This window comes from Pelobates fuscus, chromosome 3, assembly GCF_036172605.1.
Source record: "Pelobates fuscus isolate aPelFus1 chromosome 3, aPelFus1.pri, whole genome shotgun sequence".
In the NCBI taxonomy this organism is placed as follows: Eukaryota; Metazoa; Chordata; class Amphibia; order Anura; family Pelobatidae; genus Pelobates; species Pelobates fuscus.
This window is the reverse complement of record NC_086319.1, coordinates 251,289,135-251,433,313: the sequence shown is the minus strand read 5'-3', so window position 1 is coordinate 251,433,313 and position 144,179 is coordinate 251,289,135. Positions and strand designations below refer to the sequence as shown.

The window sequence follows — 144,179 nt, the reverse complement described above, 5'->3', positions numbered from 1 at the left end:
CACCACTTTGCCGATATCCAGTTGCTGCGGAGTCAGCCACTTTTCCACCTGTGCGTTCAGGGCGGACAGGAGTGCTTTTCCGGTGTGACTCTCTGCTTTCAAGCAAGTCAAACCCAAGACGGCGTGACACTGCCGTATCCGGGATGTGGAATAGTACCTGGGGAGCTGGGGGGTTGCCGTTGATGTGGAGCAAGAAGCAGCGGCACAAGAGGACTCAGCCGAGGAGGTTATGGAAGAGGATGGAGTAGGAGGAGTAGAGGAGGTGGCAGCAGGACTGCCTGCAATTCGTGGCGGTGTCACCAACTCCTCTGCAATGCCACGCATTCCTTGCTTGTCAGCCGTCAGCAGGTTTACCCAATGCGCAGTGTAGGTGATATACCTGCCCTGACCATGCTTTGCAGACCAGGTATCAGTGGTCAGATGGACCCTTGCCCCAACACTGTGTGCCAGACATGCCATGACTTCCTTTTGCACAATCGAGTACAAGTTGGGGATTGCCTTTTGTGAAAAGAAATTCCGGCCGGGTACCTTCCACTGCGGTGTCCCAATAGCTACAAATTTTTTGAACGCCTCAGACTCAACCAGATTGTATGGTAAAAGCTGGCGGGCTAATAGTTCGGACAAGCCAGCTGTCAGACGCTGGGCAAGGGGGTGACTTGGTGACATTGGCTTCTTACGCTCAAACATGTCCTTGACAGACACATGACTGTGGGCAGATGAGCGGGAACTGCTCAAGGCGGGAGACGGAGTGGCGGATGGTTGAGAGGGGGCAAGAAGGACAGCAGTGGTTGACGTGGCTGAAGATGCTGGACCAGGAGGAGGATGGCGGCTTAGAGTAGGCGTGCTGCTTGTACTCATGTGTTGATCCCATAGGCGTTTGTGATGTGAGATCATGTGCCTACGCAAAGCAGTTGTACCTAGGTGGGTGTTGGACCTCCCACGACTCAGTTTCCTTTGGCACAGGTTGCAAATGGCATCACTGTTGTCAGAGGCAGACACACAAAAAAAATGCCACACTGCTGAGCTCTGCAATGACGGCATTCTGGTGGTGGACACAGCATGCGTTGATTGGCGTGCTGTCGGGCTGACCCCGGGTGCCGATGCATGCTGTCTGACTGTGCCACTAGCTCCTTGCGACGACCCCCCCCTGCTTCCAACTCGTCTCCTCCTCCTCTCTGTCTCCCCATCTGAACTTTCGCCCTGTTCTTCTTCTTGCCGAGCGGGCACCGACGTGACATCCATGGACGCATCGTCATCATCAACCGCTTCGCTTGTATCTGACAACTCAGAAAAGGAAGCAGCAGCGGGTACAACATCATCATCATCACACCGTACCTCCATGTGTTTAATGCTGCCTGCCTGAGACATATCCCTGTTATCTACATCCTCTAGCAATAATGGTTGCGCATCACTCATTTCTTCAAACGGGTGTGTGAATAACTCCTCTGACATACCAAGTAAAGCGGCTGTGGTGCTAGTTTTGGTGGTGGCGGCAGGCGGGTGAGTGGTATCTTGAGAGGTGCCTGAAGCTAAGCTGGAGGAGGATGGTGCGTCAAGGTTCCGAGCGGAGGCTGTACAAGATTGGGTGTCCTGTGTTAGCCAGTCAACTATGTCCTCAGAACTTTTCAAGTTCAGGGTACGTGGCTTCTGAAAACTGGGCATTATTCTAGGGCAAAAGGGAATCACAGCACCACGACCACGACGGCCCCTGCGGGGTGGCCTGCCTCTGCCTGTCATTTTTGGGGGGATTAGTGGTACTATGCGTGCAAGCTACTGTGAGACCAGATATGATTGGCAATGTGAACTGTAACAGTTCTGCAGAGCACACACTGTAGGCCTGAGACACCCGCTTGAAGACAAGTAACTGCTATTCAATCTATAACAGTGAAAAATAAATTTTGGTTTTAAAAGCACGCTATAGAGACACCAGATATGATTGGCAATGTGCACTGGAACAGTTCTGCAGAGCACACGCTGAAGGAAGGACTGACAGAGGCGCTTGAAGACAAGTAACTGCTATTCAATCTATAACAGTGAAAAAAAAAATTTGGTTTTAAAAGCACGCTATAGAGACACCAGATATGATTGGCAATGTGCACTGGAACAGTTCTGCAGAGCACACGCTGAAGGAAGGACTGACAGAGCCGCTTGAAGACAAGTAACTGCTATTCAATCTATAACAGTGAAAAACAAATTTTGGTTTTAAAAGCACGCTATAGAGACACCAGATATGATTGGCAATGTGCACTGGAACAGTTCTGCAGAGCACACACTGTAGGCCTGAGACACCCGCTTGAAGACAAGTAACTGCTATTCAATCTATAACAGTGAAAAACAAATTTTGGTTTTAAAAGCACGCTATAGAGACACCAAATATGATTGGCAACTGTCAAAGCACGCTGGAACAGGTCTACAGAACACACGCTGAAGTAGGCCTGACACCCAGATGCTTGCAGACAACTAACTGATCTTCTATCACAGTGAAAAAAAATGATTTCTTTAAAATCTAAAGCTTAAGCTATTGTTAAAACAGATATGAGTGGTGGCACTGACTGTGCAAATGGGCAAGGCATCCAACCTGACACAGAAGCTGGCAGGCAGGCAACTGCTCTTCTATTACAGTGAAAACAAATTATTTATTTTAAATCTAAAGCTTAACCAATTGTTAAAACAGATATGAGTGGTGGCACTGGGCAAGTGGGCACAGTATCCAATGTGAACCTCACACAGAAGCTGGCAGGCAGGCAACTGCTCTTCTATTACAGTGAAAAAAAATATTTATTTTAAATGTAAAGCTTAACCAATTGTTAAAACAGATATGAGTGGTGGCACTGGGCAAGTAGGCACAGTATCCAATGTGAACCTCACACAGAAGCTGGCAGGCAGGCAACTGCTCTTCTATTACAGTGAAAAAAATATTTATTTTAAATGTAAAGCTTAACCAATTGTTAAAACAGATATGAGTGGTGGCACTGGGCAAGTAGGCATAGTATCCAATGTGAACCTCACACAGAAGCTGGCAGGCAGGCAACTGCTCTTCTATTACAGTGGAAACAAAATTTTGGTTGTAAAAGCACGCTATAGAGACACCAGATATGAGTGGCAACTGTCAAAGTACGCTAGCAGGGTTGTGCAGGGCACACGCTGAAGGAAGGCCTGACAGAGCCGCTTGAAGGACACTGACTGTCTGCTATTAGCTTACACTGCAAACCTTTTTTCTTTGTAAAAGCACGCTAAAGAGACACCAGATATGATTGCCAACTGTCAAAGCACGCTGGCACAGGTCTGCAGAGCACACGCTGAAGTAGGCCTGACACCCAGACGCTTGCAGACAACTAACTGATCTTCTATTACAGTGAAAAAAAATGATTTCTTTAAAATCTAAAGCTTAAGCTATTGTTAAAACAGATATGAGTGGTGGCACTGACTGTGCAAATGGGCAAGGCATCCAACCTGACACAGAAGCTGGCAGGCAGGCAACTGCTCTTCTATTACAGTGAAAACAAATTATTTATTTTAAATCTAAAGCTTAACCAATTGTTAAAACAGATATGAGTGGTGGCACTGGGCAAGTGGGCACAGTATCCAATGTGAACCTCACACAGTAGCTGGCAGGCAGGCAACTGCTCTTCTATTACAGTGAAAAAAATTATTTATTTAAAATCTAAAGCTTAACCAATTGTTAAAACAGATATGAGTGGTGGCACTGACTGTGCAAATGGGCAAGGCATCCAACCTGACATAGAAGCTGGCAGGCAGGCAACTGCTCTTCTATTACAGTGAAAAAAAATATTTGTTTTAAATCTAAAGCTTAACCAATTGTTAAAACAGATATGAGTGGTGGCACTGGGCAAGTGGGCACAGTATCCAATGTGAACCTCACACAGAAGCTGGCAGGCAGGCAGGCAACTGCTCTTCTATTACAGTGAAAAAAAATATTTATTTAAAATCTAAAGCTTAACCAATTGTTAAAACAGATATGAGTGGTGGCACTGACTGTGCAAATGGGCAAGGCATCCAACCTGACACAGAAGCTGGCAGGCAGGCAACTGCTCTTCTATTACAGTGAAAAAAAATATTTATTTTAAATCTAAAGCTTAACCAATTGTTAAAACAGATATGAGTGGTGGCACTGGGCAAGTGGGCACAGTATCCAATGTGAACCTCACACAGAAGCTGGCAGGCAGGCAACTGCTCTTCTATTACAGTGAAAAAAATTATTTATTTAAAATCTAAAGCTTAACCAATTGTTAAAACAGATATGAGTGGTGGCACTGACTGTGCAAATGGGCAAGGCATCCAACCTGACACAGAAGCTGGCAGGCAGGCAACTGCTCTTCTATTACAGTGAAAACAAAGTATTTATTTTAAATCTAAAGCTTAACCAATTGTTAAAACAGATATGAGTGGTGGCACTGGGCAAGTGGGCACAATATCCAATGTGAACCTCACACAGAAGCTGGCAGGCGGGCAACTGCTCTTCTATTACAGTGAAAAAAATTATTTATTTAAAATCTAAAGCTTAACCAATTGTTAAAACAGATATGAGTGGTGGCACTGACTGTGCAAATGGGCAAGGCATCCAACCTGACACAGAAGCTGGCAGGCAGGCAACTGCTCTTCTATTACAGTGAAAACAAAGTATTTATTTTAAATCTAAAGCTTAACCAATTGTTAAAACAGATATGAGTGGTGGCACTGGGCAAGTGGGCACAGTATCCAATGTGAACCTCACACAGAAGCTGGCAGGCAGGCAACTGCTCTTCTATTACAGTGAAAAAAAAATATTTATTTTAAATGTAAAGCTTAACCTATTGTTAAAACAGATATGAGTGGTGGCACTGGGCAAGTAGGCACAGTATCCAATGTGAACCTCACACAGAAGCTGGCAGGCAGGCACCTGCAATTACATTACACAGGAAAAAAAAAAAAGCAGCCTGATGTTATAGCCCTAAAAAGGGCTTTTTGGGGTGCTGTCCTTACAGCAGAGATCAGATGAGTCCTTCAGGATTGTAGTGGACACTGAATACCCTAGCCTTGCTATCAATTTCCCTATCTAATCAGCAGCAGCTAAACTTTCCCTCCTCTCACTAAGCATGCATCTTCCGAATGAATCGAAAATGGATGCTGGGAGGGAGGTTGGAGGGTGTGGAAGGGAGGGAGTGCTGCTGATTGGCTGGAATGTGTCTGCTGACCGAGAGGCACAGGGTCAAAGTTTGCCCAATGATGACGAATAGGGGGCGGATCGAACTGCGCATGTGTCCGCCCGCCGCGGCGAACGCGAACACGCTAAGTTCACCGGGAACTGTTCGCCGGCGGACAGTTCGGTACATCACTACCTGTCATGATCTGCACTGCTCTGTTCTGATGTCTGGACTTGGCTTCTGGTATCCAGTACTCTTTTTGCTATTCTTGCTTAGTTTTCCTTGGTTTTTGGTTTTCTATTCTATGTCTGGTTTTCTTTATGCTGGGTTTTTCTGGGTTCATTCCTGTAATCCACCCTTGGATTTCCCAGTCTCTTGGATTCATTTAAATGTTTGTTTTATTTGCCACACCCGTTTGTTTCCATCATTCACTCTGTTTCAGTGTTCCTGCAGGCAGCTCCTCAAGGCTTCTGCCCTTTCTTTCAGGTAAGTGCTATATATGTCTTTTGGTTGTTTTAGTATACATTAGGCAGTGTAGGACCTGCCAGATATGGGGTACATTGGCGTTGTTGGCAGGCTTATGCAATGTATGATCATATAGTGTGACTAAACCCCCATGATTTCCATATGTAGCACTTAGTTATTTCCCCTCTTGTTTTGCCTATGTTATCCTGTTTTAGTTTGTATACCCAGTCCATGTACAGTCCTGTCCAGTCATGCCCATGTTATGTTCATGTTTTCCTCATGTCTTGTGTATATGTTCTGGGTTTAGCTTACTATCCTTTTCTGGTTCTGGGTTCTACTAGTTCTGTCTTGTTTTCATGTTTGGTGCCTATCTCTAGTCTTGCCTTGTTTCTAGTACTGGATACAATCTTGCTGCAGAGCCTCCCTATTAAGCTCCTGGGAGGTCTGCTTAAATTCCAAGCTCCTAGTTCCTAGTTCGCATAAGCTGATTCAGGGTCTTGGTATGTGGCTGCACAAATGCTGATGCTCAACACCAGGGGGCGTGCGGTTACCCTGCACCAGACCCTGCTAATCCACCTCCACGCTGAAGACTCCCACTTAACATCAGGCATATTGGGTCCCGGTCCATGCGCCGCCGCCTGGACACTGTGTCTGGGTTCCGGGCACCGGACCGCCACCCTGACACTTCCTCTGTAAACTCACATGTAATAAATAACTAATTTTTCTTAACTGAGGTCCCTCTCCTTCATTTTCATCTGTAAATACCGAACAAAAATATTCATTGAGGCAGTCAGCTAGACCTGTATTCTCTTCTACATACCTTCCTTCTTTTGTTTTTAATCTAACTAATCCTTGTTTTACTTTTCTTTTCTCATTTATGTATCTAAAAAAGTTTTGTCCCCCTTTTTTACTGACTGCTATTTTCTCTTCTATGTGTGATTTGGGAGCTCTTATAACTTGCTTAGTCTCTTTCTGCCTAATCTTATAGATCATTCTGTCTTCCTCACTCTGTTTTTTTTTTTTATAATTACTAAATGCTAACTTTTTGTTTTTTACTATTTTGCCCACATCTGTGGAGTACCACAGTGGTTTCTTGAATTTTTTGCTTTTACTGACAAGCCTAATGCAATTTTCTGTTGCCTTCAGTAGTGCAACTGTTAAATAATCCCATTATGCAATGCTCCTATAATGATACAAATAGGCAAGGTCTCATGGGTAATCAGTGGTTGTGAGAGAGGTCTCCCGTCAATAGCCTCAACAGCCAGAGGTGAAGATTTCTCCTTGACAGGTATAGCGTGTTTTTTTAACAAAATACATATCAATAAAGTTACCTGCAGCACCTGAGTCTAGCAGGGCTTTGCGTGAAAAGTTTTCCTTGTTGCAAAGGGGGACAATGTCAAGGAGAAATCTACTTTGGTTATTACTAGAGGACATATCCATCACACCTAAGACCTGTCCCCTTGAGGTTCTTAGGTGTGGAAGTTTTCCGGACGTATAGGACAAGTATCTCTCATATGTCCTTTTTTGCCACAATATAAGCATAGACCCTCTCTTCTCCTATACTGTTTCTCTGCCTCTGACAATCTCGTAACCCCTAGTTACATAGGTTCGGATTCAGACCACATTGGGAGGTCAGGGACAACAGGTTTGGAGAATCGAGGTGCTAGTAACAAGGCCATACGTCTGGTTTTGTTTCTAGTAATTTCTCTGGTCCTAAGTCTATTATCAAGTCTGCTTCACAAAGGTAATACATTTGTTTAATCTTTTCGGTAGATCTTTGACAGCAATTTTGTCAAGTATGTTCTCGGTTTATCCTTTTTTAGAAGCAGAGATTAATCTCAGAAGCCAAGGTGCGAAATTCAATGGCATAATCTGAGATAGACCGGTTCCCTTGTTTGATATGCATTAAGGCAGTGGAGGAATCATCCTCCCTGCCTAATGGTTCAAACGTTAATTTGAATTCCGCAAGGAATTCCTGGTAATTATAAGAAATACTCTTATTACTCTCCCATAATGGATTGGCCCATGTTAAGGCCTTACCCTTAAGTTGGTTCATCAAATACCCAATCTTAGCTCTATCCATGGGAAATGAACCAGGTGATGCCTCAAAGTGTTCCTCAATTAGATTGAGGATTCTTATACATTCCAAAATATTACCATCAAATTGCGGGGAAGGAGATAGGGAGACATAAGTAGGTGCCTTATATACTATAGGTGGAAGTACAATAGGCAGTGGTGACATAGTCGGAGAAGTCTCAGGCTGTAAACGAGCTGTCCGAGTAAGGAGCGTACTAAAAGCCTGGTCATATTGATCCATACGGTGATCATTCTCCTCTAGCTTTCTCTCGCAAGCTGCTATGTGCTGACACAATTCTGCTGGATCTATGGCCCTGTCGTAATGTCAGGATTACTAATTGATCCAGCACGCAGAATTGTATCACACCTAGGACTAGGATTACGTCTAACCGGACCTTAGGATGGCCGGACTTAACATATCCAAGAATAGTCAGAATACTTGCCCAGGTTAGGGATACAGAATCAGACACAACGATGAGAAAAAGCCAAAAGTCAAGGATACCAGAAATCAGGGAAGTCAGAATTAAGCCAAAGTCAAATAACAAAATATCAAGATCAGGAACACACTCTCGGATTACCATCAGGCAGAAACCATGCCAGGGCAATGAGAGAATCTAAAAATTATTTTAAATAACCCTCCTGTTTATCCGATTGGTTGTAACTGGCCTTTGAATCAAAAACATGTGCGCGCGTGACGTTGCACGCCAACATCGTCATCAACGTGGGCAGCCATGGGGCTATAAAGTGGCATAGATCCGCAGCGGCCGGCATCCCTAGATATGCTGGGTTTATCAGGTATCCGGGCACATGGTTGCAGATGGGCACAACTATTTCTGTCAGGACAGTAAATACCAATAAACATTTCTATGTGAGGATGAATCCGTTACAACTATCCGTTACACTGACATATACACAACATACAGATACACACACTGAAACAGACATACAGATATACACACTGTGCTCCTGTATAGCAATTAGCACGGTCCTCTAGGGTACAAACATGCACAGTCATTTGTTTTAATATATACGTTCAGTCACTTTATTTGGACATCTACACAGGAAGCATTATCAGGAACAACATCAAAGAAATAATAATGTAACAGAAATCCCTGCAAACAAAATCCTAGCACGTCTGAGCAGGCCCCCTCCTTCCATGTGGCTCGGAGTGTGTCAGCTGGGAGGAGTCACAGCTCTTTCCCTGTCTCCCAGCTCTCCAGGCATCTTAGCAGAGGCTCGGTCGCGCATTGTGGTGCTTTAACAGCAAGACCTAATTCCCAACAAGACCCTTATGTCTACGTGCATCGATCGCCCTAGGTGCATAGGCCGTACAATAGACTTGCGGTTCCCTATCCATGTGGTGTGGCTGCACAAGCAGGGCTGCCATTACCACCTTTTTTTGGCGTACCCCAGGGGGCACTGGATTGTAACCCTGGGGGTACGCGTACTACGGGTTGGAAGCCCCTGATCTGGGTGAAAGAGGAATAGTTACAAAAATACATTGTTTCTCTTCTAGATAGATTTGGTATTGATCTGATTTGAGTTTGTGAACATGCTCCAGTAGGAGCTACATATACCCAAAATTGTTTCACCCATTCCTTCAATCACACACAGATTGTCAGCTGGCAATATAAGTGCATTGTGACTGATTGCACTGAATCTCCAATTTGCTGTGGAGTAATGTATGTCAATGCCATGCAAATATATCATAAAAAAGCAGGAAATTTGAATATACCTATCAGTACTATAAACAAGGCATTAAAGTGAATAAATATTTTAGGAGCAGGTTTTTGGGACATATTTTCTACAGTGTTTTTTTTTGCCATAAAAAAAATCAAACTAGTTATGTTTTCTTAGTACCGTATATACTCGAGTATAAGTCGAGTTTTTCAGCAAATTTTTTGTGCTGAAAAACCCCAACTCGACTTATACTCGAGTCAATGTCTGTATTATGGCAATTTACATTGCCATAATACAGACAATGGGGCTGTGTGCGTTTTCTTACCTCTCCTGCAGCTTGCTCCTCCTCCGCGCCGGTCCGTTCAGCACCTCTGTCAGCTCCCAGTGTAAGTCTCGCGAGAGCCGTGGGGTCATAGTGCGGCTCTCGCGATACCTACACTGTGAGCTGACAGAGGGAGCTGCGCGGAGGAGAAGGGAGCTGACAGGAGCTGCAGGAGAGGTAAGCGCTTCCTGCCAGCCCCCCTCCGCTGAACTGCCAATGCCACTGGACCACCAGGGAGTGAAAGACCCCCTCCCTGCCATGTATCAAGCAGGGAGGGGGGACGAAAAAAATAAAATACATATAATAATAAAATAATAAAATAAAAAATAAGAATAACAAAAAAAAAATATTAAAATAATAATTAAAAAAAAATAATAATAAAAATGCCCACCCCCCCACCAAGGCTCTGCAACACACACACACAAACACACACTGCATCACACACACACACACACACTGCACTCATACACACACTGCACTCATACACACACTGCACTCATACACACACTGCACTCATACACACACTGCACTCATACACACACTGCACTCATACACACACTGCACTCATACACACACACTGCACTCATACACACACACTGCATTCATACACACACACTGCATTCATACACACACACTGTAAATAAATATTCAATTAATATATATTTTTTAGGATCTAATTTTATTTAGAAATTTACCAGTAGCTGCTGCATTTCCCACCCTAGTCTTATACTCGAGTCAATAAGTTTTCCCAGTTTTTTGGGGTAAAATTAGGGGCCTCGGCTTATATTCTGGTCGGCTTATACTCAAGTATATACGGTAATTAATTTTGATTTCATACAAACATATATACATGTGTAGTTTATTTAGTTGAGAGAGGCCAGTATAACACAACTTGAACTGTTAGAACAATAAGCAGGCAAAAATAACATGTTGTCAACAAAGTCCAAGCAAATCAACACCGTTGTCATGTTTTATAATCAAAAATGTGGAAACCAAAAGAGACACCAAATAACACAGAACACTTATCTATGTTGAAATAAATTATGGCCACAAAATGCTTGGACTTCTGATTATGTTCCAATGCTGTTTTGTTATATTGTGTAATTAGTTGTACACAGGTAATCTGTAGACAACAGTCCTGATTATTTCAGAGTTTGCATTGGTGTCAGAAAGTATTTCTTTCAAGCTTTTTTTTGTAGGCGTTTTTTGACTCACCTGAGTGTTCCACAAAATAGATGTGCTGGAAGTTTTGTTGTTTGAGAAAAGTAGGGGGATGACGATAGACATCCCACCATTTCTCTACTGTTTATAAGTAAGATATTTTCTTCTTGGCTGTGTGCTTTGTTTGAATTAATTATAACAAGAGTGCTATTTTCAAACATGTCTTTTCTGATATTTTTCATGTACTTAAGTAAAATAGTTCACTAGTAAACAATGCTCTAGATCAGTGGTTCCGAACCCAGTCCTCAAGTACCTAACAGTCCAGGATTTAGGGATTAACCAGTTGTGTCTAAGGTGTATAAAAAACACTTTAGACACAACAGGGTAATCCCTAAATCCTGGACTGGTAGGGGGTACTTGATAACTGGGTTGGGAACCCCTGCTCTAGATGACTAACAGCTGGTAATTAATAAAACATTTATATTGAAATAAACTGAGCAGAACAATGTAACTACATGTAAATAGCATGTGCGTTGATCTTATACTCACAGTTCAGTAGTATCTAGCTTTTCATCCACAAAATGTTTCCTTTACTTCCATCATGAAAATGAGCAAAGGTAACCTTGTGTTAACATTAAACTGCAAGTTTATTATGTTTTATTACAGATTACGTGTGTTGTCTAATCTTTATGCAAAGGTCACATTTTTCCCTCTTCTCAAGGAACAAGGAAATATTATTTGCTTATTCAAATATGCGATATTCACCAACATGTGAATTGTTAGAATATATATCAGTGACCAGGGATAATAAACATAGTTAACTTCATAGTTAATTTCTCTTGGAAACAGTTTAGGAACTTGAGACCATTTAGGTTCTCCTTTGCTGCACTACTCCGGACATAAAATGTGAATCTTAATTGTTTTAAAATTATGTACAGTTTAATGTAGTGGTTGTGGTGCAGAGAGCCTGTCCTTGTCAACTGAGAATTGTAAACACTGCCTTTTAACAGAAAAGGTAGTGTTTACATTCATCCCTAAGGCCACCACTGCTGATCTTCACTCAGATAGTCATCCAGCACCTTCATACTCCCCATAGACATACATTTATCTACTGCATCTCTATGAGGAAATGCTGACTTTTTTTTTTAACCTGACAGAAACATTTACATATTGTTTTATGACAACTTGATTGACTGGTTTTGCCAGTCAATTAATATGTTAACATTAAACGGCAAGTTTATTATGTTTTATTACAGATTATGTGTGTTGTCTGATCCTAATCAAAGACCAAATGTTTCCCTCTTCTCAAGGAACAAGGATATAATTTTTGTTTTTTCAAATACACAAAATTCACTAACATGTGAATTGTTAGAATATATATCAGTGACCAGCGATAATAAACATAGTTTTGACTTAATTACCCTTGGAAACAGTTTAGGAACTTGAGACAATTTTAGGTTCTCCGTTGTTGCACTACTCAAGACATAAAATGTCAATCTTAATTGTTTTTAAATTATGTACAGCTTAATGTCGTGGTTCTGGTGCAAACTGTCAAACTGAGAATTGTAAACACTCTCTTTTCTAAGAAAAGGCAGTGTTTACATTTGTCCCTAAGGCCACCACTGGTGATCTTCACTCAGATAGTCATCCAGCATCTTCATCCTCCCCATAGACATTAATTGATCTCTATGAGGAAATGCTGACTGGAATTTTTTATCTGACGTAAATGGATTACAATTTTTTTTGACCAGTTTTGCCAGTAATTAATTATGACTAGCCAGGGGGTGTATAAGCTATATGGCTGCACAAGGCACCATGGAAATGGGGGTGCCAACATCTGACACAGCTTCCAAAAGTATGCTACAGAACAATATTACACACAGATCATGGTGGCTGACGCCAGGTTGCTAGAGTTCCATTATTATTGCATGTTAGTTTTGTCTTCCAGCATGGAGGTTTGCGCCCCCAGGTCCAGGAGATCTGATTTGATTTCTTTCAGGGAGGTCTGTAGTGTGAGTTGTATTTTGTTGTACGTAGCATCCAGCATACATTGTAGGATGCCCTGGGTCACTGGTGCATCCTCTGTAGCTGCTCCCTGTGTTTCGCCGAGTTCTTCATGGGCCTCCTCCAGAAGGGCCGCGGTCTTTGTTTGGGCATTCCGGACACTGAAGAAGCTGTTTTTTTCGCTTCTGTCTGGCTGGCGTCTGTCCTTCTGCTGGGACATCGTTATGGGTGTTTTTATTGCTTGTTGGGTGATAGTTTAGCTTAAATTTAGGCCTGTGTAGCACGGAGCTACACTAACATGCGGCTGCTGGGCTTGAGCTCCAGGCCACGCCCCCCTGGGATTTAAGTTTTGATACTAGATTATACAGCTCGGCAGGCAGGCTCCCTGGCTGTTTCCATAGCAAGGATTCTCTGCTTAGCATTCATACGAGCTGTTACATTTTGTACTTTTGGACTAACTTGTAATACATTGTTGCTGCTATTTGTATCTATTCTAATTTGGACGCTTACTCATTTTCATTAGGTGGATTCTACAAGAACTATTGTCTGCATTTTATTCATTTCCCACTACTCACCGTTAAGTCGATATACCCCTCAAACTATTTAGTTTGCTGCTACTGATTTATTCAGCTCTTTTTTGAATCTATTTATATGTGAAAGACAATTGTGTCTGCTGCTATTTATTTATTCATTAAGCTATTCTTATCTACATCTGTATCTACTCCTGGTAAATGTACTAGATTTTGGTCTTTTTACACATCATTTTTTAACTTTGGCCAGTGTTTGTGACTAAGTGGCTTCTAAAAAAAGGCTGGACATACCCCATATTGAATACCCTGGGTTGTCTACTTTAAAAAAATATGTGCATGTGAGGTGTGATTCAGAGATTTATGACAGATAACAGTGTTACAATGTCACCATTGATAAATTTTAAAGATATATTTTTTGAAACATCCTACTTGTACTTATAGCCCTAAAACTTTCCAAAAGCTAAGAACATGTTAACGTTGAGTAATTCTGAACTCAGGACAAAATTTAGAAGCTATTTAGCACAGGGTTTTTTTGGAGGTTGTAGATGCGTAACAGATTTTGGGGGTCAAAGTTAGAAAAAGTGTGTTTTTAAAAACAAATGTCATATTTTATAATTTTGTTATAGTAAATTATATAATATGATGAAAATAATGGTATCTTTAGAAAGACCATTTAATGGCGATAAAAATGGTATATAATATGTGTGGGTACAGTAAATGGTAAGAGGAAAATTACAGCTAAACACAAACACCGCAGAAATGTAAAAACAGCCTTCGTCCTTAACGGTAAGAAAATTGAAAATGGGGTTAATCGGTAGAGATGTCGTGAACATAAAATTTTCGTTCGCGAATGGTGAACGCGAATTTCCGCAAATGTTCGCGAACGGGCGAACCGCCATAGACTTCAATAGGCAGGCGAATTTTAAAACCCACAGGGACTCTTTCTGGCCACAATATTGATGGAAAAGTTGTTTCAAGGGTGTGGTGTAGTGTTGTCGCGAACCCGAAATTTTCGGTTCGCGAATGGCGAACGCGAACTTCCGCAAATGTTCGCGAACCGGCGAACCGCGCGAACCGCCATTGACTTCAATGGGCAGGCGAATTTTAAAACCAACAGGGACTCTTTCTGGCCACAAAAGTGATGGAAAAGTTGTTTCAAGGGGACTAACACCTGGACTGTGGCATGCCGGAGGGGGATCCATGGCAAAACTCCCATGGAAAATTGCACAGTTGATGCAGAGTCTGCTTTTTATCCATAAAGGGCAGAAATCACCTAACATTGACACCTGTCCTCAAAGCCCTGCCCTGATCCACACTGACACAGAGCAGAATAGAGACTGTTCCCCGTCCTCAGAGATCATGATACACACTGACACAGAGCAGAATAGAGACTGTTACCCCTACATAGGGTCACTTGGCAGATATGGCGGGGTCGTGGGAGGGGGAGGATGACTTTCACCTCTTCCCCTGTTACATTCCCGTTGTGCTGTGACATCACCCTTATACGCTGTGTAAAGCATACTATTTAATTTGATCAGCATGGCCACTTGAGTTTTTATAGTTTTCACGCTGCTTGTAGTTTATATATGATTCACAAAAATCAAACAAACGATAAAGTAAACATGTAAGGATTCAGAATATTCTTTCAAACCCTTACACATTGTGTGTACGTATTTTTTGTCTTAAGTTTGTGGCTTTAAAGAGGTTTACGTTGTTTCTATGATGTGCATAACATGTTCTTGTAAATGATTGTTAAATTTTTCCTGGAATTGTAATTTTTGAATCTGAATAAAGATAGTCAAATCCCTGATACACACTGACACAGAGCAGAATAGGGACTGTTCCCCCTACATAGGGTCACTTGGCAGATATGGATTGACACCTATCCTAATGATCCCTGATACACACTGACACAGAGCAGAATAGAGACTGTTCCCCCTACATAGGGTCACTTGGCAGATATGGATTGACACCTGTCCTCAAAACCCCTGATACACACTGACACAGAGCAGAATAGGGACTGTTCCTCCTACATAGGGTCACTTGGCAGATATGGAATGACACCTGTCCTCAAAACCCCTGATACACACTGACACAGAGCAGAACAGGGACTGTTCCCCCTACATAGGGTCACTTGGCAGATATGGATTGACACCTGTCCTCAAAACCCCTGATACACACTGACACAGAGCAGAATAGAGACTGTTCCCTGTCCACAGAGACCATGATACACACTGACACAGAGCAGAATAGAGACTGTTCCCTGTCCACAGAGTCCATGATACACACTGACACAGAGCAGAATAGAGACTGTTCCCCGTCCACAGAGACCATGATACACACTGACACAGAGCAGAATAGAGACTGTTCCCTGTCCACAGAGTCCATGATACACACTGACACAGAGCAGAATAGAGACTGTTCCCCGTCCACAGAGTCCATGATACACACTGACACAGAGCAGAATAGAGACTGTTCCCCGTCCACAGAGACCATGATACACACTGACACAGAGCAGAATAGGGACTGTTACCCCTACATAGGGTCACTTGGCAGGTATGGATTGACACCTGTCCTCAAAGCCCATGATGCACACTGGGGGGAGCTACTGTCCTCCCCAACCCCTGCGCGGTGGGTGGGGGCCATAAATCACAATGGGGGGGCCTACTTTCCTCCCCCCCGGCCCCCATCCCTGCGCGGTGGGTGGGGGGCATAAATCACAATGGGACGGACCTACTGATAGGAGTGGAGTATTGTTCATATCAGTTTAATACCTTCCGCGTCTCCTATCAGTGGACGTGTATATGGCAGCCATTTTAGGAACCGCACACCTGGGACCCGAGCAAGGTCACCTCGTTCAAGCTGCTCTGGTTCCTTGATGAGCCAGCTGCCCGTGAGTTAACATGTCCCGTGGAGAAGCACTCTGTCCTGTAAAGCCTCACCACAAAAAAATTAAATAAATAACAGCACTCGGAGTGGTGAGTTTAGTAAATGTTCATATCAGTTTAATACCTTCCGCGACTCCTATCAGTGAACGTGTATATGGCAGCCATTTTAGGAACCGCACACCTGGGACCGGAGCAAGGTCACCTCTTTCAACAGGCGACATTATTTGGCCCTGTAAAACTATCCTGGATATTCTCTACAATTTCTATGGATATGGCATTGATTTATGTAACAGGGAGATGGAAGAAGATGCTTGGTCGGTCCTCTTACTTGAAATTTGGGGCACTGCGCGGGCAAGCTAATGTGCCACCAGATAGGAGTGGTGAGTTTAGTATTGTTCATATCAGTTTAATACCTTCCGCGTCTCCTATCAGTGGACGTGTAAATGGCAGAGATTTTTAATTGTTGAATCACCTCCCCTTTTTAGGCCAAGGTGGGAAGATGCTTAGACCACTGGTATATTGGTGCCATCTTGGAGGATTTTTTTTTTGGTTTGGTTTTTGAAGCCACAGTGCTGCACCAGTGGGCCTAAAAATTAGGCATGTACACATGCCTGAAAAATTTGGTATTGTTGCAGCCGCTGCTGTAGCAGCGGCCAGAAAAATTTATGTTTGTTTCACAGGCAGAAAGTGCCCTAAAACATGGCGGCTTGAACCCTAGTTGGTGGCAGATAAGTCACGCAAGTCAAACGTCATTCAGAGCTAAAATACAGCAGCGTGTGGACCATTTTTAGCCCAAGGCAGCTCATCTCATCAGGCCTTTTTTAATCGAATGTATCGCCCAGTGTCAGTCCCTTCGGGATCCATCCCTCATTCATCTTAATAAAGGTGAGGTAATCTAGACTTTTTTGACCTAGGCGACTTCTCTTCTCAGTGACAATACCTCCTGCTGCACTGAAGGTCCTTTCTGACAGGACCCTTGAAGCGGGGCAGGCCAGAAGTTCTATCGCAAATTGGGATAGCTCAGGCCACAGGTCAAGCCTGCACACCCAGTAGTCAAGGGGTTCATCGCTCCTCAGAGTGTCGATATCTGCAGTTAAGGCGAGGTAGTCTGCTACCTGTCGGTCGAGTCACTCTCTGAGGGTGGATCCCGAAGGGCTGTGGCGATGCATAGGACTTAAAAAGGTCCGCATGTCCTCCATCAACAACACGTCTTTAAAGCGTCCTGTCCTTGCCGGTGTAGTCGTGGGAGGAGGAGGAGGAGTATGACTTCCACCTCTCCCCCTGTTAGATTCCCGTTGTGCTATGACATCACCTTTATACGCTGTGTAAAGCATACTTTTTAATTTATTTTGCAAATGCTGCATCCTTTCCGACTTGTTGTAATTCGGTAACATTTCCGCCACTTTCTGCTTATACCGGGGGTCTAGTAGCGTGGACACCCAGTACAGGTCGTTCTCCTTCAGCCTTTTTATACGAGGGTCCCTCAACAGGCAGGACAGCATGAAAGACCCCATTTGCACAAGGTTGGATGCCGAGCTACTCATTTCCCGTTCCTCCTCCTCACTGATGTCATTGAAGGTATGTTCTTCCCCCCAGCCACGTACAACACCACGGGTACCAGATGGGTGACAACGAGCACCCTGGGATGCCTGTTGTGTTTGGTCTTGCTCCTCCTCCTCCTCCTCAAAGCTACAATCCTCCTCTGACTCCTCTTCCTCACAATCCTCTTCCAGCGTTGCCGCAGGTCCAGCAAGCGATGCTGATAAGGCTGTTTCTGGTGGTGATGGTGACCACAACTCTTCCTCTTCCTCTTCACGCTCATCTACAGCCTGATCCAGCACTCTTCGCAGGGCACGCTCCATGAAGAAAACAAATGGTATGATGTCGCTGATGGTGCCTTCGTTGCGACTGACTAGGTTTGTCACCTCCTCAAAAGGACGCATGAGCCTACAGGCATTGCGCATGAGCATCCAGTAACGTGGCAAAAAAATTCCCAGCTCCCCAGAGGCTGTCCTAGCACCCCGGTCATACAAATATTCATTAACAGCTTTTTCTTGTTGGAGCAGGCGGTCGAACATTAGGAGTGTTGAATTCCAACGTGTAGGGCTGTCGCAAATCAAGCGCCTCACTGGCATGTTGTTTCGCCGCTGGATATCGGCAAAGTGAGCCATGGCCGTGTAGGAACGCCTGAAATGGCCACACACCTTCCTGGCCTGCTTCAGGACGTCCTGTAAGCCTGCGTACTTATGCACAAAGCGTTGTACGATCAGATTACACACATGTGCCATGCACGGCACATGTGTCAACTTGCCCAACTTCAATGCCGCTATCAAATTTTTTCCGTTGTCACACACCACTTTGCCGATATCCAGTTGCTGCGGAGTCAGCCACTTTTCCACCTGTGCGTTCAGGGCGGACAGGAGTGCTTGTCCGGTGTGACTCTCTGCTTTCAAGCAAGTCAAACCCAAGACGGCGTGACACTGCCATATCCGGGATGTGGAATAGTACCTGGGGAGCTGGGGGGGTGCCGTTGATGTGAAGCAAGACGCAGAAGCACAAGAGGACTCAGCCGAGGAGGTTATGGAAGAGGATGGAGTAGGAGGAGTAGAGGAGGTGGCAGCAGGACTGCCTGCAATTCATGGCGGTGTCACCAACTCCTCTGCAATGCCACCCATTCCTTGCTTGTCAGCCGTCAGCAGGTTTACCCAATGCGCAGTGTAGGTGATATACCTGCCCTGACCATGCTTTGCAGACCAGGTATCAGTGGTCAGATGGACCCTTGCCCCAACACTGTGTGCCAGACATGCCATGACTTCCTTTTGCACAATCGAGTACAAGTTGGGGATTGCCTTTTGTGAAAAGAAATTCCGGCCGGGTACCTTCCACTGCGGTGTCCCAATAGCTACAAATTTTTTGAACGCCTCAGACTCAACCAGATTGTATGGTAAAAGCTGGCGGGCTAATAGTTCGGACAAGCCAGCTGTCAGTCGCTGGGCAAGGGGGTGACTTGGTGACATTGGCTTCTTACGCTCAAACATGTCCTTGACAGACACATGACTGTGGGCAGATGAGCGGGAACTGCTCAAGGCGGGAGACGGAGTGGCGGATGGTTGAGAGGGGGCAAGAAGGACAGCAGTGGTTGATGTGGCTGAAGATGCTAGACCAGGAGGAGGATGGCGACTTAGAGTAGGCGTGCTGCTTGTACTCATGTGTTGATCCCATAGGCGTTTGTGATGTGAGATCATGTGCCTACGCAAAGCAGTTGTACCTAGGTGGGTGTTGGACCTCCCACGACTCAGTTTCCTTTGGCACAGGTTGCAAATGGCATCACTGTTGTCCGAGGCAGACACACAAAAAAAATGCCACACTGCTGAGCTCTGCAATGACGGCATTCTGGTGGTGGACACAGCATGTGTTGATTGGCGTGCTGTCGGGCTGACCCCGGGTGCCAATGCATGCTGTCTGACTGTGCCACTAGCTCCTTGCGACGACCCCCCCCTGCTTCCAACTCGTCATCTCCTCCTCTCTGTCTCCCCATCTGAACTTTCGCCCTGTTCTTCTTCTTGCCGAGCGGGCACCCACGTGACATCCATGGACGCATCGTCATCATCAACCGCTTCGCTTGTATCTGACAACTCAGAAAAGGAAGCAGCAGCAGGTACAACATCATCATCATCACACCGTACCTCCATGTGTTTAATGCTGCCTGCCTGAGACATATCCCTGTTATCTACATCCTCTAGCAATAATGGTTGCGCATCACTCATTTCTTCAAACGGGTGTGTGAATAACTCCTCTGACATACCAAGTAAAGCGGCTGTGGTGCTAGTTTTGGTGGTGGCGGCAGGTGGGTGAGTGGTATCTTGAGAGGTGCCTGAAGCTAAGCTGGAGGAGGATGGTGCGTCAAGATTCCGAGCGGAGGCTGTACAAGATTGGGTGTCCTGTGTTAGCCAGTCAACTATGTCCTCAGAACTTTTCAAGTTCAGGGTACGTGGCTTCTGAAAACTGGGCATTATTCTAGGCCAAAGGGAATCACAGCACCACGACCACGACGGCCCCTGCGGGGTGGCCTACCTCTGCCTGTAATTTTTTTGGGGATTAGTGGTACTATGCGTGCAAGCTACTGTGAAACCAGATATGATTGGCAATGTGAACTGTAACAGTTCTGCAGAGCACACGCTGAAGGAAGGACTGACAGAGCCGCTTGAAGGACACTGACTGGCTGCTATTAGCTTACACTAGAAACCTTTTTTCTTTGTAAAAGCACGCTATAGAGACACCAGATATGATTGGCAATGTGCACTTGAACAGTTCTGCAGAGCACACACTGTAGGCCTGACACACCCGCTTGAAGACAAGTACCTGCTATTCAATCTATAACAGTGAAAAAAAAAATTTGGTTTTAAAAGCACGCTATAGAGACACCAGATATGATTGGCAATGTGCACTGGAACAGGTTTGGAGAGCACACGCTGAAGGAAGGACTGACAGAGCCGCTTGAAGGACACTGACTGGCTGCTATTAGCTTACACTAGAAACCTTTTTTCTTTGTAAAAGCACGCTATAGAGACACCAGATATGATTGGCAACTGTCAAAGCACGCTGGCACAGGTCTGCAGAGCACACGCTGAAGGAAGGACTGACAGAGCCGCTTGAAGGACACTGACTGGCTGCTATTAGCTTACACTAGAAATCTTTTTTCTTTGTAAAAGCACGCTATAGAGACACCAGATATGATTGGCAACTGTCAAAGCACGCTGGCACAGGTCTGCAGAGCACACGCTGAAGGAAGGACTGACAGAGCCGCTTGAAGGACACTGACTGGCTGCTATTAGCTTACACTGGAAACTTTTTTTCTTTGTAAAAGCACGCTATAGAGACACCAGATATGAGTGGCAACTGTCAAAGTACGCTGGCAGGGTTGTGCAGGGCACACGCTGAAGGAAGGCCTGACAGAGCCACTTGAAGGACACTGACTGGCTGCTATTAGCTTACACTGGAAACCTTTTTTCTTTGTAAAAGCACGCTAAAGAGACACCAGATATGATTGGCAACTGTCAAAGCACGCTGGCACAGGTCTGCAGAGCACACGCTGAAGTAGGCCTGACACCCAGACGCTTGCAGACAACTAACTGCTCTTCTATTACAGTGAAAAAAAATTATTTCTTTTAAATCTAAAGCTTAACCTATTGTAAAAACAGATGAGTGGTGGCACTGACTGTGCAAATGGGCAAGGCATCCAACCTGACACAGAAGCTGGCAGGCAGGCAACTGCTCTTCTATTACAGTGAAAAAAAAATATTTCTTTTAAATGTAAAGCTTAACCTATTGTTAAAACAGATATGAGTGGTGGCACTGACTGTGCAAATGGGCAAGGCATCCAACCTGACACAGAAGCTGGCAGGCAGGCAACTGCTCTTCTATTACAGTGAAAAAAAAAATATTTATTTTAAATGTAAAGCTTAACCTATTGTTAAAACAGATATGAGTGGTGGCACTGACTGTGCAAATGGGCAAGGCATCCAACCTGACACAGAAGCTGGCAGGCAGGCAACTGCTCTTCTATTACAGTGAAAAAATATTATTTCTTTTAAATCTAAAGCTTAACCTATTGTAAAAACAGATATGAGTGGTGGCACTGACTGTGCAAATGGGCAAGGCATCCAACCTGACACAGAAGCTGGCAGGCAGGCAACTGCTCTTCTATTACAGTGAAAAAAAATATTTCTTTTAAATGTAAAGCTTAAGCTATTGTGACACCAGATATGAGTGGTGGCACTGGGCATGTAGGCACAGTATCCAATGTGAACCTCACACAGAAGCTGGCAGGCAGGCACCTGCAATTACATTACACAGGAAAAAAAAAAAAGCAGCCTGATGTTATAGCCCTAAGAAGGGCTTTTTGGGGTGCTGTCCTTACAGCAGAGATCAGATGAGTCCTTCAGGATTGTAGTGGACACTGAATACCCTAGCCTAGCTATCAATTTCCCTATCTAATCAGCAGCAGCTAAACTTTCCCTCCTCTCACTAAGCATGCAGCTTCAGAATGAATCGAAAATGGATGCTGGGAGGGAGGTTGGAGGGTGTGGAAGGGAGGGAGTGCTGCTGATTGGCTGGAATGTGTCTGCTGACCGAGAGGCACAGGGTAAAAGTTTGCCCAATGATGACGAATAGGGGGCAGATCGAACTGCGCATGTGTCCGCCCGCCGCGGCGAACGCGAACACGCTAAGTTCGCCGGGAACTGTTCGCCGGCGGACAGTTCGGTACATCACTAGTGTGGTGTATTACCAAACTCTATAAATTATTATGTACGCATACATATATAAACTCTGGTCCGTCTACTTTAACAAATATTTATTCAGAGACAAAACAACAACAACATACAAATAATGACACACAATCTAACTAACTATACCAACAACAACAACAACAACAACCTAACTAACAATAACAACTATATCTTATAAAATCACCAGATCCCACTCACAGTTCACTATGATAAAAATTAGCCCATGTCTGCTTGAGGGTCTGCTCAGTAGCACAGCCAAGAAGGAACAGGAAGGAATGGGGATAGGGGGAAGTGGTTATCTCTTTCCTGACCTGTAAAGGTATTGAATTACCCAATTACCATATCAAAGGGTAACGCTTATCCCACTGTGAGAAAGGCATACATGAGCTTGATCACATGACCCCTGATCACCATATTAGTTTGATGACAGAATGTCACCACATTCCCTCACTTTTTTTTCTCTTGTGTTGAGCACATTTAAAAGTGAGAGAAAGAATATAGTCAAACAGGGGTTGCATCACCCCACATTCCCCCAATTTCTATTGTTTTCAGTTGTTCCGTTTTTAAATTAACTACTGCCCTAGTGGGTTGGTAAGAACCCTGGTAGTTGTTCATTAATATTATATGGTAATGTGTTCATGTGAAGTAAAGTAAAATCCAGACACAATCAACCCCATACAGTAATTATCACTAGTTTATGACAAAATATGATGTTTAGTTTAGCCTGGGACTGGAATCTGAAGACTGTGACTGATCTGTGTGCTTGATAGCTGTGATTTTAGAATGAACTCTCCTTGAATATTGTCTTTGCCAATGTGGCGAAACCGACCTCGCCACGTGTCCTTGGAGGGGGCTGATTGCCCGCCTCTTGCCTTTGGACTATGGACCAGACTTTATGGGAATGTGATACCCCAGATAGCCATACCATGGAGCCTATTCATATAATGAAAGACTATGGGAAAGACTTTAGCTCCATGGCAATTGTACTGTGTGAGTAGGATCTGCGCGCTATTCGGTAGTTTTGTGCGTGCAGATCCCAGCTATCTGGGGATAGGTGAAATGTCTGTGTGTTATGTGTAAATGTGACTTTATGTATTTTAAAGTGTTTTATGTCGTTTTGCAACCATGTGGTTAATGGAGTCTGCCTTTAGTCCTGGGTAATTGGATTACTTCTCCAATTAACTCCAGGGCAGAAGGGAGGAAACCAGGGTGCATTGTGGGGATGTTTTTCTGCCAGCCAGAAAGGAACAAAAGATACTTTTAGTAACTTTTGAACCCCTGGTCGGATTCATGCCATTTTTTAATATGTTGTTCCCCTGAATGGATTGATTGTGGATATGTATTTTTATGTGAATGTGATGTATGGTTTTAAAGTTATGAAAGTTGTGTAAAAGTATATTTTACACTGTATGCATAATGGGATTATGTGTCACACTAAAGGGAGGGGATGTGTGGGAGGTAACATCTATGTCATTGGTTCTTTTATGCCTCCCCCTGGGTGTGGCCTGTATGTGTGAGTTGGAAATAAAAGCCAGGCTGGATGAGCCAGTCCAGAGTTCCTGTTTTACCCTCAAAGTGATGTGTCGTCTCATTATTGGGGGAAGGATTTATTGTATGCTGTTCCAGTTGACTGCTAGGAGTACAAGCCTATTCGTATGGTTCCTATTTAATGGTCTACAGCATTCATATGCTTGAGAAGGTTCATATGCTGAATTGGTTCGGTGATTGTGGTGTCTGCCAGAGTGCTTGGAGTCCTCAGGAAGCGCTAGGAGCATCCATTAACGGAGGTACCAAGTCGGGGTGCCAGGCGATCCGTTACAGCCAATCCATTACAAAGCTTGAGGTTTGTAGGTTTAATGACACATGCAAGTTCATGAGTGTAGGGGAAACTCATTCTGTGACCACCTTGAAATGACACAAATTCCTGCTTCTTGCTGTTACTTTATCCTCATTCTGGGCTGTGTTAATAGTTTGACTTGGTAATCTCAGCACTTCTTCATCTGTATAGTATCCATTTTCAGGATAATAGTTTGCCTTGGTAATCACAGCACTTCTTCATCTGTATAGTAAACTGTGACAGGACATGTCAGTTACCTTCACCTCTCTGGGCCTTCCAATTAAAATGTTCTTTGAATCAAACACAGACAATGAAAAATGTACAACAGTAATCACCGTATTGTCTTGTGTCAAAGGCTTAACTAGTTTTGTCTAATAAAATCTATTTGGTTGTGGTGTCTTAAGGCTATGTTTACATTTTAGATGTAGGTAAAAGACCCACAAATGTCTCCTGAAATTTTGATTAATTTAGACATTTACTCCACACCTGATGGAGAGTTGAACACAAAACCATATTAGTTATTTTATAATTTACTGATGAATACATGCAATAATCACAAAATGTACATAGTTTTAACCAAAAATTATTATACATGAATGTGAGTGGGAAAGATGTAAGGGTGAACAATGTATTCGCAATTGAACGTAGGTGCAAATTCTCATACCCACAACTATTTAATCCCCTGCGTATAGCCAAATAGAACAAATAGCATACATTGTCACTTTATTATTTATGCCATCTTCACTCAAGGCAATCTAATTTCCCTATATTCTTAATGACAAAAAGCAAAAAAAAAAAAAAAAAAAACAAAGCATCAAAGATGGAGAGAGAGAAGAAAAAAAATAGACTGAATGCTACCATGACACAGTTTGGCAGCGTGCAATCTATAGAAAACTGTCTGTTGCTATTCAAAAATCAAAAATCAACTTGAGGCTATATTTGTTGGGAACCAAATAAAAAAATGCTTTTAATGTTTTTACTGTTGTAAACCAACAGAAAGTTACACTATCACATCTCTCCAGTGTGATCAAATATAAGCCTCACGTTGGCCACAATTCACTTAAACTATGAATTTTTTAATTATTAATCCAGCATCAAAAAAATAAAGTGCAGGCGTGCTAAACTAATAAAAACAAAAAATATTTGGAATTTGGCCCACCTGACTGTAATTAATGAATTTAGAGGCTTATCCTTAATATGAAAAAAAAAAAAAATATATATATATATATATATATATATATATATATATATAACAATACATACTAAGGTCCTCTTTAAACTGGAGTGTTACGAGATAATGGTGAGACAGATAAAATATAGAAACAAAATAAAAACATACATACATACAGATGTAGAGGACAACAAACATTATGGGAGTTATTAATTACTGGGGACCCCCAATTGATCAGTATTTCCCTCCCTCATCTGTTCCCTAAGGACTTTCATGTCTGCCTCCAATCTCTCAGTCTGTCTCTTTAGGTCCCAGTAGTCTCTATTCCCTTCTTTATTCCTCCAATTATCCCAATTCCGTCCATTAGTCTGATGCTCATCCCATCTATGGTTCCTTCTCCAATTATTCTCCCAATAACTGTTCCTGTTGTTTCTCTGTTTTTCTTGCCAACTGTGATTTTTGCAGTTATTCTCTCTCCTTTTTGGCCTCTCCCATGTATTATTATTATTCCAATTATTATTGATTACCTTAGGCCCCTCCCATCTATTTTTCCAATTATCTCCCATTACATTGCTTCTTTTAGCACTGTCCCTATTCCTATAGTCCCTCTGTGGATCTCTCCATCTTTTGTCAAAGTCCTGTTTTGGTCTCCAGTTCTCATTATCCCTCTTGTTCTGGGGTACATCCCACCTCTGGCTTCTCCATTTACCATCTAAATCTCTACCAGAGTCAACCTTGAATGTTCTTATGGCTGAAACAGAGAAGGCCTGTTCTGAGGAAGGATGCTTAATCCACCAATTGTCAGCTCCAGTTAGTACAATTTCTAAGTCTGCTGGTGTTGGATAAAAAAGCCTCACTAATTCTTGACACTCCCAGGGAAGGGCTTCCATTACTTTAGCAATGTGTTCTGGTGAGCCCAAGACCAGAGGCTGTTGAGGTTGGCGTAGCGTATACCAGAACAATATCCTTTGAGCTACCTCTCTAGGACCATCTACTGGCCTCATCATAGTATTAGCCATTTCTTTCTCTATGCTGAGTAGATATATATTTGTTGCAGCAATTCTTCCTGCCTGATCAGACACACTGTTATTAAATCCAAATAGTCTGCTAGCCAAAGGACCCATAGCATATTCTAACAGTTCTGTCCATTCTTCTAAGTTAAGACCTCCTTTTTTTGCTCTATTTGCTCCCCTCATAAACCAATGTGTAAAGGCATACTTCCCCCACCATTTCTGGAAATTATCTTTGTCTGTGATTGACATAGTCCTTGTCTGTCTAGAGAAGCTAGTAGGCATTTCTCTTACATTAAAATGTTCAGTTATTATTATAGGGGCTTGTGGGACACAATTTACAATTGGCACATTTCCCTTGTGTTTTGTTCCCAGCCCTGCTTCTTTACTTTCAGATATAAAATAAGACTGGTCTGGGCATACTCTAGGAATCTCCTTATCCCATTTATTTGTGTTTTTTTTAATTTTCATTTTATATTCCATGACGAGGTGTATTAAGTAGTACTATTCTTATCAGTTTAATTCCTGTTACGTCCCCCTCATCAGGCCTTTTTTAGTCGAATGTATGGCCCACTGTCAGTCCCTTCGGGATCTATCCCTCATTCATCTTAATAAAGGTGAGGTAATCTAGACTTTTTTGACCTAGGCGACTTCTCTTCTCAGTGACAATACCTCCTGCTGCACTGAAGGTCCTTTCTGACAGGACACTTTAAGCGGGGCAGGCCAGAAGTTCTATCTATATGAAAAAAAAAATATATATATATATATATAACAATACATACTAAGGTCCTCTTTAAACTGGAGTGTTACGAGATAATGGTGAGACAGATAAAATATAGAAACAAAATAAAAACATACATACATACAGATGTAGAGGACAACAAACATTATGGGAGTTATTAATTACTGGGGACCCCCAATTGATCAGTATTTCCCTCCCTCATCTGTTCCCTAAGGACTTTCACGTCTGCCTCCAATCTCTCAGTCATTTTCATTTTATATTCCATGACTAGGTGTATTAAGTAGTACTATTCTTAGCAGTTTAATCCCTGTTACGTCCCCCTCATCAGGCCTTTTTTAGTCGAATGTATCGCCCACTGTCAGTCCCTTCGGGATCTATCCCTCATTCATCTTAATAAAGGTGAGGTAATCTAGACTTTTTTGACCTAGGCGACTTCTCTTCTCAGTGACAATACCTCCTGCTGCACTGAAGGTCCTTTCTGACAGGACACTTTAAGCGGGGCAGGCCAGAAGTTCTATCGCAAATTGGGATAGCTCAGGCCACAGGTCAAGCCTGCACACCCAGTAGTCAAGGGGTTCATCGCTCCTCAGAGTGTCGATATCTGCAGTTAAGGCGAGGTAGTCTGCTACCTGTCGGTCGAGTTGTTCTCTGAGGGTGGACCCCGAAGGGCTGTGGCGATGCGTAGGACTTAAAAAGCTCTGCATGTCCTCCATCAACAACACGTCTGTAAAGCGTCCTGTCCTTGCCGGCGTGGTCGTGGGAGGAGGAGGATTACTTTGACATCACCCTTATACGCTGTGTAAAGCATACTTTTTAATTTATTTTGGAACTGCTGCATCCTTTCCGACTTGCGGTAATTCGGTAACATTTCAGGCACTTTCTGCTTATACCGGGGGTCTAGCAGCATGGACACCCAGTACAGGTCGTTCTCCTTCAGCCTTTTTATACGAGGGTCCCTCAACAGGCACGACAGCATGAAGGACCCTATTGCACAAGGTTGGATGCCGAGCTACTCATGTCCCGTTCCTCGTCCTCGGTGATCTCACTGAAGGTATGTTCTTCCCCCCCCAGCCACGTACAACACCACGGGTACCAGATAGGTGACAACGAGCACCCTGGGATGCCTGTTGTGGATGGTCTTCCTCCTCCTCCTCAAAGCCACATTCCTCCTCTGACTCCTCTTCCTCACAATCCTCTTCCAGTGTTGCCGCAGGTCCAGCAAGGAATGCTGATAAGGCTGTTTCTGGTGATGACGGTGACCACAACTCTTCCTCTTCCTCTTCACGCTCATCTACGGCCTAATCCAGCACTCTTCGCAGGGCAGGCTCCAGGAAGAAAACAAATGGTATGATGTCGCTGATGGTGCCTTCGGTGCGACTGACTAGGTTTGTCACCTCCTCAAAAGGACGCATGAGCCTACAGGCATTGCGCATGAGCGTCCAGTAACGTGGCAAAAAAATTCCCAGCTCCACAGAGGCTGTCCTAGCACCCCGGTCATACAAATAGTCGTTAATGGCTTTTTCTTGTTGGAGCAGGCGGTCGAACAATAGGAGTGTTGAATTCCAACGTGTCAGGCTGTCGCAAATCAAGTGCCTCACTGGCATGTTGTTTCGCAGCTGGATATCTAAAAAGTGGGCAATGGCCATGTAGGAACGCCTGAAATGGCCACACACCTTCCTGGCCTGCTTCAGGATGTCCTGTAAGCCTGGGTACTTATGTACAAAGCGTTGTACGATCAGATTACATACATGTGCCATGCACGGCACATGTGTCCACTTGCCCAAATTCAATGCCGCCAACAAATTTCTTCCGTTGTCACAAACCACTTTGCCGATCTCCAGTTGGTGCGGAGTCAGCCACTGATCCACCTATGCATTCAGGCCGGACAGGAGTGCTTGTCCGGTGTGACTCTCTGCTTTCAGACGGCGTGACACTGCCGTATCCGGGATGTGGAATAGTACCTAGGGAGTTGGGGGGGGTGCCGTTGATGTGGAGCAAGACGCAGCAGCAGAAGAAGACTCAGCCGAGGAGGTTATGGAAGAGGATGGAGTAGGAGGAGTAGAGGAGGTGGCAGCAGGCCTGCCTGCAAGTCGTGGCGGTGTCACCAACTCCTCTGCAGAGCCACGCATTCCATGCTTGGCAGCCGTCAGCAGGTTTACCCAATGTGCAGTGTAGGTGATATACCTGCCCTGACCATGCTTTGCAGACCAGGTATCAGTGGTCAGATGGACCCTTGCCCCAACACTGTGTGCCAGACATGCCATTACTTCCTTTTGCACAATCGAGTACAGGTTGGGGATTGCCTTTTGTGCAAAGAAATTTCGGACGGGTATCTTCCACTGCGGTGTCCCAATAGCTACAAATTTTTGGAACACCTCAGACTCCACCAGCTTGTATGGTAAAAGCTGGCGGGCTAAGAGTTCAGACAAGCCAGCTGTCAGTCGCTGGGCAAGGGGGTGACTTTGTGACATTGGCTTCTTACGCTCAAACATGTCCTTGACAGACACCTGACTGTGGGCAGATGAGCAGGAACTGCTCAAGGCGAGAGACGGAGTGGCGGATGGTTTAGAGGGGGCAAGGAGGACAGCAGTGGTTGACGTGGCTGAAGATGCTGGACCAGGAGGAGGATGGCGGCTTTGAGTTTGTGTGCTGCTTGTACTCATGTGTTGATCCCATAGGCGTTTGTGATGTGCGATCATGTGCCTTCGCAAAGCAGTTGTACCTAGGTGGGTGTTGGACTTCCCACGACTCAGTTTCTTTTGGCACAGGTTGCAAATGGCATCGCTGTTGTCAGAGGCAGACACACAAAAAAAATGCCACACTGCTGAGCTCTGCAATGACGGCATTCTGGTGGTGGCAACAGCATGCGTTGATTGTCGTGCTGTCTGGCTGACCCCGGGTGCCGATGCATGCTGTCTGACTGTGCCACTAGCTCCTTGCGACGACCTCCCCCTGCTTCCAACTTGTCTCCTCCTCCTCTCTGTCTCCCCATCTGAACTTTCCCCCTGTTCTTCTTCTCTTCTAGCGGGCACCCACGTGACATCCACGGACGCATCTTTTTTTTTTTTTTTTAAATCTCTTGGCTGTATCAATTAACAACTTTTGTTAATTAGTTAATTAAAGGGACACTATAGTCACCTGAACAACTTTAGCTTAATGAAGCAGTTTTGGTGTATAGAACATGCCCCTGCAGCCTCACTGCTCAATCCTCTGCCATTTAGGAGTTAAATCCCTTTGTTTATGAACCCTAGTCACACCTCCCTGCATGTGACTTGCACAGCCTTCCATAAACACTTCCTGTAAAGAGAGCCCTATTTAGGCTTTATTTATTGCAAGTTCTGTTAAATTAAGATTTTCTTATCCCCTGCTATGTTAATAGCTTGCTAGACCCTGCAAGAGCCTCCTGTATGTGATTAAAGTTCAATTTAGAGATTGAGATACAATTATTTAAGGTAAATTGCATCTGTTTGAAAGTGAAACCAGTTTTTTTTTTTATGCAGGCTCTGTCAATCATAGCCAGGGGAGGTGTGGCTAGGGCTGCATAAACAGAAACAAAGTGATTTAACTCCTAAATGACAGTGAATTGAGCAGTGAAATTGCAGGGGAATGATCTTTACACTAAAACTGCTTTATTTAGCTAAAGTAATTTAGGTGACTATAGTGTTCCTTTAAGTCATGGATTGATTTCCTGTTTATTTGTTTGCTATATAAGCACATTTTTCACTGTGTGGTGTCAGCTTGAAAAAGACCTTTGTTGGTCGAAACGTTGCTTGGCGTTGCATTTTTTCCTAATAAATCTGCATACGGTTTCAATTTGGAGTGCCTGTGGTCCTTTCTTCTTTCATCCACGGACGCATCGTCATCATCAACCACTTCACTTGTATCTGACAACTCAGCAAAGGAAGCAGCAGTGGGTACAACATCATCATCATCATCACACTGTACGTCCATGTGTGTAATGCTGCCTGACTAAGACATATCCCTGTTCTCTACATCCTCTGGCAATAATGGTTGTGCATCACTCATTTCTTCCAACTGATGTGTAAATAACACACACACAAAATGTCAGATCAAGTGAAGCGGCTGTGGTGCTAGTGTTGGTGGTGGCGGCAGGCGGGCGAGTGGTAACTTGAGAGGTGCCCGAAGCTAAGCTGGAGGAGGATGGTGCGTCAAGGTTCTGAGCGGAAGCTGTAGAAGATTAGGTGTCCGGTGTTAGTCAGTCAACTATGTCCTCAGAACTTTTCGAGTTCAGGGTACGTGGCCTCTGAACATTGAGCATTATTCTAGGGCAAAAGGGAATCACAGCACCACGACCACGACGGCCCCTGCGGGGTGGCCTGCCTCTGCCTGTCATTTTTTTTCCGATTAGTGGTACTATGCGTGCAAGCTACTGTGACAACAGTTATGAGTGGCACTGTGCACTGGCAGAAGTTGGCAGAGTAGACGCTGTAGGCCTGACACACACGCTTGCAGACAACTAACTGCTATTCAATCTATTACAGTCAAAATTGTATTTTTTTTTTTTTAAATGTGCCCTGGCAGGCCCTGAAACGCACACGTGTGAAGGAAACTGACTGCTATTATTTCACAGTTAAATTTCTAGGTTTTTTTTTTAAATGTACACTACTGTTACACCAGATATGAGTTGCACTGGTGTGACACTGTGCCTTGGTAGGCCCTGAAATGCACACGTGTGAAGGAAACTGACTGCTATTATTTCAAAGTAATTTTTTTTTTTTAATGTACACTACTGTTACACCAGATATGAGTTGCACTGGTGTGACACTGTGCCCTGGCAGGCCCTGAAACGCACGCGTGTGAAGGAAACTGACTGCTATTATACTACAGTCAAAAAAGTGTTTTGTTTTTTTAAATGCAAGCTATTGTGACACCAGATATGAGTGGTGGCACTGGGCAAGTGGGCACAGTATACGCTGTGAGCCTGACACACACGCTGGCAGGCAGGCAACTGCAATTAGATTACACAGGAAAAAAAAAAGCAGACTGATGTTCTAGCCCTAAAAGGGCTTTTTGGGGTGCTGTCCTTACAGCAGAGATCAGATGAATCCTTCAGGACTGTAGTGGACACTGAATACACTAGCCTAGCTATCGATTTCCCTATTAAAACAGCAGCAGCTACACTGTTCCTCCTCTCAAGAATGCAGCTTCCGAATGAATCTAAAATGGATGCTGTCCAGGAGGTGGGAGGGTCTGGGAGGGAGGGTCTGCTGCTGATTGGCTGGAATGTGTCTGCGGACTGTGAGGTACAGGGTCAAAGTGTACTCAATGATGACGAATAGGGGGTGGACCGAACATCGCATATGTTCGCCCACCGTGGCGAACGCGAACAAGCTATTTTCACCAACTATTCGCCTGCTAACTATTCGGGACATCTCTATTAATCGGCCTCCTCCCCCAACTACACACACTGCCCCCACAGCCCCCCATACACACACTGCCCCCACAGTACCCGAATACACACACAGCACCCCCATACACACACTGCCTCCCCTGTACTCCTATACACACATTCTCCTCCATATGCACACTGCACCCCACACACACTGCACCCTCATACACACACTGCACCCACATATGCTGTCCACACTGCACCCTCATACAAACACTGCACCCCATACACACACTGCACCCCCATACACACATATTGTTCCCTAACAAAAAAAACACTGCACCGCCATATACACACTGCCCACCACTGCACCCTCATACACACACTGGCCCCAAACACACAGTGCTTCCACCGCACCCCATATATACACTGCACTTTCATGCACACACTACACCTCTCACACAAACACACACTGTCCCACATACACACACTGCCCCCCTACACACAGTAATCCCACTGCACCCCCATACAAACAATGTCCCCCCATACACACACTGTCCCACATGCACACACACATACTGCACCCCTCACATACACACTGCCTCCAGTACCCACCCTGCACCCCTCACACACTGCCTCCCATACACACATACTGCACACACACACACACACACACATTACCTATCCCCTACTACAGCTCCTATCCTGGCAGACCCCAGGTAAATTGTCAAACTGTAGTTGTTATTGTACCTGGATTGTTCCTTTAAATAATCTATGAGTGCCCTTCCCGAGATAAGGCTCTGGATCCACCCCTAGTCCCATTCCCATCCTCCTAGCCCTTCCATGTGTCCCATTCTCTCCCTCCACATGTCCCATTCCCTCCCGCCAAGCCCCCCATGTGTTCCATTCCCTCCTCCCCCCAGCCCTTCCATGTGTATCCCCCCTCCCCCCCCTTGTACCTGCTTACCGCTGCAGTACCCGGTCTGACAGCAAATACTCTCCCAGTGAGCACTTTCTGTCTGCTCGGCCACACTACATACAGCTGCAGGAGGGGAGCACAACATTTCCCTCCTGCTGGTCGCAGTGGCGATCTCTGCGACCGTGGTAGTTACGCCACTGGCCATGATCTTTAATCAAAAACTGCTTTATTAAGCTAAAGCTGTTTTGGAGACTATAATATCCCTTAAAGTGCATGTACAAATACACAAAAAAAGTCCTGTGCTCAAACTCCCACTACTCCTGGGTGGCAGCAACAACCACAGTACACATCAGTCCCAATACATACAATAATAAACACAGAAAAAAGTTACTTGCCCACAAACCTCTACAATAACAGTTCACCTTGCTTGTTTCAGCTTAAGGCAAAAGAAAATCTCTAATGAGACAGAGAGGAGTATTTTTTTGGGGGGGGATTTTCTTTTGCCTGGTCATACATCCCGCAGATTTTATTCTCTCTTTCTTCTTTGTGTTCTATTTTAAGCAGGTCTGGACTAGCCCACCAAGATACCGGGAAATGTATGGGTGGGCCCCGGGCACGCAGCCCTCATGCCATTTACAGGAAGAAGCTGAAAAGTGGGAACTTCACCTCCCAGTGCTCTCACAGCCTTCAGTGCCAGGTAGGCTTCATATGCGCAGCAATCTATGACTGAGAATGACCTTGTCTGTATGTACCTGCTAGTGTGTGTGTGTCAGTGAGCTTGTCTGTAGTGAGCATGTGTGTGTCAGTGAGCTTTCCTGTAGTGAGCATGTGTGGGACAGTGAACTTGTCTGTAGTGAGTATGTGTGTGTGTCAGTGAGCTTGCCTGTAGTGAGCATGTGTGTCAGTGAGCTTGTCTGTAGTGAGCATGTTTGTGTAACCCATCGGCATTGCCATTCCGTTTCCTGGGGTAGCAGTGAATAGTAAAGTCATACAGTTGTAAAGCAACAATCTGGGCATTATCCCTACCACTTGGTTTAACCATACCAACGGGTTGCGATCTATGAGTAGGGTGAACTGCTGTCCGTACAAATAAGGCTGGGGCTTCATTAGGGGAGGGTCTGGTAGGGGAAGGTTCTCGAAAGCCTCGGAGGCTGGGGCGCAGATAGCTGCCATGTCCTCTATTCGCTCGTGGTAGGGTTTGAGCATGTTCACAAGGAGCATGCATCTCCCCCCCTATACCAGAGCAAGGGCCAGTCACATAGGTGGTGTTGCACTTTTGTTCCACCACCCGGTATGGGCCCTGCCAGGCGGCCTGCAGCTTGTCATTGCGGACCGTTTTCAAAATCAACACCTTCTGTCCAAGTTGAAAGCTGTGGTCCCTGGCTCCTCTATCATACCAAGTGCACTGGCGTTTCTGAGTCGCCTGGAGGTTAGTCCGTACTGCTTGCGTTAACTCCTCCAGGCGGTCCCTAAAGTCCAACAAGTAAGGGACGATGGGAGTACCATCTGTGCAGATATCCTCCTCCCAGTGTTCTCTAATCAGATCTAGGGGCCCCCTCAACTGCCTCTGGAACAGCAGTTCAAATGGGGAGAAACCGGTAGATTCCTGGGGCATCTCCAAGTAGGCAATTAGAAGGTGTGGCAAGAATCTCTCCCAGTCTCTGCTTGTGGCCACAAATGTGCGGAGCATCTGCTTTAATGTTCCGTTAAACCGTTCGCATAGGCCATTGGACTGTGGGTGGTATGGGGAGTTCGATATTGGCTTAATGCCACATAGTCTCCAGAGCTGGTGAGTGATCTCATTTGGGTACCCTGTACCAAAATAAACCATTCACCTTGCTTCCTTGAGCTTCAGGAAAAGACATCTCTAATGAGATAGAAAGGGGTATTTTTATATACATCCCTACATGCTTATTAACCCTTAATAGGGAACACATGGGATGGGCAGCAGCATTGTAATCTAGCTGTGTGATACAAAAGTGAATACAAATACAAAGAAACAAGTCCTGCGCTCAAATTCCCATTACTCCGACCATAGTACACATCAGCTAAAATACATATAGTAAAAACCAAAGAAAAAAGTTACCTGCTCTCGTTTCGCATCCCTATGTACTTTTAAACAAATGAAGGTTTTTAGTTACCTCCAATGGCCATGAGAGGGTATGCCCACCTGCCACGTCAAGGCAGACCTCTTAGGTGGGTCCTAACTCTAACCATTCACTTTGCTTCCTTGAGCTTCTAGCAAAATGAGACAGAAAGGGGTATTTTGTATATACATCCCTACATGCTTATTAACCCTTAATAGGGAACACATGGGATGGGCAGCAGCATTGTAACCTTGCTGTGTTGTACCTTGACGTGGCAGGTGGGCATACCCTCTCATGGCCATTGGAGGTAACTAAAAACCTCCATTTGTTTAAAAATACATAGGTATGTAGAAATAGCGCAGGTAAATTTTTTTTCTTTGGTTTTTACTATATGTATTTTGGCTGATGTGTACTATTGTCGTTGCTGCTGCCCGGGAGTAATGGGAGTTTGAGTGCAGGACTTGTTTCTTTGTATTTGTATTTACTTTTGTATCACACAGCTAGGTTCCAATGCTGCTGCCCAGTGGTGGGAGTGTGTTAAATTGGGTGAGGGGGCAGTGTATTTGGGGAGGGAGGAGCAGTTTATTAAATTGGCGGGAGGGAGGGGATACTGTATTAATTTAGGGGAGGGTGGGTGTCAGTGTATTAAATTGGGAGGCGGAGCAGTGTATTTGAGGGAGGGAGGGAGTAGTGTATTAATTTGGGGGAGGGAGTACAGCTGTGTATTTGTCAGGACCTACTCTGTGCTGTTCAGAGGTCTGGCCTTGGCTTCTGGTATCCAGTACTCTTTTTCTAATTCTTGTTTAGTTTTCTTGGTTTTTCTGGTTCTTTATTCCATGTCTGGTTTTCTTTATGCTGAGTTTTCTGGGTTCATTCCTGTATTCCGTTCCTGGAATTCACAGTCTCTTGGATTCCTTTAAATGTTTGTTTTATGTTGCCACACCCGTTCCTTTTCCATTTATCCTTTTTGTTTCAGTTGGTTCCTGCAGGCAGTTGCTACAAGTCCTCTGCCCTTTATTGCAGGTAAGTGCTGTGTGTGTTTTATTATTGTTTATTTAGTCATGCATATCTAGGCAGATAGGTCCCACCTTAATTGGAGTACTTTGCCGCAGTTGGTGGGCTGCATACATCTTGGCCATTTATGTATGTCTAAATCTCCAATGTTTTACATACAGTTGCAAGAAAACGTATGTGAACCCTTTGGAATGATGTGGATTTCTGCACAAATTTGTCATAACATGTGATCTGATCATCATCTAAGTCACAACAATAGACAATCGCAGTCTGCTTAAACTAATAACACACAATGTTGCCATGTTTTTATTGAACACACCATGTAAACATTCACAGTGCAGGTGGAAAAAGTATGTGAACCCTTGGATTTAGTAACTGGTTGAACCTCCTTTGGCAGCAATAACTTCAACCAAACGTTTCCTGTAGTTGCAGATCAGACGTGCACAACGGTCAGGAGTAATTCTTGACTATTTCTCTTTACAGAACTGTTTCAGTTCAGCAATATTCTTGGGATGTCTGGTGTGAATCGCTTTCTTGAGGTCATGCCACAGCATCTCAATCGGGGTGAGGTCAGGACTCTGACTGGGCCACTTCAGAAGGTGTATTTTCTTCTGTTTCAGCCATTCTGTTGATTTACTTCTATGCTTTGGGTCATTGTCCTGTTGCAACACCCATCTTCTGTTGAGCTTCAGCTGGTAGACAGATGGCCTTAAGTTCTCCTGCAAAATGTCTTGATAAACTTGGGAATTCATTTTTCCTTCGATGATGGCAATCCGTCCAGGCCCTGACCCATCAAAGCAGCCCCAAACCATGATGCCCCCACCACCATACTTCACAGTTGGGATGAGGTTTTGATGTTGGTGTGCTGTGCCTCTTTTTCGCCACACATAGTGTTGTGTGTTTCTTCCAAACAACTCAACTTTGGTTTCATCTGGCCACATAATATTTTTCCAGTACTGCTGTGGAACATCCAGGTGCTCTTGTGCAAACTGTAAACCTGCAGCAATGTTTTGTTTGGACAGCAGTGGCTTTCTCTGTGGTATCCTTCCATGAAATCCATTCTTGTTTAGTGTTTTACGTATTGTAGATTCGCTAACAGGGATGTTAGCATTTGCCAGTGACTTTTGTAAGTCTTTAGCTGACACTCTAGGATTCTTCTTCACCTCATTGAGCAGTCTGCCCTGTGCTCTTGCAGTCATCTTTACAGGACAGCCACTCCTAGGGAGAGAAGCAGCAGTGCTGAACTTACTCTATTTATAGACAATTTGTCTCTTAACTTGGACTGATGAACAGCAAGGCTTTTGGAGATACTTTTATAACCCTTTCCAGCTTTATGCAAGTCAACAATTCTTAATCGTAGGTCTTCTGAGAGCTCTTTTGTGCGAGGCATTATTCACATCAGGCAATGATTCTTGTGGAAAGCAAACCCAGAACTGGTGTTATAGGGCAGGGCAGCTGTAACCAACACCTCCAATCTCATCTCATTGATTGGACTCCAGTTGGCTGACATCTCACTCCAATTACCTCTTGGAGATGTCATTAGTCTAGGGGTTCACATACTTTTTCCACCTGCACTGTGAATGTTTACATGGTGTGTTCAATAAAAACATGGCGACATTTCATTCTTTGTGTGTTATTAGTTTAAGCAGACTGTGATCGTCTATTGTTGTGACTTAGATGATGATCAGATCACATGTTATGACAAATTTGTGCAGAAATCCATATCATTCCAAAGGGTTCACATACTTTTTCTTGCAACTGTATATAGTACTTAGTTTTGTCTCCTCTTGTTTTGCCTATTATATCTTGTCTTGTTTTATTTTGTATTCCCAGTCCATGTGCAGTCCTGTTCTGTCCTGCCCCTGTTCTGTTAATGTTTCCCTTATGTATTGTGTACATGTTCTGGGTTTAACTTTCTGTCCTTCTCTGGTTTTGGGTTCTATTAGTTTTGTTTTGTTTTCTTGTTTGGTGCCTATTCTAGCCTTGTCTTGTTTATAGTACTGGATAAATCTCAGCATACTTCTGCTCTGACATCTGCTAAGCTGCTACAGGGTCTTGGTACGTGGCCACACAAATGCTGGTGCTCAACAACAGGGGTCGTGCGGTTAACCTGCACCAAGCCCTACATATCCACTACCACGTCGAATACTACTAATCAATTACATCTGGCACTGGGCCCGCCATGGACTGCCTCTTGTGACAGTATTAGAGTGGTGGGAGGTGGGGCAGTGTGTTAAATTAGGGGGAGGATGGTGTATTAATTTGGGGAGGGAAGGGGGAAGTGTATTAAATTGGGAGAAGGAGCAGTGTATTAGAGTGGTGATAGGGAGGGGGCAGTGTATTAGAGTGGTGGAAGGGGCAGTGTGTTAAATTGGTGATAGGGAGGGGGCAGTGTATTAGAGTGGTGGAAGGGGGCAGTGTGTTAAATTGGTGATAGGGAGGGGGCAGTGTATTAGTGTGGTGGAAGGGGCAGTGTGTTAAATTGGTGATAGGGAGGGGGCAGTGTATTAGAGTGGTGGAAGGGGGGCAGTGTGTTAAATTAGGGGGAGGGCAGACTATTAAATTAGGGGATGGAGGGGGCAGTGTGTTACATTAGGGGGAGGGCAGACTATTAAACTAGGGGATGGAGGGGCAATGTATTAAATTGGTGGTGGAGAGGGCAGTGTATTAAATTTGTGGCAGAGAGGGCAGTGTACTAGAGTGATGATGGGGGCAGTGTATTAAAGTGGTGATGGGGCAGTGTGTTAAATTGGGGGTTGGACAGTGTATTAAAATAGGGGATGAAGGGGGCAGTGCATTAAATTGGGGGGGAGGCGGGCAGTGCATTCAATTAGAGTGGTGGGAGTGGGGGCAGTGTATTAGAATGGGGGGATTTGTGGGCAGTGTATTAGAATGGGGGGAGAGTGTTACATTAGGGGGAGGGCAGACTATTAAACTAGGGGATGGAGGGGCAATGTATTAAATTGGTGGTGGAGAGGGCAGTGTATTAAATTTGTGGCAGAGAGGGCAGTGTACTAGAGTGATGATGGGGGCAGTGTATTAAAGTGGTGATGGGGCAGTGTGTTAAATTGGGGGTTGGACAGTGTATTAAAATAGGGGATGAAGGGGGCAGTGCATTAAATTGGGGGGAGGCGGGCAGTGCATTCAATTAGAGTGGTGGGAGTGGGGGCAGTGTATTAGAATGGGGGGATTTGTGGGCAGTGTATTAGAATGGGGGGAGAGAGCAGTTTATTAGATTGGGTCTGCATAAATGCGCTGAATGCTCCACATGGAGATGCTGTTTGGCAGCTTTTCGCCACACATGCACAATAGTCTCCCAATGCTTTCCTATGGGAAATTGTGTCTGTAGCCTGTACCTGTAGGCTCAGCAATGTAAATGCTGCATTTTCAAAGAAAAGTCACCCCTTAGTCACAATTTCTCAAAGGAGACTACTTTTTTCAATGCATAGTTAATAAAATAGTGTGGTCCAAATCCATATACAATTTGCTTTATTATGAATCCATAAAAATACAAGTAATAGTAATTGCACATCAGCAGTGACAAACAACTCTCACCTCCTCCCCCGTATCCAGTGGCGTGTTTTGGATTTGTGCTGCCCTAGGCACAACTAATTTAGGGCACCCCCCAAATCTAAATTTGCCCCCCAAATTCCTGTCAAGGCCACTTTTTTAATTGACAGACACAGGCCCTCATTGACACATTCACTGACATACTCTCAATTGCAGATACACAGTCATTGGCACACACACTGTTTAATCAACACACTTTCACTGACAGACACACACTGACACACCCACTCACTGACAGACACACACTCTCAGATACACATAAAATGACAGACACACACTCACAGACATACCCATTCTCACTGATTTGACTCACCCTGACAGACACACACTTTCACTCACAGACACACACTGACAGCTACACACGCACTGACAGCTACACTCACTTCACAGACTTTACAGAGCGTGAGAGAGCAAGAAGAGCAGAGGACAGCCCTTCCTTGCCGCCTGGAATATTAGTAGTTTAACATCTCTGGGGGCTCTAAGAAGGACAGCCCCAGGACATGAGGCAAACAAGGCATTTGTTTGGGAGCTTGGGGTGGCGGTTTTTTGGTGCCACCCCCCCCCCCCCACCCCCTGAAAGTGTCGCCCTAGGCAAATGCCTTGTTTGCCATGTGGTAAATACAGCCCTACCGTATCATGTAGAATGTTCAGACTTAATCATAGGATACCTAGTATGGAAACACCTCACTTATTTAATGATGTGTACCCTTGTTGCAATGCTGTGGAATAATTATCCTAATAGACTGGGGGGGGGGGGGGGAAGGATCACCCAAGTATATATAAATCACTAAAGCCACAGTCTCTAGCAAAAGTAAAACTACAAAACAGAATTAAGATTTGTATATAGTGACTATAATAAAAAAAGGAATAAAGTGCACAATATATATATATATATATATATTTTTTTTTTTTTTATTCTGTATTTTATTGTGCAAATAATATACATAACAGTCTCGTCACTCCACAACAGCGGACCAAACACATGCAGTAACATATATCAACATTGTCATGGCATTTAGATTTCTTGCACATTTTTTATGTTAAATGCAATGTCTACCAGATTAGTCAAGGATGTCTAGGTTGAGTGAGCTTGAGCAGGTTCATGAGAAACGCTAGACAAAGGAGTTAGTAAACTAACAAATAGGAAAATTATACACAATTATACATTTTAAAAACGTCAGAACAAAATAAATTTTTTGAAGTTAGGTAGCTAGGTCACAGGGAAGTCAAGCACATCCAGAGTACATAGCATAACATAAGATGTAATTTATATGAGTTACGCAGACGTGAGTGAGTGTGAGACAAGTCGGTGAAGCCTGAGTGTCAACAGAGTAATGTATTAAACGAGTAAAGTATTAGGCAAACGCATGTGTCTATATAAGATTAAATGGGAACAGGCGATCTGAACACATGCCTAATGAGTGCTGCAGAAGATTATAAAGCATAAAAGTACAATATAAAATATTCCTGCTGGGTCTGGGTAAGGAGCTTTGTTTTTTGTTTTAGCATGAAAATAACAGAGAAATAAACAGGCTATGGGACATCTGCCGTTTGCAATAAACACGCTAGGCTACATGTGTACACAACAAAGATATTCTCGCTTGGTGGTATGGTTAGGTGTGCAGCCCTGTAAGTTACAAGCCCTAGGTCTGCATTATGCCAGATTAGTTTCTCGCTGTATTAAGTATGTGCGTCGCATTAAATCTCGCTGCTATGTGGTTGCTTGTTTGTGTGTTGCTTGTGATGTAGTGAGACCTTTGTGGGTTTATGTTCTTGAATGCTGTGCAGATTTCGAGTACATATGGTCACTGTATGGAGCTACTAGCAAGCTCAGTGGAAACAAATCATAAAACCTGAGAGGAGAACATTAGAGCAATATTACAGTGAAATAATACATTTTTACAGGGCCGCCATCAGGGGGTGACAACCATAACGGTTGTCACGGGCCCGGCGGCCCTGGGGGGCCCGGCCGCCCGGGCCCCACGTGTAACGCATACTGATGGGGCCCATCGGGTGGCCCACTCACTTAGGGCCATCCCATGGGCCCTGTATCTTCAGGGGCCCGGTCAGCGCTGCGGCCGTGCAATAGCGCGACCGGGCCCCTTTAAAAAAAATCCCAACCGCAAAGTACTGCTGGGAGGAAGTGGTCGTCACTTCCTCCCAGCTCCCTCCCCTCAGCGCCGCGCGGGAGGCAAAAAAGACAGGCCGCAGCCCGCAGGAGCCACGCTGACTCCCATCGGCCACAGCCTTCCACCTGCAAAAAAAGGTAAGAAAAATTAGCTGTATTTGTGTATGTATGTATGTGTGTATGTCAGTATGTATGTTAGAATCTCTGTGTGTATGTCAGTATGTCTGTGTGTATGTTAGAATGTCTGTGTGTATGTCAGTATGTCTGTGTGTATGTTAGAATGTCGGTGTGTATGTTAGAATGTCTGTATGTATGTTAGAATGTCTGTGTGTATGTTAGAATGTCTGTATGTATGTTAGAATGTCTGTGTGTATGTTAGAATGTCTGTGTGTATGTTAGAATGTCTGTGTGTATGTCAGTATGTCTGTGTGTATGTTAGAATGTCTGTGTGTATGTTAGAATGTCTGTATGTATGTTAGAATGTCTGTGTGTATGTTAGAATGTCTGTGTGTATGTTAGAATGTCTGTATGTATGTTAGAATGTCTGTATGTATGTTAGAATGTATGTGTGTATGTTAGAATGTCTGTGTGTATGTTAGAATGTCTGTGTGTATGTCAGTATGTCTGTGTGTATGTTAGAATGTCTGTGTGTATGTTAGAATGTCTGTATGTATGTTAGAATGTTTGTATGTATGTTAGAATGTCTGTATGTATGTTAGAATGTATGTGTGTATGTTAGAATGTCTGTGTGTATGTCAGTATGTATGTGTGTATGTTAGAATGTCTGTGTGTATGTCAGTATGTCTGTGTGTATGTCAGTATGTCTGTGTGTATGTCAGAATGTCTGTGTGTATGTTAGAATGTCTGTGTGTATGTTAGAATGTCTGTATGTATGTTAGAATGTCTGTGTGTATGTTAGAATGTCTGTATGTATGTTAGAATGTCTGTGTGTATGTTAGAATGTCTGTGTGTATGTCAGTATGTCTGTGTGTATGTTAGAATGTCTGTATGTATGTTAGAATGTCTGTGTGTATGTCAGTATGTCTGTGTGTATGTTAGAATGTCTGTGTGTATGTTAGAATGTCTGTGTGTATGTTAGAATGTCTGTGTGTATGTCAGAATGTCTGTGTGTATGTCAGTATGTCTGTGTGTATGTCAGTATGTCTGTGTGTATGTCAGAATGTCTGTGTGTATGTCAGAATGTCTGTGACTGTCTGTGTGTGTATGTCAGTATGTCTGTATGTATGTATATATGTATGTATGCCAGTATGAATTAATTTATGTCTGTGTGTATGTATGTAATGTCGGTGTATGTATGTGTAAGTCCTCATGCATGTGTGTCTGTATGTATGTTAGTATGTGTCTATCTGTCACTATGTATGCCTGTGTGTCTGTATATGTGTGTATGTCTCAGTATGTGTGTGTCAGTACGTATGCCTATATGCGTGTATTTCTGTTTCAGTATGTGTGTCTGTTAGTATGTATTTTTGTGTGTGTGTGTGTCTGTGTCCTTTTGTATCAGTGTGTGTTTTTGTGTCTGTGTGTATTCCTGTGGGCGGGAGTTGGAGGCGGACCCTGTGGGCGGGATTGGAGGCGGGCCCCAGGGGGCCCAGACCCTGAGCTGAGTTAGGGGCCCCAAAATTTCTGGTGGCGGCCCTGCATTTTTATAATGAGTAGTCTAATGAGGCTATACGCCGGACAAAACAAACAAGAGTAATTTAAAGTAAGGGTAATTCTGCTGGGTGATAGTGGGTTAATCGGCACAAGTGGTTTTAGTCCTCAAGGTAGACATTTTGTAAGGTATTCTTTGTTCAGCCCACGCCAGTCAGGCAAAGTCCTGATGCCCCTTTAGAGTGTCTCTGGGTCCCCGTTCGGGGTTAGTAGGTGGGTTGATGGGGTTGGTTGGTCGTACCTTGGTGCTGCTGTTGGGTTGCCCCAGATATAATGGGTGTGTGATACGGCCTTACAGTTTCGGAGCCCCTGGACGTGGTGTCTCTATGCCAGGTATCAGCTCCGGTGGTACCTTTGGGGGTGTGCAGCCGCACGTACCCTTGTGTCGTAGTGATGGCGGTCGGGAGCTGGTTCAAGTTGTGCTGACCATTATTAGTCCGGTCTGGTGAGTACCCTATTAGAGTAGCTTGTGTGGTTGTCCCGGATTTGTGTATCAGTAAGTGGGAGCGTGCGTGCGAGAGACCTGGTGCAATGTCCCTCTTTAAGGCTTGCTGGAACCTGTATAGCCAAACAGCCGCTCTGGAGGCTCGAGGTATGCGCCTGTAGTGACTGCGCCGTGCCGCCGGTCGGATCCACAAGGCTACTATTGTTTCTGCCTTGTAGTAGGTTATGCCTCTGCTGTGTAGCATGTCCCAAAGCCTTGTGCAGAGCCAGTCAAGGTTTTCTCGTTGAGGAGTGGATAGCTTGGGTTGGGCGACCTGCTGCTGGGGCCCGTGCTGGGCGGCCATTTTGATAGGGCCTTGGTAGTCTGTTGCCCCTGCGTACCGTGGGGCTCGCTTGTCAGCTTTCCGCTTAGGTAGAGTTTTCCAGCAGAGACCGGGATATCCCCCACCAGTCCATGGGGGGGGGGTAGGTTGCAGTAATGTCGCTTGTGGGCTCCGTCGCCGAGGAGAACGGCCGTCTCCCCCCGGCTCCAGCCCCAGTAGGCCGCGGCTGCATCTCCGTGCGCACGGCCCCGGCAGGCCCCGGGGTAGTGTCTACCGGATCGGCGGTGCACCCCCGGCATGGGTGGTGCACCCTTAAGGGTCGTTGTGCCATATAGCTGCCGCTTTTCCCCGTTTTTATGGCCCGTCCTGCAGGAGCTCGTGGCAGATGCGTCTGCTCGGCTTGGCGTCCAGGCTCCGCCCCCGCACAATATATTTTTTTAAAAAAACATAAGCCATCTAAATTTACAAATAGAAACAATGCAAATATTTGGACACACACACACACCTCCCCCCCCCTTGCAATGTGCCAAATAATCTAAATAGTTAAAATGACTATAACATTATAGTTGAATGCTATTGTAGCAATTAAGCTATGGTTCTGCACATTGCTCTTTTGTTTTCTTAAGGCACATAAAGCGCATGTGATTTGGATGGATCCTAGTCTTCAAACCATCAATTAGTTTACTGAGATTGAGGACCTTTTCTTTTAATACATTAGGATCCCAAGTGTAGTCCTTCTTTGACAGGTCATTCTGTATAGTTTCAAGAATCGTAAATAACCAGTCTTGATCATAGTTTTGCCATGTCTTAGATAAGCTGTTGATCTCCTCCTCCACATAGTTAAATAATTGTACATCTTCAGCAATCCTCAGAACAACCTTCATATTTCTCTTTTGGATTTTCAGCTGTTCAATATTTGTCAATCCCATTTCATCAAATGTATTTCCGCACAAACTTAAAAAAAATTAAAAACAATGTATAAATGATCAAAACATACATTGTTGTTTCTTTTAAGTGTTATGTACAAAGTACTTGCATCTTGATAGTATAATTATTACAAATTCATTTAAAGCACCCTTATATGATAAACTTAAACTAGACTAAGTAAGCTCTGCATGCTGATGAAATAGATGTATTAAGTGCTCACATTGGCTATTGGGATATTGACAAAAACTTTAATGAAGAGGCACATTGAAGGCTAACAATTATCTGGGGTTTCTGTGTGTCTCTTGCAGAGGATTCTTGCAGGCATTTGGAGCTATTTTCCTTGATTTTGGCAAGACCTTTGACACAGTAGACCATGGCATTCTTTTGCAAAACCTTAAAAACTCAGGTATTGTTCCGCTAACCTGGTTTCGATCATATGTATCAGACAAATCGCAATATGTGACCATTTCTGATAGCACCTCCCTCCCTCTCCTGGTCACGTGTGGTGTTTCCCAAGGTTCCATACTTGGCCCCCTACTATTCGCATTATTTATAAATGATCTACCTAACGTCTGCAAAGCCTCAGCTGAACACATGTATGCAGGCAAGAGTAATTTATGCTACTAAACCTGATCTACCGCAGCTCGAGGCGGTACTCGAAGACCAGTTTGCAGAGGTAGAAAAGTGGATTCCTAAACACTGACAAAACTTTCACAATGATCTTTGGAACTGTGCCTAAATTACATAAACTACAAAATCCACAACTATCGTCATTGATTATATTGTGTATGCACCTTCGCCACAAACCCACCTTCATAAACTTAATACATTGTATAATTTGTTCTGCTGCTTTGTACTGGAATGTAACTACTTTACCCACCATTGTGACATGTTAACCCCTTAAGGATGGCGGACTTGCTATGCTGTCCTTGAGGACCGGCTCTAAACGCCAAGGGGCAGCATAGCACATCCCCGCCGTCCTTTCTACTTACCGGGTCGCCGGCGATCCCATGCCGGTGATCGCGTTGTGGGGCTCACCTGGTAGCCCAGGGAGTCCCCCTCTCCGTCCATTCCGGCCACCCTGGGCCATGTGAACGCGAGGTTCTTGTGAGGACCTCGCGATCACATGGACGGCATAGCAGTCCAAAGCAGTGCTAGCAGGGGGAGTGTCTGTAATGATAGGTACTCTCCCTGCTGCCTGGAAAAAAATTTAAAACAGTTTAAAATGAAATTATTTATACACATACACATACACTGTCTAAGTTTATTTTAATATATATTAATATCAAAGTACACGTATAATGATATTGTATAAGTATATATATATAATTATTATATATTTATATATAATATAAAATATATATGTAAATACGTTAAAAAATTACATTAAAAAAAATAATAAAATAAATATATATGTAATTTCGTTCTAACTGTATTTTAAAATAAATATATATTGATATCAAAATACACTAAGAACGAAATAATATATATCAATATACATAAGTATATACGTATATATCACTATAAATATACCTATGCATAAAAATTATTTTAAAAAATTATATACATATATACACATATACATATATACACACGTGTGTATATATATACATATATATATATATAATAATTCTACGTATATATTTATGTAATCATTTTACATAATTAGGTCAATATATTAATTACAATTTGCAGGACCTGCCTGACAACCCAGGCCGAAAGTCCAGGGAATTTTATTTGCTAGCACTATATTTAACCCTGTAACTTTCCAAGACACCATAAAACCTGTACATTGGGGGTACTGTTTTACTCGGAAGCCTTTGCTGAACACAAATATTAGTTTCAAAACAGTAAAATGTATTACAACGATGATATTGTCAGTGAAAGTGACTTTTTTGCATTTTTCACACACAAATGGCACTTACACGGATGATATAATTTTTGTGATACATTTTACTGTTTTGAAACACTAACATTTGTGTTTAGCGAAGTCTCCTGAGTATAACAGTACCCTTCATGTACAGGTTTTATGGATTGGTTAATTTTTCAGTTTTTTTCACATTGAAATTTGCCAGATTGGTTACGTTGCCTTGAGACCCTATGGTAGACCAGGAATGAAAATTACCCCAATGATGGCATACCATTTGCAATAGTAGACAACCCAAGGTGGGGCATGTTCAGTCTTTTTTAGTTGCCACTTAGTCACAAACACTGGCCAAAATTGGCGTTCAAATTAGTTTTTTTTGCATTTTCCAAACACAAATATTAACACTAACTTAGGCCAGTGTTTTTGGTCAAGTGGCTACTAAAAAACACTGGACATACCCCATTTGCAATACCTTGGGTTGTCTACTTTTGCAAATGGTATGCCATCATGGGGGTAATTCTCATTCCTGGGTTACCATACGTTCTCAAAGGCAACGTAACCAATTTGGCAAATTTCAATGTGAAAAAAACTGAAAAATTTAACATTCTATAACTTCCCAAAACACCCTAAAACTTGTACATAGGGGGTACTGTTTTACACGTGCATTTTATTCCAGTAAAAGCAAACAGTATTATGACATTCACAGTTAAAATGTCACGTAGAACTAAATTTTTAAAATTCTTATTTTCTCCCATTTTTTGTAATTATATTCATATTAAATTATGTTTCAGACCTAAATATTTGATGTGAAATGAAAGCCCTGTTTCCCCTGAATAAAATTATATATAATAAGTGTGGGTGCACATAATACGAAAGAGGCGAATTACGCCTGAACAGACATACAGGTGATACTCAAAGAATTAGAATATCGTGCAAAACTTCATTTATTTCAGTAACGTAAAAGGGGAAACTAATATATGAGATAGACGCATTACATGCAAAGCAAGACAGTTCAAGCCGTGATTTGTCATAAGTGTGATGATTATGGCTTACAGCTCATGAAAACCCCAGAACCACAATCTCAGTAAATTAGAATATTGTTAAATGGTGCAATATTCTAGGCTCACAGTGTCCAACTCTAATCAGCTAATTAAGACATAACACCTGCAAAGGGGTTCGGAGACTTTAAATGGTATCTCAGTCTGGTTCAGTAGGAATCACAATCATGGGGAAGACTACTGACCTGACAGTTGTGCAGAAAACCATCATTTACACCCTCCATAAGGAGGGAAAGCCTCGACAGGTAATTGCGAAGGAAGTTGGATGTTCCCAAAGTGCTGTATCAAAGCACATTAATAGAAGGTTATGTGGAAGGGAAAAGTGTGGAAGAAAAAGGTGCAAAAGCAGCAGGATGACCGCAGCCTGGAGAGGATTTTCAGGAAAAGGCCATTCAAGAGTGTTGGGGACTCTTACAAGGCTGGAGTCAGTGCATCAAGAGCCACCACACACAGACTGATCCTGGACATGGGCTTCAGATGTCGTATTCCTCTTGTCAAGCCACTCCTGAACAACAAACAACGTCAGAAGCATCTTACCTGGACTAAAGAAAAACAGACCTGGTCTGTTGCTCAGTGGTCTAAAGTCCTCTTTTCTGATGAGAGCAACTTTTGCATCTCATTTGGAAACCAAGGACCAGGGTCTAGAGGAAGAATGGAGAGGCACACACTGCAAGATGCTTGAAGTCTAGTGTGAAGTTTCCACAATCTGTGTTGATTTGGGGAGCCATGTCATCTGCTGGTGTTGGTCCACTGTGCTTCATTAAGTCCAGGGTCAACGCAGCCATCTACCAGGAGATTTTGGAGCACTTCATGCTTCCTTCCACAGACGAGCTTTATGGGGATGCTGACTTCATTTTCCAGCAGGACTTGGCACCTGCCGACACTGCCAAAAGCACCAAAGCCTGGTTCAATGACCGTGAGATTACTGTGCTTGATTGGCCAGCAAACTCGCCTGACCTGAATCCCATAGATAATCTATGGGGCATTGCCAAGAGAAAGTTGAGAGACATGAGACCGAACAATTCAGAAGAGCTGAAGGCCGCTATTGAAGCATCCTGGTCTTCCATAACACGTCAGCAGTGCCACAGGCATCCTGAGCTTCCATGCCACGCCGCATTGAGGCAGTAATTGCTGCAAAAGGGGCCCAAACCAAGTACTGAGTACATATGCATGCTTATACTTTTCAGAGGTCCGATATTGTTCTACTCCTTGTTTTACTGATTGCATGTAATATTCTAATTTACTGAGATTGTGGATTTGGGGTTTTCATGAGCTATAAGCCATAATCATGGCACTTATGACTAATCACGGCTTGAACTATCTCGCTTTGCATGTAATGCGTCTAGCTCATATATTAGTTTCCCCTTTTACGTTGCAATTTTTACTACATGGCCGCAGCGCTAAACAGGCCTCTGAAGATATAGAGCCATCGGGTGGCCCTAATTGCATGGGCCACCCGATGGGCCCCATCAGTGTGCAGACTCCGGTGCAGCTGCACCAGGGGCAGTTCTGCCGTTACACATGGGGCCTGATCACAGGAGATGGACTGGTCCATAAAAGACATAGGAGGTTGTGTACATTGCAAATAACCTTCAAACTCCAGCATTTAAAAAATAAACATTTTAAATTAATCAGAAGTTTAACTCCACTTAAAATGTAAATGATGGGGGTTAGGACCTGTAGTGGGGGTATAAGAGCAGCAGTGGGGGTTTAGGACGTGTAGTGGGGAATAGGGGCAGTAGTGGGGTTGATAGGGACAGTAGTGGGAGGTTATATGATATGGTTGGGAGTTAGGGACTGTAGTGAGGGAGATAGGGGCAGTAGTGGGGGTTTAAGCGATATGATGAGGAATTAGGGGCAGTAATGGGGGGTTAAGGGCTGTAGTTGGGGGATAAGGGGATATGGTGGGGAGTTAGGGACAGTAGTGGGAGGTTAAGGGATATGGTGGGGATTTAGGGGCTGTAGTGTGGGGTTAAGGGATGTGGTGGGGAGTTAGGGGCAGTAGTGGGGGGTTAAGGGATATGGTGGGGTGTTAGGGGCTGTAGTGGGAGACAAGGGGCAGTAGTGGGGGGATTAAGGAATATGGTGGGGGGTTAGGGGCAGTAGTGATGGAGATATATACAGTATCTCACAAAAGTGAGTACACCCCTCACATTTTTGTAAATATTTTATTATATCTTTTCATGTGACAACACTGAAGAAATTACACTCTGCTACAATGTAAAGTAGTAAGTGTACAGCCTATATAACAGTGTAAGTTTGCTGTCCCCTCAACAATAACGGCCACCATTATTTTCCAGCAGTGCCTTAAAGGGACACTATAGTCACCCAGACCACTTCAGCACAATGAAGTGGTCTGGGTGCAATGTCCCTCAGGTTTTAACCGTTCACATGTAAACATAGCAGTTTCAGAAAAACTGCTATGTTTACATTGGGGGTTAAGCCAACCTCTAGTGGCTGTCTTCCTGACAGCCACTAGAGGCGCATCTGCGATGCTGGATGCAAATTTGGCAAACATCACGCAGAGCGTCCATAGGAAAGCATTAAGAAATGCTTTCCTATGGACTGTTTGAATGCGCTCGCGGCACTTGCCGCGCATGCGCATTCTGCTCCAGTTGGGAGCTGACATCGGCGGGGGAGGAGAGGTCACCAGTACCGAGGGAGCCCGACGCTGGATTAAGGTAAGCTGCCGAAGAGGTTTTAGCGTCACGGGAGGGGGACCCTGAGGGTGGGGGCACCCTCAGGGCACTATAGTGTCAGGAAAACCGCTTTGTTTTTCTGACACTATAGTGATCCTTTAACCCTCATGTGCATGGAGTTCACCAGAGCTTCACAGGTAGCCGCTGGAGTCCTCTTCCACTCCTCCATGACGACATCACGGAGCTGGTGGATGTTAGAGACCTTGCGCTCCCCCACCTTCCGTTTGAGGATGCCTCACAGATGCTCAACAGGGTTTAGATCTGGAGACATACTTGGCAAGTCTATCACCACAGGGGCCCAGTCATGCTGTTGAGCAATAAAGCAGTGATACCCATCGGGTGGCCCTAAGTGAATGCGCCACCTGATGTGCCCACTGATCGTACCGGGGAAACATAGCATAGTACAGGGGAAGCATTGCGCGGCACCCTTGTATGCCGGCACACAGTTTGGGAACCGCTGGCTTAGAGCATTATGGGAGCTGTAGTCCACCTGCAGTGCTGAAGGTGGTCTACCACTACTTTATAGCATACTTATACAGCTACTTGACTTCTTACTCAATTATCTCCTCATTCCCTTCACATATACCACTGCCTGTAAATATCCTTTAATTCTCTCTGTCAATCATCTTCAAATTACCTCTGGTACCTCTTGTCTAAACTCCTCATGTTAAGCTTTAGATTGTAAGCTCATTGTAAGCTATCTAGCTAAGTAATAATAACATGAAAAAAATAGTATGCCTTTTTATTTGTTACCATTTTATTTTTTTTATCTTCTACCTGGCATCCATTTTTACTGTTCCAGTGAGGACTACTCCAAAAAGAATCCAAAGTGGGAATTATACCACTTATGCCTTATACATTGAGCAGTCTGTCTGCTCAATGAAATGTGAGTAACCTATCATTATTTTATACTCCTGGCATCTTTTATACAGTGAGCACAATTGTTGTTTCTTTTAACCTTTTATGGTCTTCATATTGAGGAAACATCTGCCTGTCAACATTTCCTTGCATATCCTCTAAGTGGAGATTATACCACTGTACGCTATTCATACTAGAGCTGGTTTTAAGCTCTATAAAACGTGAGTAAGACTATATAAGACTTATTTTATTGATATTGTCTACTTCTGGAATATATTGCACTGTTAGTCCTTTTTTTTTTTTCTCTGTTTTTATGTACGGCTTTAAAGAATACCTTGATCTGGCACTTTCATAGAATAATTTCCCTGACAGAACAGAGGCTAAATCTTCTGGCAACTTTTTATTGGGACTTTATATTGGACATTTTATTACTACTACGTATTATACCTATTTTGTTTTTAATCCTTTGGTTTTTTTTATCCGTTTGTTGTTCTCTCCACTCATATACTGGTTTTCACTTTTTGGCGCAACCTCCATTACCCCTTTATCTAGCTAAGTGCATTGTATAAACAAACTTAAATTACTAGATCTCTGCAGTGGCAGGGGCCTCTTCAGTTTACTCTGATCTTCAGAATTTGTTGGTTCTTCATAAATATCAATAATAATATTACTAGATGGTTAAGCAGAAAAATAAACAGAAATAATACATACTGTAGTTCCTGCAGCACATTGTTCTCGTTCAAGTTTTTTATCATCCCCTTGGTGCCTTCATCGCCAATGTTGTTGTCATATAGATAAAGTTTCTTTAGTGTCTTGTTTTTTCCCAGAGCTTCCCAAAGGGCTTGAACACCAGAGGCGCCCAAGTCATTGGTTCCCAACCTAAAACAAATCAACCAACAAGAAATATGTAATGTTACAATTATGGATTGTAGTTTCTAAAGATCATTTCTTAACAATCATTTTTTAAAATCATATATTTTTTAATGAACTAATTTGTTTATTAAACCGGTATTCTTAACACAATAACCACTACAGCCTGCATACTACCAGTTTTGAGGCTAAATTGTCCTGTTCCAGGTATTTATTTACATTTCGATACCTTATATATGGTCATGGTACTATTAGGTATAGTGGTAATGGTATATTTTAAGGTACCATGTATATGTCTATTGTTTTCTCTTTTTATTGATGGTTCTGACTATATTGTCCTGTTTCAGGTAGTTCTTTACATTTCTATACCATAAGTGTGGAAACCCTTGGTGTAGGACAGTGTTGCTTAAAGGGACACGATAGGCACCCAGACCACTTCAGCTCATTGAAGTTGTCTGGGTGCAGTCTCCCTTTTGCACTTAGGGTTGCAATGTTAAACATTGCAGTTCCAGAGAAACTTTAGCACTAGCTCTATGAGAAGTACCCCTTTGTGGTATACCTACAATGTTCAGAGAATGGAACGTACCATTGCAACCATCTAGTAACAGCTTAGGTTGGGTAGTTTATTAGAGCTATCAATAGTCTCCTGAGATTCATTGGAGGTTTTCTAGCGATTAGAATATAACAGAAAAAGAAAAAGTACGGGTGGAAGAAAACTCAATCCTCAAAACATAATCCATAGGATTCAGATCCCTCCATACATAAAATCATTCACGGGAGATTTTAGTAATATCTGTTTTCCCAGATGCATTGGCATTTCTGGTTGCTCTACTGATTTGTCCACTAGGTGGAGATCACAGAAAATAGTTAACCATACTAGGACTTTAAAATCTTCTAAAGTTTAAAGGATCACTGCACAGGCAATATTATGAAAACATTTATAAATAACTCACTATTTGGGCGATATGAGCCAAATGAATATACGCATGCATTTCCTCATGAACTTGCAATCCCCTCCCTTTTGTCCCTGTGACAGAGTAACAGAGTAACAGTAACATAGTAAATAGCCTATTAGAGGCTTTTCATTGAGAAGACTCTGAAACTACCCCACCATTCACGCAATTGGTCTGGTCTGATCTAAGGTATGTGGTAGGAAGCAGGAATGCTCAAGTATAGTGTTCCTGCCACTTCCATTAGCTCAGGGGGGCTATCTGAAGCAGAAAGAAATCTCCCTGGTTGTTTGCATGTAAGTATGCACTGATAGTTGTCACGGTTACATAAATCCCCTCTTTTATACTGTCATGGTACCTGCTACTCAGACCTCATTCTCCTCCAGCAATTTCGGCACTTTGGACGCCGGCCGCGATAGCCCCGCCCCCTTTTATGATGCAGCGCTATGCCGCCGACGTCATGACGTCAATTACGTCACGACCCGCCGAAAATCTCAAACTAGGACGTTTTGGGGGTGTGGTCATCAATTTAAGAAGCAGGGTATAAAAGGTACTCACTTACAGTGAGTCATTGCTCTGTCGTGGTTAAGCTTGTCTGTTCCCTCAGTGCGTTTATATTGATTGTTTCTTCGGTTATTGACTTGGCTTGTATCCTGACTTTGCTTACCTCTCCTATCCTTGAACTCGGCTTGGCTTTCGCTTACCCGTCTTCTCGTTCCCTCGACCTCGGCTCGCCCCTGACCATTATCTATTTGCTTGACGTTAGTCCGGCCACTCTAAGGTCCGGTACATGTCTTTATAGTTTTTAAGTACTCTGCGTGTTGGATCCCTGTCTTGATCCTGACATATACTTTGCACATAAGTACTTGCATCCTTTGAAACTGCTTTGCCTTTTGGGGGGGTCACTTTTGTAGCCCTAAGATACATTGTTCTTGTTTAAAATTACATTTTAATTGCATACATTTTTATTAGTAAGTCAGTAATTTTTTTTCAGAACAGCCCCACCCCTGACCACACCCCCACTCACACATTTAAAAGTAAATCATCCTTCTTTGTCCATTTAAAATCTTGGAATGTATGAAATACATTTAATCATAGTGCCTACTAGAGCCCATCCCTAGGCCAAACTTGTCAGTAATGGGTGGAGCTCACCTCTGAGTCCTGCGTGCCAGGATTATTTACTAAACACTGGATTTTGGACAAAATCCAGAGAAAATGTACCCAATTCTGACTGCAATAGCAAAACCCATATTCACTAAAGCCAAACGGTCAGAATTCAGTCAAATGTCCGGATTAAAATCAGTTCTTTTGCATCTGAACCCTATACAAAGTAAAGGTATACTGTCCCCACCACTGCCCAGGGCTGGATTTTCCATTAGGCAGAGTAGACAGGCACCTATCCTGTAGGGGACAGGGCCGGCCTTAGGCCTTTAGGCGCCCAATACGAAAAATCATCACAGTGCCCCTACCTGGCCACACCACATGCAATAATTTCCACCATGTAAAAAGTGCCAAGTCTGCATTACATAGATGTTATGTATTAATGTAATATAGGGTCATATTATGCATATTCACATGTACATTAATACACACATATTATAATACATTAATATATACACATTACTCTCAGAAATCACATTAACCTGTACTATACACATATATTTAGGTTATCAGGCCCCCTTAATTAGGTTGAAAAAAACTCCTGACTCCTTGCAACTGCCCTGCCTCCACTGGCTGAGATCATTAGTACTGATGTTCTCAGATAAGCCAATTCTTTCCCAGAGGGAACCACTACATTAAACTGTAGCTCTAGTGCCTAGAGTGCTTGTAGAACCATTTTGCTTTAAACTACATTAAACTGTAGCTCTGTTGCATAGAGAGCTTCTTAAATATTGGTCTTAAAGGAGGGAGTGGGAAAGCAATGTCATGTTATTATTTTTTATTAATAATTATAATTATTATTAAAATAAATTAAAGTTGATTTCCCCTCCCTCTTGCATACCTTTGGGAAGGGAGGGTGAAAGCCTGATCCCTGATGGTCCAGCGGACTCTGCCAGAGCTTTAGATTTCCACCTCTACCAGATGCAAAGCAGAAGCTTTCCTCTTATGAGCTCTGGCACTAATGGTATCAAAACATTGCCATGGTAATGCACGGCAAAGCTCTGAATGCGGAGCGAGAGAGAGAACTGCTCGATATCTGCATCCAACGAAGCTTGACATTGGGCCAGTGAGAGACATCCTCAATCTTCTCACCTGCCTGTTAAGAGATAAGGCTCATTATCTAAGGGAGGGGCAGCCCGGGACTCAATATCTCCCCTACTAGGGCGCTATAAGGTAGCGCAAGCCCTGGTAGTTGCGAGCTGTGTCCACCACCTGTTGCACCTATCACCATGGCACCATGTTTGGCAGAATAGCTTGCACACCCATAAAGTCGGCACTGGTAGGGAACATCTTGCCTGTTAGAATCCCCATCCCAACCTTCAGCCTGGTGTTTGCTAGCTCCAGCACTCTGGGATCACTACGACACAGCTACACAAACTTTGGCACATGCTGCCACACACTGTTAAAACACACACAGACACACACATACTAGTACTCACACTGTTAAAACACACTATTGCACACATTCTACACACACAAGAATATATGCCATCATCCACCCCCCAAATTAGTGGCATGGCCACACCCCCTCTCTCTTCTGCTGTGTGGCTAGGGTTCCCCAATCCTCTAGCCACCCCCCTTAAAATGAGTTCAGAGTGCTCTGACTAAGTTTTTATAGTGTTTGGAAGGGCTTTCTCCATTATGCAAGCTGAGTCTGTGCTGAGTCCTAGACGTGCAAAGGTGGATTATTTTTATTGTCACTTTTTAAAAAAAATTCATGATTCTTTTATTAATTTTCATTAGTTGCATCGGGAATTATGTAATTTTAATTTGGCCTTTTTGGGGGCTGAAGAAAAGAAGAGCTAAAAGACTATTACTAGATTGAGGGGGGTTAGGTAGGGCTACATAATTTTAATAAGGGATGCTAGGGGATTGGAGACACATAGCACCCTGCGGAAGGGTCGGGGGAGGGGGGGGTGGTTGAAAATGGAATGCCAACCCCATTATATAATTATCTGGTATCGGGCCTTTCTAGCGACTGGGGAGTAATGGTGGCAGAGTGAGGTTTTAAAGTTATATGGTGGTTTTATTGACCTTCCCATAAGCTTTTTATTTTTTTTATGGGATTTTTAATTACGGTATCTACCTGCTGACTGCTGGTACTGCAAGTGGGCAAATAGTTCAGAATGTTTAAAATGTATTTAAAGCTTTCCGATTTGGATTTAAGCTGTGCAGCGGCGTTTGGTCCGGCTGAAATCCAGACCAAATTCATGCCCACGCGGACATTGTTAACATTCTGACCTTAGTGAATAACAACACTACAAATCAAAGTTCTCGAGTTACTATCCTGTTTTATAACAAACCATGGTGGGGAGGTGTAAACCTACAGCTCCTCCTTAAGAACCCCAAATCAGCATAGTAAGCCCAAATATTCAAATGCACCTGGAAAAACATATATCCCTTAGATTTCAATTGAATGAATTTTGTGCGTAGGCATCTGAATCTCATGGGTTATGTTTAGAGCTTATTCATAGTTTTTTTCCACTTGCCTTTCTTCTTTTTTGTTGTGTTCTAATCTTTTTGTGTAACATTGGTTATACCCACCTGCTGCTTGAATGTAGTGATCTCTTTTTCTGTTTTTAAGTTTTACAACCTTATACAACCAATATTTTTTTGGTTGTGCTAAGTCATGGAACGGTGGTCATCCTGGTTTTCTGTATTATGGTTGCATGCCGAGATGCTATCGAGAGGGTATAACTGTAAGGTACGGTATCTAACCATTCAGGTTGTCCTAGATGGACTTTCAATATCAGCGTTTTATCAAATGTATTTGTCAATCAATGATGCTGGAGTTTTCCCAGAAGGGGTTGTTTTCCCAGAAGGGCGTTGTGCCATAAATCCAGAGACCCCATTTGTCTGCTGGACTAAGTTTTTACTGTGCCATTGTTGACTTGTTGTACAAAGGTAAAACAGAAGGGAAGGTAATTAGTTTATGTTTTTATATAATAGGTATTGTGCAGTGTGTCTTGGTGTCAGGCAGGTTATTTAATTACGGTGTCAACCGAATTCTGTCCTAGACACCAAGATGCCAGGGAGTGACTTGTGTCTGTGACTGTGAGTGGAATTCGATATAGGCCGGTTGTGATAATGTCTTGTATTAGGCCTCATCACTAATCACATTGTATCTTTTTTTTGTGGTGCATACATATGTGGAGGCATTGTCTCCCATGTTAAACTTTGATAGCATTTCCTGTCCACCAAAATTAGCAAAGCCTTTGCAGTATAGATATATCCTAATCCCTGGACTGCACTTCTGAATAGATCAGTACAATAACAGTGGCCAATAAATTGGTTAATTCTATCTATATAGTGTCTAGTTTAGCTATAGCCAATCTCTAGAAAACATAGATTCTGACTTTTTCTTTCTATGAAAATAATCTGATGTATTATCTCTCTGGAATAAATTACAGCAACTCTATGTTATACCATTGACTTTAATGAATGTCTGAACATCACAGATGCCCTCCACCTCCTTACTAAAGCACCTATCCTGGGCAATTCCCACTTCCTTAGTCCACATGATGGTTTTCCCTTTCTCTTTGTCTCTACCCTGACCATCTTTTTTTCTCTGTATTTCCTTTTTTATCGTATCTGGGGTTTTTTCTTGGCTTCTCTTGCTTTTCTACTGTGTAATTCACATCTATTATTTACTTGTCCAATTCTGCAAAAAAAAAATGTTTTTATATTGTTATTGGGCAGATTTCAGCGCGCATTTTATATTTTATAGTTTGCCTATACACCCTAAACATTTCATTTTTTGCCTATCTATTTGGTGTACGTTAAAATCTTAAATAAATGGATTTGCAAAAAAACACAAATACTTAAATGTGTAAGATTTTGGTGCTCTGGAAGTTATCTAGCTGCAGGACTTATATTAGATAGAGAGCTTTTTCTCTGAAGGTAGGAGTGGAGGTGTTGAGCGGTGTCCAGGACATCCTAGGTAAGAAGTCACACAATTCTTAAACGGTTTGAGTACTTACACTGGGGTGGCACTAGGGCACTACTGGTTTCATTTGCACAGTGCAATATTACCCTATCTATTGACGCCAGCGTAACTCTGCTTGACATATACCCCTCCACAGTGCACACAAACGTTTAGCGCTACTTTAGTTATTAGTGCATAGCTGGTGTAAACCCACTCCACCCAATGTAAACAAATTGATACCTTCATTATTATTATTATTATTATCATTATTATGATATTTATATAGCGCCATCAAATTCCGCAGTGCTTTACAATGGGTGGACGAACAGACATGTAGTTGTAACCAGACAAGTTGGACACACAGGGACAGAGGGGTTGAGGGCCCTGCTCAATGATCTTACATGCTAGAGGGAGTGGGGTAAAATTACACAAAAAGGTAAGGATTCATAGCCCAATGACACCCAAAGGATTAAGTGAACAGCGCTACTTACGACATTTCTTCAGTTATACATTCTGGATCTCTTAGCACTTCACTCAAAACATATCCAGATTCTTGGGTTAGCTTATTAGAGCTCAACCTAAAAAATGAAAAAAAAATTTACATTTCTGATCTGATATGTAGGAGCTGTCTGAGTCAAAGTGAGATGAATCTGTGATACTCTTAATGAAGAGAAAATAAAAGCACATTGCTTGTCTTGGACAAAAAATAAACCTGTGTAGGCAAAACATTAAAATAAAAAGTGAAAATAAAACTTGTTTTATACAGTTAGATTGTTGAAACAAAGGAAACTCCATTGAAACCCTTTAACCATCCAAACCTCCAAATTTTAAAGGGATCATGCAGTACGCTTAGGGCAGGTTTTTTAAAAATATGTTTTGCCAATAAATAATTAATTTCTTATAGCAAGACAAACTATGAGCTTTCATATACAATAAATGTGTGTCTTCCATCGGGTGAGCAATGAACTAAGTGTAAAAGATATTGACTACTACAATATGCAGATTGAAATATAATCTCTATATAGTGCAAGCAATGGTCAAATCCTGAATACATGGTATGGAAACACCCTAAGGTTTGCTACCCATTCCTATCTATTCAGTTCTTAACCATTCACCATCACAGTTAAATTGCATATGTGTTTCCTAAGTATTCTATCAACATATAATACCCCAATAACCCCCCTCTCTCCCTCTGTGTATGTGTGTGTGTGTGTGTGTGTATATTGTGCCTGAATGAAGTGTGTCTGTCTGTATATATTGCTTATGCAATGTATGATCATATACTGTAACTAAAGCCCATTATTGTTGACTAGGTGTGGTGTTTTTAAATAAAACTTTTACATTCTATGAGACTTGAAATTGCTGTTTAGTGAATTAGTGAGTACACTGGATGTTGCATGTTGTATGAATTGTCCCAACATGTCGTGATGGATTTAAAAATTGTCAAAGATACAAACTATTAATATCTAATTATAAAACGTTCTACCTATTCAGCATGTAAAAAATAAATAAAAATAATTTTATCTCAGCTCTGTCTGCTCGTTAATGTTCCAGCCCAAGCCTTGCAGCGTGTCAATCTGTCAAAATAATGTTATAATATGGGAAACAAGTTGCTATAGTTTTACACTGCGTCTGATCAATATATGTTACTGTTTTATGACTGGTTCAGCACTTTAAAATGTGTTTGTACAGGGGCATGGTTTGGACTCATTGCCGCAACATCGTTGCATTTCTTTGAGATCTGTCAGACGTAAGCCCAAAGCAACACACAGACACTCTCCCAAAAAACAATCATCACCCCAGCCCAGTCATGTTACCCCTTTCTTAAAATCAAATCACCTCAGACCAAATCACGTTATTCGATCTCCATAATCTTCATCTTCCCCATTACCAACAATTATCTCATCACCTCAACCACACAATCCACTAATCCCCACAATCATATCCCCCTAACCCTCCTCCTCATACCCTCATGCCTCTAGCCCCAATCACATCAACCCCAGACAGATCTCTTAACACTGACTCCAATCATATCTATCTCATCTCCTTATTTTATGTTCTAGTGGTGCATCTTTGGCTCCTCAGGTCCTCCCTGTCCCATTTGTCAGACAGATCCAGAAAGGGGCAAGATGAAACTATTAAATTATGCCTCCATTTTCTTCCTCACTAATTCCTTATCACACACATTACCACAGGCTTCCCCAAACTCTAGCCCTCCAGATGTTGCTGAACTACAACTCCCATGATTATCAGCCTATCTATTTCATTCATAGAATCATGGGAGTTGTAGTTCAGCAACTTCTAGAGGGCCAGAGTTTGGGAAAGCCTGCTTACCAAGAAGGACCCCCGATTGGATGTCTTACTGGCAATACTACAACCAGGGGATGGTATCACTAGTTACAATTCAAAGAGCAGCACATTAATGGGCAGTTGACTTGGGCCTTCCATCAGTACCTGATTTTTTTAATCAGCAAAAGTACCATATTAGTAGTTATGAGTGGAAAAGGCCCCACCACAAGGGTGTGTATGAGCTATGGATGACTTCTGTAAAGCTGATTCAAATGAGTGTAGTAAGGGGAGGGGGTGGAATGGTGGATGAGAATGATAAGATCTCTGACAGCCCTGATTACATGTTTTAGTGATTAAGAAAAATGAAAAAAAAAAAACAGACAAAAAAAAAAACATTTTAAAGCGGCACTGTCATGCCGAATCCCGTTTTTTTTTTAACCCCCTCCCGCCTCCACTACATCCAATTGACCCCCTAGTCACCCCCAAATGCCCCTAAGCCCCCCACATTACCTATTTTTTATTCTTTATCTTCTGCCCCGATCTTTATTCAGGGCGCCGCCATCTTTGTGTGGGTAGGTGAAGTCCCTGTGGGACACATCCTATAGGCCTACATCCTATTCCACTAAAAGCCTCCCCAATTACATTATCATTTTGACTATAGACAACTGCATGGTTTAACATATGAAAGGCTGTCCACCTATATTTATGAAAGGCTGTCCACCTATATTTGCTTTGGTTGCTAATCTAAAGCTTGCTCTTTTCACTCAATACGTTATAGTGACAAAGCAAAGTAACTTACAAGACATTTTTTGTGTTCTTAATTATTCCTTTCAGTTGTGTGACACCTGTGTCTTTGAGTGTGCACAAACGAAGATCTAACTCATCCAACTTTGAGTCTTTTAAACTGTATGCCAATGCCTGTATATCCATGTAGGTTAGCGGGGTATTGCAAAAGTTGAGTTTCTTGAAGAAAGGTGACACTCTTTTCCTAATCTGCTCATCCTCAAGGTCATATAGGCAATTGATCAGTTTAAGATGGTCGTGAGTTGTATTGTACTTCTCCAGAGAAGCACTGAACCAATCCATCAGGGCATCTCTAACACTGCTTTCCATTACAGGTTTGTCACATGATTTCAGGCTTTCATAATCAGGATAAACCAAAAGTCTCAAGAAGAATTTGATAAAGTGAAAGAATTTGTGCACATGGCTATGAGCCGGTATAAGCACAATTTTATTCTGACTGTTTTTGGCAAAAACCCAGAAATTCAGGCATTCTTTTAATTCTTCATCTGTCTGAATTGTCCATACACAGTGTATGGCTGCTAATATGTCCCGCAGTACATTATGTTGATAAACAGTACATGTATTCAGGACTTCATTCCAATTCTTCATCAGAATATCATCGTGATCTACCTTCTCGAGTGTCTGTTTCTCATTGAGGCTTTTATAGGCCATATTTGCCTTCTGTTTGAATACAGTTACTTCCAGTTCCTTATCATTTATTTCCTGCAAACAGCACAGGAACATACGGATAAACATCTTACTTGGGTTTTTTAAATACTTACACCTAATAATTTTGACTGTATTGATAAAATATGGCATACTAGCAAAATTCAGCAATTCCGTTTCTTTCCTTGGATCTTTTTTGATATCACTTGTCTTGCCAATATCAGTAAATAGCTCCTCTGTCTCTACACCAGAATTACCTGAGAAGACAAACGCACGCTTAAAATGCATCTTTAGCTCGCTGAATGTATCGAAATTGGAGACACATAGGACATCTATTTTTGCAACAAGTTCTCTTTTAAAGATTTTCAACAATAAGTCTTTTACTTTGTAGACAGTATCAATGCTGCAACGTGACATCAAGCTGTCATCCTCATTATGGTATACATCATCAACATTGTCAATGATGAGGAGCAAATCATGAGAGTTGGAAGTGAATGGTGATGATGCTTTACATTTATTAACTACACCTAAAGGTGCTTTGCATTTTTCTTTTAAAAGCTGGTTTAGACTGAACTCTTGGTTACATGTCATTTTCTTACAGGATAAATAAAGAATGCATTTATATGCCAGTTTTTTTCCATTTGCCCATTTCTTTTGAAGCAGCTTGCAGAGGAAACTTTTTCCTGTTCCAGAATTTCCTACCAGAAGCATCCTCTCTGACACCAAGTTTTTGTTTTTCAGTAAGTCAATTGCGTTTATTTTTGGTGTAAGGTCAAAATATCCCTTGTCATTTGTGGCAGAATTTTTATTGATATCCACAATGTGCAAATCTCTTTGAAACGCAAAGTCTTTAAATGGTAATATTGCGCAGATATTATTCCTGTAGTTTTGGATCTCTGTGAAATTAAAAACACAAAAAAAGTTAAAATCATTATAATTTTTGACCTATTCTCCAATTCCCCAACTATGCTTGGACAGCAGGTCGGAGGGTGCAGCAGGTTCTGTTGAAATGTTTTATTAAAAATTAAAGGGACACTATAGTCAGCAGAACAACTGCAGCTTAATGTAGTTGTTCTGGTGTCTATAGCATGCCCCTGCAGGCTTTTTAATGTAAAAACTGCCTTTTCAGAAAAAAGACAGTGTTTACATTGCTGCCTAGTTACACCTCTAGTGGCAGTCACTCAGACAGCCACTAGAGGTGCTTCCTGTCTCAATTCTGCACAGTATGCAGCACTGACATTAAGCGTCTCCACGCTCTGACCTGAACACTGAACGTTCCCCATAGAGATGCATTGATTAATGCATTTCTATGAGCAGATGCTAATTAGCGCAATGCAAGACTGGTGCAGTGTGAAAGGTTAGTATATTCACCTTTTTATAGTAGGGAGAGGGAGTCAGGGAGCTAAATATTAATTTTACCACTATAATGTCAGGAATACATGTTTGTGCTCATGACACTATAGTGTTCCTTTAACCCCTTAAGGACACATGACGTGTGTGACACGTCATGATTCCCTTTTATTCCAGAAGTTTGGTCCTTAAGGGGTTAAATTAAATGTATTTACATTATTAAAGCAACCACATATTTGACTTGTCAGTGTGCTGGAGGAGCAACATCTTTGCTATCTGCTAGCACAAATAATGTTTACACATGGCCCCCCAATGTGACCTCAGGGGATTGAGGATTTTGCCAGTAAATGAGAATACTCTATCACTCTCGACACTCGTGGGTGGGTATGACAGCATCTGTTGCACATCCAACCCAAGTTCTGGTTCAGATTAAGATGCTTTGTAACAAAACAAAGTAGGTTCTGAAAGTTTTGATTTCACCAGGTGCTACTCTGGAATGATGGGGCTTCACTGGTTCCCACCAGAGTGTTAAAGACATTGGCCCAAACAACTGCTCCCTTACTCTGACTTTCTCTGCCTGTAGCACCACAACCACAGACACCAGCTAAGGAGGAGCATCTCTACTGTGTGGAGGTGCTGCCAAAGCTACAAGGAGTTTCACTAGTTTCTCCCATTGCTAACTCCTGGTGTTCCTCCGTTATTATACCCCTCTTTCTCTGCATGTCATACAGCTTATTAACTTGTGGCAGTGTATACTCCTCACATCAAGGTAGCCCTTTATTCTTGGGTGACAAGTGAAGGCCAGCATGAACTCTATAGTGGTGTGCATTATTTAACATATGCAACCTTTTAATACCTCATAAGAAAAGCTGTCAGTTCTGGATACAGACTCTCTCCAGGTTCAATCTCACGGTTCTCTACAATTTGTTCCATTTTTTTTAGAAGTGTTAATAATGAAATCACCTGCCCAAGGCTTGCTAAGGCTTGAATGGCTCCCCATTCCATCCATATCACTCCTATGTTCATCTCTGATGATAAGGAATGCATCACTCTCTGCTGCTCGAGGAAACATTCCAAGATCTCAAATGTGAAGTTCCATGTGTTACAACATCTTGGCGAAGACTAAACAGTCTTGTTCTTGATGCTCCCATAACTTCTGACTAGTCTTCACACTGCGGTGGAAGTGCCCAAAATCGTTCAACATTTCTCTAATAGACTTCAAAATCTGCCACCCTGTGCATCAGTTGGCAGTGCACTGCTCACTACTAGATGTAAAACATTGGCTGCACAGAGGAAAACTAAAAATGCTCTATATTTTATAGCTTTAACCATATTGGCTCCCCATCACTCACTACAAAGCCCTTGTGTTCTGCTGTGCCTGCTGCCTCTCCAACCAGCTTTTCTCGCATAGCTGAAAAAGCTGCCAAACTATTAGCTGAGGTGTGCTGCTGATCCATAACCTGAAGAGCCTGCTGGAGCACAAGAAACATTTGGCTGCCTGCAATGTGCCATTAGAGACAAGAATGTGCACTGCATGCTAGGGGCACTCCATATGTCTGTGGTAAATTGCACACTCTCTTTGCCTGTCTTAGACAGCTACTCCTTTGAAAGTAATACACATAAGTGGTAGGGACAGAGTACTACTTTCATGTTAAATGTTGTTTGGGAAGGCAGGTGGTAATAGGGAGCTCAGTTGTTTGAATGGCTCCCCTTCTGCTATGGCAAAACAAGGTCCCCCGGCAGTAATATTAGTCTTGTAACCTTATTTGACAGCTGTATTGACATGCCCCTTATAAGTACAGCGCCAATTTCTTCAAAGGTCGGCTTGTGGCATTATCTTTTTTTTTTTTTTTTTTTCCAGCCCCTGTCACTGACTAGCTTGACCTTCATTTTCACTTCTAACAAAAACAAATAAAATATTAATAACTAAATAAAAATGTTGGAGAATGAAAAAAATAAAACTCAAGCGGTTAAAACTACTGATAACATTAATAATCTCTCTATTAATCAACAAGCGACGCCAAAATTTTGTTTCCTTTGAACCGAATTTCGTCCATTTGTTTTCAAACAAATTCAGACTTTTTTTGTTTTCCAGACAAATTAAATTACGATACAGTTGCATCTTCCAGCTGTTTAGTAGATAACTCTACTCTGTGCTGCTCACCTCTCTGCCTCCACAACATCAACGAGGAGGCATGGCTTCCTCTGCTAAAGTCCAATCTAATGTTGATCTTTCCCATAGCAAAGCATGGAATCAATGCTTTTATAAGGCGGCTTCAGAGTCATATGACCAAGTTTTTCATGGTCAGTGCAGCAGATGCGCCTCCAGTGGCTGTCACTAGAGGTTGACTTTACCCTGCAATGTAAACATTGCAATTTCTAAAAACCTGCAATGTTTCATATTTCAGGTTTAAAATGACAAGGACACTACACCCAGACCAATAAACTGAGATGAATTGGTCTGGATGAGTATACTGTTGCTTTAACAGAAATTAGAATTGTAAAGAAGTACATGCTCAAACAAGCTTACACTATATGAGACTACACACATGTATATCCATTCAAATTATACAACCTACACATATACATATGGATGTGAATCATGAAGCTGTCTTAAGATATTTTTTATCATTTTAGTATATTAGATGTCTTTGTATATGCATTGATATCAAAGGACTCATATTTTTATGGATATATTCATGTATATATATTGGAATTTATACCATATTTTTACCAGCATATAAAATGGTGATTGCTGTTGAAATACATATACAAGAACTTACACTTAATATGCAAGTACTGCATTATGGGTAACATTAAAGCTTCACTCACTATTTGAGTGTTTAAACTGGTCTTACATGAGCACGATACTGTCTAGATTTGGATTTTTCTCATCCTTCCTTAGGAGTATACTGGCACTATATTCTTCACCATCAGCAAGAGTTTTTAACACCGGCTTTCTCTCCTCCACTTTTCCCATAACTAACGGCAGGCACCATGTGTGCTCTCTCGCCCCCTGGTATTTAGTCTATGCTCAGAATCATTAATAGTGGATTCGAATCCCTGTAGGACAGCAGAAATTTGCATTATTCGCAGACGACGTCCTGTTATTCATGACCAGCCCAGAAACTTCAGTACCTAAGTTACTTAAGCTTCTGGAGGATTATGGCAAAGTATACTTTTATAAAAATAATGCTGCTAAAACTCAAGCATTACACAAGTCCACTAAGACAAATATTGCAAACATTTTACCCATTCAAGTGGCGAAGACAATCACTAACATATCTGGGTATAAAACTAACCAAAATGAAAAATCTCCTTAAACAGGAAAACCATAATACAGTACTACACAAATTGGACAAACAAATGGAACACTGGGGCGGCCTGGATGTGTCATGGCTGGGACGTGTCAACACCATAAAAATTATGGCTCTCCCACATATCCTATACCTGTTTAGGACGTTGCCCATAGCACTACCAAATACCCTACTGAAACGTCTCCAAACGACAATAAATGCCCATAGAGAAACCCACTGAGATTAGCAGCCCACTTAAGGCGGCCTTGGCATCCCCAAATATGCTCCTATTATAAAGCATCAATTATATCACAAGGCATGGAGGTGCTGACGTGACCATCTAAACCTGTCTAGCTCCCCCTTGAAAATGCATGTATCTACCCACAATCTTTGAATGGATTGCTTTGGACAAACTCTATGCCCATAGGCAACACGGTTCTTGTTGTGCACTGGATTTATTCTGTCATCCTGGAAACAATGAAGCAAGTTAGTAGTAGACCCAAAATGTTGCTCACTATAGCACTCATATCTCTTACTACCCTACACCCAGACCTTCCAGTAGATTGGTGGGCAAGACTGGGCATAACAAAAATGTCATGCCCCCTCCAGGAAAATGGCATCAAACTATTTCCAAAGCTGCAGACAGATCATAAACTCCTGTCAAGGGACGTGTTTACATATCTCAGGATAAAAAACATCCTGCTCTCTAAAGACACACATTGCAACTCACTATATTTGGTAGGAGATGCAAAACAGCTACTTTGGATATTAAACATCTATACTTGGGCTACACGGGTCTTAATGAAAAAGATGAGAAATGCAAATTATTGTGCATGATTAGTTAAGAGAAAGATTTAAACTTAAATTTCCCTATTCCATAAAGGTGGGCGACCCTGCGATCCGCTTAATCCGCATCTAGAAGCTTGTACCACTGGGAAGCTTACACCAAAATACTAATGAGATGGTACTTCGTGACCTATAAATTTTCCCATATTTACAGAAACACAAACCCGATCTGTTGGAGGTGCAGCACAGAAGAGGGCACCATCGTTAGGGCACCCGGCATAGCCCACCGCTGGAAGAATGCAACCAGTCCCTCCGTAAAAGGAGGTGTTAACTAGATAAGATTCCTCATGCCAATACAAACAAGTGGCATTTAAGGTACTGAGTAAACTACAAACTCATGAATTACTGTGGTCCAACTTGAGCACGGTACATGATAAATACTTATCCTTAACTTATGCCCATTTCTCCACCAAAAAGGTAAAACGGTCTTAACCCCACAGGGTTCCCTAAAAAGATGCGTCTAGCAGTGGGGAGTGTTGCACCAATTCCCGTTAGAGATTTTGAAAGGTAACAACACTTGAAAAGTAGAGGCAATCCATCCAGTAGAGTTTGTTTTATTCAGTACATATCAACTCTCTTATGAAGAATACAAAGTGGTCATACAGATGCCTAATTGAATGTCTCCCTTACACCCTTAACTTCCCCCTTTCTCTTGTGTTCTCTCTATGTTCTGATATCTTTATTTCCTTGTCCATAAATAATGCACTGTTTGAATCAACATGAAGAGATCTTATGGTACATTGCTCGTTCAATGCCATGAATGTCTAATTTAAAATGTGTGACCTGCATACCCGAGCCAAGTGTTAGCCTACCACATTTAGAACATTTGAACAACAAACTAATACATTTGGTTACAAATATACCGTATGTATTGAGTGGAAACTGCTCGACATTGTATTCTTGCTATATTTGCACGTGTTGTAACTGGTCATGTGACAAATGCATAAATATATTTGACATGTAACTGTAAAAATAAAATAATAGCGTTTGTAATCCTGAAAACTACATATTTTGCTTGAAAACATAATGATATGATTACCTTCTTCTTCTTCTTTCTTTTTTCGTTCATTAGCCAGCCACAACACAAGAACTAAAACCAGAGTAAATGCAAGCACATATAATCTGTATCTTGCACTTGGTAAATCTACAAGTCAAAATACAAACAAAAAATTAACAAAAGAAATATAGTTAATATAAATATTCACACATTTGATTGACAATATTTGTCTCACTTGCTTTTAAAGAAACAGCCATTCAATATATTTAGCAGATACATGTGATAATGTTCGAACTAATCAAATCAGCTATGAAAGTCAGTGGAAAAAAGTTACCACTTATTTGATCTAGAACCATCCTTTATATATTGTATGCTCATTTGCATGTGCTAATTAACTTGTCAGAGAATCACCTACTTGAATTACCTACCTGGCTCTTTTAGCTGCTGTAAACTTTGCTTTACAGTGTATTATGTATGCCTTCTTAATTCTTATATAATACATGTTAGAAGTGAAACATTTTAAAATACCAATAAAAATAGTTTTCTCTGTTACATTAAAGGATGATGGATGGTAATTTTAAAGTGCTAATAAATATGTAGAATATTATGTGCTTCATATTATTGGAATCCTTAAAAAACTCAGAAAGGATACTGATAGTTTGCTAAAGTTTATTTATATATTATGCCATATATATGTACATATATATGTACATATATATGGCTTTGAGTAGGCTTTTTCAAAGTGTTTACAGAGACTTAGACCAAGTCTCTGTAAACACTTTGAAAAAGCCTACTGCAGGGTGAAACGTGTTAGTGAATCTTATTTATATGTTTTATTTATAATAAAAGTTGCTACTTTATACTTGCCTTGGACCCTCCAGTTGGTGTTTGGAAGATTTTATCCAAGGGAAGCTCTCTTCTAACTTCTAATCTTTGCTCCCTCTTTGTGAGTACCTTTTCTTTTATTATTTTTTTTATCATCTTTTATCAGAGTACACTATATTTTGTTTTATTCTCCGCATATTACATATCGGTGATATGCTGTTATTGCACTTTCAAGAACTTCTCCCCACGTCATTTGCAACCCTACTATCACACACCTACCTGCTGCTGGCTACTAGCCCAAGATCTGAACAGACCAGGACTATGTGTGTATCCACAGGCGGGGATCTAAAATTGTAAGTGCTTTTCTTATTTCTTCTATCAACTACAAATACGTACTATACCATATTGGGCCTCTTGTTTTTTTTAGCTTACATATTGATTTGAACCTGGGAACCCTACCAAGGTGCTGCTACCCTTCCATCACTTACATAACCACTACAGCCTGCCACAACCTGCACTAACAGCTTCCTCACTCTCAGTTTTATGGGGTTTGGGGTTAGATAGAGCCCGAAACCTTGCATTAGCTAAGGTCCATACGCCATGCTCGTGTGAAGAATGAGGGGGATGGAGATAACCATTAACCTCCCTAGGGCTCTGTGGGATCTTAATTCTTCTCTGCTATAGTGAGTAATAGTGGGCTAGATGCTTCCCGATATCCAAATATGAAAGGGCCAGCGGCAGCTCACTACATCAACCCTACGTGCAATAAATCATTTAATAAAATATTCCTTCTACCCTAACAAGGTCCCAAAAGCCAAGTGAAATATTGTACTTATATAAACTGGTCTTGAATTATTTTGTGTAGAAGTAGATTTTCATAACTTATCCATTAAAACAAATTGTCATATTAAAACTGAGCCATGAATTATTTTTCCTTCAATTGCAATAGTACAAAGAAAACCGTGAGAAACACAATGCTGCCCTCTACTGCAGAACTGAAAACGGTACACAATGGTACATTGTGGTACTTTTAAACCAATTAGGGAATTTAAATCAGAAAGTTTCTTTGGGGTTAGGCAAGGTAGATTTACCTAGTATTATTCAGTGCAGTTTCACTTGGCAAAGTTAGTTAAATGTGTGTGATAGATACAGAACAGTTCCACCCATAGTTTAAAACTTGTCTCTTGGTGTAAAACAAAAAAGAAAAGCTGCATTTGTTTATAATATTGAAAGGCTGACCAAACTTCCTTTTTAATTAGCATGTTTTGGCCTTTAGCATGTTTTTGACCAAATCATGGCGTTTTCATAAAAAAGAGATAAAGTGAGCATGTCCTTGTCTCCTTTTTGTAATTGCATGTATCCTGTCTAGGTATTCTTATTAATTACATTGAAAACACAACTGAATATACCAAAAAGATTTACAAATAAGGAGATATTACTAAAAATATTCTTCTATCAGGGGGTAGGTGTAGGCTTTCAGAAGCACAGATTTTGGTAGGCCAATCTCAGTCAACAAGCAACACATTTTCAATGATGTCACATTATGATAAATCTGTGTTACAATTACATAGTTTGTGTCTTTATATTTTCTGATAAGATCCTCCAGATTCCTTATTCAAAAAAAGTTACAGAGTTGCTAGTAAATGCTGCTTGCAAATGTGCATCAATCAAATTACCTTTATCATCTGCGTTATTGATTTTTGCATCCTGAAGCAGGGAACTGGAATCTGCCAAAAAATGTGTTTCAGAGACTTTTCAATATAAAAATATAACTTCTGTAGGACTAATCAGTTTTAATATGAACATAATCTGATGTTCTAAGCAATTATCTTGTTTTCCATGTAATACAATCCTGATATATTCCCATAAATCGTCCTTGAGGGTTACTGTATGCATTGTGACATGTACCCTGACAGATAAAGATGTTCACAAAAACTAGAAATCATGAAAAATTATTTGTTTGATCTATGGACTATTTAGACTTTTTACCACAGAGATGGTTCACTAGATTTACTAACCTCTGCAAAAAAAATAGACCGCCTCTAAATTTATATTTCCACAAAGGAATTATTATTATTATTATTGCCATTTATATAGCGCCAACAGATTCCGTAGCGTTCAACAATATTATAAGAGGGGGGATTTAACTACAAATAGGACAATTACAAGAAAACTTATAGGAACGATAGGTTGACGAGGACCCTGCTCAAACAAGTTTACAGTCTATAGATTAATAAATTATTATTGGCTGGTTGTGGCTATCAGTTAAAAAATAGGGACATTAATGAACAAACACGGGTCCTACAGATTCCCTATGAACCAGACGGGACCCAGCATAATGCCCCTCTTAATCCTTCACATCATGGGTGACAGTGTGCGTGCTAATAACAGGGCAGATTGGCAGATGGCTCAATCCTTCATTGACAATCGTATGGAGATTTAAAATATTTAATTAATGGAGTCTAGGGGACATGTTCTATATCAAGATATGATCTACTTAATGGTCATCCCTCCATAATGTACTACAGGAGTTACAAATAAGGGGTTAAGACTGGCAACACATCATGGAAGTTGCTGTTCTAGTGGATCTACATTTTGATAACTCCTTATATTACAGAAAAAAATATATATTTAATATTATTCATTGTTCTCAGGGTCATACCCCCTTCTCCCATGGCTACAAGAATACATCCGTGAGGTTTGACCTACAAACTTTGCACTATTTACAGCCCAACATTTATAAACCAGAGGGACAGAATAAAACCCTGGCATAGAGATTCATTTTTCAGGAGGGTAAAAAAAAAAAAGAGCTGCAGCGGAGGGTTAGTTAGGTGAGGTTTTATGGGCTAAATTTCACAGTGTGTTGCTGTGCAATGCAAAACAATTGTTAAAGCATGTTTGGAGGGAACAGGGAAATAGTGAATAGGAGACTTTAAGACATGAATTATACCTTGTACCACAAGTTGAATATGATGAGTGCTGTATTCTGTATAGTCATTGAACATGATATTGCACGTGTAACTTCCATCGTCATATTTAATTACATTTCTCAATAACATAGACATGTTTCCTTCTGATAACTGGTTATGAAAGAGTTCTGTTCTCCCACGGTAATGTCGATCTTGATACTCTGGATGATCGGAGCCTTCAAAGAAGCTGTGGACTACAGTTTCATTGACCAAACGCTGCCAGTTGACCACCAAGTCATTGGAACTGTTGGGTTTTTTGTAGCTTAGGATGCAAGGCAGAAGCACATTGCTATGTAATGTAGTTTTAATTATCATGGACGGACACCCTGCCAAAACATACATTTTTCATTATAAAAAGAAACACATTACACTGAATCAGATTCATATAATTATGTCTGTAACCTAATGTTTAGTTGGTGGTGATACATTTGATTATTGCTAGTTGTCGCTTCACTGTATCAGACATCAAACAATAGATATGGAGAAAGCTAACCATTTAGTAAAGCAAAAAAAAAAACACTCCACACATCCCAGAAACAGTTAAAGGATCTAAACATGTATAGCTTGGAGGAAAGACGAGACAGGGGGATAGGATAGAAATATTTAAATATATCAACACAGTAAAGGAGGAGACTATATTTAAAAGAAGAAAAAATACCACAACAAGAGGACATTAGACTTAACCCCTTAAGGACCAGACTTCTGGAATAAAAGGGAATCATGACGTGTCAGACATGTCATGTGTCCTTAAGGAGTTAAATTAGAGGGGCAAAGTATTACTTTACAGAGAAGGTGGTAGAGGTTTAAGCATCTGTGGGATAGACAAAAGGCTATCCTAGACTTTAGATAAGGCCAGGGACTAATGCAAATATTTAGAAAATTGGGCAGACTAGATGGGCCAAACGGTTCTTATTTGCCATCACATTCTATGTTTCTATGTAAAGTTGATCAGCAGTTGGTCAGATAACAATAGAGAATATAGTTCATTAAAAAAAAAAATCATTAACTTTAATTACATGCAGTAACTTTTAAAAGATGATAAGTCAAAATGTGATGATAGTTGTCCTTTAAGCAGTAAATTAATGTAAAAATGGACTACTCAAAGGAAAAAAAATTACTTTTGATAAATTGAAACCTACATTAATATATGCAGAGCTGTAACAATTATAGCCATTTAGTTTGAAAGATATTAAAGATTTTGTTGCTAACTAGTCTGAGCTGATCTCAAAAAAATATATTTTTTCCCATAGTCAAGTAGATTAGACTGGGTTGATTTCAAATTGATTCATATTTAGTAGATTGTCTTTGGAATCTAAAGTCCAATGTATGTAGGATTTCTTTTTCAAGTAGATCCAAAGACTGAGCTTCATAAAAATTGTTGCTTTACTTAAAGACTATACTGCTAATATATGAAATATGTTACTTACCCAAGAACAAGCCAAACAAAGTAATGAAGAAGGTCCCGAAGTGATCCATCATGATAACCAAAGTATTCTAGAAATTTTAAATGAAAATATACATAAATTTGGAGTTTGGTGAGGTTTGGTATAATTTAGAAATATTTTATCCAGAGGTTATATTCTATGGCTAATGACTTCCCCCTAACCAAGCAATGCTAGTTGTGCTAGGTAGTGTAGTCTAAAAGAAAAGTATTTCCTTCCTGCACATTGTGGGGTTGGAGATAAATAACAATTGGGGCACAGAGATTGGACCCTATTCCTTATCCATCCCATGTTAACAAAGATTAATATTTGAGCCCTTCCTGCATAGATTGCAAATATACATAATATATACTACTATGGAGATTAATGGTGGTCAAGAAGTAAGTGTCACTGTATCACATTGTATCTGTGCTGGGATCAAGCTTGTTAATGAAACGTTCTTTTAGAAACAAGAATACCAATTACCCTGTCCTGATTGTTGGGTGATGCGTGCTTTTTTAAATAATAAAAAAAATAAGATATACTCTTTACACTCACTTCAGCAAGCTGAAGAGCTTTATGTATTTGGAGTGTTCCTTTCAACATCTAGTTACAAACAAAATGCATTTAGACCCCTCTTCCCCCCCTCGTTTTCTTTTCTTCTTCCCTCTCTTTCTCTTCTTTCTTTTTCTGACTTTTCGCTCCAAGCCCTCCTCTTCCCTTCCCTCCTTTCCCCCATCTCCTAACTCACCCACCCCTAACACTCGAAACCCACCCCTCCCTACCCACTAATGTAGACCACAAGATACCAAAGGACAACCCCAGACAGAACAGACCAACCTACCCCATAGATTTAACTCCATGCCTACGCCTCACACACTATCAAGAGATAGAGGATGATCTACTGGTGACACCCAGTAATGCCCACAAGAAACGCTCACGCCACCCAAACCTAATCACCTGCCAAAATAACAACACAACAACAACAGACCAATACACCACTCAACACTACACGAAAAAAACAACGCACGCCCTCACCCACGTCATTGACAACTAGCCTAATTATCAACATGAATATGTCGAAAACACGTTAAATATGCCGATTTCAACAATAACAGAGATCACACATTATAAGCCTCTGCAAAAGGCAAATGTCAAAATGCCACTGATATACCGATTCTGCATTTCATATCACTTGTCAAACATGCATTACAACCCCTGCGTGGGTAAACTGCTGCTTGTATTGACCTCAATAAGAACTGATTTAATACAAGCAAAATGCATTTAGAACAAGTCCAAAGTCTAAATATTTAGAATATAAAGGTCATTGACAAAACAGGAATGCCATGCTTATTTACTAAATGAGGTGTTTATTAACAAGAAATGGTTTAAAGCAAGCATATCAAACTCAAAGGCTAGCACGGGCCAAATAAACAAGGTTTAACCCCTTAAGGACACAGCTTCAGAAGCTGGACATACCCTTAAGGACACAAGCAATTTTTGCATTTTTTGCTGTTTGTGTTCAACTGCAATTTGCATCTCTCTCATTTATTGTGCCAACACATATTATATACCGTTTTTTAGACAACAAAAAGGGCTTTAATTTGATGTGACCTATACATGTATAAATTCTCATTTATTAAAAAAAAATGCAAAATAATGTGGAAAAAACAAAAAAAAACGCTTTTTCCCCCACGTTTTGGCAATAATAATGTGTGCATAATATGTACAGCTTAGGAAAAGTAATTCAAAATCAATTCATTTATGTGTCTTGATTTACAAAGTACATAATATGTGTAGGATTTCAGTTTATTTTGAAAGTTACAGGTCACAAACTACAAGGTCTAAAATAAAATTTCAATGTGAAACAATTTTAGAAGTTGGTATGTTTGTCTTGGAAGTTTAATACCCATTACAGGAAACAAAATTGCCACACAAAAGTATATATTTATATAAAGTAGACATCACAGGCTATTTACCTAAGGTTAGTTTGACACTTTTTGCGTAGCCATTTCACTGCCAATGGAGGAGAAATGGCCAAAGGGCAGTGGGTCCTATAGGACAGACCAGGGGTTAACCCTAAATAGTGAAGGAATTGAAAGAAAAGAACACAGTCTGTCCACACGTGTATGCGTACATACATCAATATCAAAGCAACAGTCGAGAAAGAATAATAATAACTTTATTAAGTAACACAAAAACTGAACTATGTACAAAAAAAGTGGGGGAATGGGAGAGAGACAGAAATATGTCTGATGCGAAAGCACCTGGGTGGTTAAAATTATATATAGGTATAGAGTTAAATATAAGAGTACAAAAGGTTTCTTAAATAATAGAAACCGCTAGCTGGGGCACTCCAATAGAGACAAGGGCTACTATTGTAAGGGGTACCCACACACTACGCAAAAGGGCTGCGTGCAATCTCTGATGGCCGAGCCCACGAGAGTGTACAAACAAGTAGTGCACTAAAGGTGCCTAACCCGATGTCACAACTCTAACACTACGCAAAAGGGCTGCGTGCAATCTCTGATGGCCGAGCCCACGAGAGTGTACAACCAAGTAGTGCACTAAAGGTGCCTAACCCGATGTCACAACTCTAGATCTCCTTAATACCGTGAGAAGTTTGCCGAGTAATACAGAAATGATACTGTGTGACTAGGCAGGGTAAGCAGCTATATGCAGGCCCACTATAATGAAAAGTATATAGCCATAGTTAGCTTACTCATCGGTGCACTTGATTCTTACCGAGAGAGAGAGGGTTAATGGGCTCTGTAATAAGTCTAAGCCAACTCAAGAGGATGTATAGCTCCTCGGTACAATAGGTTCTTGCCGAGAGAGAGAAAGTGAATCACCTCTGTCAGGGTGATGCGTACATCAATAAGTGGAGTCTGGCTGCAGATACCCTTTTAGTCTCCTAGGTTGTCAGTGATTTTAACGAAGTGAGACAGTGGTAGTATCACAGGATTACTTGTAAAGATAGTTGATTTCTGAAATGTACGTTGGGGCAATATAGCTCCAGTTTTCCCCAAAATCCTCCTCGGAACAATGAAATTCTTGCCGAGAGAGAAAGGAGAAAAAATAATACTTTACAGATTCACTCAGCGGTTCACATAATGTCTGTGAGCTCAGTAGCTACAAAGTAGGCTGAGCGGATAACGAAGTAATTAGACTGTGAACTACAGGGGATACAATGTCCCAGTCCTCCAGAATATGAACACTCCGTGCAGTGGGCCTAGTCAGTTAAATATCAGTCTTTAAACTCGTTCCTGATCGTTGCCAACCTGACGAGGATCACTCAATAGGGAAGAGTGTGTCCGTTAATACACCTCCACTCGACACCATACTACTTTGGTCATATCCTAAGCCCGGAATAATGTAAAGTAAGGACTAGGGTATCGTATGTAACTGTATGGTAGTGAATGGTGTGATAAGAGGCCAAAATCACTCCTCGTTATGTAATGAAGTGTAAAATACAGTAGTGGAGGAAAAAGAAAAGTACCTTCTTGGGTACCCGGTATAGTAAAGAGGAGACAATAGAGGACACAGATAAAGTGTGTCCTAAGTTTATAGCAATCGTGCCCATGTAGTGCTCAACAGTACTGTATGGTTATGCCTTGGTCGGCAACAGAATCCTGTGAGTAAGTGCTAGCTTGTATAGGATCGGGTATTGGTCTATCCGATCAAGATAGATGTTTAAATAACACACGCCCAACTTTAGTAGTAGTAGGGCGAAAGGTCTGGACAGCCAAAAGCCGGTGTCAGACGGTAACGTTTAGGTAGGATCACTCCAGCGTCTTGCCCAAGGTCTGAACACCCAAAAGCAGGTGTCAGACGGTAACGTTTAGGTAGGATCTCTCCAGCGTCTTGCCCGACGCGCGTTTCGCCTGGGAGAATGCCAGGCTCGTCAGGGGAAAAGAATTCCTGGGTGAATTAGTTTTAAATAGCCCGCCACGAGCCCTGATTGGTTCCAGGGAATCTCAGGGGGAGGAGTTCGACTACGGTGGCCGGAAAGGCTCATATCGGTGTGGAAAACCGTTTTTCCAACTCGGGATAGGTAATGAGAGCCTTGTCTGGGTTGTCAGGATGAGATTAGTACTCCAGCAGTTGTGGAGTGCAAATTTGCAGGGTGCCATAAGCGTTAGCCTGATAAATGCCCATGATTGGGGAAAGATAGATAGATTAGTGAAGGTTTCTTATTGAAGGAAAAAGTGTGAAAGAAGATATAGGTCGGTCGACATCAATGGAGTGTAGCACGGTAGATGCCTGTGTGGACTCCATGATAATGTCAGTTGTCACAACAGTGAAATATGTCATTATGGGGGCCGGGAGAGAAATGAGACATGCTCCCAGCACCATCAATATCAGAGGTATCCAGAGAAATGGCGAAATGCCATTCAGAAGAGACGGAGATAAATGTAAATATAAAATATAATATAAAAAGTTGTAAAGTCATGGGTAGGGGAGAAGTTTAATGGATAAATGGAGTGTAATTAAACTCCTCATTGAGACCATGGGGGGAAAGGGTCTTGAATGAGAAGATCCATTCAGATTCTTTCCGTAGTAGCACCTTATTGAAATCCCCTTTCCTCGGGTTAGGGAGTAGTTGCTCAATGGCTTGAAATCTTAGATTCTCAGGGTTCCCCTCATGAAAATTTTGGATGTGTCTGGCCACTGGTGTGGGTGTGACCTTGTTCCTTACTGAGGTTATATGTTGCAGGATTCTCCGTTTGAACTGTTGGAAGGTTTTTCCAATGTACTGTATCCTGCAACTGCAGGTAATAAGATATATTATCTTTGTGGTGCTGCAGTTGACAAAGGTGTTGGTTTCGACGGAGACCTGAGTTTGAGTGGATGTAGCGAATTTGGAGGGGAGAATGTACTGACAGGCCTTGCAATGTCCGCATCTATAAGTACCTTTGGTCTCAGTTAGCCAATTCCTAGCTGATGGAAGAGGTGCCAGATGACTGCGAACGAGTTGATCTTGAAGATTACTCGGCCTACGGGCTGTCAGTGGTGGATGTTCTGGTAGTACCTGGGAGAGCACCGGATTGTGTAGGAGTATTGGCCAGTGGTTTTTGAGAATCTTAGACATGGGAGACCATCCCTGGTCAAATGTGGCAATACAACGAGGTGATTTCTGTTCTTCTTTTGGTCTGTTCAGTGTCAGTGTGGACTTCCTTTCCATAGCGCAGACTTTGTGGAAGGCATGTTTCAAAACTCTGTTAGGGTACCCGAGTTCTTTGAAACGAGACCTTAATATTCTGCACTCACTGTAGAAGGTCTCATCTACTGTGCAGTTTCGTCTCGCTCGCAGATATTGACCATAGGGGATAGAGGCCTTAAGTTTGAAGGGGTGATGGCTCTCCCAATGTAGTAGACTGTTCGTAGAGGTTTCCTTTCTGAACAATTCAGTTTCAATTGTGCCATCCAGTTGTAACAGAATTTTTAGGTCTAAAAATACAAGTTCGTGTTCGTCAATGACACAGGTTAATTTGAGATTTATGTCATTGACGTTAAGTGCCTTCACGAACTCCTGAAATAGGCTGACAGATCCTGACCACATTAATAGGATATCATCTATATACCTATGCCAACTTACAATGAAGTCCTGGAAGTGGCGGAACTGTGGTGTCATAACCACACACTGCTCCCACCACCCCAGGAACAAGTTGGCATAGATGGGCACTTTATCTGTGTCCTCTATTGTCTCCTCTTTACTATACCGGGTACCCAAGAAGGTACTTTTCTTTTTCCTCCACTACTGTATTTTACACTTCATTACATAACGAGGAGTGATTTTGGCCTCTTATCACACCATTCACTACCATACGGTTACATACGATACCCTAGTCCTTACTTTACATTATTCCGGGCTTAGGATATGACCAAAGTAGTATGGTGTCGAGTGGAGGTGTATTAACGGACACACTCTTCCCTATTGAGTGATCCTCGTCAGGTTGGCAACGATCAGGAACGAGTTTAAAGACTGATATTTAACTGACTAGGCCCACTGCACGGAGTGTTCATATTCTGGAGGACTGGGACATTGTATCCCCTGTAGTTCACAGTCTAATTACTTCGTTATCCGCTCAGCCTACTTTGTAGCTACTGAGCTCACAGACATTATGTGAACCGCTGAGTGAATCTGTAAAGTATTATTTTTTCTCCTTTCTCTCTCGGCAAGAATTTCATTGTTCCGAGGAGGATTTTGGGGAAAACTGGAGCTATATTGCCCCAACGTACATTTCAGAAATCAACTATCTTTACAAGTAATCCTGTGATACTACCACTGTCTCACTTCGTTAAAATCACTGACAACCTAGGAGACTAAAAGGGTATCTGCAGCCAGACTCCACTTATTGATGTACGCATCACCCTGACAGAGGTGATTCACTTTCTCTCTCTCGGCAAGAACCTATTGTACCGAGGAGCTATACATCCTCTTGAGTTGGCTTAGACTTATTACAGAGCCCATTAACCCTCTCTCTCTCGGTAAGAATCAAGTGCACCGATGAGTAAGCTAACTATGGCTATATACTTTTCATTATAGTGGGCCTGCATATAGCTGCTTACCCTGCCTAGTCACACAGTATCATTTCTGTATTACTCGGCAAACTTCTCACGGTATTAAGGAGATCTAGAGTTGTGACATCGGGTTAGGCACCTTTAGTGCACTACTTGGTTGTACACTCTCGTGGGCTCGGCCATCAGAGATTGCACGCAGCCCTTTTGCGTAGTGTTAGAGTTGTGACATCGGGTTAGGCACCTTTAGTGCACTACTTGTTTGTACACTCTCGTGGGCTCGGCCATCAGAGATTGCACGCAGCCCTTTTGCGTAGTGTGTGGGTACCCCTTACAATAGTAGCCCTTGTCTCTATTGGAGTGCCCCAGCTAGCGGTTTCTATTATTTAAGAAACCTTTTGTACTCTTATATTTAGCTCTATACCTATATATAATTTTAACCACCCAGGTGCTTTCGCATCAGACATATTTCTGTCTCTCTCCCATTCCCCCACTTTTTTTGTACATAGTTCAGTTTTTGTGTTACTTAATAAAGTTATTATTATTCTTTCTCGACTGTTGCTTTGATATTGATGTATGTACGCATACACGTGTGGACAGACTGTGTTCTTTTCTTTCAATCATTTCACTGCCAATCTCTGCTAAAATTGTGTTTTTTCTCTATTTTGGCATATTCACATATAACAAGGTTTTTGTAATGTGTATTTCGTAAATCTAGTGTGTGCTATCCCTGTACAGAACCCCATATTGTGTTCAGCTACATCTGCTGAGTACAACGATACCCCCATTGTATACCTTTGCCCCTATTCTGTGAAGCTACAGTGCCATATAGGAGACCATGCTATTTCAGTTTCTATAGTTGGAATTTTCATAGATGGTCATATGTCTGAATTTGTGGCATGATAGCCATTTGACTGTTCAAATAACCCCATAAAGGCCTTTCATTTGAGAAAGCAGACACTCCAGGGTATGTTATTAGGCATATATTATACCTTAACTTGCCACCATGTTTTCACCAATTTATTTCAAATTTTATGGTGAGAAATGTTGCATTTTCGCTGGGTATTTTGTTACATTTGATAAGTGCCACTGTCATAAATTCCCCCTAAGTATGCTCAGTTACCTCTTCTGAGTAAAACAATATGCCCAATGTATGACCCAGACACTATTTTGTGAAGTTACAGTGCTGTGAAAGAGATGTGATAAGTTCAGGTTTTTAAGTGTGAATTTACATGGAGAGTTTTAATGGGTCCGTATTCTATTTTTAAATATGTTAGCAGGCAGCTTTTTCCAATTACCCCAAAAAGGCATACTATTTCTTAAAGAAGACGCCCAAGGGTATTTCAAAAGGCATATTTTGAACCTTAGCGTGGGATCATTTTTCCGTTAGCTTGTATCAAGTGCAGTGGTAAAAAGCATTTTTTTTTCTGCCTTTTTGACACACAGTGAGTTTGTACTGTATATTTTGCAAACCTTATGTGTGCTACGGCTTTATAATACTTTATATGTTGCTCAGCTATGTCATCTGAGCACAGCAATACCCCCATATGTACCTTTGCCAGGTATATGCAGACATTGAAGGGGCACATTTGAGACACAGTCATTTAAGTTTTTTCAAACTTTAAATTTTTACGCTGTGTCCATACCCCACTTTGGAGGTTTGTTTGTAGGTTAATAATTCCAGCTACCCCATAAAGGCATACCATTTCTTAAAGAAGAAACCCTAGGGTATTTCAAAAGATGTATTTTGAACCTTAGCGTGAAATCATTTTTCCGCTAGCTTGTACCAAGTGAAGTGGCAATAAGCAATTTTTACTGCCTTTTTTAAACACACAATGAGTTTGTGCTCTATATATTGCAAACCTTATGTGTGCTACGGCTATATAATATTTCCTATCTTGCTCAGCTATGTCGTCTGAGCACAGCAATACCCCCATATTTACCTTTGCCAGGTATATGCGGACATTGAAGGGGCACATTTGAGACACAGCCATTTAAGTTTTTTCAAACTTTACATTTTTACGCTGTGTCCATACCCCACTTTGGAGGTTTGTTTGTAGGTTAATTATTCCAGCTACCCCATAAAGGCATACCATTTCTTAAAGAAGACACCCTAGAGTATTTCAAAAGATGTATTTTAACCCTTAGCGTGAAATAATTTTTCCGCTAGCTTATACCAAGTGTAGTGGTAATACGCTTTTTATATGCCTTTTTGACATACTCAATGAGTTTGTAAAATATATTTTGCAAACCTTATATGTGTTACAGCAGTATAATACATCATATGTTGCTCCGCTATGTCATCTGAGTACAGCAATACCCCCGTATGTACCTTTACCAGGTATATGACAACGTTGAAGGGGCACATTTGAGACACAGCCATTCAAGGTAGAATTTTTACGCTGGGTCCATGCCCCACTTTGGAATTTTTTTAATAGGTTGTGTTTTCCATTTACTTCACAAAGGCATACCATTTCCTAAAGAAGATAACCCAGGGTGTTTCAAAAGGCATATTCGAAACCTTACCGTGGTATCATTTTTTCGCTAGCCTGTACCAAGTGTAGCGGTAATACGCATTTTCCCCCTTTTTTTATTTTTTTTTTACTTTTTAAAAGTTTTTTTAACTTTTAAAAAGTTTTATTTAGCTTTTAACAACTTATTTTACTATTTTAAAACTTTGTTTAAACTTTTCAAAAGTTTTTTTTAACTTTTTATTGTTTTTTTTCAACTTTTAACCCCTAACTAGCCTAACCGTAAATCCCCAAATTTCCCCACTAACTTCTACCCACCTTAGCTAAATAAATAAATATTTTAAAATATTTAAAAGAATTAATTAAATACATTTAACCCCTGAGGATTAAAAAAAATAAAAGTTAACCCTCAGGGGTTAAAAGAAAAAAATCAGATCACAGTGAAATACAGGCAGTGATCAAAGGGCAGGAAAATGGTTCAATTTTATTTGAAAGAGGTGAGGGGGGGGTGGGATTTTGTAACTAACTTTTTTTTCTTACAGCCAGAGACAGATCAGCACCGATCTGTCTCTCTGCTGTTCACAGCTCACACGGAGCTGCAGGGAAACAGATCGGGTTTCACTGCAGCACGTGTGATCACTCTGACTCCAGGTCAGAGCGATCACATGGGCTGAATCAGTGAAACTGCCCATGGTAGTGTGCCTCCGATATGGAGACACACTACAGGAAGATTAACCCCACGATTGCCGCGATTGTGGCAATCAGGGGTTAATTTTCATTTTGGACGGACATTTTCCGTCCAGCGTCCTTAAGGGGAGTGCTGCAATGACGGAAAATTTCCGTCATGCGTCCTTAAGGGGTTAAGTTTATGTGGGCTGCAAAACAAAAACAAAACTTACACTTTCATAGAAACGAAGGTTTATATTGAAAAGTACAGTATAAAAAAACAACTGCATCCCCCTCTTCTAAACCCCAGCACACTCCTCTACTAAACCCCAGTCTCCCCTCTATACTAAATCCCAGTCCCCCCTCTATACTAAATCCCAGTTCCCCCCTCTGCTAAACCCCAGCCCCTGTTTAAAAAACAAAAAACAATATTACCCAACAAGCAAACTCCACTCATATTGCCGCTTCCAGTATGCAACTCCAGTGTCCAGCATCTGATATACGCCCAATGGCACCATCCCCACCCTGTGCCAAAGCGGATTCTTCCACTACACCTTGAAACCCTGTGAAGGTGGAGAACTTTGACGTCACGTCTGAATGTGACGTTGCGTGCCTCCATGCAACTCCAGGTCCTCCACTGTCCAGTGCGGCCATCCCAAAACTGACCAACACACACTCACTGACAGACATACGCACTGACAGATACACACACACACACTGACAAACACACACTGACAGACAAACACACACACTCACTGACAGACAGACAGACAGACACACACACACTCACTCACAGACAGACACACACACTAACTCACAGACAGACACACACACTAACTCACTCACAGACAGACACACAATGATAATAATAATGTGCAGCTACATATAACCCATGAACTGGAGAGGTGATAATCATGTGAAAGGTTCGGAAGAGCAAAAATTAGTTGGATATTTGATGTATTCCTAACGCTATAGTGTTCCCCTACCTATGCAGGTGTCCTTCACATCCTGCAAGGGTTAAAAAGAAAGTTTAACTTACCTTACATCCTGCGTTGCCTCTGTGCTGCCACTCCGTCTCCCTGGCTGAGAACATCAAGATTAATGACTTCAGCCAATCTAATGTTTCTCTACAGAAAGACAGCCATTAGTGGTGTCTCAACACTGCAAAAAAACTATTACTGTTCCTGGAAAACTACAGTATTTTTAGTGGCAAGGTTAAAAAAAAACAGGGGCACTACACCCAGACCAATTCATTGAGATGATGTTGACTGGGTGCCCATAGAGTTCATTTAGGATTAGAAAACTTGAATGCAGAATTTGAGCTTTATAGCGTCTTTTAGTAAATAACTGACGTTTATTTAAAAAAGTGTAACCTCTGATTATAAGCCTTATCTGTTATCTGTTAATGTTCTCTCTTTATATGATTAAAGGGGCACTATAGTCACCAAAACAAATTTAGCTTCATGAAGCAGTTTTGGTGTATAGATCATTCCCCTACAGTCTCACTGCTTAAAGGGACACTATAGCCACCCAGACCACTTCAGCTCAATGAAGTGGTCTGGGTGCCAGGTCCCCCAGGTTTTAACCCTTCAGATGCAAACATAGCAGTTTCAGAGAAACTGCTATGTTTACATTGCAGGGTTAATCCAACCTCTAGTGGCTGTCTTCCTGACAGCCACTAGAGGCGCTTCTGCGACGCTGGATGCGAAATTTGCATCCAGCGTGCAGAACGTCCATAGGAAAGCATTGGGAAATGCTTTCCTATGGACTGTTTGAATGCGTGTGCGGCTCTTGCCGCGTATGTGCATTCTGCTCCACTCGGCAGCTGACGGCGGGGGAGGAGAGGTCACCAGCGCAGAGAGAGCCCGGCGCTGGATAAAGGTAAGTGGCTGAAGGGATTTTAACTTCAGCGCCAAGGGAGGGGGACCCTGGGGGTGGGGGGGTCCCAAGGATGATAAAGTGTCAGGAAAACATAGTTACATAGTTACATAGCTGAAAAGAGACTTGCGTCCATCAAGTTCAGCCTTCCTCACATTTGCTTTTGCTGTTGATCCAAAAGAAGGCAAAAAACCCAGTCTGAAGCGCTTCCAATTTTGCAACAAACTAGGAAAAAATTCCTTCTTGACCCCAAAATAGCAGTCAGGTGGCTCCTTGGATCAAGCAGCTATTACCCCACTAATTAGAAATTATATCCCTGTATGTTATGTTTTTGCAAGTATTTATCCAATTGCAGTTTAAACATCTGTATAGACTCTGACAAAACCACCTCTTCCGGCAATGAATTCCATATCCTTATTGCTCTTACTGTAAAACAAACTTTTCTTTGCCTTAGATGAAATCTCCTTTCTTCAAGCCTAAATGTGTGACCTCGTGTCCTATGTATAGCCTTATTTCAGAATAGATTTCCAGATAATGGTTTGTACTGGCCCCGAATATATTTGTATAATGTTATCATATCCCCTCTCAGGCGCCGTTTTTCCAAACTAAAGAGATTTACATTTTTTAACCTTTCTTCATAACCAAAATGCTCTATTCCTTTTATCAATTTTGTAGCTCGTCTCTGCACTTTTTCTAGTGCCATGATATCTTTCTTTAGAACAGGTGCCCAACATTGCACAGCATATTCAAGGTGTGGTCTTACCAGCGATTTTGTTTTCCTAACACTATAGTGATCCTTTAATTCTCTGCAATTTGTTTATGCAGCCCTAGCCACATTTTTCTGCATCTGACTTGCACAGGCTTCCTAAACACCTGTAAATAGAGATCTAATGTATAAACTTACATTATTGCACATTCTGTTTAAAGTAGATTTTCTTAATTCCTGCTCTGTTAATAGACTTTTAGATCCTGCGGGAGCCTCCCACATGTGATTAAAGTTCAATTTACAGAGCAAGAAATAAAAACTAAAGCAAGTTAACTGATCTGATGAACATTTTTTTCATGGTGTCAGTCATTAGCAAAAGTTGTTTTGATGACTGTAAGTATGTAATAATTAATAAATACTATGTGATACAGAACATTGTCATGGACTAGACACCACATTTTAAAATCTATTTAGTGCTTATTGCAAATATTAACCATCTAGAGATCCAATGAGAGATCTGACCAGGCCTGGACTGGCCATCGGGCAAGCAGGCAACCACGATGGGCATGGGCCAAGGCTGACATGGGAGTTCTCCCCTGCCAGCACATACAGCTCCGACACTATCCAAGTGCTGTCCCTGCTGTGTGCCATGAGGCTGGTGGGAAGACCTAATGTTCCCATTGTGAGCTTGCAATGTTGCTATGGTTACCATGACAATGCTCTGACAGTGCTGGATCTCACTAGAGTAAACTCTAGCCCTAGGAGCTGCAGGTTCGCTTAGTATCACCACACACACAGACATACTGACACACACACAGAGACATGCTGACATACACAAAGATATACTGACACACAAAGACATACTGACACACAGACATGCTGACACACACACACACAGATATACTGACACACAAAGACATACTGACACACAAACATACTGACACAGCCCCCCTCCAATCTGCCTACTCTTCTTTTCTGCACGCTCCTCTCTTTGTGGGAGGAAGTGATGCGCGGCCGTCACTTCCTCCCAGCCTGCTGCCGAAAGGCAAAGGGCCCGCTTGCACTGTTAAAGTGCCTCAGAGTGCAACCGGGCCCCTGCTGACAGAAGCCCACCGGGTGGTCCTTTGTGCATGGGCCACCCGGTGGGCCTCCTTAGTGTGCGGATTATCGGCCAGAGGGTTAGAAATAGTTGAGGCCAGCAGGGCTCACGGTGCAGCTGCCCAGTTTGCCCCGCGTTAAAGACGGCCCTGCGTATAGGAGCTATTATATTGTATATGTTCATGAGTAGTTTATGGTATTGTGTATGATACATATGAATGTGGGCTGTGTATGGGGGCTGCTTGTGGAATTGTGTGTGTGGGGATGGATATGTCACAGTGTGTGTTTGGTAGTGTGTGGGGGCAGTTTGGGGTATTGCATGTGGGGTTGTGTGCATGTATGTGGATTGTTAGTGGTGTTTCGTTTGTGCGGATTGTGTGTATGTTTGTGTGTGGGCTGTCCATATTATTTGTATGAGGGGAGGGTTATTCTGCATTTCTGTGTATATATAGCAGTGTGGGTGGCTTCCAGTGGAGACTAGGCCGGCCAGGTACATGTCAAGGACAGGAGCTGCAACAGCAACTGCGAGCTGCTCTACTACAGTGTGGATTCCCATTCACAAGTGCTGGGAGGAAGTGATCTGAGATCACTACCTCTACGTGCTGCAATGCATAAACTGAGGATTGTCCTTCACCACCTTTTCGGATTAGCAGATATCTGAAGTTTTACTGGGACTCCTGATAGGCCAGAGCCTGTTTGGCTCTAGCAGCCTTGAGTGCCGTGCAAAGACACCTCGAGTGCCGTGCATGGCACTAGTGCCGTAGGTTGCCTACCCCTGTTGTATACTGTTGCAGAATAACTTGGTGCTATCTAAATGCCAATAATGGTAAGTCTCCATTCTCTTAACAAGTGGAGAATGGAGGGAGTCCAAATAATTGGAAAACTGGCAATATAAACATTTGAAGTGCCATTTTCTGGGCTGCTCTTCTGGGTGGGATCACTCTGATACTTAGTTTAGTTTCTCTCTGTAACAGCACAAGATAATCTAAAACCAGCCTGAGAACTGATCGGTTACCCACTGAAGGGCAAGCTATTTGAGTTGTTGTCTATTTTCAGTATTCACTTGTGCCCTGTTTAGTCTGTTTTAATGTAAGAGGCCATTTTTGAACAATATAATAAAGTGCGGTTTTATAGAAAAATAATATGCCTGCATTATTTTGCATGTTCTACGCTCTCCCTTCTTATATTATGTGTACTACGTAGGTGGTGGCTTACACATAATAACCTTTAGAATTTGCTGTATACATGCTCTGGAAGCCAAAGAGGCTGTTTCTTCTAGACAGTGTTACTTAGCATTATTAGCATGACAACCTTTTATGTCATTTTATAAACTATAATAGAGCAAAGAAAAATATATTTATAGTGTAGCAAAACAAATATCACTTGTATGATTACTCCTCAGACCACTCACCTTGACCAGAACCATCATCAGGTTCTGCGTAAAATTTAAAGAATTGTCCCTCCCTGGTACTCAAATAACTCCACAGTCATTAGAAAGTGCACCAATTCTCATAACAAATTGTTTCATTTTTTTATTGCAAATAAATCAAATTAATTCCACCCCAAAAAAAAATTATAAATAATATAAATAAAAATAATATACGTATGAAGTGTTATATTTAAAGTGCCAGATTTATGATAAACTCAATAGTTGTGTTAAAAATAATCTCATTTTGGCCGCCCCCACAAGCACAATGCATTTCAACCTTAAAGGATATTCTTGTATCCAGTTTATTGGTAAAGTGCTGCACATAAGTAATCGGTTTCAGCACGCAAACCCAAGAATATTACTGAACTGGAGGGTATTGCTCCTAAGAAATGGGCTAAGATTCCTCAATAACGCTACCAGAAGCCCCAAGAGGCGGGCGAAGTGCATCACCTGACAAACCTGGATGTGCAGAGACTGAGTGAGCTGGAATTAAGCTGCTGAGAACAACAGGAGTGAGGGACTGACAAGCACCTAGAGAGGAGTGTTTTTCTTTCTATCTTTAGATCCTTGAGATCATCGAATGGATAATATGCAGGTATATTAGTTATATTTGTTAACTACTGGAAAATCACTCCATAGATTTGGTGACTTTTTTGCACGTTGTTTGCACTTAATCTATGTACCATTATTGTATGAATAATTAGTGGTCACTTTTGCACCTTAATTGGCTTTTGTTTGCATGATAAATATTGTAAGATAATTGTAAACTGTTTTAATTGATATTGCACAATAATTTAGTGGTTGATTGTTTTTTATTGGCAAGAGATATAATTCAAGATAGTTGTGCAATATTTCAATTGATATTGCCCACCGATTTATGTGTTTGTTAGGAATCTCTTTACCAGGGGTTTTATTTTTTGGGTCGCTGCACATGTTAATTTATTGATTATTGATACGGTAGGTAATTGTATGGTTACACTTGCACTTTAAAATCAATGTCGCGCCATTCTTTGGTGTTATTGAAGCTGGTGTCTGGCTATGCATCTCATTTGCAGCAGGTCAAAACAGCAAAAGGGTGCTCTACTAAGTACTAAAAATGCTTGCCATGAAGGGGTTGAATAATTTTCAGACTGGATAAGTCATTATACATTGCATTTTTAGTTGCATTTGTGGAAACCACTTTTTTTTATTTTTTATTTATTTGCTTTAATTGCGTTTGCTTGATTTGTTCATTGCAAACAGCTTACAGTCTGTAAATTTTGGCAATAAACCTGATTTTAATAATTTTGATTACAACTGTATTAGTAAGCTGGAGCACAAAAAACCCATATCAATTACAAGTAGAGATCCAGAGGCATCAAAATGTAGGCTGTAGAATAAGATAAATGTATTGTATTCCACAGGACAAAAATAAAATACAATGTTTCGGGTGTGAAATCTCACACCCGAAACATTGTATTTTATTTTTGTCCTGTGGAATACAATACATTTATCTTATTCTACAGCCTACATTTTGATGCCTCTGGATCTCTACTTGTAATTGATATGGGTTTTTTGTGCTCCAGCTTACTAATACAGTTGTAATCAAAATTATTAAAATCAGGTTTATTGCCAAAATTTACAGACTGTAAGCTGTTTGCAATGAACAAATCAAGCAAACGCAATTAAAGCAAATAAATAAAAAATAAAAAAAAGTGGTTTCCACAAATGCAACTAAAAATGCAATGTATAATGACTTATCCAGTCTGAAAATTATTCAACCCCTTCATGGCAAGCATTTTTAGTACTTAGTAGAGCACCCTTTTGCTGTTTTGACCTGCTGCAAATGAGATGCATAGCCAGACACCAGCTTCAATAACACCAAAGAATGGCGCGACATTGATTTTAAAGTGCAAGTGTAACCATACAATTACCTACCGTATCAATAATCAATAAATTAACATGTGCAGCGACCCAAAAAATAAAACCCCTGGTAAAGAGATTCCTAACAAACACATAAATCGGTGGGCAATATCAATTGAAATATTGCACAACTATCTTGAATTATATCTCTTGCCAATAAAAAACAATCAACCACTAAATTATTGTGCAATATCAATTAAAACAGTTTACAATTATCTTACAATATTTATCATGCAAACAAAAGCCAATTAAGGTGCAAAAGTGACCACTAATTATTCATACAATAATGGTACATAGATTAAGTGCAAACAACGTGCAAAAAAGTCACCAAATCTATGGAGTGATTTTCCAGTAGTAATCATGTATACAAAACAATAGTGAAGCAAACACTTAAATACCTAATGAAATTTGAAAAAAACAAACTGCCAAAACAGCTGTCTCAAACTCCGTGATGATGTCACACACCTGTGCAACAAACCCGGAAATAAGCCGGAATAACCATAGAAACGAAAAAAACAAAGCAGGTACTACAGGCCTTACAGAAAATAAAGGACAAAAAATGAGGCCCAAGCACAAATCAAAATAAAAAAAGATTATCACAATATGTGGACAGTATCTGGGGTTGAGAATCCTGAGGAGAAGACCATAAACAGTGTGAATGAACATAAATAGTAAAGTAGTAGGCTTTAATAGCTTGCCATGGCAACTAAAATAACAAACTACATATATAATGAGAGTATGAAATAGCCTTGCAGGAAGACCTGGTATATAGGCAAAACAATCAAAAATTGTATATTCAAATGTGGCCATGTAACAAACAGAAATAATGTATCAATCGATAAATAAATTGGTCATAAATTAGAATTAAATACAATTCAGAAACCTGGCATCAGTGCCAAGACATATTCCTTGATGGGGGAGTGTGGCAGAGGTGCTGGATCGCAGTGGTAACAGGTCGTAGGGCTGAAAACTCTGCACAGGGTCGGTGCAAGGATATTTGGCTACATAGGCGAAGATGCATTTTGCCGCACCCTCCCGTCCCCCCCCCCAAAAAAGGCATTGTCACCTGTGTGTCCATTAATCCCCTCTTGAATTTCTTACTCTCTTTTTTTATCCTACTTCCCTCCACTTCCTTTGTGTGTCTATTTTTATCCCAGCCCCTGTGTTTATTTCTTCCCCAGCCCCTTTGTGTGTCTCTTTTTACTGCAGCCACTTTGTGTTTCTCTTTCTATCCCAGCCCCTTTGTGTCTCTTTCACACCTTCACCAGCCTTTCTGTGTGTCTCTTCCCCTCCTCCAGCCCCTTTGTGTCTCTTTCTCCCCTTCCTCATCCCCTCTGTGTGCCTTTTTACCAGCCCCTTTTGTGTATTTCTTTCTCCCCTTCCCCAATACCTCCATGTCTCTTTATCCCCCAGGCCCTCTGTGTGTGTCTTTCCCCAGTACCTTGTCTCTTTGACCCACAGACCCTCTATGTCTTTGTGTCTCCCTAGTTCCTCTGGGTGCCCCACCAGCCCCGTCTGTCTCTTTTGTCCCTTTCTCAGTCCGTCTGTGTGTCTATCTCTCCATAGATATTTTTGTTTCTCTTCCCACCAGCACATTGTCTCTTCGTCTATGTCTCTTTGTGTGTGTCCTAGCACCTCCATTACATGTGTCTCATTTGCTCCCTCCAGCCCCCTCATCTGTCTCATTCCCCCAACCCCCATATGACTTTTTTCCTCCCTCCTCCCTCTATGTGTCTTACTCTCTTTCCACCAACCATGCCAGCTCACCTCCCTCCTGTATAGCATGAACAAGTCACAGACCGCAGTAGAGGAGCTCCTGTAACCTCTACCCAGTCTGACAGGAAGCAATGAATTGCTCTCAGTGAGCACTTCCTGACAGGCCAGGTGGAGGATACAGAAGCTTCTCTACCACAGCCCACGGCTTCGCCACACTACAAGCAATGACTGGACTGTGTCCTCCCCTCCAGTCAGTCTACAGATTGTGCACCCTCTGGGCCGGTGCACCTTAAGGTATCAGCCTGTCCTGCCTTATGGTAGCGCTGGCCCTGACTCTGCATAAAGTGGCAGCAGGAGCACTTCTGAGTAAGTTGGGTTACGAAGGTGATCAAAATATCCTGTGTCACAATCGGGATAAAAAAGAACCATTATGACTAAGGGCCAAAATACATCAAAAATGTAGACTGATATATAACAAAAAAGGTCAAATATAATAGATAGGGACACGTACCCATATGTAGAAAGCCTAGGAGTGCAGCAAGGTAGTCTGGTAACTATGGCAACTATGCCAAACAAAAAGCAGCCAGAAAGGGCTCATCGGCATTAACCCAAAGCCGGAACTCACTCTGAGAAAGGCCAGGTTGCCATGGCGACACAGACAAATCCCCAGTACACAAAAAAGGGAAAAAAAACATAGAAAATATGGCAAGTGCCAATGGTATATACCTGGCCATACTCTTTTATACAAAATAATATAATAAAAAGTAACACAGAACACAAATGTAAATAGTCTAATTTAAAAATAAAGCAACAAACAATTAGCCAAAAAAGTATACAGTCTTCTTGTATGTTCTGTCTTCAGCTTTGGCATGTGCCAGAAGCCTGTTTCACTGTTAGAAACACTAAAAGCATGCGATTACTTCTGTTTAAGATACAATTACTTTAGTAAGCTTACATATCAGTTTACCTTAACGTTCTGGATTTGTCTTGGTTTTGAATCTAAATTAAAAAGAAAGTTTACGTTTCAATATGAAATTGTTGTTCTTGTGTTGATAGAATAGTTTAAATTATTACATGGAAATACCTCATTTTCATTGGTGTACCTATGCAGCAGGGGATTAATAGACAATTTGAGGTTGACTTCATATGCTCCTTTGCACACACTGCAAATACTAATTGTTGGAGGCCAGAGATGGATCAAAACCCCCAATATCAAGGCATTGGCAGAGTGAGTGGGAGAGTGTGTGTGTTTTTATTTTTATTATTGTTCTAAATGTGTTCCCCCTATCTCTCTGGTGCTGAATCAACCTGTTTTTGAGCAATTAAAGTTTGTTCCAAAACATCTATATATTGACTTGACCTGTGCATAGTGAACATTTTTGGTTCGTCTAAATGAAATTGGATGACAATACATTTTGTCCTAAACGAATTTCAGCCACTAGTCGATTTGTATTGTACAAAATGTGTCTGATGTTTTTGGTTCAGAATTTCTATTTAAACAAATGGAATGCAGGTAAATTTTTCTTTGGTTTAGAAAGTAGTAAGTACCTAGTTTGGTATCCTTATGTGGGATTGCCTATTAAAGGAATTAGTGAGGGAGCTGTGTTCAATAGATCGCTCCCTATTTTGGTATCCTTAAATGTGGCAATCCCACATAAGAATGCCAAATTAGGGAGCTAGTTACTAAGCTGCTGAACGATCAAAATTAAGAAATGGGCTTTTCTTGAATTTGATCTTTCCGCTGTTTAGTAGATAACTCCCTAAATAAAATTGATGCACTTATGTGGGATTGCCATATTTTAGGGTACCAAATTAAAGAGCTGTTTAGTAGATATTGCTCTCTTATTTCGTATCCTTAAATATAGCAATCCCACATAAAGATACCAAATTAGGGAGGTGGAACAAAAGTTATTTTTTTTTTTTTTTTTTTTTATTCTGGTCTTATGGATGTTTAGTAAATTGTTCCCAGATTTGGTATCCATATGTGTGATTGACATATTTAAGGATACCAAAGTGGGAGCTAATAAAGAAACACAACAACTCCCTAATTTGGTAGTGGTAGCAAATATCAGTTGGTAATCAAATGTAAGGGTAACAATTTTACATGAATGAAAAATTAACGAATGGAATGGAAACTTTTGTTTCGAGTGACTCGTTCATTAGGGCATTCTTTCATTTACTATTTGGAAATCAGAAAACCAATTTTATCTGAAAATTCTTAAGACAAATGCCTAAGTCTAATAATGACTAGATAGTTACTCCATAGGCTATTTTGTAACAATCCTTTTGTGTGGCTGTGTTGCAGCGTCGGGATATCCTTTCATTAGTGACCTTTGTTCATTAATCAGATGGGACTACTTAGATGAGACCCGTGGGAGGCTAAGATTAAGCTACCAGTGGACCATTTAGAATTCATAGATATCTGAAAAAAACTTAATTGTCAGTGGCAAGCTGAATTTACATATTACAGTAAAAAAAAAAACAACCCACACATGGATATGAAGAGTTCTATGCTACAGTGAGCTCACAGACATAACTGGAGATGTATCAAACTGTTATGTTGTAAAACGTGGTTCAAATATGTGCAAGTTGAGGACTCACCAATGGTAAATGCTTTCTGGTTCAAATGGTTTCCATAGTCATTCCCATTTTTATTATCACTTTAGGTTAGAACAGAACACTTTGATGATTGATTTTTATAATGCTATGTGTGTACTCCCAAGTACTTTCAATCCATGATGGCGATTGTTAGATCCTTTTTTTGAAAATTAAATAATGTTTAATGGAGGACTTTGATGCAACTCCTCAGTAGGATACTTTCTATGCCATTACCATATGTACTATTTTGTCTCTATATCTCACCAGCAACTGTTGTTGATTATATTTTGATTTACCTTTGTTTATAAAAACATGACTTTATCTGTATTTTCTCCCACTACATTTGAGCTAACCCTGTATTGTCCATGAGAAAATGCAATAAAAATGATACATTGAAAAAAATGATATAACTGCTTCTGGAACACTCCTCATTCACAGGATATTAACATTAAAAATTCAATTTTTATTTTGTAACCTTTTTATTTTATGACACACCAATTATTGCCCTTATTATTGAGCACTGGTACTGAATACTAAATAAATGTACTGTTTATGTACTCACAATTTTTCTTCTGATGGTAAAACCAAAACAATTGCTATTGCAATTTTTTCTACTTGACCTATAGCAAAAAAACAAAAAAAACAGAAAAATATGATTTTATTCTATGACAGGAGATAGAACAAAACAATTAAATCATAAAATAAAAATACCTTGTAGATATAAACGGTATAGTGTTACATGGTAATATGGTACTCTTGTATTCAGATAAATGTATTTTCGGATGAAAATCTGCATTTTCTTCCATTTGTCTAAATACCGAAAAACTGATTGGGATCCGAATTATCGAACAAACGAAGGGGCGCCGAACGAAATTCTTCCATATGCATTTTGTTTGTTCGTTAATTCACAATTCACATTCAGCCTTTTGTATGACCCGTGGAGAGCTCAAGTAAGTTTTAACCCTTTCTAAGGGGGCAAGCCACCTAAATGGTGGTTGTAACCATACTATAGGGACCATAGGATCAGGAATACATGCTTGTGTTCCTGACCTTATAGTGTTCCTTTAAGACTTCATGGGCAAAATGTCAATTCTGTTTTATCCTTGATTCCACAATAAACCTTTCTAAATACTCACCCTATGCTGTGGCTCTTCATTTTAGGAAGTGACATGGATCAACTCCCATCTGCTCACTAGTAAACTCTCATACAGGAAATGTCTTACAGAAAAAGCAGGGACAGCATTGAATAATGCAATTTGTATAATAACTCCTGTAGCTCTAATATGAATCTTAGAAGATTGACTGGGACTTAGGAGTCATAAGAGAGTGAGTATTTTGTAAAAAAAAAAAAATCCTTCAAATCCCACTCAAATCTTAATACTGAAAGTAAGCTCTATACATTAATACTATGTTGAACTCTTCTTAAAAAGTAACCCATGTAACTTTAGTAATAACAAGTATCCCAATATAAAACTAAAAAATCCTAAAACCCTTTATACACAAAAGTTACATTTAACACCATTGTAATCCTTAACCCAATAATCAGTGTTTGTGATAGAACATTTTTTTTTCTTTCAAATGTTTTTATTGTTTTTTTAAGGAATAATAAAAATAACAATAATTATACATACTTATCATCATTTTAAAACATCGGTAATATGTAAGCAGTATAATATGTGGGCATTGACATAACAAAGAACAGAATTAAAGAGAAAAAAAATGAAAAACTAAAAAGAAAAAGAAACTGGGGGAAAATGAATATATTTCACATCCATAAAATGATATTGACTATAAATAAATTAATGTATATGCATAGATAAAAACGTTTTTTAAGGTATATACATTTACATAGATGTCAAATAGAAGGTGATATATACGGTGAATAATGAGTCAAACATAAGTAAAAAAGAAAAAAAAAAGTTTTTAGGTCAGGTGGAAATATTCTTACTCCTGATAGCTTTCTCCCATTCAGACCAGTCATGTCTGAGCAGCACATTGGTTGCAGAAGGTATCCTAAGAGCAAGCTTGCATCTTTTGTTTTCAAATAAAACTAGTAAAACATCTTTGACAAAGGGAATGGTAACTGATTTCCAATTTCTTGGTATGATTGAAGTAGCCGAGATGAGGAGGTGGCCTAGCATTATTTTTTTATGTGCAGATAAATTGTCGGGGAAGCATTTGAGTAAACAAAATCCAGGTGTTATGTCAACAGGGAAGTCAGTGATGGTTATAATTAATTCTAATATTTGTTACCAGTTATTAGCCAATTTTGGCCATGACCAAAAAACATGGTATAAAGTACCAGTCTATCCACAGCCTCTCCAACATAAATTAGATGTGGAGAGGTGTAGTGTAAACATTTTAAATGGGGAGAAATACCAGCGGTAGATTAATTTCAAATGGGTTTCCAAATGTGAAATACAACGGGTAACACCTTTCAATGCTAATACCTCACCCAGGTCACTCTCCCATCTTGTTATATACGGTAGTTTTAAACCTACCTCGCCTGCAAAAAAGGCATAGCACATGGAAATAGTTTGTTTCCGGCCAGGATCTTAGATATAAACCTTTTCTAAATTTGAGAATTCCAATTTTCTAGATTTCAGATCCCGGTCGGAAATCCCGAAGTGCTCACTAATCTTTTCAACCAATTTCGCATGTGCAGGGGCATCAAAAATACTCAAATCAGAATTTCTTTTGTAGCTGTTCAAATGGTAAAAAATTGGAAGACAAAAACAAGTCATTAATACACTTAATAGAGTGAGAGGCCCAATATTCTACATCCAATTCAGGAATGGTCAATTTCAATACTGACAGAGGAGTGGCTCTTGACCGGACAGCAGAAAGGTGAATTTTTTGATATAAAACATATTCCAAGCCTTAATAGTGGTCTTGGTCGTAAGAAACATGTCCGCCAACCTTGTGCACTGAGATGGAAGCAAGCATAAAATATCGAATTAAATGTGGAGAGAGTTTGCTAGCCTCCATCTCAAGCCAAGGGGGACGGGTCATGCTCTTGTTTGGACTTCAGCACCATCGCTGCATTAGTTGCATAATAATAATTAATAAAATCAGGCAAACCCACACTGCCCTGACCCTGAGCTTTTGGAGTATGTTTTTTTTATTCCAGATAAGTTTCAAGAGAGCAAAATTTACCTTTCCAAAAAAAGATAAGAGAATCAAAAGGGGGGTGGCTCTAAGAAAATATAAAATTTCGGGAAGGAAAGTCATTTTTGCCGAATTAACCCTCCCTACACCGCCTCTGGAAATTGTTCCTAAAAATCGGACCAGACCTTACTTATAAGAATGCATCTTGGACAGGTTCTTGCATAGGTTAATGCCCAGATAAGAGATATGAGTCCCTCCAGTCGAAGTCAAACTGACATTTCAAAATATCTAGGTCATACCAATGTATGAAGAAGGAGAGAGCTTGAGTTTTGGCTTCAATTTATAGAACAAAATTTCGCTGAATTCCTGCAGGAGCGACATCAACAGAGTAAGTGAGGTCATTGGATTTTTAAGCGATAACATGATGTTGTCTGCAAAAAGGCAAATTTTATGTTCCTTTTCCCCTACTGCAATACCTTAGATATCTGTGCTGCATCGTATCTCAGCCAAGGACTCCATTGCCAGCACAACCAGGAGTGGAGGCAATGGGCACCTCTGTCTGGTCCCATTGGACAACGTAAAGTTTTCACAGATACTCTGGCAGTTGGATGACAGTATAGTGCAAACACAGCCCTGATGAAGGGGTCTGGGGTGTTAAAACGCAACAGGACTTCCCTCAGGTAATCCCAATTGATCCTATCAAACACCTTCTCCGCATCTAAAGAGAGCAGCAGAGAAGGCATGCGAGTAGATTTGAGATGATTAATGAAATTAATTAAATGCCTGCTGCCATCCGGAGCCTGGTGGTTCATAACGAAACCCACCTGGTCTTAGTCAATAAGGGATGGAAAAAGGCGATTAAGGTGATTAACTAAAAATTTTGAGTAAATCTTAGTATCATTATTAATTAAATGGGGCAAAAATTGGAGCAGGCATTTGGTTTCTTATCAGGTTTAGGTAACGTGACTATTTGTGCACCCAAAGCCTCTCCCGGCATTCCAACTGTATTCCAATAAAGATTGAATAAGTGAGTTAAATGAGGGGTAAGAATACTAGAGAAAGACTTCTAGTACATCACGGTAAAACATTTAGGCCCCAGGCTTTGCCTTGTGGGATCATATTGATGGCGTTTATAATTTCGGTTGAGGGGATAGGAGAATTTAGAGTATCCAGTTTATCCGTAGGTATCTGTTTTAAAGAGACCCTGTCCAGAAAAGAGCGTATTGTATCAGATGTGGGCTGTATCGTATTGGGATCAAAAACCAAATTGTACAATTTTTTGTAATACTCCGCAAACATATTGCTTATCTTGACCGGTTGAGTAACTTTAACGCCACTCTCATCCAATAGGTGCTCAATTCTTGATTAGGAAGCCCTGTGGCATAATTTAGAGGCTAACATTGATGATGCTCTATTCCCATTAACATAAAAAAAACTGTTTCAATCTCCTCAACATCAAGGCTGTGCTTTCCAACTGGATAGTGTTATTTTTTTTTCCATATATAGTCTTTATTTCGCCAACAGCATGAAAAATCGTACAATAGATTCAGTTGTTTGTGCCAGGTATACATGTCATTGCATTATGGGTACAGCAGCAATTAGTCTGGTTCTTTGCCTTCAGGACTATCATTTTTCGACATTTATTGTATCTTGTTACATACGTATATGAGCCAGCTTTTCGCACATGGGCTATGGTGGCTTCTTTGCCGTGATGTGTCATGTGTGCATTAGGTAATGTGTTGGCAATTTGTGGGGAGAACAGGAACTGGGGGGGGGGGGGGGGGGGAGAATTTAACTCGGGAGTGGAGACTTAGAGTCCCCCAACCTTGCTACCCAGTGTCTTTTTGTTCAAACTAGGGTTCTTGTGGTTGTCAGTTGTATTCCCTTAGTTACTATTTTCTACATTTGGACGGGTCGACTCTGTGGTCATTAGTGTCTGAATTATTATCTGAATTATTAGTTACTCTACAAGAGGCAGGAGCTCATGGCCTGAGTTTAAAACTTGCCCATTCTTTATCATACCTCTTCTCCTGACCCTGCACCCTGCTAGCCATCCGCTCATAGGAGCCTATTCCATCCATTCTGTCTTTGATTGCCTCTATGGCAGGTACTTGTTTGCTTTTCCAGTTTTGGGCTAGTGGATCTTTGCTACAGTGAGTATGTTTATTAACACTTTCTTATGGGGGTGCAGTGAAAGTTCAGGTATCATGTGTAGCAGGTAATATTCTGGTCGCAACTGGACCAGGAGGCCGGTAGTGCTCGAGATGAGGCCCTGTATTTGTGTCCAGAATGCTCCCAATAAATGGCAGTCCCGAAACATGTGTAGCATGGTGCCCGCTCCCCCCTCACATCGCCAGCAGAGCTCGGATGAGCTCTTGTAAATTCTTGACAGTCTTATTGGGACCAGGTACCATCTCATGCCAATTTTACAGTATGCCTCCCACAGCGAGAGGCTCTTTGAGGCGCTCTTTGTATTTGCCATTGCCTTGTGCCATTGTGCCAGAGTCAGTTGGTGGCCCAGCTCTCCCTCCCATTGTATCATGTAGGATCTTTGATAGTGTTAATTTTAACCTTAACATCTGAAATCTGAAGGACCAATTATAAAGTTATTTTTCTAAATCTCTCACATTTTTAGACCAAATTTTTTTCAAGTAGGAGGCACGTTGTATAAAGTGTCCCCTGAGAACCGCTTTATGGGTGTTCCACAACAAGGTATCCTGTAAATATAGAGCTGCATTTTCCCTAAAATATTTAATAATCGCTGATTCAGCCAATGTTTTATCCTCAAGCTCAGTGACTAAATAATCACTCAGTCTCCACTGTCTGTTTGGGTTCGACTGGAAAGACTCTTCTATACACATCGCTATGGGGGCATGATCGGACCAAGTAATGTCCAAAATTCCCGAGCCCAAAACAAGGGGTGTGGTATTCTCACCCACCAAGAACCTGTCGATCCGAGAATACATGTTATAAGCTGCCAAGTGACAGGTATAGTCACTATCTCCTTCCTGCGGAACACTCCAACTGTTGAATAGGCCCTGGGAAAAAAGAAATTTGGAACAAATATCAGCCAATTTTTCACTATTATTTCACTCAATACTATTTACTGATCCATTCCAAATTAGATATCTGTCTGGGTCCAAAGTCACGTTGTCTGTATGGCAAGCTACATTTTACTTAAAAATATAGAGACGCCCCTAGACTTCTTACAGAATGCAAAGTGATACTGGGTGGGGTAATCTTCAGAATATTAATGCTATTTGTTTTAAAACGGGTCTCTTGAATGAATAGTATCCCTGGTTTGTTGGGTTTTACCTCTTTAAACAAAAGTCTCCGTTGTGGTGTTCAATCCCCTTACATTAAATGATAAAAATGTTAAAACCATTCCTATCACTCAAAAAGAGCAAACAAGAACAAAAGAAAAAATTGGTGAAGGGATCTGAACACGCCGCACAAACGAAAACATATTTTAAAATTGAGCAATCCTACCTGGGTGAGTAAGGTCCACTTGACCGATTTATGTTTGATTTATGTTTGACTCCATGTATCACTGAAATATTAGACAACGTTATTACATCATAACAATGAAACGGCGCATTATGGATAGCATTATCATTATTCAAAAGACATAAATAATACAAGGGTAAAAGATCTTGGAGATAACCCCTAGTAAGGGAAGAATTACAAATATGTTTCCAAATGAATAAAAAAAAAAAAAAAAAAGTATATAGAAGAAATAAGGCCATGAGAGGAGAAGTAAAAATTTCCTCCATCTCAAAAACATTTACTTTGGGGGGGAGAAGACCTGGGACACCGGACATCACGCAAAAGGAAAAAAAGGGGAGAGAAAAAACAAAAAAAACAACATACTAGTCCAGGATCAGGAAGCAGAGACATAAACCAGGATCTATAGAAAAAATACTTGTAAAATAATTCCAAGGGATAGGAGCCAGCAAACAAATGGAATACATGCAGAAATACTGAACCGAACACCAGGATGCATTGTTTTGAAACTCAAGGAACTGGAAACCAGGATCTAAAGTTCTTGAAGAATTGGAGAAGTACACAATCTAAAGCCACGGGAAATGGACAAAAAGCCAGAAACCAGGACCCCCAAAAAACAACCTCCAGAAACCATCAAGCCTTTGGATTGGACTGAACAACAGGAACTGAATAGCAGGTACAATGAAGACAGTAACTCAGGATGGCTGCACCTCCACTCCTCTAAATTTCCTTGAATGATCGGGCGTTGGTCTTTGATGGTATAATTTCGAGCATTGAGGCGGAACAGGACTTTAACCGAGTATCCCCATCTGTAGGGAATATTTCTTTGGTGCAGTGCAGCTGTGAACTGTCCAAAGTCTCTTCTCATCTGCATAGTGGCAGGGAAGAAATATTTGAATGTGGTGATAATCATTCAGCATTCCGTTTGAGCATATAGACCGAAGAATATCCTCCTTAATTGTAAAAAAAGTGAATTCTTGTGATCACGTCTCTGGGAGCATCTCGAGGAGCTGAATCTGGTTTTGGAAGATGATGAATGAGGTCAATCATTAGGTTCTCATCTGTCAGATTTGGCTTCACTGATCTCTTGATCTCATAATGTAATCTGAAAGTTCAGCAGGTTGAACAGAGTCAGGGATCCCCCTTATTCTCAAATTATTTCTCTGACTCCTGTCTTCCATATCACTTAATTTAGTGTTGGTGGAATTTAGTTGTATTTCCAATGATTGGATGCGCCTATTGAGGTTCACTATTGTGACTTAGTGTTGCAAATTCAGCTTTGAATTCATTTCTAAACTCTAGTACATCCTGTCTAATTATCTGCAGTATTTCCCATTCTTATCAGACGTAGCTGGAGATCTTCTAGAAGTTTATGCATAACGAGGGGGAAGTGGTGGTCCAAATGAGGGAATACCACACCCACTGCAGATTCAAAATTAGGAGTCATCTGTGTAATTTGGCCTGTCTGCCTCTTTGTAGATACTGTTGGCACCGTTCCAGCCTGAGGATACATCAAAATCTATAGCTTCAGCAGCCATCTTGGTTGTGACAGGATTATCTTGGGAGGGATGCATAAGCTCTTGAATATCTTTTTGGGCATCAGTTTCCATGTCAGGGTTACTGTCCTTAGTTCTGATCGAGGCTCTTTGCTGCACGCTCTGCCACCCGTGGGAGCAACATCTAGCCGCTCCGATCGTGATTAGCGCTCGGAGCGCACAAGCCTGCCCTCCCCACTTGTGGCACTCGCGGCCACAGTACCGCCACTTAGATGATGATGCGGGCTGTGACAGTGGCCAAGTGTGATCTAGGTCTGGGAGAAGGGTGGATGGGTGCAGGGATGCCCGAGGGAGCTATGGGTGACCCTGCTGGTGAAATAAGCCGTGATGTCACCATAAATGAAGGAGAGCAGGCCTGTGAGCCCTTACTCACCCCTGCAGCAGATCCTGTATTTCTTGCTGCAGGCATAGATTTCTCTGATTTCTTTTGTGCCTGCATGTTGAGTGTAATTTCTTAAAGTTGTAAAGTTGCTTCAGAATGGTCAATTAAGGCAATAAATTATGTTTTAGGAACATTTAAGTCCCAATGACCCCAGATAATGTGGCCATCTAAGATGGTGGCCAAGACACGCCCCCTTATTATATAACTTTTAATACAACTTTAACTAAAACCCAATGTGATCTAATTGTGATGTCCCTAACCTTTCTTAAAATCTGCAATAATTACCTTTGCAGGGTTAATGGACCTGGGACACTGCACTGGACTTCAATGTCCTAAAGTGGTCTGTGTGCCTACAGTGTCCCATTAACCCTTCTTTACTCTAACCACATCAGACATTGTCTTTAACCCCTTCAGGACGGTGTAAATAGTGCACGTTCTGATCAAAACAAAACGTAAACAAAAACTAGAATTTGCGCTACATGTCTGTTCAACCGTAGTTCCCCTCTTTCAAATTATATGCACCCACACTTATTATATATCATTTTGTTCAAGAGAAACAGGGCTTTAATTTACCATTAACTATTCATATATGGAACATAATTCATTATGAATAAAAAAAAAAAATGTGAGAAAATAAGATTTTTTTAAAATTTGTATTTCCGTCTGACATTTTAGCTGTGAATGTCATAATACTGCACATATTTGTAATCAGCGATGTCTCACGAGTACAACAGTATCCCCCATTAACAGGTTTTAGGGCGTTTTGGAAAGTTACAGGGTCAAATATAGAATGTTCCATTTTCAAATAGAAATTTGCCAGATTGGCAATGTTACCTTTGAGACGGTGTGGTAGCCCAGCAATGAGAATTACCCCCATAATGGCATACCATTTTAAAAAGTAGACAACCAAAGGTATTGAAAGTAGGGTATGTTTAGTCTTTTTTAGTAGCCACTTAGTCACAAACACTGGCCAAAGTTAGCGTTCATATTTGTTTTTGTGTTAAAAAAGCAAAAAACGAATATTTGGCCAGTGTTTGTGACTAAGTGGCTACTAAGAAAGACTGGACATACCCCACTTGCAATACCTTGGGTTGTCTACTTTTGCAAATGGTATGCCATCATGGGGGTAATTCTCATTCCTGGGCTACCATACGCTCTCAAAGGCAACCAATCTGGCAAATTTCAATGTAAAAAAAATGAAATGCAAGCCTTATATGTGACTCTCTAACTTTCCAAAACACCATGAAACCTGTACATGGGGGGTACTGTTATTCTCGGGAGACTTCACTAAACACAAATCTTAGTGTTTGAAAACAGTAAAACATATTACAACAATAATATAGTCCATAAAAGTGCCGTTCGTTTGTAAAAAATGCAAAAAACTTAACTTTTACTTAAAATATCATCGTTGTAATACAATTTACCAATTTGAAACACTAATATTTGAGTTCAGCGAAGTCTCCCGAGTAAAACAGTACCCCCCATGTACAGGTTTTATGTTGTTTTGGAGAGTTACAGGGTCAAATATAGTGCTTGCGAATTAAATTCTCTGCACTTTCTCCCTGTGTTGTCAGGCATGTCAATCAAATTTTAAAGGGAAACTCCAGTGCCAGGAAAACAATCCGTTTTCCTGGCACTGGAGGGTCCCTCTCCCTCCCACCCCCCAATCCCCAGTTGCTGAAGGGGTGAAAACCCCTTCAGTCACTTACCAGGGGCAGCGACAGGTCCCACGTCGCTGCTTCCTCCTCCCCCGCCGCTCCTCCTTCTGGTTACGTCGGCCGGTGGGCGAGACTGATCTCGCCCCGCCGGCCGAGGAGACCTAATGCGCATGCGCGGCAATGCCGCGCATGCGCATTAGCGCACCCCATAGGAAAGCATTGAAAATGAATTTCAATGCTTCCCTATGGGGAATAGAGCGACGCTGGAGGTCCTCACACAGCGCTATCCGAGCGCCGGCTCTGCTCTCAGTCTCCCTCCCCACAGCATCAGGGAGGTAGGCAGGAGAGGACCCGGGGAGCTCAACCAGCAGCTCCGCCGAGTTTCTCTCGCGAGATCTGAGCGTTGCCGCGGCAACGCTCAGATCTCGTGAGAGTGAACTCTAGCCCCACAGGGGCTAGAGTTTACTCTCCACTGGACCACCAGGGAAAGCAGCAGGAACAAGAATCCCCCCTCCCTACATAAGGTAAGAAGGGAAGGGGGATATTAAGTAATGTACCCCCACCTCCACCCCCACAATCCCCCACACACATACAGCACCCCCACACATACAGCACCCCCACACATACAGCACCCCCAAACACACATACAGCACCCACACACAGCACCTTCACACACACAGCACCCACACACACACACAGCACCCACACACACAGCACTTACACACATACAGCACCTTCACACATACAGCACACACATACAGCACACACACACAGCACACACACACAGCACCCACAGCACACACATACAGCACCCACAGGGGGGTAAAAAGAGAGAGGGGGGGTAAGGGGAGGGGGGTAAGAAGAGGGAGGGGGGTAAGAAGAGAGGGGGGTAAGAAGAGAGGGGGGTAAGAAGAGAGAGGGGTAAGAAGAGAGAGGGAGGGGGTAAGAAAAGGGGGGTAAGGAGAGGGAGGGGGTAAGAAGAGAGAGAGGGGGGTAAGAAGAGAGGAGGGGGGAGTAAGAAGAGAGGGGGAGTAAGAAGGGGGTAAGAAGAGGGGGAGGGGGGAGTAAGAAGGGGGTAAGAAGAGGGGGAGGGGGGAGTAAGAAGAGGGGGGAGGGAAGAGTAAGAAGGGGAGGGAAGAGTAAGAAGAGGGGAGGGGGGTAAGAAGAGGGGGGAGGGGGGTAAGAAGAGGGGAGGGGGGTAAGAAGAGGGGGGAGGGGGGTAAGAAGAGGGGGGCGGGAGTAAGAAGAGGGGGGGGCGGGAGTAAGAAGGGGGTAAGAAGAGGGGGAGGGGGGAGTAAGAAGAGGGGGGAGTAAGAAGAGGTGGGAGTAAGAAGAGGGGGAGGGGGTAAGAAGAGGGGTAGGGGGGAGTAAGAGGAGGGCAATTGCCCCCTCCCCAGCTCCTCTGGGTCCTTCTTGCGCGAGCACAGATCGTTGCCGCGGTTACCACGGCAATGTTACGGCTCTGGCAAAAGTAAACTCTAGCCCTGGAGCTACGGGCTAGAGTTCACTCTCAACACTGTGACCACCAGGGATTCCTGGTGGTTGCAGTGGTGAGAGTGAACTCTAGCCCCATAAACACACTACCCCCACACACCATACACATTCACACACTGCCCCCCCTACACACACACTGCCCCCACACACACCATACACATTTACACACATTGCCTCACACACAAACACACATACACTGCCCACCCATACACACACAGCCCCCCATACTAACATTGCCACACACATACACAGCCCCCTCATACACACATTGCCCCACACACCCTACACATTCACACACTACACCCCCTCACACACACTACACCCCTTACACATTGCACCACTGCTCCTATACCCTACAACAGCCTCATATCCCAGCAGACCCCAGGTAAGTTGTCAAACTGTTCTTAAACGGTTTGACTACTTACTCTGGGAGGGGGGCCTGGCCCTCCTGGCACCATAACGACTACACAGAGCAGTAGTGGTTATTGTGCATGGATTATTTCTTTAAATAATCTCCAAGTGCCCCAGTAGCCAGCAAGCCAGCCAGCCCACAGGCCAGCCAGCCAGCCCACAGGCCGGCCAGCCAGCCAGCCCACAGGCTGACCGCTGGCCAGTAGCCAGCCAGCCAGCCCACAGGCCACCAGTTAGGCTTACAGCCAGCAAGCCCACAGCCTGCCAACCGCAGCCAGCAAGCCACAGCCTGCCAGCCAGCAAGCTACAGCCAGCAAGCCAACAGCCTGCTAGCCGCAGCCAGCAAGCCCACAGCCTGCCGGCAGTAGCCAGCAAGCCCACAGCCTGCCAGCAAGCCCACAGCCTGCCAGCCGCAGCCAGTAAGCCCACAGCCTTCCAGCAAGCCCACAGACTGCCAGCCAACAACAGTAATTAAGGTAAGAGGAGCCAACTTGGCCTAGGTATCAGCGAGCTATGTTGTGTTGCTATATTGTGAATAGGAACCAGAGTGTTGGAGAGACCCCCCTCCAGGCCCCATTAGACTCTATTGTAGTCTCTAATGGGACCTGGAGGAAATTCTTTCTAACACACTCTCTAAAGGACACTGAGATAGCCTCTGCTAGAATACTCCCCCCCCCCTCCATGGCCCATTAGCCCTCAATTGTAGTCTCTACTGGGGCCTGGAGGCGACTGTTTCCAGCAGGGACACTGAGATGGCCTCTGTTAGAAAGACCCCCTTCCAAGCCTATTAGACTCCATTGTAGTCTCTAATAGGGCCTGGAGGGGATTCTTTCTAACACACTCTCTAAAGGACACTGAGACAGCCTCTGCTAGAAAGACCCCCCTCCATGGCCCATTAGCCCTCAATTGTAGTCTCTACTGGGGCCTTATTATTATTGCACTTTTGTTCCTTGTGTCTAAAGATTGTGTAGGGTGTGGCTGGAGGCGGGACATGGGTGGCGCTTGCTGCGGAGTATGGGTGGGGCCTGTAAGGGGGCCCTTGATTTATTTTGCCTGGGGGCCCTGAGGGTTCTCAGTCCGCCCCTGCTCACACACACATCACACTAACAGCACCCTCACACACAGCACCCTTACACACACACAACAACCTCAAACCACCCTCACACAGTGCGCACACACACACACACACACACAGCAGTGTGTGTGTGTGTGTGTGTGTGTGTATATATATATGTGTGTATGTGTACACAGAGGCGGCTCTAGACTTTATGAGGCCTTAGGCGAAACGCAAACATGAGGCCCCACTAACAAAAAAGTGTCACATATACACATTGATGCACTGTCTACCTGTGTATGTTCCTGAGAGTGTGTCTGACAGAGAGTATCCTTGTGTGTGTGAATGTATGTCTCTGTGAGCATGTTTGCGTTTTTGTCTGAGACTCTATGTGTATGGGGTAGCTGCTTGAAGTGTGTTGTGTGTATGGGGGGAGGGGGTGATGGTGAGAGGGATAGGCGGGTGATGGTGTGGGGGTGATGGTGAGAGGGAGTGATGGTGTGGGGGTGATGGTGAGAGGGAGGGTGATGGTGAGAGGGAGGGTGATGGTGAGAGGGAGAGGGAGGGTGATGGTGAGAGGGAGAGGGAGGGTGATGGTGAGAGGGAGAGGGAGGGTGATGGTGAGAGGGAGAGGGAGAGGGAGGGTGATGGTGAGAGGTAGAGGGGGTGTGATGGTGAGATGGGGTTGATGGTGAGAGAGAGAGGGGGGTTGATGGTGAGAGAGAGCGGGGGGTTGATGTTGAGAGAGAGCGGGGGGTTGATGGTGAGAGAGAGCGGGGGGTTGATGGTGAGAGAGAGCGGGGGGTTGATGGTGAGAGAGAGCGGGGGGTTGATGGTGAGAGAGAGCGGGGGGGGTTGATGGTGAGAGGGAGCGGGGGGTTGATGGTGAGAGGGAGCGGGGGGTTGATGGTGAGAGGGAGCGGGGGGTTGATGGTGAGAGGGAGCGGGGGGTTGATGGCGAGAGGGAGCGGAGGATGATGGTAATGTGAGAGGGAGGGGGTGATGGTAATGTGAGAAGGAGGGGGTGATGGTGAGTGGGGTGAGGCTGAGGGTGGTGACGGAGGGTTATGCTGAGGGTGGTGGGGGGTTATACTGAGGGTGGCGGGGGGTTATACTGAGGGTGGTGGGGGGGTAATACTGAGGGTGGTGGGGGTAATGCTGAGGGTGGTGGGGGGGTAATGCTAAGGGTGGTGCGGGGGTAATGCTGAGGGTGGTGCGGGGGTAATGCTGAGGGTAGTGGGGGGGTAATGCTGAGGGTGGTGGGGGGGTAATGCTGAGGGTGGTGGGGGGTGATGCTGAGGGTGGTGGGGGGTGATGCTGAGGGTGGTGGGGGGTGATGCTGAGGGTGGTGGGGGGTGATGCTGAGGGTGGTGGGGGGGTGATGCTGAGGGTGGTGCGGGGGTGATGCTGAGGGTGGTGACGGGTGATGCTGAGGGTGGTGAGGGGAGTGATGCTGAGGGTGGTGAGGGGAGTGATGCTGAGGGTGGTGAGGGGAGTGATGCTGAGGGTGGTGAGGGGAGTGATGCTGAGGGTGGTGGGGGGGTGATGCTGAGGGTGGTGGGGGGGTGATGCTGAGGGTGGTGGGGAGGTGATGCTGAGGGTTGTGGGGGGGTGAGGTGGAGGCTGGTGGGGGGGTGAGGTGGAAGGTGGTGGGGGGTGGTGAGGCTAAGGGTGGTGAGGGGGGTGATGCTGAGGGTGGTGAGGGGGGTGATGCTGAGGGTGGTGAGAGGGGTGAGGCTGAGTGTGGTGGGGGGTGATGGTGAGGGAGAGCCTACCTTAATTTCCCTGGTGGTCCAGTGGGCTCTCTGGTGGTCCGGTGGCCACTGCTCCCGGTCTGCAACTCCGCAGAGCTGCAGACCATGTAATCTCGTGAGATTTCAGAGCGTTGCCGTGGTAACCTGCGGCAACGTTCTGATTGGCCGTTTCTCGCGAGACACTCGATCTGCAGCTCTGCTCACTGCGGAGCTGCAGACCGGTGTCTGCGGTGGCTGGCTGGGCAGCCAGGAGGGGCCTCGCACCTGGCGGCATACCGGGCAAGCCGCCGGGCCCCCTCCTGGTGTCAGGTCCTCGGTCAGTGACCGAGGACCTGACACAGTCTGCCCACAGGTGGTTTAGGCTGCCTAATTAGAGAGCCGCCTCTGTGTGTACACACACATACATACATATACACGCGGCGTGTGTTTGTGCTTTAGGGTGCACACTCTAATGCAATAGGCTGTGCACGCCTATGATCTGCACCCAGATTATTTCAATGAGCTGAAGTGACTGGGTGCCTAAAGTGTCCGTTTAAGGTGACACTGTCACAACGTACTTACCTTATTTGAATCGCTTTATCTTCTCTTCCGATTTCCTTCTTTTTCTCTTTTTTTTTTCTACTATTTATAATCAGAGTAATAAAACAAAGAAGGGAGTACTTGTGCATTTTTCCTATGCCTGACACATTTTTACCCAATTACAATGCTGCTTGAAATCATGTGGTTTCATCATGCTATAAGCACATGCAGTTATTTTGTTTCATAATTATTCTGTATGATCTGGTTCAGGAGGAGGTCCATGGAGGGGGTGACCCTATTGAAACCACTGTCTGTTATATCATTTTTTTGTAACTTTTACCATGAAAGTTGAATCCACTTAATCTGTGGTGGAATCTCGGTAAAAATAAATTTAGTAGGCCGAGATTACCACGTGGCATGTGTACGTGCATATGCTGACGTATCGATCAGTTGGTTGCACGAGGCAAGATACGATCAGTAGTGTACGGAGCATGTGCAAGAATACAGGATATAGTATTCCCCCTCCTCCATTGTGCTGGACAAGCCATGCGGTCAAACAGGAAGTTAATTCTTATTTGTGTTGATTGGTCAAGAGAATGTGCGGGTGGAGCTTAATATGGGAGGAGTTATGTGCCTATATAAGGAGCCTGCACTATTGTCCGGGGCTCAGACTTTGCTGTATTTTGGTGACGCTAGTCCCTCTGAGTCCCGATCGGTGATCCAATAAAGAATCTCTTCCTTCCTGAAGAAACCTGTGTCCATCTCTCTGTGCTTGGCTTCCGTCAGTTTCTCCGATATCATTTGGTGCATTGGCCGGGAAGCTCATCGTTCAACGGTAGCTGAGAGGCAGAGGCGTGAGACGGTCTATCTTTGCCCACGTTCTCTACGGCTGCACCCCTGAACTTCTGCGTGGACCTCCCTTCGTCTCGGCGCCACTGGTCTGTTGTCCAGGAGATCATCGGCCTCTACGTGAGAAGTGCTGGGGTGTCCCCGTCGATGAGTGTGAACTCAGGTTCAGGAACGAGGAGGTAAGACAACTGCTGTTTTAGACGGCAGGACCCACTAGGGGTATACCGATTGTGCGGTAGGCCCAAAGGGGTTTTGAATCTGTGTATCTGCCCCCTCTGTCGGAGGGAAGGAGCGAAGGCGCACCGCTCGATCGAACGCTCTTTAGTCAGACCGTTTGATTTGGTTAGTCAGGCGGGGTCCTGGTGTAAATAGCCCTAGCCGGACACCGGTGTCTTGTCTAGACTAGCGTTCTAGGGTGTATATTACGTTCGCTAGGTCGGAGGGACCGGGAGACTAAGCGGCGCCTGTGTAAATTCGGTTCGCTAGTTCTCATCCTATCTGGGCTAAGTGGGAAGGCGTGTAAATTTGGAACCCACTAGACTTTTGATAGTGCGACTAAGAGGCGCCTGTGTAAATTCGGTTCTCTAGCTCGCTATATATGTGGTGATTGGGCAGTGTGGCTAACCAAAACGGGTGTATATAGTTTTAGGTAGTCCATTCAAGGTACTGGCCAATAGTTTAGTTGGGAATTGTAAATGTGTTAACGATTGTTTAGTAAAGTGTATATCTTGTTAGATAGCGCGAGCTCAGCCGTCTAGCGAGAGTGTTAATAGTGTGTTGCTGTATTATAGTGCACGGTACCATAACCCTGTATATTTACTGACGCTGTATATAAGTACTAATCATTGTCGTCCATTGCATGTTTAACACCATAACCACTAATAATTGTATTGTGACCTTAACTTGTGCTTTGACCTATACTAACCGTACTGTAACCGCTATTTGTAAAAGACGATGTTACTGGGGTGTGTTATAGACGGGTAATTCGTATATAGAGAATTATAGCGTGGGTGACTGTATAGTTACGCCAAAGGGCATAATATTGATTATATAGTGACTGGTGTAGCAGCTGTGTGTGTACGGGAATTCCCTGAGTGTTTATTGTTATTGTATACGTTTCACTTGGTAACCATACCACGTGGTGCTGTTGCCAGAGGAAACGGGTGTGACTGTTGAATAGTACGCGTGTATAGTATTCGTTGTCGACGACGTTCCATTGTTAAGTATGGGTGCGTCGCAGTCAACGATCCCGGATCCCTTAGGTTGTATGTTGAAGAATTTTAAAAAGGGATTCAAAATTTGTGATTTTGGGGTTAAAATGTCTCCTGTACGTTTGGTCACTTTGTGTACTAGGGAGTGGCCTACTTTGGTTGCGGCATGGCCGCCACGTGGCAGTTTGGATCCAACTCTGGTACAGCGCTTACACGTGGCTGTATCAGGTAGGCCTGAACTTTACGGCCAGTTTCCTTATATTGACTGTTGGAGACAGGCCGTAAATGACTCGCCAAAATGGCTCCGGACATGCCACGAGGAGCAATGTCGCCTCATGGTAGCTAGGACTTGTTCGTCCACTAGGACTGGTGTTAGGCCCATTTTGGACACGCCCCCTGAGTCCGAGATCCCTTTGCCGCCCCCTTACTTTCCGTTAAGAGGAAGTGACGCAAATACAGGAAGTCCTGCAACCCTCCCCTCATTACCCCCATCCACTTCCGCTTCCTCCTCCAGTACAGGATCCACCCCCCCTCGTATTAAATCTCCCCTTCCGGAACCAGATAGACCAACCCCCATTAAAAACGAATATCCTGATTTGGCGCCACTTCAGACTTCCGGTCAAGCTTCATCTAGCTCGGCTCGAAGTGTTTTATTTACCACCTTTTCCCAAAACCAAGCTCCCATATCCCCATACCCTATTTCTCCCCGACTGGAACCTATGACTGACGCCCCTCCACGTAGCCCCATACAGACCCGACAGTTGACCGGTGCCCAACAATTAAGACACTATCAGATGCCTCTTCGTCTGAATCCTGGGTCAGCCTATATCGATGCCGCAGGCCAAATGGCACATGCTGACTCTGTCTTCGTATATGTCCCCTTCACTACAACCGATCTTTTAAACTGGAAGACCCACAATTCCTCGTATACTGAGAAACCACAAGCTATGACTGATCTGTTCACCTCAATAGTACAGACACATAACCCGACATGGGCTGATTGCCAGCAGTTATTAATGACTTTATTTAACAATGAGGAAAGGACAAGAATTAATCAAGCAGCCATTAAAGCATTAGAAGATAAAGCCCGTACTTTAAACCAAGCTAATCCAGCAGCATGGGCCGCAACACATTATCCCAACACCGATCCCGATTGGAACGTAAATGGTGCTGATATGGTTCAACTCAGAGCCTATAGAGACGCTATAATTGCTGGCATGAAAGCCGGAGGAAAGAAAGCCATTAATATGTCGAAGACAGTTGAGGTGATTCAGAAAAGCGATGAAGCGCCCAGTGTCTTTTATGACCGATTATTGGAGGCGTACCGCTTGTACACCCCCTTTAATCCGGAAGACGCAGACAATTCCCGAATGGTGAACTCCGCCTTTGTCAGCCAAGCTTACGGAGATATTAAGCGCAAGCTACAAAAGTTAGAAGGGTTTGCAGGTATGTCAATCACCCAACTAATGGAGGTAGCGAATAAGGTTTATATGAATAGGGAAACAGAAAGCAAGAAAGAGGAGGAGCGCAAGATGCGTAAAAAGGCTGATATGCTAGCGGTAGCGATCGCAGGCGTAGATAAACGGGGCCCAGATAGAGGAAATAATAGATGGAGTAGGGAGCCTTTGAGTAGGGATCAGTGCGCGTATTGCAAGGAAGAAGGGCATTGGAGAAACGAATGTCCGCAAAGAGAGCAGTACGAGAGAGACCTACCCAGGGCAGGCTACGGAAACTTTAGAGGCAGAGCGAGAGGTAGAGGAGGCCCCGGAGGGAGTAATGGTTATAGAGGGAGTAATGGAAACAGAGGAAGTGTTAGGGAAGACAGGTATATTCCAGCAGCGCAAAGGTCCCGCGATAGAGAAGGTAGGGACTTCGTAGGATTGGCTGACACGGTCATGGAGGACTATTGATACCGACCGGGCTCCATCCCCCTTGGTCGAGCGGAGCCTATGGTCGATGTATCAATAGGGGGAAAAAGGAGTGCGTTCATGATCGACACTGGTGCTGAACATTCAGTGGTGACTAATCTAGTTGCTCCTCCATCTGGAAGGACTATTACTGTAATAGGAGCAACTGGAAGAAGTGCTGAAAAACCGGTTCTTAAAAGTCGACTCTGTACATTGGGAGGCCACGTAGTAAAACATCAATTCCTTTATATGCCTGAATGTCCAGTCCAATTGCTGGGACGTGATATGCTATCCAAATTACAAGCGCAGATTACGTTCCTACCAAATGGAACAACATCCTTAAAGTTTAATGGACCTTCAGGTATTATGACTTTATCCGTACCAAAGGAAGAAGAGTGGCGACTTTATACAGTGTTGACTAGCCAAAACCCTAGGAGTGATGAGACATTATTTAACATACCAGGAGTTTGGGCAGAGAACAACCCACCAGGACTGGCCCGCAATATTCCACCTATAAAAATTGAACTAAAACATGGGGTTTATCCAGTGAGCCTAAGACAATACCACATCCCGCAGAAGGCTAAGAAGAACATCCAATCCTATCTGGATAAGTTCATACGGTATGGTATCCTAAAATTCTGTACTTCCCCCTGGAACACCCCATTGCTGCCTGTTCAAAAGCCCGGTACAGATGAGTATCGACCTGTGCAGGACTTGAGAGCAGTCAATGATGCGGTTGTTAGTATACATCCAGTTGTACCCAATCCATATAACCTGCTTGCTTTAATTCCGGGCGGGGCTACTTACTTTACAGTCTTAGACCTCAAAGATGCCTTCTTTTGCCTCCGAATTGCCGCAGAAAGTCAATGTATTTTCGCTTTCCAATGGGAGAACGCTGTAACGGGCTCAAAACGCCAAATGACTTGGACAAGACTGCCCCAAGGGTTTAAAAATTCACCTACCCTATTTGGTTCAGCCCTAAGTCAAGATCTACTGGATTTCGAGTCCATCCCAGGAGAGTGTGTATTGTTACAATATGTAGATGACTTGTTGATAGCAGCAGTTACAAAAGAAATCTGTCAGCAAGCAACGCACGATCTACTACACATTCTCTGGAAGGCAGGATACAAGGTGTCTAGAAAGAAGGCTCAGTTGTGTTTGCCAACTGTCAAATATCTGGGATTCCATATCTCTGAAGGTCAAAGAATTATGGGGCCAGAGAGAAAAGAAGCTGTCTGCCAAATACCAATACCCAAGAATAGAAGACAAGTGCGAGAATTCTTGGGGGCAGCAGGCTTCTGTAGGATATGGATTCCCAGCTATGCGATACTGGCAAAACCTCTGTACGCAGCTATCAAAGGTACAGAGCACGACCCCTTCCTATGGACCCAAGAACAGCAAACGGCATTTGAAGATGTGAAGAAGGCTTTGATGAGTGCCCCAGCATTAGGTCTACCTGATCATACACGACCATTCTACTTATATGTACACGAGCAAAGAAGAATGGCTGTGGGAGTATTGACACAGTACTTGGGATCATGGCAAAGACCTGTTGCCTACATGTCTAAGCAATTGGATGCAGTGGCCAGCGGACTTCCACCTTGTCTAAGAGCCGTAGCTGCAGCCGCCCTGCTAGTAGCTGAAGCCGATAAACTCACTCTGGGTCAAGAACTTTATGTACGAGTCCCACATGCAGTACAGACGTTGTTGGATTACAAAGGAAATCATTGGTTTAGTAATAGCCGTATGACCAAGTATCAAGCAATGTTGTGTGAAAACCCAAGAGTGCATTTAGAGACTGTAAACACCTTAAATCCAGCTACCCTTTTGCCACAACCTACTGAAAGTCAACATGATTGTTTGGAAGTAATGGATGAAGTATTCTCAAGTAGACCAGATCTTCGTGATTTTCCCATCCAGAACCCCGATGTTCAATATTATACCGACGGCAGTAGTTATGTGAAAGAAGGGATCCGCTATGCAGGATATGCAGTGACAACAATAGACAAGGTGATAGAAGCTCGGCCACTGGCGAAAGGAACATCAGCACAAAAGGCAGAATTGATAGCACTGACACGAGCGTTACAATTGGCTGAAGGTTTAAGAGTGAATATCTATACGGACTCTAAGTATGCGTTTTTAACCACCCATGCCCACGGAGCTTTGTATAAAGAAAGAGGACTACTGAATTCAGAAGGCAAAGAAATCAAATACGCAGCTGAAATCCTACAACTATTGGAAGCAGTGTGGGAGCCGAAAGAAGTCGGTATTATTCATTGTCGAGCGCATCTGAGAGGAGATGGTGATGTAACCAAAGGAAATCGGATGGCAGATAGTGCAGCTAAGCGTGCTGCTGAATCAGGAAGACAGGAGTATGTGGGGCATATAGCTGCTCTTATACCAACTCCACTGTCCCAATGGACTCCAGTTTATACAGCTCAAGAAGAGGAGTGGTTAAAGACTGAACCGGGAAAGTATCTGGAGAACAAGTGGTATCAGCTAGAAGATGGAAGAATAGTCATACCAGCATCACTAGCGGTAGAAATTGTCCAAAATTATCATAACGGGACACATTCTGGGAGAGACAGTACTGAAGAATCTCTCAGAAAACATTTCTACATACCAAGATTGTCCAACTTGACTCAGGCCATTGTACGAAGATGTGTAACGTGTGCTAAAAATAATGCAAGACAAGGACCAGTAAAGCCACCAGGAGTCCAGTTTATGGGGGGACTCCCCATGTCCGATCTACAAATAGACTTTACAGTGATGCCTAAATCGGGTGGACATCGTTACCTGCTGGTAATTGTGTGCACCTATTCAGGCTGGGTAGAAGCATGTCCTACTCGTACAGAGAAAGCAGGAGAAGTTGTGAGATTCCTGCTACGAGAAATAATACCCCGATATGGACTACCCTGTTCTATAGGATCGGACAATGGTCCAGCTTTTGTTCATCAGTGCCTACAACAACTGACTCATATGCTTGGTATAAAGTGGAGGCTTCATACTGCATATAGACCCCAGAGTTCTGGTAAGGTAGAGAGAATGAATAGAACTATAAAGAACCAGTTGGCTAAAATGTGTCAGGAAACCCAACTTAAGTGGAACGTTCTCTTACCCATAGCTTTATTGCGAATCCGCAGTACCCCTACCAGAAGGATGGGCCTCTCTCCTTTTGAAATCATGTATGGGCGACCACCTCCCGTACTTGGTAACTTAAGGGGGGACTTGAGTCAGTTGGGAGAAGGAATTACCCGGCAGCAGGTTGTAGAGTTGGGTAAGACTATGGAGGAGGTACAGAAATGGGTACAAGATAGATTACCTGTGAATATTTATCCCCCTGTTCATAGTTATCATCCAGGAGATCAAGTGTGGATTAAAGAGTGGAATAATGTACCGTTAGGGCCCAAGTGGAGAGGTCCTTATGTTGTTCTTTTGTCTACCCCTACAGCGATAAAAGTAGCAGAAGTGACTCCGTGGATACATCACTCCAGGGTTAAACCAGCAGCAGTCGATTCTTGGCAAGTTACAGCAGATCCAGAGAATCCCTGCAAGATCCGGTTAAAACGCACTACTCAGTCGGAGTAACGAGGAATCGTGTGGATTACAAATCTTATTGTTACAGGGAGTGAGTGAGAAGGCCATAATAAAGCCTGTCCGCCCACCGACGTATAATTTATAAGCCAGGAAAGTCTCGAAGGGACACCTGTGAAGACGAGCAGAACTCCATTCCCTGCAGCCCTCAAATCCTGGAAGCTGAGGCGCCTTCGCACGGACGAAGACTGAGGATGACGGCGAAAGATGTGTTTTTGATAGTGTTTATTTATATGTGTTTTTATATTCAGGAAGGTAGAGGTACCGACACTCCTAGCTGTGAGGTATGCATTAAGACTACGAGAACAGGTAACCATATTTCCCAAACCCTAATCTGGCATTCACAATACGAGTGTAAAGGAGATGTATCGAGATGTAGATACTTAAATATAGACTATAGTGTGTGCCATTTAGGAGTAGGAGAACCTAAGTGCTTCAGTCCGGAGTATCAACCTCGTACAATTTGGTTGACTCTCAGGAATGGAGATCCTCAGGGGACCCTAATTAATAAGACAGTGTTAGAATCCGTACATTCTTCGGGTGTTCTGCTATTTGATGCGTGTAAAGCGATATAGAGTGGTAGAAAGCCGTGGAATGTATGTGGGGATCTTAGATGGGAGAGGACGTATGGGTCTAATGATAAATATATTTGTCCCAGTAGTAAAAATAAATATGTGAGTCCTAGATGCCCAAATAAAGACTATAACTTTTGTCCATATTGGTCTTGTGTGGGGTGGGCGACTTGGGGACAGACAGTAGACAAAGACATGATAGTGACTAAGTTGCCGACTAGCCCATATTGTAAGTCCATGGAATGTAATCCCATCCATATACTTATAAATAACCCCGATAAGTTCTTAGACAAATATGGCAATTTATTTGGGTTTCAGATATACGGGACGGGTTTAGATCCTGGGACATTATTGTTTATAGGGATAGAGACTGATACGGTATCCTCCCAGACTCATCAAGTATACCATTCCTTTTATGAAGAGATGAGTATAGATAATAAGATCCCCCATAATGCTAAAAACCTGTTCATCGATTTAGCCGAAAGTATTGCCGGTAGTCTTAATGTTACCAACTGCTATGTGTGTGGAGGTACTAACATGGGAGACCAATGGCCTTGGGAAGCAAAGGAGGTAATGTCCGGTTCTGAGGCAGTTGACCAACTAATATCTACACAAGCCGATTATCATATGAGTGTTAGAGGTAAATCTGAGTGGAGATTAAAGACCTCCATCATAGGTTATGTTTGCATAGCAAGGAAAGGAATAATGTATAATACTTCTGTAGGAGAATTAACTTGTCTAGGGCAAAAAGCTTATGATGATGATACAAAGAATACAACTTGGTGGTCGGCTTCAAATGTCTCAGAACCATCTAACCCGTTTGCTAGATACGCCAATTTAAAGGATGTGTGGTTTGATCTATCCATCACATCTACCTGGAGAGCCCCAGCAAATTTGTACTGGATCTGTGGTAAGAAAGCCTATTCGGAGTTGCCACAGGACTGGGAAGGGGCATGTGTGTTGGGTATGCTCAAACCATCCTTCTTCTTGTTACCGATTGAAACAGGTGAGACTTTAGGTGTTAAAGTGTATGATGTGAATCATAGGAAGAAAAGGGGACCCATAGAGATAGGCACCTGGGAAGATAATGAATGGCCTCCCCAGCGTATCATAGATTATTATGGGCCAGCCACGTGGGCTGAGGATGGTACCTTTGGTTACAGAACCCCTATTTATATGCTCAACCGTATTATAAGATTACAGGCGGTGGTTGAGATTATCACTAACGAAACATCACAGGCGCTCAATCTTCTAGCGAAGCATAACACCAGGATGAGGACAGCAGTCTACCAGAATAGATTAGCCTTGGATTACCTTTTGGCAGTAGAGGGAGGTGTATGTGGGAAGTTTAACCTGAGCAATTGCTGTCTTCAAATAGATGACGAAGGGCAAGCAATAGCTGAGCTTACTAGCCATATGGTTAAACTAGCGCATGTGCCTACTCAGGTATGGAAAGGGTATAATCCAAGTAGTTGGTTTGGTAGTTGGTATGAGTGGTTTGGAGGGCTTAAGGCAGTGGTAGGTGGAGTCCTACTAATTTTAATGTTGTGTCTACTCCTGCCGTGTCTTATACCCTTAGTAGTTAGGTCTGTGCAAAGCCTGATAGAAAATATAGCAGAGAGGAAGGCTGCTGCACAGATAATGGCGATTTATAAGTATAAGGCTTTAGATCAGGGAGAACCAATGCAGGAAGATGAGTGTTAAAAAGATTCACATCATAAGATAAGTCTGGTCTGGTTCAAGGTAACTTGCGGTGTAAGCAAACCAAGGTTAAGTGATGCCTCAAGTAATTGTAAAATATCAAGAGGCATCAAAGGGGGGAATGTGGTGGAATCTCGGTAAAAATAAATTTAGTAGGCCGAGATTACCACGTGGCATGTGTACGTGCATATGCTGACGTATCGATCAGTTGGTTGCACGAGGCAAGATACGATCAGTAGTGTACGGAGCATGTGCAAGAATACAGGATATAGTATTCCCCCTCCTCCATTGTGCTGGACAAGCCATGCGGTCAAACAGGAAGTTAATTCTTATTTGTGTTGATTGGTCAAGAGAATGTGCGGGTGGAGCTTAATATGGGAGGAGTTATGTGCCTATATAAGGAGCCTGCACTATTGTCCGGGGCTCAGACTTTGCTGTATTTTGGTGACGCTAGTCCCTCTGAGTCCCGATCGGTGATCCAATAAAGAATCTCTTCCTTCCTGAAGAAACCTGTGTCCATCTCTCTGTGCTTGGCTTCCGTCAGTTTCTCCGGTATCAAATCCATTTGAGATCTGCTTAAAGATTATGGTAAGAGCAGATATCTATAAGCGTATCAGGAATTGTTGCAGCTTAGGTTAGAGTGAGGTAGGTACTGTGTAGTGCTCGCTGTTAAGTGTAACAATGATTGGCTGTAGCTCAGTGCAAGAGCTGCTAGTGTGTCAGTTATTATTTTTTTGTAAAGTGAGTTGTTTTTTCTTTAAGTGCGGCAGTCTAAGTTTTAGTTAGCAGGCAGACCAGATGAAGAAAACCTCTCTCTTCCTTCCTTCCTTCCTTCCTTCCTTCCTTTATTTATTTATTTGTTTATCATTTGTTGTGATCTTTTAGGGAGGGGGTACAAGTCACCCTTCCTGTCAATTAGACAGAGGGGTGGATACTGGTGGTAATTAAAGGGAAACTCCAGTGCCAGAAAAACGATTCGTTTTTCTGGCACTGGAGGGTCCCTCTCCCTCCCACCCACCAATCCCCGGTTACTGAAGGGGTGAAAACCCCTTCAGTCACTTACCTGGGACAGCGGCGATGTCCCTCGCCGCTGTCTCCGCCTCCGCGACGCTCCTCCTAGTGATTACGTCGGCCGGTGGGCGAGACTAATCTCGCTCACCGGCCGAGGAGACCTAATGCGCATGCGCGGAAATGCCGCGCATGCGCATTACGTCTCCCCATAGGAAAGCATTGAAAAATCATTTCAATGCTTTCCTATGGGGTTTTGAGCGACGCTGGAGGTCCTCACACAGCGTGAGGACGTCCAGCGATGCTCTAGCACAGGAAACCTGTGCTAGAACCCAGGAAGTGACCTCTAGTGGCTGTCTAATAGACAGCCACTAGAGGTGGAGTTAACCCTGCAATGTAAATATTGCAGTTTATGAAAAACTGCAATATTTACAGTTGCAGGGTTAAGGGTAGTGGGAGTTGGCACCCAGACCACTCCAATGAGCAGAAGTGGTCTGGGTGCCTGGAGTGTCCCTTTAAGTGGAAGTTCTGGTTTTCAGAGCACAACTGAGGGGTAAGAAATGTAGTCTATTATTATTTTATTATTTATATAGCATCATCAGATTCTGTAGCGCTGTACAATGGGATGTTAAGAGAGTTATGCAAATGAGTTATGATATGGTTTTGTTATTAAAGGTTAACCCTTACCCCTGTTCAATAAAGATTTTGGCCTTTCTCCAACATATTTCTTGGTGTTTGTTTTTTATTTATGTATGATACAATTCCCATGAGCCTAGTATTAGTATTATTATTTTATTTATATAGCGCCATCACATTCCGTAGCGCTGTACAATGGGTACACACTAAAACAAACATATTAGAAAAAAGAAAATGGAAACAAAAAACATACAAGGGTAAAACATGAATTCGCCACTGTCAACTCACTCAAGTTAAAACTGACTGGAAGTCAGAGTGAAGTTAAAATTGTATAGCAAAGTAGCTAGACTGGAATATTGTGTTTATTCTGTTGAAATAACCACATTTTAGTTAGATTTGCTGTCAGTAAATATGAGAATGGCAAATCCGGTCACTTTAAACAACATTATCCAGCAGGAAAAAAATTAGTATTTAGGAAATAACCCTGATAGTGTCAATTTAACTATTTAACACCCCGATCAAGTAAAAGCATTAATTGGTAGTGGTTTTGAGCAACAACAAAAAAAACATTAGCCACCCTGTTAGACATATATGTTTCTTTAAACCGTGCAAAAAGTTGCCTGGCACTACTGAATTACAACTCCTATCATGCTCAGTTTATAGCTGAGGCTTGTGGCAGTTAAAAAATATACATATGATAATAATGTGACATTAAAGGGACACTATAGTCAGCAACTTTAGTTTAAGGAAGCAGTTTTGGTGTATAGAACATGCTCCTTCAGTCTCACTGCTCAATTATCTGCCATTTAGGAGTTTAATCACTTTGTTTATGCACCCTTGTCACACCTCCCTGTATGCAACTTACACAGCTGTAAACTCTTTGTTTGAGATACGTGACTATGTAACAACTATATGACACTATGTCTACTCTATCATACACCCCCTGCCTGTGTTAGTTTATTTTTATTAACTAAATCTATCAAATTCAGCAATATTTCCTATTTTTTACTTAAAGTTTAAAGATAACTCACCAATGTAAGTCTTTTCCATTGCTTTCTGCTATCGGAGACTTCCTGGATTATTTCGGTAAACAAATTGCACATTAAGACCAGTAGAGGGAGGAAAGGAGGAACCCTATACATTTTTTTTTTTAATTCTTTATTTTGGTGTGCAAGAAAGTGATAACATACAGGCTGGTAGTGCCACAACAGCATCTACAAGCTTAATGTGGTCAAACATTTGTGTACAGTGTTATGGCATGAGAGACAATTGCACTTTTTTTTTTTAAAAGTTAAAGAAACAGGCTTCAGCATAGATATTATAACACTTGAGTAATAAACGTAGTAATGCAAGCTCTGGTATTCGACATAAAGTGGAATAACTGTTATATAGCATTTAGACTTATTATGATATTTATAAAACAGGCTAGGTACATGCTGGTTAGTTCTAATGAATTATTCTAACGGTTAGTAACAGTAGCTTGAGGTTAAGAATTAAAGTATACGTCGTCGCTTTAGTTTCGGACCCTTGATGTAGTGTCGCCTAACTTATGCTTAAGTGAGGGATGTATATTGGTGTAGTTGTTAAACATACTATGTGATTCCCTTAAAGAATAGTTATCTAAAGACAGGCTGGTTAGATTTTACTCGTGTTTACAGGGTGGTCTAGAGGCAAGCTAGTGGATGGAGTATACCAGCAGGTGGCAGATTTCAATCAATAATGGCAGAGTTCCTGAGGGTAAGATGGTTGTAGGCAAGACCGTCTCTATGGTAGAAAGTCCCTCTTTAGGTAGGTGAGAGTTACCCCCTTCAGCTGCCGATGTGTTGTACCAGGATGCCCGGTCTGCTGCCGGTCGCTGGGTGCAGGGCAGGTTCTCTGCTGTGTTCCTGCTGCCTGTGGGGATCCAAGAGGGGTTTGGGCGATGACTTGTTTGCTTCTTGTTTGCTTCTCCCTGTGCAGGTAAGCTCCCCAGTGCAGTGGTGGTTGCGTGCTGCTGATGCTTGTGTGTGAAGTTTCGTTTCCCTGCCCAGAGGAGGGAGGAAATACCGGGACCCCGCTGGAGGCTTCTGAGGGTGGCTTTAGCGAAGGTGGGTGGCTTGTTGGGGTTCAAGGGTGCCTGCAGGTGGATGGCTGCAGTAAGGATCTGTGCTGCAGGTTTTTACGGTCCGCTTGTTGTACTGCCGCTGCGGGTAAGTAGTCTGTGCAGGCCCTGGTCTCAGCACCATCCCACATGGCCTCCGCCATCTTGGCGTCAGTGCCTGTAGTGCGGAACTTGGCGGCCTTGCTGTTTTGCCTTACTAGTTTTGCGGGTCTCGAGGGTGGGGACCGGGATCACCCCCCCGGTCCATAGGGGGGGGGTATGGGGCCGGTTACCCGCAGGTCTGACTCTGAGGGCTGAACGGCAGGCAGCAGGGCAGCGGCCGTCCGCCCCGCTCACCGCCGGAGTAGGCCTCGGTAGTGTCAGTGAGGGATCCTCCTCTAGGGGACTGAAGCCTGTTCGGCCAGCCTCACCCTAGATCCAGGGCTTTCTGCCCACTGAGGGCCCCCGTTGCCGGATGGTTTTGTGCCAGGAATCATGTTTTTTTAAGCCTATTCAGACTTAGGCTGCAGGAGCTGGTCGCGCTGTCGACCATCCAGCTGGGCGGTCCAGCCCCGCCCCCCAATGATGGAACCCTATACATTTTTAACAACTTAAGGACTGAGCCAAATGTACATGTTGTGATCAAAACAAAACGTAAACAAAAACTTAAATTTGCGCTATGTCTGTTCAGGCGTAATTCGCCTCTTTCATATTATTTGCGCCCACACTTATTATATATCATTTTATTCAGGGGAAACAGTGCTTTCATTTAACATCAAATATTTAGGTATGAAACATAATTTAATATGAATAAAATATCAAACAATGGGAGAAAATAAGAATTTACATATTTTTTTTAGTTCTACGTGACATTTTAACTGTGAGTGTCATAATACTGTTTGCTTTTACTGCAATAAAATACACATATTTGTATTCAGCAATGTCTCATGTGTAAAACAGTACCCCAAATGTACAGGTTTTATGGTGTTTTTGGAAGTTACAGGGTGAAATATAGCATGTTACATTTTTCAGTTTTTTCACATTGAAATTCGCCAGATTGGTTACGTTGCCTTTGAGACCGTATGGTAGCCCAGGAATAGGAATAACCCCCATGATGGCATACCATTTGCAAAAGTAGACAACCCAAGGTATTGCAAATGGGGTATGCTCAGTCTTTAGTAGCCACTTATTCACAAACACTGGCTAAAGTTAATATTTGTTTGTGTGTGAAAAATGCAAAAAACTAATATGAACGCCAATTTTGGCCAGTGTTTGTGACTAAGTGGCTACTAAAAAAGATTGAACATACCCCATTTGCAATCCCTTGGGTTGTCTACTATTGCAAGTGGTATGCCATCATGGGGGTAGTTTTCATTCAAAGGCAACATAACCAACCTGACGAATTTCAATGTGAAAAAACTGAAACGCAAGCCTTATATTTGACTGTGTAACTTTTGAAAACACCATAAAACCTGTACATGAAGGGTACTGTTATACTCAGGAGACTTTGCTGAACACAAATATTAGTGTTTCAAAACAGTAAAATGTATCACAACAATTATGTGTAAGTGCTGTTTGTGTGTGAAAAATGCAAAAAATTTCACTTTCACTGACAATATCGTCGTTGTAATACATTTTACTATTTTGAAAACACTAACACATCAATTAAATTCAAGCCTCCACTGAGGGTGTTGAAGTCCATATGTGACAGGCTTACAGGCTCTGACTAAACCACTGTTCGAACCTCTTGCAGCAGAGGCGGCTCTAGACTTTATGAGGCCTTAGGCGAAACTCAAACATGAGGCCCCACTAACAAAAAAGTGTCACATATACACATTGATGCACAGTTTACCTGTGTATGTGCCTGAGAGTGTGTCTGACAGAGTATCCTTGTGTGTGAATGTATGTTTTTGTCTGAGACCCTATGTGTATGGGGTAGGTGCTTGAAGTGTGTTGTGTGTATGGGGGGGGGGGGGGTGATGGTGAGAAGGAGAGGCGGGTAATGGTAAAAGGGGGTGAGGGTGACAGGGAGGTGATGGTGTGGGGGGTGATGTGAGAGGGGTGATGGTAATGTGAGAAGGGGGGGTAATGTGAGAAGGGGGGTGATGTGAGAAGGAGGGGGAGTTGATGGTGAGGGGGGGGTAGATGGTGAGGGGGGGTAGATGGTGAGGGGGGGGTTGATGCTGAGGGTGGTGGGGGTGGTGAGGCAGAGGGTGGTGAGGCAGAGGGTGGTGACGCAGAGGGTGGTGAGGCAGAGGGTGGTGGGGTGGTGAGGCAGAGGGTGGTGGGGTGGTGAGGCTGAGGGTGGTGGGGTGGTGAGGCTGAGGGTGGTGGTGAGGGTGAGGATGAGGGTGGTGGGGGTGAGGCTGAGGGTGGTGGGGGTGATGTTGAGGGTGGTGGGGGGTGATGTTGAGGGTGGTGGGGGTGAGGCTAAGGGTTGGGGGTGGTGATGCTGGGGGTGGTGATGCTGAGGGTGGTGTGGGGGGTAGTGAGGCTGAGGGTGGTGGGGGGGTAGTGAGGCTGAGGGTGGTGGGGGGGTAGTGAGGCTGAGGGTGGTGGGGGGGTAGTGAGGCTGAGGGTGGTGTGGGGGGAAATGAGGCTGAGGGTGGTGTGGGGGGAAATGAGGCTGAGGGTGGTGTGGGGGGTAGTGAGGCTGAGGGTGGTGTGGGGGGTAGTGAGGCTGAGGGTGGTGTGGGGGTAGTGAGGCTGAGGGTGGTGTGGGGGGTAGTGAGGCTGAGGGTGGTGTGGGGGGTAGTGAGGCTGAGGGTGGTGTGGGGGGTATTGAGGCTGAGGGTGGTGTGGGGGGTATTGAGGCTGAGGGTGGTGTGGGGGGTATTGAGGCTGAGAGTGGTGTGGGGGGTATTGAGGCTGAGGGTGGTGGGGGTGGTAAGGCTGAGGGTGGTGTGGGGTTAGTGAGGCTGAGCGTGGTGGGGGTAGTGAGGCTGAGGGTAGAGGGGGTGATGCTGAGGGGGTGGGGTGATGAGGGTGGGGGGGGCGGTGAGGCTGAGGGTGGTGGTGAGGCAGAGGGTGGTGGGGGTGATGTTGAGGGTGGTGGTGGGTGTATTGAGGGTAGAGGGGGTGATGCTGAGGGGGTGGGGTGATGAGGGTGGGGGGGCGGTGAGGCTGAGGGTGGTGGTGAGGCTGAGGGTGGTGTGGGGGGTATTGAGGCTGAGGGTGGTGTGGGGGGTATTGAGGCTGAGGGTGGTGTGGGGGGTATTGAGGCTGAGAGTGGTGTGGGGGGTATTGAGGCTGAGGGTGGTGGGGGTGGTAAGGCTGAGGGTGGTGTGGGGTAGTGAGGCTGAGGGTGGTGTGGGGGTAGTGAGGCTGAGGGTGGTGGGGGGTAGTGAGGCTGAGGGTGGTGGGGGGTAGTGAGGCTGAGGGTGGTGTGGGGGTAGTGAGGCTGAGGGTGGTGGGGGTAGTGAGGCTGAGGGTGGTGTGGGGGTAGTGAGGCTGAGGGTGGTGTGGGGGTGGTGAGGCTGAGGGTGGTGTGGGGGTAGTGAGGCTGAGGGTGGTGTGGCGGTAGTGAGGCTTAGGGTGGTGTGGGGGGTATTGAGGCTGAGGGTAGTGGGGGTGAGGCTGAGGGTGGTGTGGGGGTAGTGAGGCTGAGGGTGGTGTGAGGGTAGTGAGGCTGAGGGTGGTGTGGGGGGTAGTGAGGCTGAGGGTAGTGAGGCTGAGGGTGGTGTGGGGGGTAGTGAGGGTGGTGTGGGGGTAGTGAGGGTGGTGTGGGGGGTAGTGAGGCTGAGGGTGGTGTAGGGTGAGGCTGAGGGTGGTGTGGGGGTAGTGAGGCTGAGGGTGGTGGGGGTAGTGAGGCTGAGGGTGGTGTGGGGGTAGTGAGGCTGAGGGTGGTGTGGGGGTAGTGAGGCTGAGGGTGGTGTGGGGGTAGTGAGGCTTAGGGTGGTGTGGGGGGTATTGAGGCTGAGGGTAGTGGGGGGTGAGGCTGAGGGTGGTGAGGGTGGTGTGGGGTAGTGAGGCTGAGGGTGGTGTGGGGGTAGTGAGGCTTAGGGTGGTGTGGGGGGTATTGAGGCTGAGGGTAGTGGGGGGTTGATGCTGAGGGTGGTGGGGGTGGTGAGGCAGAGGGTGGTGAGGCAGAGGGTGGTGAGGCAGAGGGTGGTGGGGTGGTGAGGCTGAGGGTGGTGGGGTGGTGAGGCTGAGGGTGGTGGGGGTGGTGGTGAGGGTGAGGATGAGGGTGGTGGGGGTGAGGCTGAGGGTGGTGGGGGTGATGTTGAGGGTGGTGGGGGGTGATGTTGAGGGTGGTGGGGGTGAGGCTAAGGGTTGGGGGTGGTGATGCTGGGGGTGGTGATGCTGAGGGTGGTGTGGGGGGTAGTGAGGCTGAGGGTGGTGGGGGGGGTAGTGAGGCTGAGGGTGGTGGGGGGGGTAGTGAGGCTGAGGGTGGTGGGGGGGTAGTGAGGCTGAGGGTGGTGTGGGGGGAAATGAGGGTGGTGTGGGGGGAAATGAGGCTGAGAGTGGTGTGGGGGGTAGTGAGGCTGAGGGTGGTGTGGGGGGTAGTGAGGCTGAGGGTGGTGTGGGGGGTAGTGAGGCTGAGGTTGGTGTGGGGGGTAGTGAGGCTGAGGGTGGTGTGGGGGGTATTGAGGCTGAGAGTGGTGTGGGGGGTATTGAGGCTGAGGGTGGTGGGGGGTGGTAAGGCTGAGGGTGGTGTGGGGTTAGTGAGGCTGAGCGTGGTGGGGGTAGTGAGGCTGAGGGTAGAGGGGGTGATGCTGAGGGGGTGGGGGTGATGAGGGTGTGGGGGGTGCGGTGAGGCTGAGGGTGGTGGTGAGGCAGAGGGTGGTGGGGGTGATGTTGAGGGTGGTGGTGGGGTGAGGTTAAGGGTGGGGAGTGGTGAGGCTGAGGGTGGTGGGGGGTGGTGATGCTGAGGGTGGTGTGGGGGGTAGTGAGGCTGAGGGTGGTGTGGGGTAGTGAGGCTGAGGGTGGTGTGGGGGTAGTGAGGCTGAGGGTGGTGTGGGGGTAGTGAGGCTGAGGGTAGTGGGGGTGAGGCTGAGGGTGGTTTGGGTAGTGAGGCTGAGGGTGGTGGGGGGGGTAGTGAGGCTGAGGGTGGTGTGGGGGTAGTGAGGCTGAGGGTGGTGGGGGGTAGTGAGGCTGAGGGTGGTGTGGGGGTAGTTAGGCTGAGGGTGGTGGGGGGTAGTGAGGCTGAGGGTGGTGTGGGGGTAGTGAGGCTGAGGGTGGTGTGGGGGTAGTTAGGCTGAGGGTGGTGTGGGGGTAGTGAGGCTGAGGGTGGTGTGGGGGTAGTGAGGCTGAGGGTGGTGTGGGGGGTATTGAGGCTGAGGGTAGTGGGGGGTGAGGCTGAGGGTGGTGAGGGTGGTGTGGGGGTAGTGAGGCTGAGGGTGGTGTGAGGGTAGTGAGGCTGAGGGTGGTGTGGGGGTAGTGAGGCTGAGGGTGGTGTGGGGGTAGTGAGGGTGGTGTGGGGGGTAGTGAGGGTGGTGTGGGGGGTAGTGAGGCTGAGGGTGGTGTAGGGTGAGGCTGAGGGTGGTGTGGGGGTAGTGAGGCTGAGCGTGGTGGGGGTAGTGAGGCTGAGGGTAGAGGGGGTGATGCTGAGGGGGTGGGGGTGATGAGGGTGTGGGGGGTGCGGTGAGGCTGAGGGTGGTGGTGAGGCAGAGGGTGGTGGGGGTGATGTTGAGGGTGGTGGTGGGGTGAGGTTAAGGGTGGGGAGTGGTGAGGCTGAGGGTGGTGGGGGGTGGTGATGCTGAGGGTGGTGTGGGGGGTAGTGAGGCTGAGGGTAGTGGGGGTGAGGCTGAGGGTGGTTTGGGTAGTGAGGCTGAGGGTGGTGGGGGGGGTAGTGAGGCTGAGGGTGGTGTGGGGGTAGTGAGGCTGAGGGTGGTGGGGGGTAGTGAGGCTGAGGGTGGTGTGGGGGGTATTGAGGCTGAGGGTAGTGGGGGGTGAGGCTGAGGGTGGTGAGGGTGGTGTGGGGGTAGTGAGGCTGAGGGTGGTGTGAGGGTAGTGAGGCTGAGGGTGGTGTGGGGGGTAGTGAGGCTGAGGGTAGTGAGGCTGAGGGTGGTGTGGGGGTAGTGAGGGTGGTGTGGGGGGTAGTGAGGGTGGTGTGGGGGGTAGTGAGGCTGAGGGTGGTGTGGGGGTAGTGAGGCTTAGGGTGGTGTGGGGGGTATTGAGGCTGAGGGTAGTGGGGGGTGAGGCTGAGGGTGGTGGGGGGTAGTGAGGCTGAGGGTGGTGTGGGGGTAGTGAGGCTGAGGGTGGTGTGGGGGTAGTGAGGCTGAGGGTGGTGTGGGGGTAGTGAGGCTTAGGGTGGTGTGGGGGGTATTGAGGCTGAGGGTAGTGGGGGGTGAGGCTGAGGGTGGTGAGGGTGGTGTGGGGGTAGTGAGGCTGAGGGTGGTGTGAGGGTAGTGAGGCTGAGGGTGGTGTGGGGGGTAGTGAGGCTGAGGGTAGTGAGGCTGAGGGTGGTGTGGGGGGTAGTGAGGGTGGTGTGGGGGGTAGTGAGGGTGGTGTGGGGGGTAGTGAGGCTGAGGGTGGTGTAGGGTGAGGCTGAGGGTGGTGTGGGGGTAGTGAGGCTGAGGGTGGTGTGGGGGTAGTGAGGCTGAGGGTGGTGTGGGGGTAGTGAGGCTGAGGGTGGTGTGGGGGTAGTGAGGCTGAGGGTGGTGTGGGGGTAGTGAGGCTGAGGGTGGTGTGGGGGTAGTGAGGCTTAGGGTGGTGTGGGGGGTATTGAGGCTGAGGGTAGTGGGGGGTGAGGCTGAGGGTGGTGAGGGTGGTGTGGGGGTAGTGAGGCTGAGGGTGGTGTGGGGGTAGTGAGGCTTAGGGTGGTGTGGGGGGTATTGAGGCTGAGGGTAGTGGGGGTGAGGCTGAGGGTGGTGAGGGTGGTGTGGGGGTAGTGAGGGTAGTGAGGCTGAGGGTGGTGTGGGGGTAGTGAGGCTGAGGGTAGTGAGGCTGAGGGTGGTGTGGGGGGTAGTGAGGGTGGTGTGGGGGGTAGTGAGGGTGGTGTGGGGGTAGTGAGGCTGAGGGTGGTGTAGGGTGAGGCTGAGGGTGGTGTGGGGGTAGTGAGGCTGTGGGTGGTGTGGGGGGTAGTGAGGCTGAGGGTGGTGTGGGGGGTAGTGAGGCTGAGGGTGGTGTGGGGGGTAGTGAGGCTGAGGGTGGTGAGGCTGAGGGTGGTGTGGGGGGTAGTGAGGCTGAGGGTGGTGAGGCTGAGGGTGGTGTGGGGGGTAGTGAGGCTGAGGGTGGTGAGGCTGAGGGTGGTGTGGGGGGTAGTGAGGCTGAGGGTTGTGTGGGGGAGGCTGAGGGTGGTGTGGGGGGAGGCTGAGGGTGGTGTGGGGGGTAGTGAGGCTGAGGGTGGTGTGGGGGGGTAGTGAGGCTGAGGGTGGTGTGGGGGGGTAGGGAGGCTGAGGGTGGTGTGGGGGGTAGTGAGGCTGAGGGTGGTGTGGGGGGGTAGTGAGGCTGAGGGTGGTGTGGGGGGGTAGTGAGGCTGTGGGTGGTGTGGGGGGGTAGTGAGGCTGTGGGTGGTGTGGGGGGTAGTGAGGCTGAGGGTGGTGGGGGGTGAGGCTGAGGGTGGTGTGGGGGGTAGTGAGGGTGAGGCTGAACCTACCTTAATTTCCCTGGTGGTCCAGTGGGCTCCCTGGTGGTCCGGTGGCCACTGCTTCCGGTCTGCAGCTCCGCTGAGCTGCAGACCATGTAATCTCGCGAGTGAATCAGACCGTTGCCGTGGTAACCCGCGGCAACGCTCTGATTGGGCGGTTCTCGCGAGACACATGGTCTGCAGCTCTGCTCACTGCGGAGCTGCAGACCCGTGTTTGCGGTGGCTGGCCGGGCAGCCAGGAGGGGCCTCGCACCCGGCGGCATACCGGGCAAGCCGCCGGGCCCCCTCCTGGTGTCAAGTCCTTGGTCACTGACCGAGGACCTGACACACTCTGCCCACAGGCGGTTTAGGCGGTTTAGGCGGCCGCGAGGCCCCAGCCAGCGCGAGGCCTTAGGCGGCCGCCTAAACCGCCTAATTAGAGAGCCGCCTCTGTCTGGCAGGAGCTTCCATGGTGTTAGCACAAAAAGTGCTGTTGCTGGTGGCTGGAACCTCAGCAAGGTGAATGTGTGAATGTGAACTCCAGGCTTGATCCTGTGTACCTCCATTCACTATTTTTCAACAGGATATGGTTGTCTTCCATTTAGCACCAGCAATCCTGCCTACGGTGAATGCTTATCAATATCATTCTCTGCCTGTACTGAAGGGTACCCATTGAGTATTGGAGCCCCTGGGGCTTTGCTTCATGTAAGCAGCAATGAAACTCAAGCCTTCACTGAGGGTGTTGAGGTCCATTTGTGACCTACCACTGGTCTTACAGGCTCTGACTAAACCATCATTCGTACCTCTAGCAGGGGCTTCCATGATGTTGGCACAGATGGTGCTGTTGCTGGTGGCTCGTACCTCAGCTAGGTAAATGTGTGAACTACAGGCTTGATCCTGTGTACCCCCATTCACTGAATTTCAACAGGATATGGTTGTCTTGCATTTAGCACCAGAGATCCTGCCTAAAGTGAAAGCTTTTCAATGCCATTCTCTACCTGTACCAAAGGATTTTGGGGCACTCTCCACTAGTGCAGTTGCAGCATTGTGGGCTTCCATGGCAATGGTCTCTGCTAAAACTTTGTAAAGTTGGCATTTGGACCTCTTTGAACTCGTTTGTCCTGCATTACATATTGGACATTGAAGCAATCAATGAGGTGCAATTTGGAAGTCACGTCCTTAACTCAGTTCAATCTTCTAATCTATGTTGAATTGTTCTTATTACTTGATTGGCTGTTATTTACGTTTGTGTCCCTTCATGTTAAGCTTAGGTATTCCCATGTGTATATGCTGCCATGATTAGCCAGGAAAGAGGAAAATGTATTCATACTTTCTGTAATTTTCTTTTCCTGGTTATTATTCATGGCAGCATATACTACCCACCCAGTGTTGGTTTTGCTTCTTATGTAGGAGCTTGTTATTGACTGAGGGACCTATGCAGAGATACTCCTTTTAAAGGTTTTATTTTATTCCTGTCCTATCGGCTGTAAGGGGAGGAGCTAACCCATGTGTATATGCTGCCATGAATAATAGCCAGGAAAAGAAAATTACGGTAAGTATGAATACATTTTCCTCTATATATTTGTGTGTGTGTGTGTAGAAAGTGTACCATCTTCTGCACTGTCTGCTTGCTTGTTTTTTCTCCCTCTCCCCCCTCACTTTGATCTTTAGAAAGATATGTATGACCCTTTGCAAGAATGTTGTCTATTTTCTATCAAACCTGTGTCTTATCTGCACTCATGTCGCTTTAACCCCTGTATCACAACTCAGCTTAGAATTCTATGTGTTGTCTTGCTCAGAAATGCTTCAGACTTGAGAAAGGCAGGTTCTTCCGAAATCTTGTCATTAAAAAATGCTGTTGGTCAAATAAAAAGGTATTACAAGATAAAAATTGTATCTGTTTTTTACATCTACATCACTGGACTAATATGGCTACAATCTCTACTTGAACACTATATACACAAATATATAATTAACGTCATTCAAAGTGCATTTTGATATTTATATATAATATTAAAATATACTTAGAAATATAGTTTGAGTGTGAGCTTTAGTATATAAAAGTATATATATATTCACTAAAGTGAGAATTCAAAGGGAATTTTAAATTTAAGAGCAAAACAGCTGAACTGAACCACCATTTGAAATTCACTTGAAATTCTCACTTTTGTAAATAACCCGGTGAAAGTGCCAAAATGCCCCAGGTAAATACACTGCACATTCAGAAATATATAACACCCCTGGCACATATGACTGTATAAGGCAAGAACTATGTTCCAGACTGCCAATTGTCAATTCTGTGAATGAGCTTTGCTTACCATTCCCTCTGTGCAGTCCCTTCCTCTCTGCCTCCTCACTCGCTCTATGAGAAGCCTGTGATTGGACCGCACAAGAACTGCTGTGATGTCAAATGGAGAAAGAAAGTTAGTGCTGGGTAGAGTTGAGCGGACACCTGGATGTTCGGGTCCAGCGGGTTTGGCCGAACTTTGAAAAAAGTCCAGGTTCGGGATCAAACTTGACCCCGAACCCGAACCCCATTGAAGTAAATGGGGACCCGAACTTTTGGGCACATAAATGGCTCTAAAAAACTCCTGGAAAGGGCTAGAGCGCTGCAAAAGTAAGTAAAATGGGGGTAAGAGTAGGACAAGTGCCCTGCAAACAAATGTGGATAGGGAAATCCCTTAAAAATAACATAAAATAAGCAGCCGCTTAATAGATAACTCCCTAATTCACACGGTATTAGGAAGCTATCTACCAAAAGGCTGAAAGACCTAAATTGGTCTTTCAGCCACATTTACTAACACTAAGTAAAGATTACTTAGTATTAGTAAATTCAGCCCCTACTCGCTATACCGTGAGTAGGGTAGTGTCTAGTAAACAGTGAACCAGTGGCTGCTCACAAAAAAAACCAAAAAACTATTGCCCCCACCCCTGTGCGACGGGTGGGGGCCCTAAAAAGGAATATGGAGGGGGGACCTACTGTCCTCCCCCGGCCCCCACCCAAGCGGTGGGTGGGGGCCCTAAATAACAATAAGGGGGGGGCCTAATGTCCTCCCCCCCGGCCCCCACCCCTGCGCGGCGGGTGGGGGCCCTAAATAACAATGTCCATAATAACAAGGGCCTAATGTCCTCCCCCCGGCCCCCACCCCTGCGCGGCGGGTGGGGGCCCTAAGTAAAAATTGACTCACCCCCCTCCCCCCAAAAAAATTACCCCTAGCTACACCCCTCATCCTAAAAGTCGTAATCGACTATCCTCCTTCTCCTTCCTCGACCACGGCTAGCACTTGACTCCTCTCGACCTCTCTCCACGGAACCACCCCGGAGGGCACTCTGGGACCAACTTCAAATCCTCTGGAAGCTAAGTTACCTCACTGTGTTATACGAACTTTTCCCTGACTATTGAGCTCTCAAGCTTCAGCCTGTTCACACATTCTCCTATCGTTATAGGAGTAATTCCTATTCATTAACCTTTCTACCTCCATATGAGATGTTTTCTATCAATTAAGCCAAATCAAATCTCTGCAAGTTAATCTACATTATCCTCCTTCATTTTATTGCTGCAATACAATTGTATAAGATACTCTAAGAATCCACTCAGCAATCCTGAACCATTGAAAGATACAGTGCCTATGTTTCTTCTATCAAATATATTAAAGACACAGTATCAGTTAACTTCCTGGTGAACTGTCATCTCTTTATTTCCTCAACTTCTCACATTCACATCTAATTAATCAGAAGTCTGCAGTTGAGCTCCATCAAACTCTATGTGAACGTGACACCTGCGTGCGTGTGACTGCCTGCCTGCGTGTGCGACTGCCTGCCTGTGCGTGTGCTCTTGCCTGCCTGCGTGTGTGTTCATGCCTGCCTGCGTGTGTGTGTGTGTGACTGCCTGCGTGTGTGTGACTGCCTGCCGGAGTGTGTGTGACTGCCTGCCGGAGTGTGTGTGACTGCCTGCCTGAGTGTGTGTGACTGCCTGCCTGAGTGTGTGTGACTGCCTGCCTGAGTGTGTGTGTGTGTGACTGACTGCATGTGTGTGTGTGACTGACTGCCTGACTGACTGCCTGCCTGAGTATGACTGTAACTGTGTGTGTCGCTGTAGCTTTGCCTTTATGTGTGCCTATCAGTGCGCGTGAGTGCCTGCATGCCTGCGACTGAGCGTGTCTGACTGCCTGTGTGCGTGACTGTATACCGGCAACTTGGTGGGGGAGGGGGCGCCATGAAGACTTTTCGCACAGGGCGCCTAATGGCCTAAGGCTGGGCCTGAGCCCATGCTATCTATTTCAGCACTTTACACCAGTTCTATCATATGTAAAAACAGCATGTTTTATTTATTATTAGTCTCCATTCTTTCTTGTCTTCAAGGTGGTCCCTTTCAAACACGGAGGAAGGTTGTTGGGGGATCACTATGGCAACCGGGTCGCAGCCCCGGTTTCCACTATCTCACGCATCACGTGATTGGTGGGGGACTGAAAAATCCCGAGCGCGGACTGAAATCTTGGTCTTTTTTAAATTGATTTAATAAAGTATTGAAGTTTTAAGACTGGTGAGCAGCCATTATACTTGGATTTATGTGATTGGAGCCCAGGCTTTTTCTTGCACCCGGCATTGAAGGAGTTAAAGCGTCAGTGCAGGGGAATAATATATATATTGTGACCGAAAGCAAGGAATTGTGCTGGAGGGAACCTATATACCTCCCCAGGTTCCTACTATGTGTAATTAGCCCCAGGGAAATGTGTTATGTTATAATGAATGTTGCACTTTAAATATGTGTATATTTGGGCCCTGGGGTGGAGCACTTGGAGAGTAGGGTGGGCCAGTGCTCCACTCCACATTTTGGAAGTTGCTTGTAACCTACAGGTGAGAAGTCCAGTTCCAGAGTTTGAATCCTAATTTAACTCACCTGAAAAGGATTGTCAATTACCAGTGCTATTAAGTACTCCCCTGCCAAGGAAGGAGGGAGATTGTGTTTGGTTTCTGTGAGTGGAAACAGAGAGCTGAAAACCCTGAAACAGTAAGGTTGTTTATGTTTATGTTTATGTTTATGTTTATGTTGGGAAATGGACAAGCCATCCAACCCAGTTAGCTGATTATTTTGTTTAGTTAGTGCTCAGAAGAGCAAGGCTTTGGTTTTGTATATTTTTGTTACCTTTATACCTTACTGTGCATTTATTTTGGAACCACAATAAAAGAGCAAGTCCTTTTACCTCATCCAGCGTGTGAAGTGTCTCTAAAGCCTGAAAAGACTGTGTGTAACACCCCAATCCCAGGACAAGGTACCAAGGGAAAGGAGTACTTTTGTCACATATGGTGGAGGATGCGGGCAGCACACGGCAAAGTCTGTAAGTAGGGAGAAAGAGACTGCTGAGAAAATGGAGGATGTCATGAAAGCTTTGCTCCAGTCCACTGCTGTTCAGCAAGAGACAAACAGAAGGACTGCAGAGACTAATGCAATACAGCAAGAGAGCATTTCAATACTGCAGCAGCTTGTACTGGCTCAAAAGGAAAATACAGATGCTTTATTCAAGCAAGTTGAAGCAACACAGGCAGCAGCTCATCAATTGCTCAGAGAGGAGCAGCAGCATGCCACATGTGTAATACAGCAGGAGATCCAGAGTCTATCACAAAGGCTGGCCAGGGATGCCACAGAATCACCACAATGTCCAAAGGTGATCAGAGTGAGTCACTACTTGCAAAAGATGGTATCCACAGATGATGTAAAGGCCTATCTGATGGCATTTGAGCGAACCGCTGAACGAGAAGGTTGGCCTGAAGTGGAATGGGCAAGTCTGCTAGCACCATTTCTTACTGGTGAATCCCAGAAAGCATACTATGATCTGGAACCAGCGGAAGCCAGTGACTACAAGAAGCTGAAAGCAGAAATACTGGCACGCCTGGGGGTGACAACAGCCGTCCGTGCCCAGAGATTTCATTCATGGACTTACAGCCTGGATAAAGCGATTCGTTCACAGATGTTTGACTTGATACACCTTGCCAGAAAATGGTTGCAGCCAGAGATCAACTCACCCAGCCGCATTGTGGAGCAACTGGTGATGGAAAGATTCCTAAGAGGCTTACCTATTGTACTTCGTCGGTGGGTCAGCCAGAGCAATCCCCAAACAGCAGACCAATTGGTTGAATTGGTTGAACGGTATATAGCAGCGGGAGAACTGCTTCAACCTCCTGGCCAAGAGAGACCCAAGAATCCAAAAACCTACAACCCCAGCAAATCTGGTAAGACTGTTCCAGGGAAAAGGGGGTCTTTTGATGAGAGAACAGGGTCTTATTACCCAAGAGACATTGTTAAAAGAGAAAAAGACTTTGGGAGGTGGGAAGAGCCTACAAATGAATCAAAAAGTACTAATTATGGTATAAAATGCTTTAAATGCAGAAACTTCGGACATATTGCAAAAGACTGTCCTGAAAATGTTGAACCAATGGAGTGTAATTTTGGTAATAATTGGGAAGGAATTGTACTTTATTCACAGGTTGTATGTTCTGTGGAAAAAAATGGTTATTTGAATAGTCACCCTGGGTGTACCGTGAATGTGGAGGGAAAAAATATACAGGCATTGCTAGATTCAGGGAGTATGGTTACCCTTCTAGACCAATCCTTATTACAGGATACTCATATTGTTAACTCTGGAAAAGTTGATATTGCTTGTGTGCACGGGGATATACATAACTACCCTACTGCAGATATACTTGTTAAAACCCAGTGTGGTACTGTAAACTGCAGAGTGGGGCTGGTACCAAACCTGGCACATGAGATGATTATTGGAAGGGATTTTCCCCATTTTCTAGACCTATGGGCATGTTTTGAAAACCCAGCAGGTGAACAGAATGATGAATTTCCTTTTGCAGATACTCTGGCAGATGAGAGAGATCATGATGATGAGCCTAACAGTATGCAGCACTCCCCTATAAAAACATTAGTTGGTGAAAACCCAGAACAAACTAATGCGGGACCTTCCAGAAGCTCTGAACCAGATAGAGTTAGTTGATTTAGAGGTTAGGCCTGGTAACTTCAGAAGTGCACAGTGGTCTGACCCAACATTATTGGTAGCCAGGAATAATATTTCTATAAGGAATGGATCCCCTGTCAATCCAGGGAATTCTCTTACTTACCCTTATTTTGAAGTGGATAATGAGCTGTTGTACAGAGTTGAGAAAAAAGAGTCCGTTATTACAAAGCAGCTGTTAGTACCACAAGCCTATTGGCGCACTGTGTTAAACCTTGCACATAGCCATGTTTTGGGGGGTCACCTAGGGGTTGACAAAACAAGAAAGCGTGTTTTGAGGAGATTTTATTGGCCTGGAGTAATCGCAGCTATCAAAAACTACTGTTCGTCATGCCCTGAATGTCAGGTCACTGCGCCCTTTACGGCTTACCGTAGCCCTTTAGTACCCTTGCCTGTTATTGAAGTGCCTTTTGAACGTATTGCTATGGATTTTGTGGGTCCTCTGGTAAAATCCAGTAGGGGGCATCAGTATATATTAGTAGTACTAGACTATGCTACCCGTTACCCTGAGGCAATACCTATGCGCACAACCTCCGCAAAGTCCATTGCTAAAGAGTTAATGATGATGTTTAGCCGGGTTGGGATTCCCAAGGAGATCCTATCAGATCAGGGTACTCCATTCATGTCCAAGGTTACAAAGGAACTCTGCAAGCTCCTTCACATTAGACACCTCAAAACCTCTGTTTATCACCCACAAACCGATGGTTTGGTTGAGCGATTTAATAAAACGTTAAAGGCTATGCTGCGCAAAGTAACTGATAAAGATGGGAAAAACTGGGACTTTCTATTGCCCTATTTAATGTTTGCCATTAGAGAAGTACCCCAAGCTTCCACGGGTTTCTCACCTTTTGAATTATTATATGGCAGACACCCCAGGGGATTACTTGACATAGCAAAGGAAACTTGGGAACAAGAAGCAAACCCACATTGCAGTGTAATAGAACACATAACTCAGATGCAGGAACGTATTGAAGCCATTATGCCAATAGTCAGAGAACACATGCAAAAGGCTCAACAAAATCAGCAGAATAGCTATAATAAGAATGCTAGAATTCAAGTATTGCAACCAGGAGACAGAGTATTAGTCCTGGTTCCCACAGTAGAGAACAAATTCCTGTCAACTTGGCATGGGCCATATGAGATTATTGAAAGAGTAGGAGAGGTAAATTATAAAATAAGGCAACCAGGTAGAAGAAAGGAAGTTCAAATATACCATGTCAATTTGCTAAAACCATGGAAAGAAAGGGAAGTTCTGGTTACTACAGAGGCTTCAACCTTCCCTGATAAGTGTAATATTGACCCCGAAGTAAATATCTCAGAGACCCTGTCAATACACCAGACAAGGGAAGTTAAGGAGTTTATTAGATTAAATAAAGAGGTATTCTCCCCAGTCCCAGGAAGGACTAGCGTGATTAAACATGACATTTTAACAGAACCAGGAAAAAGGGTCAATCTCAAACCATACAGAATACCCGAGGCTCGTAGAAAAGCTATCAGAGCAGAGGTTAAGAAAATGTTAGATCTTGGAGTCATTGAGGAGTCACAAAGTGACTGGAGCAGTCCAATTGTGCTGGTACCAAAGCCTGATAATACAGTACGGTTTTGTAATGATTATCGCAAACTGAATGCTATTTCTAAGTTTGATGCATACCCCATGCCTAGAGTTGATGAGCTAGTAGAACGACTTGGGAGAGTTCGGTACCTCACTACACTAGATTTAACCAAAGGTTATTGGCAAGTACCACTCACAGAGCGAGCAAAAGAAAAGACAGCATTTTCTACTCCCGATGGCCTATTTCAGTACAGAGTTTTGCCTTTCGGCTTGCATGGTGCCCCTGCCACATTCCAAAGAATGATGGACAGAATACTAAAGCCGCATGTGCGCTATGCAGCTGCATACTTGGATGATGTTGTAGTACACAGTGAGGACAAGCATTCAGAAAGCTTAAAGAAGCCATTTGTGCCCAACCAGTGTTGGTAACACCTGATTTTTCTAAAGAATTTATTTTACAGACAGATGCATCTGATGTAGAACTAGGTGCTGTTCTCTCTCAGGAAATTCAGGGTGAGGAGCACCCCATATTATATTTAAGCAGGAAGCTGAATCCCCAAGAAAGAAACTATTCCATTGTTGAGAAGGAGTGTCTGGCTATAAAGTGGGCAGTAGACACACTTAAATACTATCTCTTGGGACGTAAATTCAGACTAGTGACAGACCATGCACCCCTTACTTGGATAAGCCAAAACAGGGAGAAAAATAGTAGAGTAACCCGCTGGTTCCTTAGCTTGCAACCCTATAATTTATCCATAGAGCATAGGGCTGGGAGTAAACAGGGAAATGCAGATGGTCTTTCGCGGATGCACTCGCTAATGTCCATGGTCGCTCGACCCAATAGGTCTGAGCTGGGGGGGGGGGGGAGGATGTGTGACCGAAAGCAAGGAATTGTGCTGGAGGGAACCTATATACCTCCCCAGATTTTGCAAGGTTCCTACTTTGTGTAATTAGCCCCAGGGAAATGTGTTATGTTATAATGAATGTTGCACTTTAAATATGTGTATATTTGGGCCCTGGGGTGGAGCACTTGGAGAGTAGGGTGGGCCAGTGCTCCACTCCACATTTTGGAAGTTGCTTGTAACCTACAGGTGAGAAGTCCAGTTCCAGAGTTTGAATCCTAATTTAACCCACCTGAAAAGGATTGTCAATTACCAGTGCTATTAAGTACTCCCCTGCCAAGGAAGGAGGGAGATTGTGTTTGGTTTCTGTGAGTGGAAACAGAGAGCTGAAAACCCTGAAACAGTAAGGTTGTTTATGTTTATGTTTATGTTGGGAAATGGACAAGCCATCCAACCCAGTTAGCTGATTATTTTGTTTAGTTAGTGCTCAGAAGAGCAAGGCTTTGGTTTTGTATATTTTTGTTACCTTTATACCTTACTGTGCATTTATTTTGGAACCACAATAAAAGAGCAAGTCCTTTTACCTCATCCAGCGTGTGAAGTGTCTCTAAAGCCTGAAAAGACTGTGTGTAACACCCCAATCCCAGGACAAGGTACCAAGGGAAAGGAGTACTTTTGTCACAGTGAGTGCTAGCCCATTATATATATATATATATATATATATATATATATATATAATGGGCTAGCACTCACGGTCTTTTAGTTAAAAGGTAGAAATCTTTATTGTGTTGAGCTCATGGATCCAAAATGTCTGTATGTGGCGGAGATCGAGACAACATGCTGTTGAGGAAGCAGACATTTTGGATCCATGAGCTCAACACAGTTTTCCCTAACGGATTGAATGAAGTGATTTCATATCACCCTTACTTATAAATATTATCCATACCAATTCATCTTGTTAAGATCATTATCCATATTTTTTAGGATATTTTTCCCGGGACATTTGTTTTTATTTTTGTAAAGCATGTAGCTATATGGGCTATATATTTCAGCATTTTGGCTAGTATGTTGTTGTTTGTTGACACTGAGAAAAGCCCCGGACATGGGCTGAAACGTCTATTTTATGAAATAACAAAATAAAGATTTCTACCTTTTAACTACAAGACTGTGAGTGCTAGCCCATTTTATATATTTTGGCTGTGGCTATCTTTAGCACCCGGGCATTGAATGTTTAGCATGACTTTGCAGGGTTAATCTGAGTGCAAGCACTGGACTGTCATATATATGATGACCAGCTGTGAAAATTCCAAGTTGGAAAACTGGAATGCGCACCCTCCAAGTAAGGTCTTTTAGCCCCTAGAGAACCAGACACACCTGTACATGGGTGGTATCACTGTACTCAGGAGATGTTGCTGAACACATATTGGGGTGTTCTTTGGAAATTACCCTTAAAGTTCTCTGCACATGTATTCTTAAGTTGCTATATCTGTCAAAAAAATCACCAATATTGTTTTTTTTTTTATTTGGCATAGATTGGTGATAAAATGGTTGCATGAAAAGAGTCAAAATACCCCAAGTTTAATACCTTAGGTTGTCTTCTTTTAAGAAATATAGACATTTGAAGGGTTATTCGGTGATTCCTGACAGATATCAGTGTTGCAATGTAACTTGTGTTAATTTTGAAAAAAAAATGGTTTGGAAATAAAGTGAAACTTGTACTTATGGCCCTATAAACTTTTGGTGGTTGTAGATGCGTAACAGATTTTGGGGGTCAAAGTTAGAAAAAGTGTTTTATAGTAAATTATATGATATGATGAAAATAATGTCCTTAGAAAGACCATTTAATGGCGAGAAAAACGGTATATAATATGTGTGGGTACAGTAAATGAGTAAAAGGAAAATTACAGCTAAACACAAACACCAATGTATAAAGAGCCCTGGTCCTTAACATTAAGAAAATTGAAAAACGGTCTGGTCACTAAGGGGTTAATGACGTTGTGCGCGTATGTGTTAAATGGACATCTGAAAAATTAGAAAAGGGAATGCTAAATGGAGGGACGAATTTAGATAATGACACTGAATGTTCTGGGATTGAATTCCCCTCAGAAACAAGCTATGTTTAATGATTATTTATATAGGGAACATGTAGACATATTTTGTATTCAAGAAACCCACATTAAGGGCAGATATACTTCAACTAAATAATAAAAAAATACACCGTTATAGAACACTCATCCCTAAGTAGTAAAAAAAAAAAAACGCGGCATAGCCATTCCCTCCTCAAATAATTTAAAACTGGAGATAATATATAAACAAAGTGATGCGATGGGTAGATTCTCCTTTGTAGTTTGCAAGATTGATGATAGAATATATTCCATATTAAATATATGCGCCAAATACAAAACAAGAGCATTTTTTCAATTAAATCTTACAAAAAGTAAATGCATTAGTCCAAGGAACCGACTTATGCTGTGGAGACTTTAATTGCATTGCTGATTGTAATATGGATAAATATAATCTAAGTCGTATTGGGAGGAGTAACAGAAAAGTCAGTCTTGCAAAAGCTTTTCAGGAGAACCTGAGTCAATATGAATTATATAAAATATGGAGAACCATTAGACCAATGGGTAATTAATACACTTTTTTCATATAGATGCCAATCCTTCTCCAGAATTGATATGATACTAGC

The 144,179-nt window shown here is 43.4% G+C and overlaps 1 protein-coding gene across 3 annotated transcripts; it reads right to left on the bottom strand.

The window, feature by feature from the left end:
- Nucleotides 1-44,053: 44,053 nt before the first annotated feature.
- On the bottom strand, nucleotides 44,054-123,586 carry LOC134602882 (uncharacterized). Of its 3 annotated transcripts, none has more exons than XM_063448324.1 (11): nucleotides 123,519-123,586; nucleotides 96,132-96,189; nucleotides 93,927-93,970; nucleotides 74,590-74,656; nucleotides 73,144-73,488; nucleotides 71,870-71,920; nucleotides 69,411-69,515; nucleotides 62,230-63,775; nucleotides 59,633-59,719; nucleotides 52,947-53,114; nucleotides 44,054-45,780 (listed from the first exon to the last, which is right to left on the bottom strand). In XM_063448324.1, the coding sequence occupies exons 4-11, from the start codon at nucleotides 74,639-74,641 to the stop codon at nucleotides 45,417-45,419; spliced, it is 2,718 nt and encodes a 905-aa protein (XP_063304394.1). In that variant the 5' UTR covers nucleotides 74,642-74,656; nucleotides 93,927-93,970; nucleotides 96,132-96,189; nucleotides 123,519-123,586; the 3' UTR covers nucleotides 44,054-45,416. The 3 variants fall into 3 exon arrangements, with proteins under 3 accessions (XP_063304394.1, XP_063304393.1, XP_063304395.1); XM_063448323.1 differs by having other exon boundaries at nucleotides 93,939-93,970; XM_063448325.1 differs by lacking the exon at nucleotides 93,927-93,970.
- Nucleotides 123,587-144,179: the final 20,593 nt, after the last annotated feature.

Bases quoted from the DNA above. Each gene is read 5' to 3' on its own strand.
- LOC134602882 (XM_063448324.1), bottom strand. From the start codon at position 74,641: ATGATGGATCACTTCGGGACCTTCTTCATTACTTTGTTTGGCTTGTTC. The intron at 73,489-74,589 runs GTAAGTAACATA...ATGTTTTGGCAG, and splicing joins TTTGTTTGGCTTGTTCTTGG to GGTGTCCGTCCATGATAATT. The intron at 53,115-59,632 runs GTAAGTAGCGCT...GATTTGTTTTAG, and splicing joins TGTATAACTGAAGAAATGTC to GTTGGGAACCAATGACTTGG.